This window comes from Miniopterus natalensis, chromosome 3, assembly GCF_054644295.1.
Source record: "Miniopterus natalensis isolate mMinNat1 chromosome 3, mMinNat1.hap1, whole genome shotgun sequence".
Taxonomy (NCBI): Eukaryota; Metazoa; Chordata; class Mammalia; order Chiroptera; family Miniopteridae; genus Miniopterus; species Miniopterus natalensis.
Window position 1 is genome coordinate 75,930,548 of NC_142083.1, and position 144,179 is coordinate 76,074,726.

At 42.3% G+C, this 144,179-nt stretch overlaps 5 protein-coding genes across 5 annotated transcripts in view; 1 reads left to right on the forward strand and 4 right to left on the reverse strand.

The window, feature by feature from the left end:
• The window catches only part of FZD9 (frizzled class receptor 9), a 1,941-nt gene extending 1,613 nt beyond the window's left edge, over nt 1-328 (forward strand). The window contains exon 1 of the mRNA XM_016199055.2: nt 1-328. This exon is cut by the window's left edge and continues 1,613 nt beyond it. Within this exon, the coding sequence (XP_016054541.2) occupies nt 1-163 (163 nt within the window). The 3' untranslated portion in view covers nt 164-328.
• A 4,190-nt stretch (nt 329-4,518) lies between these two features.
• Nucleotides 4,519-80,723, reverse strand: BAZ1B (bromodomain adjacent to zinc finger domain 1B). Its single transcript, XM_016199018.2, has 19 exons — nt 80,594-80,723; nt 70,765-70,881; nt 67,274-67,418; nt 55,487-55,688; nt 51,015-51,136; nt 47,857-48,054; nt 36,642-38,340; nt 31,765-31,903; nt 31,114-31,247; nt 28,815-28,920; nt 26,152-26,250; nt 22,937-23,114; nt 21,122-21,304; nt 13,132-13,279; nt 11,912-12,059; nt 9,619-9,734; nt 7,877-8,025; nt 6,722-6,825; nt 4,519-6,416 (listed from the first exon to the last, which is right to left on the reverse strand). The coding sequence occupies exons 1-19, from the start codon at nt 80,698-80,700 to the stop codon at nt 6,059-6,061; spliced, it is 4,452 nt and encodes a 1,483-aa protein (XP_016054504.1). The 5' UTR covers nt 80,701-80,723; the 3' UTR covers nt 4,519-6,058.
• An 8,288-nt stretch (nt 80,724-89,011) lies between these two features.
• BCL7B (BAF chromatin remodeling complex subunit BCL7B) lies at nt 89,012-103,629 on the reverse strand. The gene is made up of 6 exons (XM_087815595.1): nt 103,443-103,629; nt 100,775-100,850; nt 93,708-93,804; nt 91,003-91,173; nt 90,314-90,393; nt 89,012-90,053 (listed from the first exon to the last, which is right to left on the reverse strand). Exons 1-6 carry the CDS (start codon nt 103,532-103,534, stop codon nt 89,961-89,963), a joined length of 609 nt encoding a protein of 202 aa, XP_087671721.1. The 5' UTR covers nt 103,535-103,629; the 3' UTR covers nt 89,012-89,960.
• Nucleotides 103,630-115,899: 12,270 nt separating this feature from the next.
• Nucleotides 115,900-120,683, reverse strand: TBL2 (transducin beta like 2). Its single transcript, XM_016199073.2, has 7 exons — nt 120,539-120,683; nt 118,947-119,077; nt 118,259-118,443; nt 117,654-117,805; nt 117,188-117,314; nt 116,681-116,833; nt 115,900-116,449 (listed from the first exon to the last, which is right to left on the reverse strand). Exons 1-7 carry the CDS (start codon nt 120,666-120,668, stop codon nt 115,987-115,989), a joined length of 1,341 nt encoding a protein of 446 aa, XP_016054559.2. The 5' UTR covers nt 120,669-120,683; the 3' UTR covers nt 115,900-115,986.
• A 6,404-nt stretch (nt 120,684-127,087) lies between these two features.
• MLXIPL (MLX interacting protein like) overlaps nt 127,088-144,179 on the reverse strand; it is a 17,275-nt gene continuing 183 nt past the window's right edge. Inside the window, exons 1-17 of the mRNA XM_087815100.1 lie at nt 144,064-144,179; nt 140,179-140,285; nt 136,145-136,227; nt 135,888-135,977; nt 135,545-135,589; nt 134,819-135,020; nt 134,614-134,694; nt 131,492-131,661; nt 129,662-130,190; nt 129,363-129,430; nt 129,138-129,288; nt 128,895-128,980; nt 128,683-128,802; nt 128,397-128,524; nt 128,193-128,316; nt 127,462-127,591; nt 127,088-127,206 (exon numbers count right to left, since the gene is read on the reverse strand). The exon at nt 144,064-144,179 is cut by the window's right edge and continues 183 nt beyond it. Of these exons, the coding sequence (XP_087671226.1) occupies nt 127,088-127,206; nt 127,462-127,591; nt 128,193-128,316; nt 128,397-128,524; nt 128,683-128,802; nt 128,895-128,980; nt 129,138-129,288; nt 129,363-129,430; nt 129,662-130,190; nt 131,492-131,661; nt 134,614-134,694; nt 134,819-135,020; nt 135,545-135,589; nt 135,888-135,977; nt 136,145-136,227; nt 140,179-140,285; nt 144,064-144,179 (2,349 nt within the window). The remainder of the gene's footprint in view (nt 127,207-127,461; nt 127,592-128,192; nt 128,317-128,396; nt 128,525-128,682; nt 128,803-128,894; nt 128,981-129,137; nt 129,289-129,362; nt 129,431-129,661; nt 130,191-131,491; nt 131,662-134,613; nt 134,695-134,818; nt 135,021-135,544; nt 135,590-135,887; nt 135,978-136,144; nt 136,228-140,178; nt 140,286-144,063) is intronic.

Genomic DNA, 144,179 nt, shown 5'->3' on the forward strand with positions numbered 1-144,179 from the left:
GAGCCTATGCCACCGCAAGATGGCAGCTGGCCGAGCCCGGGCAAAGGCCTGCCGAGCCCCAGGGGCCTATGGCCGTGGCACCCACTGCCACTATAAGGCCCCCACCGTGGTCTTGCACATGACTAAGACGGACCCCTCTCTGGAGAACCCCACACACCTCTAGGTACACAGGCCTACTCAGGGCGGCTGTTGCTCCCTTCTACACACACCCCCCTTCTGGAGGAGACAGCTGACTAGCAGCTGCCCAGCTGTCAAGGTCAGGCAAGTGAGTGCAAGGGGGCCGAGGACCAGGGCGGGGAGACTCTCCTTTAACCCTCACATGTGAGGACCCAGTGAGGTTCACTCACCTATGGCCTAGTGCAGGGGGTGGGCCTGACTGAGTCCCCACAGTGTCCTGGGGGAGCATGTGGAGAGGGGGCAGAAGGAGGTGTGGTCCTGCAGGGAGTTTATTTAATGATGTAATTTATTGTTGAGTTTCTCTGGAAGCTGTGACTGGAATAAACCCCCGTGTGGCACCCCTGAGTCCTCTCTGGGCTGGGAAGGTGGGAGGTAGGAGGTTGGGGGCTCTGCAGGAGTCTCTCTTGTGAGCAGAGCTGGGGTGGGTGCTGGGATCATCCCCCTGCCCCTGTTCTCTGGCTCCCTACCAGTCAGGAGAATGTCCCCTATGGAACAGCTGTTTTGCAGGAGTCTCAGATTCTCCGTGTGTGTGTGTGTGTGTGTGTGTGTGTGTGTGTGTGTGTGTGTGTGTGTGTGTGCGCGCGCGCGCGCGCATGCATGTGCATGTTTCCCTTTTGCCTGTCTTTGCTCCTTTTGGCAACCTGCTTGCCTATTTCTGAGGCCTGGGTTCCTGCTTCCCAAAGTGAGACTGGGATGCCTGCTGGGATATTTAGGGAATCCCCTGGGATGACACCCTCCCCTCTGGCCCTGGAGAGTCTAGCCTGTTTGGGGGCTGTAAGTCTTCCTTTTCTCAGACTCGCTTTCCTCATTTGTGTAGAAAATGAGGGCATCAACCCATCTCAAAGGTTCTCAGAGGTTCGGGACCTGCTCTTACTGCTTGCTCCCTGTAGCTCAGCCTGCTGGGCTTCCCTGGAGCCTGGGGCTGGATTCTGTCCTCATTGCTTTCGAAATTGTCAGTGCACCCACTTCACTCATTGGGGCCCTGGTCAAAGCATCCCACTCCAGTCCCTCATCTGTCTGGGTGGAGTAGAGATGGGGCTGAACTAATATGTGGGCAGACATGGGAGCCCCTAAGTATAGTGGGAATTGAGCCCCCAGCTCCTAAGGGGCTGTGGAAAGATTTGAGGTGCTGGGAGCAGCAATAAGAAATAGGGCAAATGCAAGGGGGTATGCATGGATCCCATGGGGCACCTTGCACATTCCTGTGCCAGGGGCTAGGAAAAGGTCTGTGTGTATCTGTGTGCGACGTCCCAGGGACCCCCATCAGCTTGGGGTCAGACTATAGGGCCCCATCTTGGCCTCAGCTTTGGCCACTGTGACTCCAGCGAGGCGAGGGTCTTGGTTACTGACACAGTGGCATTCACTGTCACTGCCAGGAGGCCCCAAGGATCCAGCCACGCTGCCATCCGTACTTTGGAGCCAAGGGGAGGCCCAAGGTCAACTGCTTCATTTCAGTGTTAGGGCTCAGCCCCCAAACTTAGGGCCTCTCAGGCTAGAGCTGTTGGCCTGCACCAACCAATCTCACAGGACAAGAAAGAAACCAGACGAAAATCAAACAGGCTGTCAATTTTTCGGAAGGCAGTTCCATCAGGAGTTGAGAGGGGTTCAGGGCTGTCCCTCATAACAAGAAACAGTACTGACCCCTGGGGGAATTCTGCAACCTTTGTGCCTTTTTGCTTCTGCGTTTCTTATGTGTGGAATGCTCTCCCCATCTAAATCCTTCCTTTCTCACAGAGCAAACGGTAGGTCCCTGTGCCACCTTTGACCAATGAAGCCAAGTGACCGTAACACCTGGTAACACTATGAGGGTCCTTGAGTGAGACAGTATGAGCTTACTGAAAATGACAGGGGCCCAAGTTCAAAGTGGGCAGGGCAGTGGCTACACCAAGCTGGGCTTATAGGGAGTGGAACTGAAGCTGCTAAAGGGCCTACACAGGGCAGGGGCAGCTGGAGCAAAAGGAGAGGATTCTGGAGACGGGAAGAGAAAGGCAAGTGTGTATGGGCAAAGGGTGGGGGGGGGGTTAGCGTTAAAGTGGCACCAGTTCACTCTATTTCTTGCCAGCTATTGGATGAAGGAGAGGGGTGGTCCTTGGCTATGTCTCACTCAGCAGAAACCAGACTGGCTTCCAGAACAATTGGAAGGCGGGTGGGGATTGAGGGGGAGGTGGAATCAGGACGAGCCCCAAGGGGGCTCTGTTTGTTTTGAGACTGGGATGGTTCACATGGGCCAGGACTTGGGACCACTACCACCACCACCTCCTCCCAGGGTGGTTTTGTCCAGAGAAGCCCCTCTCAAAGTAGGATCTCCCCACACCCCAAGAAAAGTAATTCCTGAGCCCCCCCCCAATGCCTCAGAAACCATCTGCTAACCTGTGCATTATGTGCCTCTGGCCCCTCCCCTCAGTGGCCCTGGTGGTCTAGCAGGTGGGTTTTCAGAGCAGCTCAGCATGTCAGTGTGCACATGTCCACAGTCTGAACTTATGCATGGGAGGGCCTGAGTTAAGGGAACTTCTTAGGTCTGACCTCAGTCAAACTGATCTCCATGAGGGGAGGGGGGTTCAGTAGCTGCTTTCAGTCCCACCCTGAAAGAGAAAGCACCAGGAGTCCAGAGCAGTCGTGGGTGTAAAAAGGCCTGACAGCCCCAGACAGGGATAGTAATGGAAGCAGTAACAAAGGGCAACCTTCTCCTTCTACCCGACTTGAGTTTTCTCACCCCTGCTAAGGAGACCCTGGCTCCCTGGCAAGTTGGAAGCATTCACTGCCCAAGTGGTGGCTTTTGGAATCCAAACACCACCTCACTGCCACATCTGTGTCTCCTCTCCAGAGACAGAGTTTGAGGAAAAAGAATAGTAGTCAGGATGAGGGAGAGGCCTTACTTAGTTCTCAGAAGTAATGATTCAGACCCATCTTCAAGAACAAAAGCTCTTTTGTCCCCATTTATAGTAATCAACCAAAATTAGGTGACTCCCCCAAGGTCACACCCCTAGGGAAGGAGTAGGGAGGAATGGGGCTTCTCGAGAAGGTTGCACGGGACCCAGATATAGACCCTAGATGAAGTCATATGGCCCCACAAGCACTATTCTAGTGTGACCTAAGGAACCTAAGGGACAGAACTGCAAACTTGAGCTGGGAGCCCAGCTGTGAGTGTGTAGAAGATGCTCAGAGGTAACAGTTTTTGTTCTCTAGAGCCTTGGGGCTGATCAAATCCCATTTGACCTTGGGGTAAACTGCTTCCTCCCCTGCAGGACTGAAAATCCCCAAGTGCTCAGTGCAGGCCTGGCCTGAAGCCCACATTCAGCAAGGCCACACAGCAAGTCAGTGGCAGAAACCGCACCCAGAGCTTAGGTTCCTCCCCAGACTTCTTCCTGTTTTACCATATGCTGTCCCTGGTTCAGTTGGTCAGGAACTGGCAGCTTCCCTTCTCAATAAATGGGATCATGCAGTAGCTCTGCAAAATCTTTAAATTCCATAGATAAGCAGCCACCCAGCAGTGACCTACTTGAATCAACCACTCAGACTTCATATAAAAACTTCCCACATAAAAAATAAATGAAGGTATAAAGAAAACAAGATTGGCTATATGGCAGAATTGTTGAAGCTGAGTACATGAGAATTCATTTTCACTTTCTGTGTTGTTTCAAATTTTCCTTGAAAGTATTTTAAAATGTCAGGAGTTTCCCCAAAATTAACTAAAGAACTACATAAATTTCTACAGTGAAGCCTTAAAAAAATACTTTCCTCTAATTCTTAGAAATTTCAAATGAAATTTTGGGGGGTTTCAGACAGAGACAAGGCCAGGAAAAACTTGAAGGTCATGCTTTGATACCCAGGGCATCAGAAATGTCTCCTGGAAGCAAGGAAATGAGAAGCTGGATCTAACTTGTGGTTAAAAAGACTAAGTCAGAGGTCCTCTCAGTGCTAAGGAATAACTGGTTCCAAAAGTCAATGGGATACCAGCACTCAGGATTATATACTATCCACTAGCACCCCCAAAGAGCACAAAGAAAGATTCACCAGAACAGTTTCTTCTTTATAAACACAAGTACATAATGTTTATTTGAAATTCCAATTTATTACAAGTTTACCCCTCAATGGGGCCCTTCCTCCTCAAAGACAATTAAAAAACAATTCAGGTGTCACTGAAGTGGGAACACAGGATTCTTACTGTTAACAAGAACAGACTGGCTCTAGGGTAAGAGGCAGGATTATGGAATTGTAATGTCAGTGCTAACTCCAAGCCTGTGGAAAAGGGGACAGTAAACCTATCCACCAGCCACTGGAATAAATCCCCAAAGTCCTTGAATAAAGAGGACAGGGAGAGAAAGGGACCACACCTTGAAGTTTAATACTAAGAGGCTTTATTCACAAGTTCTATAAGTTGCAATCCCCTTGGTGGAATTCTTTTCCCTTAATTTAAATAGGTACAGAAGAACCTAGGTGATCAAAATTTCCAAATTCAAAGTTGATAGAAAAAAAAAATTAAACCCTGTTTTGCATTTTTATAAAAATCTTCCATAAAAGGGAAAGAAAACTACAAAGTTTTGCCTAAATATAACTACTAGCACTAGAGTCATTGTGGGAAGGGGCTGTCTAGCTTCTCCTCCCACCCCTCCTCCCTCCTCCCACCGACATTGACCACTGAAAGATTCAGGTTCGAAGGGAGTCTGAGAGGCCAGAAAAGGCATGGGAGGAAGGGGCTGAAAATGGAAATGGAGGAGGGGGAAACAGCCACAGGGGGCAGGCAGGGGGATGCCCCCTCCCCTACCAGGTCACACTGATTGCTGCGATGAGCCTCCAACCCACTTCTCTGAAGGAGAGACGATGGGCTGAGGGAGGAGATGGGACAAAGGAAAGCAAACACATTATCATATAAATTGTACTGTACATGTGCCAAAGCAAGATGACAGAAATATTTTACAAGATGTTCTTTATACAATATCACTGCTAAAACAAGCAACTTTTAATAACTAGAAAAGTCAATTTAAAAAAAAATTTAAACATTTCGATCCTTCCTGCTTTTCTTCTGCTCCCCTAAGAGCTTGTCTGGTATGTGGGTGGGCTGGGCTCCAACACCCCTCTGGCCAGATCCATCAAAGTAAAGATTATATGCATGATTATAAGCAGGACTCCAGTCTCCAAGTGAAGTGCCTTAGTTTGTTTTTGTTTGTTTGTTTGATTTTGAGGGGGTGAGGTGGGGTGGGAGTGGGGAGAGAGCTGTCACAAAGGGAAAGGGTATTCAGGAATGGCTCCGGGATATGTCCCTTTACTCTGCCAAGATCAACTCAAAAGAGAACAACTGTTTCATGATGCTGGTGAATACAGAATTCTGTATGGCACTCACTAATACCGTCACCTGAGAGGGAGAGGGAGGAAGAGACAGAGTATGGGCTTAAAGAAACAGGGCTGTATATAAATATAGATTTTAAAAAATCACCACCTCCCTAACTGGCCTGATTACACTTGATCCTTCTATGTAATACAGTAATCCCACCCCTGGAGACCAGAGGGCTTGGCACTATTGTGGTGGCCAAAGTGGAAGGGACCTTAGGTAAGAAGGAAAAGGAATTGGGTTAATACCCTTGGGCTCTTCCTGAAAACTCTCAGAAAGGGGAGGTTAAGGCCATCTACCACCCATATTTCTAGACAGAGACCACCAACCCAATATTATGCTCTCCAAAGAGCTCTGCTTAATTAAGGCCTTATGGAGAGTTTTAGAAAAACAGCACAAGCTTGGGAGGACAAGCATTTCTGGACTCCTTGTGATGTCCTCCCTTCCATGTTCTTCTCCATCTCCCTCTCTCTCCTCCCTCCCACCCTTCCCTTGCTCTCACCTGGATTCCCTCAATCTCAGCTCCCTCTCCCTTACCAGGGCCCTGCCTCACTATTTCTTCTGTCTTCGTCCCCTAGACTGTCCAATGGTCTCTGGCTCACTGTCCCCTTCATCTTCAGCAAGCTGGTCAGGAAACTTCTTGCGTTTCCTACGGATATATGGGTGGCCAGGAAGGTGTTTATGCAACAGAGCCACCAGACACTGTTCTGTCTTCACCATGCAATTTAGCACATGGCTGCCTCTGCAGTTGTACAGCTCAGCATTGGTAAACACTTGTTTCATGTCAGTAAGAAACTCTTGCACAGACCGGTAGCTCCCACAGGAACATTTGTTCTGCATTGTCTGGAAATCCATGGGGTGGGTGATCACATCATAGTAGTCCTCAGCCTCATCTCTGGTCACAGGCTCCCTGTGGAGAAGAACCAAATGGAGATATTAGCACAGCCTTGAATACAACTGACAGAAACTTTGCTGTTAAACCATCAGCCACAGAGGGGGCCCACTGCTGCTGAGATCAGCCAACTGGCAGGCACAGAGAAGGTGTTTTCACCTTGTGCTAAGAGCTCTCTACCAGTTTGGAACACTAATCCCCTGTCACTGAGACATGTTTTAAAAGTAAGGGATCAGACTAATTCCTAGGAGTTCAAATGAGCACCCCCTAAACCAGCTGCCAGGTTGGTCCTACTACTCTGTGCTTGAGAACACAAAGCTCACCTGAAGGGCCAGCTGGAGCGGTACTTCACAATCTTGTTGAGGATCTCTTCACACTTCTGCAACTCTAGGCTTTGCCTTCGGGAGCTCCTCTTAGTCTGGAGCACCTGATGCCAAAGGAAAAAGATGTTATTACAGGTCCAAGAGAACAAAACAGAAAATGTATACACATCTGCTTTAAAACGAGAAAGAGCTCAACCACTTTCTTAGAGCAGGCACAGTCAAAATCATCTGACATTCACGTCAAAAAGCCCTCTCAGCCAGGGGATAGGCATCTTTCCATCAGCCCACTTGCCTCCTCCCTGGTAGATGGTGATTAAAGCAGAAAAAAGGCAGCAGTTGCCATACTCTAGCAGTCCTGATGGAGACTGTCAACAGGACTCTAGCCCACTGAGAGCAGATGGACCTGGGATTATGTAACTGAATGTATATAAGCAAGTAATTGCAGAAAGCCAGATGAGTTATGGGGACCACTGGCAGACAATTTTGCGGGGTATGAAGTCTCAGGGAAGAAAGCCAAGAGGTACAATTCCTTTCCTATGCTCTCCTGCTGCAGGCATGTAGAGCCAGAGTTGAAGAGGTTAGGACTGGGCAAGTAGGAGGATCTCTCGATGTTCTCTGAGCTCCCTAATGGCTTGCTTTATACCCCCAGCCCACCCAACCCCAATTTGTTCTGTCAAAACAAACAAGTTTTCAAGGACCTCTTTTTGTTCTTTAAAGCTCAAGTGAAATCTAAAGCAAAACCACTAAAATCACAGTGGAGGAGCAGAGGGGAAAGTAATGTCTCTCCCATAACAACTGTGAGCAAGGACCCGAGAGTAAGTGAGGCTCCAACATTGCTGACATTCCCACAATGGAGACCCAGCCCCTCTGAGCCCCTGGAGACACATGGATACTATTTTAAAATCCTTAACAAGTCGCAGGCTGCCTGTTAACTAAAGGAGACAATGTTAGCAGGCTACAGCAGGGGAATGCCGGACATAGCTGTTCCTGAAGGGCCTGCTGCCTCTGTCTGCCTAAAGGCCCACCCATCAGCCTCCAAAGTTAGGGAGGAGGGAGAGGGGAGGCTCCCACCTGTTGTTGCCTGATGAATTCCTAATGCTGGAGTGGGGGATAAGAAGCAGAAACATTAGAGGCAAGATGATAAATAATTCTTACCAGCTCATCAACCTCAGTGTCATCCACAGATGGTACCTTCGGCCGAGACCTCCTGGTGGTAGGATGTGGCTTCTTAGCTGGTCGTCGGCCTGGCCTTGTCACAGAGGGGATGACACCCTGCTTGCCCCGGACAGTCTTTCGAGGTCTCACTGAAATAGGAAGTACAGGTTGAGAGGAGAACAACTGAGGATGAAGGAAGCATGTTATGGAATGGGGAGATAATATGGACAAGTAAAGCAATGGCTTCCTTGGGTTACAGAGTGTTCTTTGCTATATATCTCTTGCCCTACCTAACAGAATATTTTAAAGGTAGCAGTAGTAGATGAAGAATGGCTACCTTTCATCAACTGCCAAAGACCTTTTAAGAGCCTCCTCAGAAGGTTAGTTCCTTCAGTACTTCTTCTATCCTCTAGCCCCACCCTGTTCAGTTACTCCTGGGAAGTCCTTGAAGGAGGTCCTTGAAGGAGGTCCTTGAAGGAGTCAATTGTAAACTGACTCACTCAGAAGGAGAGGCCATTTGCTATAGGTCTGCCTGGAATTCCTACAGTCCACACTAAGCCTGAAGGAGTGTAGTGTATTTACATGTGAGATGAAACTTGTAGAAGAGATCTTGTTTTATAATTCCCAGAGTTATTCTAAACTCACCTTCACAATCTTCTTAGAGAAAAGCTGATACTTATGTGAAGTACTTACATGAAGTCTTTCTCACTGAATATAATTTAGGGCTAACACCAGTTCTGCTTTCTTGCGTTTCTGAAAACCATAGATAGTCAACTAGGCCACTTCCATAAAAGCCCTCCCTAGGATCCCCAAAGAGAGAATAAAGACTACAAAGGCACCCAAGACTACTTGTGTCTCAGGTTTACAACAGGTGCTCAATGTCACACAAGCCAACATTCCTCAATATCTACTCAGGGAGCAATGCTCCACAAGGATTAGCTCAAGGTTTCTCTACTAAATAAACAATGTTTTATATTCTACTTCTGGACCATGATTATCTGTCGTTGGCTATTTCAGGGTCTCAAGCTCAAAACCTGGCTAGGAATAGAGAGTAAGAAGCTGATGCCAAGGATAAATCTTGGGATGTGAAGGACAGATACCAACCCAAGGACTTGAGTTGAACTTAGAGAACCACATCTTTGGTGGCCTAAAAGGGCAGAGTAGACAAAAAGCTTTAAATACATACATATCCTTTTGGTAGAAATAGCCCTTGAAACCTGGAAAGGAAACAATTCCTTGGAAAGAGAGCAACTCAGAAGTAGAAAGCAATCACTAATTTGAAAATAAAATCAGTACACTGCTATATTCAAACTCTGTTCCCAAACAACTTTATCTTGAAAGCCCATTTAAAATCATGGCAGTGAAGTCACCCCAACAGCCACAACATGTGAGAAAAAGAAAATGGCACAATGGCAACAGTAACTATCTACTGTCTGCCAACCCAGTCTTTCCAAGTCAGCTTAAAAAACTATGAGGTTGTCCGGCTGGGCTGGGCTTGGCTTGAGTATCGACCTAGGATCCAGGCGATCGGGGTTCAATTCCCTGTCAGGACACATGCCCGGGTTGCGGGCTCGATCCCCAGTCGGGGGCGTGCAGGAGGCAGCCGACCAATGACTCTCTCATCAATGTTTCTCTCTCTCTCTCCCTCTCCTTTTCTCTCTCTGAAATCAATAAAGATTAAAAAAAAAAAAAAAAAAAAAAAAGACTATGAAGTTAACTATGAAAGCAAACTGAATACTTACATCGCAAACCAGCCACTTCATAATCTTCTTCTTCCTCCTCTTCTTCCTCCTCTTCATCCTCTTCATTGCTCCCATTATCTTCACTGTCCTCAGAGGCAGACTCTTCAGTATAATTCCTGTGAGGTGAAAAAAGCATGTAGAGTATATGGTTCTAGGCCAAAGTATTCCTACAGGGATAAAGTCCCATAGGAATCCCAACTTTTCCCTCTTCACACACTAGGACAGATTTGATGAGGAGAGGGAAACTGAATCCAGGCTAGGATACAGAAAACAGAATGAAAACCTAAGCTTCAAGAGCATGCCTCCTTCACCAGGCCCCAAATGCTTTGGATAAGACACCAATGGCAACAGAAATCAAAACCAAAATGTAACCCCCAGCCCCTCCCCACACAAAACAATACAAAATTCTATTCCTTTTATCTCACAAAAACAGCCAGATAATGTAACATTTAAGGTATTAAAATGTGTCCCCAACTCTGGGGTGGACTGGAAGAATAAAAGCCCAGACAGGTGTTACTCCACCTTGATGGCCCCCTTCCAGGAGCTGAAACAGCTTGCAGATGACCATAACATCAAAGCAATGGTAATCCCAGCTCAGAACAGCTGGTCCAAAGCCCCACCATTTCAGAATAGCATGCCTCATCTCTCTAAGTGTAGCTGGAATGGAGTGAGAAATAACCAAGTAATACTGTTAGGTGGGGTCAGGATCAAACAGCTCTGCCCTTTCAAAGAGAGACCAAGCCAGAATGCCTATAAGCTGCCCTTTTACAACCTCAAATTTCAATGTGGAAAACAACAGTATTAACTTGGCAAATATTAGGTGCCTCCTTTTTACAAAGCCCTGTGTCTGGCCTTAGTGGGATTAGGGTGAAGAACAAAGCACCACCTCTGCTCTCAGGGCACGAACAATCTCATGGGAAGACAGTCAAATGTACCAAAATACTGTTTTAGAGATCGAACACCCAGCTGGAACACAAACAAGAACAATTAACTCTAAGGATGTAAGGACATTTCATGATTGTGAAATTTTAGGCAGTTTATACCCAGTAAAAGAGGGAATTCTGGGAAGAGAGAATATTCTCAGCTGGGAGGAAAGCACAAGGGGCAAGGATGCACAATGAACAGTTTGTAACAAGCACACAAATATGGGAACGAGGGCTCATAAAAACATATGCCAGTACTGTACAATAAGAGTCTCAAAAGTTAGGCTAGACACAATGAGGTATCACTTCACACGTGTTAGAATGGCTACTATCAACAAAACAGCGAACCACAAGTGCTGGTGAGGGTGTGGAGAAAAGGGCACCCTAGTATACTGCTGGTGGGAATGCAGACTGGTGCAGCCACTATGGAAAGCAGTATGAAGTTTCCTCAAAAAATTAGAAACTGAATTGTCATTTGACCCAGTGATCCCACTTCTAGGAATATATCCTAAGAAACCCGAAACATCAATCAGAAAGAACTTATGCACCCCTATATTTAGAGCAGCACAATTTACAATAGCTAAGATCTGGAAAGAGCCCAGGTGCCCATCAGTAGATGAGTGGATAAAAGAGCTGTGGCACATTTATATCATGGAATACTATGCAGCTGTAAAAAAGAAGGATCGCTTATCCTTTGGGACAGCATGGAGGGAACTGGAGTGTATTACGCTAAGTGAAATAAGCCAGTCAGAGAAAGACAAGTACCACATGATCTCACTCATATGTGGAATGTAATAAACAAAATAAAATGAGCAAAATAGATCCAGAGACACAGAAGCATGGAACAAACTAAGGGATCTCAGAGGGAAGGTGGGTAGGGGGAAGTGGGTAGGGAGAGATTAATCAAAGAACTGATATATTTATAAGCATAACCCATGAACACAGACATTAGTACGGGGAGGGCCTAGGGGTGGAGGGGGATCAATGGGAGAAAGGGGGTACATCCGTAATACTTTCAACAATCAAAATTCTTAAAAAAAAGGCTAGGGAGTTTGGACTTAAGTAATAGGTCTGGGTAAGGAAGGTGAAGAGTTTCAGGATTTGGTGGTTGCAGACATAACCACCAATTAAGAAATAGGCAAGGTGGAAGCAAGGGTATGATCAAGAAGATAGAGAACATAGCTGGCAGTGGAAACTAGAAATGTTGACATTAAGCTAAATTAAATCAGAGCCCTTTGAGCTCCTATTATACCTTAAATGATCAAGCTCTATACCCAATAAACTTAAAGCTTCTTAAAGTCATTCGTTTGAAATAACTGAAGCCTAATTTTAACAGCCATTTATTCATTTGTTTTTAGAAGAATTCTCACCTGCCACGGGAGTTGCGCCTGGCAGTAGCAGGCTGGCAAGCTGGGCACTGCCACTCACCATCTGGTACTTCATAGAGGGCCGGCCTCAGACAAAACAGGTGGAAGGCTTTATTACACTCATCACACAAGATCAGTTTGTCATCCTCACCTGCAAGGAGATAAACTAGTATAGCATTGTACGGAACATGGAAACAGTCAAGGAGTTGTAAGAGAGAGCCGCTCACCCTCAATTTACACCATGGAAGAACAAACATTCTAGTACAGTGTTACCATATATTTTTTTAAATGCAGTCATTTTTCTGAAAAGAAATGTAGCACAAATTAGTCTGTAGGTAATTTAGGCTTAGGTCTTCTGATTTATATCCCAAAATCTACCCAGGGCTACAGGACAGTTAACATTTACTAAGGGGCAGCAAAAACCAAGATAGCAGGAAATTTTGCTGCTCCTTTCCCACTAAGAAATGAATCCCCCATGAAGTATTATATTTTCTGCTCTTCCTCCTTCTGGACCCCGTAAACACCTCCCAACTCTCATGTGGTATGGTTCTCATAAAACACTTAGTTTCCCTACATTTGAAAATACACTGAACCAACTTAACATGGTCATTTCCCCTCCCTGACCTTCATTCTAAATCAGTTTTTAGAGCAACTGAATGATTTTACATAGGTCTTTTCATACTTGGAAATTAAATTCTAGCCATATTCACAAAACAGTTTTAGCCACTGAAAAGTGAATCACTGGGAGAGGCTTTTAGCCATAAAGTTCCTTTTACACATGTGGACTCTGAAAGCTCTCAGCATTAAAGAGTTCCCAAATGCCTTGCTCTGTAGAATTCAGTGCTGGAAAACCCAAACATGAATACAATGTGTAAGTACTGCCCTCTGGTGGTAGTACCTGTCCTAATTCACAGATGACTAAAATTCAGGGATAGTAAGGTTAAATAAAATGTTTAGGTTAACTAATTTTGTTCCCTGTATAAATTTAAAGATTGGAGAGAACAACTGTTCTTATTTTATACTCAAATTTGAGGAACAAAGGGCCTGCTTTGATTTGTGGACATGAGATTTCAGGATAGTATTTTATAGAACACGAGAAGGTAAAATCTGTCCCACCACATTTAAAAGCTCTGTACGCACAATTCTTTAGGGAAGAAAAGGTCTGGGCAATGGAAGTCATATTTCCTAATACACTCAAATAAGCAACATTGACCTAAATATACCTTTCTTTCGACAAACTTTGCATCTAGCATTTTCTGCTGACATATCCCACTTGATACAGGCATCAAGCATCCCAAGTAGAACATGCATTCTGGAAAAGGTCTGAGCTTCACGGATTGCTGTCTTCCATTTTTCCAGAGCAGATGCAACCTAAACAGAGACCAAATCAGCCAGCATTACTACAGTGACCTCAAAGACATGGATTTTTCACATAATACTGACAGAGTACACACTAAAAGAGGACTAGGAATAGGTAGAGAGACCAGAGAATTCTGAGTACATTTACCTCCCAGAGCTCCTCCTAACTCATTTATAAATCTTATAGAAGAAATCAAGGCTCTAAAGGGGTGAAAAAAACTTGCCAAAGGTCACACAAAGAATTAAGGGGCGGAAATAACTAGAGACACATGTCTTCTAGTGAAAACCACTTGAAGATTCAGTGTCATTTAAAAGGAGGAAAACTTGTATTGTGTAAATGCTAGCAATGCAATAATGTCACATAGCTAATAAAACTTTGGTTAACAAGATCATAAGTTTCTGCACTAATATGTGCTATAATCCTAAATAATATTTATAAAACCTTCTACAAGTACTGGGTAGCTCAGTTGGTTCAAGCGTCATCTCAATACTCCAAGGTTGCAGGTTTAATCCCCACTCAGGGCACATACAAGAATCAACCAATGAATGCTTGAATAAATGGAACAACAAATCGATGTTTCTATTTCTTTCTCTCTCCCTTCCTCTCTCTATAAAATCAATAAATATAAAACAAAGTATGAAGTACTGATACAGAATATTCCTTTGACTTTATCACCAACTTCTAAGTTAAAAGTCCCAGAAGTTAACCTGATTTCATTCTGGGCAGTTAATCTCTGCATAACCTGCATTGCCTCTTCCCATGATCATAAAATGCAAATTAATTTAGAATCAGCCAAGCAAAACATAGGATGGTGGAAAATATAATCAGCAATTTTTTTTTATCCTCACTTGAGGGTATTTTTTCCATTCTTTTTCAGAGAGAGTGGAAGGAGGGGAGAGAGAGAAAGAGAGTGAAACATCAACATGAAAGAGAAACATCAATTGGTTGCCTCCCGCACACTCCCCAACGGGGGGGGGGGGGGGTGTCAGACTGCAACCGAAGTACGCGCCCTTGGCTGGAATCTAACACAAGACCCTTCAGTCCGCAGGCCAACGCTCTAACCACTGCGCAAATTGGCTAGGGCTATAATCAGCAATTTTGATGATAAACACAACTCTCTCCTATAAAATATATATTGTAAGGAGGAATAGAAATGCCATTTTAGGATAATTCATTTACTTGTATTACTGTTTATTAATCAAAAGGTTAAGATTCTTTGATGTTTCAAAGCACTTCTTGCCTAAATGATTAGGTGAGCAACTACGTAAACAAATGCTCAGGGTATCATTCTCAGTCAGAAAATATGACAGAGATGGACAAGGTAAAGCTCAGGCAATTCACCAGAAGCTGAGAGACTAGGTTATCTAAGTATCACCAACCTTGTGGAGGTCAGATTGCTCAACTCTGTCATGACTGAACTAAAGTGGGTTAGCAATCCCTGATACTTTTACAACTTGGGCTAGTTCTAGCTGACAACACCACTGCTGGATTTCACTGCCCTGTCCTAGGCAAAGAAGTCTATTTTAAGGAATATAGTCTTCCACCTATAGGAAAGGCCAGTTATTCTGGAAGGCCATAGGCTTTAAAACAGAGCTGCCAAGGGACAAAGATAGCTGAGCCACTTCTGAAGCTGTGGTGTAAGGGAGAGAAAGTAATGCTGTTCTTTCTTTTTTGTACAGAAATAGAGAACCATAGAGCACTTCACAGGTATAAATTTATGAATAGCCAAGGATCATTTAACACACACAAAAATATCTATTTAAGAGGCTGCTAAAGTTCTAGTGGAAATTGACTCATTCCTTACTCTAACCTCCAACTGCAGATATTTCAACATCTGCCTTTGAAATACAGCACAATTTCCTTCCTTCCCTCTTCAGAGCTTAGTAAAACCTGAGGCCCATTATAACAGCTGCTGGTTTTCTTCCCCGTTGTAATGAAGAGCTAACATGGTAGCACAGACTCTTACTGTAACAACAACCCAAATCTCTTCAATGGAACATAAATATAAGAATTTTGGGTTCAGTTCTTAAAAAGAGTGCTATTGAGAACAGGTAGGAAATGGCTAAAATGGGCTTTGCTGTCCTCTAGTGGACAGTCAGATGTACACCAGTATTCAAGAAAAGGTCTTAACATATAGTACTGCTTTTAACTTCCTTAAGTTATTGCCTATAAATTATAAATCTGAGCACTCAACAGCTCACCTGGCCTCATTAAAATTAAAACAAAAAACTGGCCCTAGCCAGTTCTGCTCAGTAGTTAGAGCATGTGCCCCAGGACTGAGGGTCCTGGATTCGATTCCGGCCAAGACCACATAACTGAGTTGCAGGCTCCATCCCTGCCCAGTTGATGTGTCTCTCTCACATCGATCTCTCTCTCTCTCTCCCTTCCACTCTCTCTGAAAAGCAATGGAAAAAGTATCCTCAGGTGAGGGGTTAAACAAACAAACAAACAAACAAATGGAAGAGATCTTGGAAACAGACTTATTTAACCTCATTTTAAAAAACATTTATTGTGCCCGGCGAGCGAGGCTCAGCAGTTGAGCATCAACCTATGATCCAGGAAATCACAGTTCCTATCCCGGTCTCAGGGCACATGCCTGGGTTGTGGGCTCAATCCCCAGAACGGGGTGTGCAGGAGGCAGCCAAGCAATGGCTCTTTGCATCACTGATGTCTCTCTCTCTCTCTCTCTCTCTCTCTTCCCTTCTCCCTTCCTCCATCTGAAATCAATAAAGATATATTAAAAATTAAAAAATATTTATAAAAATAAAAACATTTATTGTGATAAAAATTATGTACTAACAAGTTCACCCTGTAAAGTGAATGGTTTTTCATATATTTACAGAGTTTGCAACTATCAACATAATCTTAATTTTAAAACATTTTCGTCAGCCCCAAAACAAACCTTGTATCCATTAAACATTCATTCGCTATTTCCTACACTAACCCACCATGCTTACCCAGCCCTAGGCAACCATTAATCTACTTTTAGTCTACAGATTTATCTATTCTGGACATTTCATATAACATGTGGCCTTCTGTGACTGGCTTCTTTTACTGAGCATCTTTTCTAGGTTCATCCACATCATAACATGTATCAGTACTTCATTCCATTTTAACTGCTGAATAATATCCATTGTATGGATATATCATACTTTGTTTATCCATCAATCAGTTGATGAACATTTGGGTTGTTTCAATTTTTTGGCTATTCTGAATAATGTTGCAATGAACTGCTTGGGTACATTTGAGTAATGTTCATTTATTATTTTTCATGGAAAGAAAGCTTACCCAAGGTCTCACAGCAATTTAGGGCCAATTTATCCCAATCCAATGCTCTTGGCATTATACATACTAATCATCCGTGTCCTATTATAGTCACTGAGTTATCCATCTAGACCAGCCTAGTTTCCAAACAGCCTTGAATTTTGAGGGCAAAACCATTAGGCACTCAAGATTTGAAAGAATACTCTGGTATTCTCCCACTGTACAAAATTCCAAACAGTCCAGCACATTAAAGAAAAACAAAAACTCCTACCATAGTCAAAACAGTGTTTGGATTTTTGTTGTGTTTTTTTAAATATGTTTTTATTGATTTCAGAGAGAGGAAGAGAGAGACAGAAACCAATAAGAGAGAAACATCCACTGGCTGCCTCCTGCATACCCCCACTGGGGATCAAGCCTGTAACCTGAGCATGTGCCCTGACTGGGAATCGAATCAGCAACCTCCTGGTGCATGGGATGACACTCAACCAACTGAGCCACACTGGCTGGGCAAAACAGTGTTTTTAAAAACAGATCAACAGCCTGGCCAGGCATGGCTCAGCGGCTGAGCGTCGTCGGCCCACGATCCAGGAGATTGTGGTTCGATTCCCGGTCAGGGCACATGCCAGGGTTGTAGGCTCCATCCCCAGTTGGGGGCGTGCAGGAGGCAGCCAATCAATGACTCATCATTGATGTTGCTATCTCTCTCTCCCCCTCTTCCTTCCTCTCTCTGAAATCAATAAAGATATATTTAAAAAGATAAATAAAATTAAAATTAAAAAAATAAAAACAGATTAATAGCAGCGAGATAAAAGTTTTGACATTCAACACTGATGGCACCCAGTAAATAAAATACTAATGAAAATTTCAAATTCTCTAGCATATTTAAATAAAGTTGGGTCCCTAGTTAGAAGTGAGTATAATAGAATCAAGAGGAAGCTAGCTTGCATAAAAGTCCTTCTGCCTAATAGTAAGAAGGCAGTATATCTTGGTAAAAATATAATGAGGCTTCAGACCATATTCTTCCACAAAGAATGTATAAAATGGAAAAAGAGATAATCAGGTTGTCAGGACAAATGGAACCAAAGTAAACAGAGAGCCTAACAGAACCCAGGATTTTGCCAAATTATACCATGTCCTTCCCAGTTAATACAAGAAAATGAAATAAGCATTAAATATTCAAAATCAACAACTATTACAAAAAGATATGAGAGATAATCTACTTTTATAAGTAAGGACACTGAAGCCCAGATTAGAGGCCAATATTAGCTCATGCAACCTGGTGTCAATTGAAAAAACCCTGGCCCGTGCTAAGTGGAAACCTTCAAAGCATAGAACAGTGGAAAATTTCAGAACTGTGTCAAAGTTAACCTTTGGTGGGGAACTGAAGGGCATAATGCCATTTTAATGGAGAACACTGTTGAACTACTCAGTAGGCAACCTAATTGATTTTCCATGAAACTCTTCCATGCTTTCCATTTGTGTACTATGTGTCTGGGCCCCAAGGTTAAATCTGCAAAGTGCTCACATTTTCTTCCCCAGTCAAGCTAAGAATCAAGTCTCACATGACAAGCTAAGAAGAGGTTACCTCACCATGGAGTTGAGTACTAAAAATAAAAAAACTTAATGAGAAATCTACATCTAGTTCTCAGTAAGAAAATATTACAGGTAAAGAAACAGCAAAGAACACATTAAAAAAAAGACTCTTCTGTATAAAACTGAGTTAAAAACAAAACCCATATAGTACCCAGCAAGACTAGAAATTATGCCTAATGAGAAGTGATTTAGCAAAGGAAACTATTAACTATCTAATGTCTTAAACTTCATCTAGGTTACCTGGAGGCCATATAATCATTAAAAAGAAAACAAAAAGGTCAGAACTAAATTCTAGTATGATAATGACGTATGTGTGAAGTCTCTGAGCCTATGTCACAAATTAATAGTTAAACCTTTATCTGAGTCTTAGTTCTCTGTTTTGCTTACCTCTTCCCCAAAATGATCACATATCACCCTTGGCCTCAGGAAGAAACTTAGGGGGTACATGACAACTGTGTTCAAATATCAGAGGAGCTTTAGAGAGTAGACTTATTCTGTGTAAACTGAGAGGGCAGCTGTCAATGACAAGAAGGCCAAGTTCAACTTATGCACCCTTCCATGACCTGATTAACTCCAACTTAATCTTCAAAACCTAGCTGAGCCAGCCAGTGTGGCTCAGCAGTTGAGCACTGACCTATGATCCAGGAGATCAAGGTTCGATTCCCAGTCAGGGCACATGCCCGGGGTTGCAGGCTCATGCCTGGGGCTTCGGGCTCAATCCCCAGTGGGGGGCATGCAGGAGATAGCCAATCAATGACTCTCTCATCATTGATGTTTCTACCTCTCTCTCCCTCCCTCTCCCTTCCTCTCCCTGAAATCAATAAAGACATTTTTAAAAAAACTAGCTGATATGTTCTCCTCTGGGAAGTCCTCTCTAATTTGCCCCCAGGTATCCCTGGCGAGCCAAGTACTGCTTTTTATCATTACTGGTTACACTATTATAACCATCTCTCACACTCAAAATGAGTTCCTTGGGAGCACACACTTCTGACTTCTATTCATCATTGTAACCTCCAGACATACCACAGTGACTGGCATAAGCAAGCTTTTACAGTTGTTTATGAAAGAAAAGAAAGAAAAGGAGAAATCAAAAATAAGGGAAAGTATACCACTGGATAATGGCTGGGACCTCTCTCTTAATGTGCTGTTTTCAAATTCTTACATAATCATACGCAGAAATCTAATACACAAAACAGACAAAAAAAGAGCTGCTAATTATTCTAATAAAGAAAAGCCAGGCTGGGTAAAAAAGGTGAAGGGATTAAGGGGGGAAAAAAACAAAACCTCAGACACAGACAACAGTATGGTGATTATCAGAGGAAAAGAAGGGTGGAGGTAGAAGAGAATAGAGATATAGGGGGAATAAATGGTGATGGAAGAAGACTTGGGGTAGTGAATACATAATACAATACATAGATGTATAATTTTATTAACCAATGTCACCCTAATAAACTTCAATTAAAAAATAAAAATGATTAAATGATTAAAAATGTTAAAAAAAAGAAAAAGAAAAACCAGAGACAACATAATGTTCATCAGCAAGAAATTAAGATATTAAGATAGCCCAGTCAGTGTAGCTCAGAGGTTGAGCATCAACCTATGACCTAGGAGATCGCGGTTCAATTCCCGGTCAGGGCACATGCCTGGGTTTTGTGTTTGATTCCCAGGAGGGGGCATGTAGGAAGCAGCCAATCTATGACTCTCATCATTGATGTTTCTCTCTCTCTCTCTCCCTTCCTCTCTGAAATCAATAAAAACACATTTAAAAAATAAATAATAGCCAAAGGACTAGATATTTGCCCAACGAAGGAGATAAGAAAAACAGCCAATAAGCATAAGAAAGGATGTTCAACATCACTAATCATTAGAGAAATGCAAATCAAATCTACAAGACACCACTTCACACCCTAGGCTACTATGGAAGAAACAGAACATAACATATGTTGGCAAAGATGTGGGAAATTGGAATCTTTGTGCATTACTGGTAGGAGTATGAAATGGTACAACCACTAAGGAAGACATTATGGCAGTTCCTCAAGAAACTAAATAGAATTCCTATGTGATCCAACAATTCTACTTCTGGGTCTATACTCAAAAGAACTGAAAGTAGGGACTGGAACAGATACTGGCACACCCATGTTCATAGCATTATTCACAATAGCCAGAAGGTGGAAGTGACCCGAGTGTCCATCCACAGATGAATAAACAAAACGTGGTATTATGTATGTACACTAGAACATTACTGTCTTAAAAAGGAAGAAAATTCTGGCACATGTTACAATACGGATGAACTTTGAAGCCATTGTACTAAGTTATGTAAGCCAGTCACAAAAGGACAAATATTCTATGATTCCACTTATATGAGGTACCTATAGTAGTCAAATATACACAGGGAGAAAACAGTGGTTGCCAGGAGTGGGGGCAAAATGGGTAGTTTAGTATTTGTAATGAATAGTTTCAGTTTAAGATAAAAAATTCTGGAGATGGATGATGGTAACAGTTACAGAACAATGTAAATATACTTAATGACAGTACTGTACACGTAAAAAATAGTTAAACTGTTAAATTGCCTGTTATGTATATTTTACCACAATGTTTTTCATTTTTACTTTTTTAATTGAATTTATTGGGGTGACACTGGTTAACAAAATTATACAGCTTTCAGGTGCAAAATTCTACAACACATCATCTATACGCTCAATTGTATGTTCATCACCCCAAGTCTTTTGCCACAATTTTTAAAATTTAAAAACTGATATCCCAGGAATCAGCTCTGGGAAAGGGGAAGCGGGGCATTCTGACCCATTACCCAGCCCTAGAGGTAGGGCTGTGCTCAACAGACCAGTTTGAAAACCATAAACTTCAGTGAAAGTAACAAAAATGGAACACTCGCTCAGGAAGAGAGCTTACAGTAGCTAAAAAGCATAGGGTTAGACTATTTAAAGTCAAATCACACTCTTCTACACAGTCATAAAACTACATATTCATTAACTAACCTTTGCTTCTTCTGCGATTTTTTTCTCTTCATCCACCTCTTCAGTCTTTGCTGAATCTTCGCTTTGGAGTTTTCTTCTCTTTTGCTTGGGAGCCATGAAGCCTTGGAGAAATTTCTTTATGACACTGGCTTGAAGGGCAATCACACACTCACCAAAATCCTTCAGTTTCTCTAAAGAGATCACCTACGGGGATTGATTTAAAAACCAGATTGAGAGAAAGATGAAAGGTTGATTTGAATGTAGTAAAATCAATGGGTCACATAACATTAATTTAACTGGGTTCCTCAGTTCAATGGATGACTTATGCATTTAAAAGCTGACTACTTCCATTTCCTCAGTGAATAGATCCACAAAATGCTGAAACTTGTTCTACTTAAGGAAATTATGCAACTCATTCTTTCACTCAGTAAACTGAGTGTCTATTATATGCAAACTACACCCTCAAGGCAAAGAAAAACTAAGGAAAGTAAAAATTTTCTGACCTACTGGCTTACAAACTATAAAACAAGTAATATGTTTTACATACTTGACCTCATCTAAGCTTCACATTTTTTTATGAATGAGGAAACAGAAGCTAAATCACTTGGACCCAAATCATGCTCTTAAATACCAAACACTACCTTCTCAGTTACGCTAGACATGCCAATTAGAAGATACCATTTTATAACCACAAAGAGAAACAAAGAAGAATAATGATAACCCAATGTTAGTAAGGTATGGTTTGGCACAAAGTAGGCAATTGATAAATATTTGTTAAATAAAAGAGTAAATGTAATATCTGAAAATGGCAAAGTTATTTTGGGTTGAATAATTCTTCAAAAGAATCATTAAAAAACACAGATGTTTAAATTGTTTCCCTAGGAAATGTACCAAGAATTCATAACCAGACAAATTAAAACGAAAAAAGTAACATATATAATCTGCTAATTCTAACAGCAAAGAAAATGAAATACAAACTCTGACAGAAGATTTAAAATAATATCGACTCCATAGATTATTATGTATCCTGAAGTGATATAAAAACTAAAAGAAATAGAAAGCATTTTTTAAAATGGGGGGGGATGTAACTGCTCATAAAAATCATAACAATTACGCCCGGCCGGGCGTGGCTCAGCGGTTGAGCATCGACCTAGGATCCAGGCGATCAGGGTTCGATTCCTGGTCAGGGCACAGGCCCCGGTTGTGGGCTTGATCAATGACTCTCTCTCTCTCTTTCCCTCGCCTTTCCTCTCTCTGAGATCAATAAAGAAAAAAAAAAGTGTTTAAAAATCATAACAATTACACCTGAAAGTAATATAGTATTGTTATGTCAATTGTCTTTAAAAAATTTTTAAAAAGATACAACAATAATACACATGCTATAATACATGTAAATAATTTGAAAAGACCCACAAATAGTTTGGAGTTAATATGGACTTTATTATTTAAAAATCAATAAAAAAAACATTTTACAGTAATAATTGATGGATAGTATTCTCCAGTCTAACAGCAAGAGTATTGCCCAATATATGCATAACTCTGCTGAGCTAATCTGGCGTAAAGAATGGTAAAAGCAGTATACAACAAATATATTTCAGACCTCAAAGCACAGGTATCACATGTATGAGATTTTTTGGCATACCAGCAAAAGATGACAAAGAAAAAATATCGTATGTATACAGAGAATTTTCAGTTCCGAAACATATCTTTCAAGATAAACCCAAACATATGATTTCCAAGATCATCAGGGGAAGTCAAAAACAGTATCAGGGAACAATTCCAAACTGAGTTTTCATGAGTAACAGATTTCAAAGGGTGTTTTCTTAATATTCTTACCCGAGCTTCAAATTCCGATGTTTCTTCCACATAACCAAGACCACCCTTTTGTAACCTTGTTGCAACTTCAATGAGATCACTGCGAAGAAAATTTAAGAGCTCCTGGTTTCCATCACAGGATTTTAGGCCCAAATTTGGCTTCCGGGCCAAGTGAATAGAATGAATAATGTCCTGGTACCTAGAAAAGTTGGGGTGAGCAGGAGGGGAAATAAACTTTTGAAGATGGTTCATAAGTTACAATTATTTGAATAACAAGTTTTATTTCTATAAGATATATTTAGATTTTTTTTCATCTCTCCTTGGTAATTTTTAATAGTCTTGTGTGTTTCTTGCCCAAGTTTTCAAATTTCTCTTATTTTTTATTCATTTTTAAAATAAACTTATTTTATTCTGTATTTGATAAATTCCAGTATCTTGAAGTGGGTTGCTTTTCCTAGCTCTCATTTATGGTACCTAGAGTTTATATATTTTTAAATTATTTTACCATGAGTTTCTTGGAATTTTATCTGTGGGAATTCTTTGAGGCCTGGTTTGAAGGTGTGCTCCCCTCCAGAAAGAATGTGCACTTGCTTGTCAGTTGCCAAAAATTGCTACCAACCCAAGACAGCTTTAAATCATCTGCCTGAAATTCTTCACAACACAGAAGAAAAATGATTTCAACCGAAAATCTACATAAGGACCTTCACATTCACTTTTACATTAACAATTAACCGTTTGAGGTCCCAGCAAAAACGACTCAAATGAGACTCTACCCTGGATGGGGCCATAAGCTTCACTATTGGCTTCCTATACCAAAATGAAAACTAAAGCTCAAGGTCATCTAAGTTGAGTACTAAGTTCCCTATTCTTTCTTAATAATATGGGTTTTTAATGTTATTTTCCAGAATACAACTTCACTGTTTCTCACTGGTTTTCTTATAAAGGATTCTTTCAATGTTTTCTACATACAATATAATTTCCCTTTTATTTTCTTCTTTGATCTAAGTGTTACCTAGGAATATATTTAACTTACCAGTTAAGATCTTTTTAAATCATCTTTAAAGAATTTATTTCTGATTTTATTACAATATGATCAGAGAATGTACCCTGAAGCATTCTACTTTTTGAATTTGTTGAGACTGTTTTCATGGCTAAGTATATGATCAATTTTTGTAAATGTTCAATGGATGTAACAAAAAAATTTACTTGTTTATGTTTCCAACCGGCCTAGTATCCTTTGGTACACTTTAAAAAAAAATCTTTTTAGCTGAGCTACAACTGACTGTATACCTTTTAAATCCTTAATCATTTTACATATTTTATTATAAAGAGCATATATACAGATGTCCCCCAAACAATGTACACACACTATGTCTGTAGATTCTATTACATTTTGAAAATGAAATGTATTTTAAAATAAACACTGCTTTTATAATTATTCAAAGTGTGTATTATTTTGGGGGGACACCCTGTATCTTTTTAATAAATATGAACCTCAAATGGTTTGTGACATATTACCTCATCACCTTGGCCACCCCCAAGGGAAGCAAGTCAAATAACCACCACCAAGAAAATAGATAAATAAATTGGAGCAGAATCACAAATATTAGTGTCTTGGAATAATATGTGGAAAGGAAAATGGAGTTCAGTTATTTTTTTAAAAAGATTCTTTAGTGCCAAAATAAAGAGAAAAAGCCCCAAAGACTATATACACACTGCTTGACAGCTTTTAAAAAGTTCAAAACCAAGCAAAATAAGGTGAATATTTTTCTAATGTTCAAGAAAACAAAACAAAATGTGTAAATTTTGTTTTTAATCCTGACAATCTCTAACCTTTTAATGGAAGGATTGATCTGTATATATTTACTGAATGGAGTAAGTCCTTTCAATCCTACGCATGTGCTTAGCAAATACAGTGGAACCTCAGTTCTCAAACTGAATTCGTTCTAGGAGGCTGTTCAAGAAGCGATTTGTTAGAAAACCGAATCATTTTCTCCCATTAGAAATAATGTTAATTGAATTCATTTGTTCCAGACCCCCAAATGATTCCATTTTAACCTTTTTGTTTGAGAACCAAAGTTTGACTATATCTTAAACAGAAGGAACATCACAGAATTGTACTCCTTTGTGGTTTTGTGTACTGACATTTTCCCTTGTCTTTCTTAATTTCCCTAATCATATCTTTATTAATAAAGCATGACTGTGAATACAATTTTAATTAGCTTTTCACATTAAGCAGTGGGCTAAAATATGATGTACCCATTATCACTCAAAAAAGTCTGGCAAAATTGCAGAGCACGTACTAAATGGTATTCTCCTTTTCTCTTCAATCAAACCTAAACTCAAGAAATTAAAGGTAGCCTTAAGCCAAAATCTTGTCCTGGCTTTGATAGAAACAACAGTTAAAACAAGGAGGACACTAACAAATCTAGATGGAGTTGATGCCAATTTTGTAGACAGCACAGTTTTTATTTGGGATTTGGAGGTTTGGTTATTTTATTTTTTATTTTTGAGATGTAATTCATATAACATTAAGCTCACCATTTTAAAGCATACATTTGTAATAGTTTCTCTACTGTGGAACCATCAAAACTACCTAATTCCAACACATTTTCATCACCCCATAAAGAAATCCCATACCTGTTAGCAGTTACTCCCAACTCTCCCTGTCTCCCATTCCCTGGCAACCACTAATCTACTCTTTGTCTGTGGATTTGCCTACTCTGGATGTCTCATATAAATGGAACCATAACATATGCAGTCTTTTATATCTGGCTTCTTTGACACAGCCTATTTTCTAGGTTCATCCCCATTGTTGCATATATCAGTACTTCGTTCCTTTTCATGGCTGAATTTATGGATATACGAACAACATCTATCCATCAGTTGATGGACATTTAGGTTGTTTTCATTTTTTGGCTATTTGGAATACTGACAGAATACTTTTGATCAACAAATGATGTGCAAGGCTGCCTAACTATAAAGAGGATCTCAGTGTGGTGCATGGTATGCATTATTCAATGTCTAATCCTGCTACCCTGAATATGCATAGTTTAAAAGCGTATTTTTCCAAATAAGTATGATGTGCCAAGAAAATACCAAGCAAAAGGAATATAAAAGTTAGACATTTTTAAAAATGTAATCAGTTTTAACCGATAAGAAAAAAAACCTAAGGCATTTATAGTTTCTAATGCTGAAGAGATTTACGGTGTGAAGAGCAAAATGAAAATCCTTACCTCTTCTCTATTCTTTCTTTAAGCTGACTTTCTCTTATTCCTTGAGGGTGAAGGCAATTTAGCAACTCATCCAGTTCCTTCTGACTATCACATAAAAACCTGTAGGGGCAAAACAGACCTGAATAATTCTGAGGGGAATAAAAAGTCAAATACTAAGAAAGGGATCTAGGGTTGATGGTGGGGGTTGGGAGAGAAGAATTCTAAACTTGCTCACAAGAAGAACTAGTTTACTATTTCCATGCCTAATGTTAACTTTTTTTTTTTTTTTTTAATATATCTTTATTGATTTCAGAGAGAGGAAAGGAGAGGGAGAGAGAGATAGAAACATCAAAGATAAGAGAGTCATTGATTGGCTGCCCCCAGCACGCCCCCGACTGGGGGTTGAGCCTGCAACCCGGGCGTGTGCCCTGACAGGGAATCGAACTGCTATATCGCCTGGATCCTAGGCTGACACTCAACCGCTGAGCACTGCCCAGCTGGGCTAATGCTAACTTTTTTTTTTTTTAATTTATCTTTAATGTTGAAAGTATTACAGATGTCCCCTTTTTCCCCCCACTGATGCCCTCCACCCCACACCCCCCTCCCAAGCCTTCACTACACTACTGTCTGTGTCCGTAGGTTATGCATATAAGCATATAAGTTCTTTGATTAGTCTCTCCTCACCCACTCCCCCATCCTCGAGTTCCCACTGAGATGCGCCAGTCTGTTCCATGCTTCTATGTCTATGGTTCTATTTTATTCCTCAGTCTATTTATTAAATTCTATATATGCGAGAGATGATGTAAAACTAAGTCAGGAAGAATCAGAAAACCTGAACAGGCTAATAACTGATAAAATCGAAGCAGCAATAAAAAAACTCCCAGCAAACAAAAGCCCTGATGCAGACAGCTTTACAGGGGAGCTTTCTAATTGCCTAATGTTAACTTTATCCATGGACATTGGAGCCAATGTTTACTACTAAATATAAAGAGACAAATTTTATCAAGTTAATAGGCAATTTGTCCATACACCTTTTCAAAGACTAAACTTGGATATCCAAAAATAAAAGATAAATGGTCATTAAAGCAAAGGTGATCATAGCTAAAGCAGTTAATGCAATCACAAAGTAACAGCCCTTTCAAAACCTAGATCCCTGCCTAAAAGCAGAATCAACACAAAGGAAAATTAATGGCTATGTATACAAATGTTTATTTTTCAATTAATGAAGATGAAAATCCTAAATACTTCTACTTATAAATGAACTGAAAAGCATTTCCAATGCTATGTAAGAGCTATCACATACGCCCAGCCAGTCATGGCTCAGTGGCTGAGCATCGACGCAGGATCCAGAAGATCGCTGTTCAATTCCCGGTCAGGGCATATGCCCGGGTTGCAGGGTCGATCCCCAGTTGGGTGTGTGCAGGAGGCAGCCGATCAATGATGTTTCAACTCTCTCTCTCTCTCTCTCTCTCTCTCTCTCTCTCTCTCTCTCTCTCTCTCCCCCCCTTCATCTCTCTGAAATCAATAAAGATATATTTATTAAAAAAAAAAAAGCTATCATATACAAGGTTACACTGGGAGGGGATATAATCCCAAACCTAGAACAAACAAATATTTATTATCAAAAAACCAAGTCTGGCCCAGCCGGCATGGCTCAGCAGTTAAGCATCAACCTATGATCCAGGAGATCGCCATTTGATTCCTCATCAGGGCACATGTCTGGGTTGTGGGCTCAATTCCCAGCGGGGGACGTGCAGGAGGCAGCTGATCAATGACTCTCACCATTGATGTTTCTATCTCTCTCTTTCCCTTCCTCTCTCTGAAATCAATAAAGATATATTAAAAAAAGAAATCAAGCCCGGCCGGGCATGGCTCAGCGGTTGAGCATCGACCTAGGATCCAGGCAATCGGGGTTCAATTTCTGGTCAGGGCACATGCCCGGGTTGTGGGCTCAATCCTCAGTCGGGGGTGTGCAGGAGGCAGCCAATCAATGACTCTCTCACTGATGTTTCTCTCTCTCTCCCCTTTGCTCTCTCTGAAATCAATAAAGATATATTTAAAAAAGAAGAAATCAAGTCTGCTTTGCCACAGCCAGGTGGCTCAGTTGGTTGGAGAGTTGTGCTGTACACCAAAGAGATACAGGTTCAATTCTTGGTCAGGGCACATACCTAGGTTTGAGGGTTCGATGCGCAATTAGGGGTGAGTACAGGAAGCAACAGATTGACGTGTCTCCCTCACATTGATGTTTCTCTCTCTCTCTTTCCCTTCCTCTCTCTCTAACATCAATAAAAAACATGTCGTTGGGTGAGGATTAAAAAACAATAATAGCCCGGCCGGGCATGGCTCAGCGGTTAAGCGTCGACCTAGGATCCAGGCAATCGGGGTTCGATTCCAGGTCAGGGCACATGCCCGGGTTGAGGGCAATGACTCTCTCATCATTGATGTTTCTATCTTTCTCTCTCCCTCTCCTTTCCTCTCTCTGAAGTCAATAAAGATATATTTAAAAATACAAAAAACAAATAATAAAATCTGCTTTTAAAGCAATGAGTTTACATATCCAAGAAATCAAAGTTACACAAAATGATCTGAACAGATAATCATTAACTCACTGGTGTTAATATATTAAATACTTTCTTAACATTGAAAGGAAAAAGAAAGAGCAGCCAGATGAATGCTCACATTACCATAGATTCTGTCCTTGTTTGGGTATGGTGGTCTCTACCGCAATTTCTGTTGCTGGTCCATGTTGTGTGTTCATGCTTGCATTTTTGCCTAGGTTTGCTTTCTTACCTAAGAAAAATTAATACATTAGGTTGAATATAATAAATATCCAATTCCTGGTTTCAAAACTAAGCCACACACAGCATCAAACCTAACAACTAAAAACACAGATGCTGCCTATTACATAGATCCACATGCACAATAGATGCTAACTTCTCTTAAGTATCTTACATAAAGCATTTATCTGAGATATTTGTTCTCTATACAGCTGAATAGTTGTACAGTTCAAAGTTTAAGAGTTTCACAACTTAGAATGAAGATGGATAACTAAATAACTCTATCAAAGCAAATAATTTACTCCGATGTTAACACAAAGACATCTGTGGTAAAGGAGAGTCAACTGAAATATATAAACTACTAAATACTTACCCCCGAAAGCTTTAATATGTCAGATATGATTAACATTTTTGTAAACTGATTTTTATATACTAATATATGACATTAACATAGATAGATGTTAAGCCAGTATTTGAAGCCTTACCTCATACTACAATTGGTTTGTTCTGCTGCTCCTATTCTCTCCCCTGCAATACTAACAACCTTTTCTTTCCTTTTTAGTCCTTTCCGTCAGGTAATTTTGAAGAGAGCCTGCCATGCTGGAACTAGAAATCATGAAGCACCAACATTCACCAGGATGCTCTGGAAGTGAAGGGATTTGGATGCCAACCTTCTCTCAGGGAGTTCTAACTGTGTAGGCCCAACTTCTAAGGCTGGCCACTAAGCTTCTGAAACACATTCAGTCTCTCAGCCCACTGGAACCTCTCCTATGTCTGAAAATCCTGACTTCACATTTATTGCTCTCAAACATAACTGCCCTCACCTGGGTATTTACAGTCTACCAGAACTAGATTTTTCTACTAAGTATTACAATCTAATAGTTAATATAATAGGAAAATGCCTTACATTTAAAGTTTGGGCCTATATATTAATTTCCTTATCAATTTTGTGAGTTTAAAGTTTGGATTACGGGTTTTTCAAAACGAAGAAAAAAATTTTGAAAAAAATTAAAGATTTCTCAAAAAACACACAACAGAATCTAACACTTGAGAAGCAAATTTTATTAGGATATAGAAAGTAAAGCTGGAAGAAAGCTTATGGATCATCTAACTCAGTGGTTCAACAGGAAGTCATGTTGCCTCCCAGGGGACATTTGACAATGTCGAGTCACACATTTGGTTGTCACTACTGGCATCTAAAGGGTAGAATCCAGGTATGCTGTTCAATATCCTACAACGCATAGAATAACCTCCCCCACTGCAAGGAATTATCTGGCTTAAAATGTCAATAAAGCTGAGATTGGACAAGCCTGATTGGCCTAACCTAACCATCTGAATTTTTTATCTTCCTTAATGCTGAAGCCACCTATATAAAATGGCATAGATCAATGCATACAGTTGGTCTTCCACATCCGTGAACTCCAAACCATGGGTCAAAAACAGTATAGGTATTTATTGAAAAAAAAATCCATGCATAAGTGGACCTGTGCAGTTCAAACCCATGTTGTTCAAGGGTCAATAGTATATATACTTTCTCTCCCCCCACCCCCATATATATATTTAGAAAATTACACTTCTGGACTTATTTTGTGAACTGAACATACCCATGTAACCAGACCCCAGACGAAGAAAAAGAACATTATCAGTCCCCCTTCAGTCACTTATTTTTCAGATATTTGTTTTTTCTCCTCACTAAAATTTTAGTTAAATGACATTCAGAACCTTATCTGTCTTGTTTGCTACCTTGTATCATAACACATGAAAAATTTGTAGGCACATAAAAGATGATCCATAAATACTGAATAAATGAATTTTAAAAGTGGAGGAAGAAGACATATACCTGCCTTCTTGGCCGCCTTACCTCAATTCTAACCCTTCAGGTACCTAGAAAGAGATTTGCAAGGAACAAAGTTTGAAAACTACTCGTATAAAATCTAATACCCAAACAAGATGTTGTTATACTCATATAAATTTTATACGAGTAGTTTTCAAACTCTTTATCTTTCCACACAATGCTTGAAACAAAGTTGGTAATTGCATATTAGTTTCCCCCCTTTCTGTGCATTTCACATTCTCCCATCCCACTCAAATACATCTACCTAGAAGGCAATAAAGAAATTTTACAAATGGAAAAGGTGACAGAAGACAGACAGTCCTTCATATTTACACTACTTGAGCAGGTAAAATTACTAATAGATATACATACTACGGGGACAGTAATCTTCATCAGGAGAGTCAGCATGGTCTTTGCGGTGATGGTTGAACTGGTAGTCAATGCTGTCATGTACCCAGCCTTTTTCAACAAACAATCCTGGAACTTCATCTGAGAAGAGCCAGTACCTATAAATAACAACCACATATTAATAAGATAATGATAGCTCATGAGCACAGATGACTTTATTGTTGGGAAAGATGATTAAATATTACTAAACATTCAGAAATATACAAATTATAAAGTAAGACAAAGAACACCAAAAATGTTTAAAATTTCAGACTTGTTTAACATCTGTAATTTTTATAACTTCTAATATTTCTTGACTTTTGATTCCATGCCATGCATGCATTTAAAATACAATACCATTTTTTAAGACCTCTATTTGTTTCACATGTCACCTATCACCATAACTTAAGTTCCATATTTGTGATATCATAAGAACAGGGTCATGTCTTTATTTAACTTTGTAACCCTAGCATTTGGCACACATTCAATAAATATTCAATGAATGTGATGAGCAATTCTGTTTCCAAACTCCATGAACAGGGAAGCTTATCTATTCTCAGTACTTTAGACAGTTTCATAACCAGTAAAAATATAAAGAACCTATAAAATGACAAAAAATTAAGTTAAATAAGTTACCTGTTATGATTTCGATCTGTACCAATAGGAGTCCTGCGCATGACTAGTTTTGCCTTGGCAATTCCCTCTTGGAATGCCTTCTCAGCAGCTGCTTTGTGTTTTCGTATTCGTTCTTCCTCAGCTTCTCGTTCAAGTTTCACTGTTAAAGACAAAAAGAATCAACTAGATTTTTTTTTCTAGTAAATTCCACTCTTACAATTTAAATCATATATGGAGTGAAAAGTGCTTGGTATAAAGTATGTCTTAATCAAACCGTAAGTTTCCTTCTCCTAATTCTGATCTGTTATAAGAAATGACATGCAAAGGCAGCAATTTCTATCTGGTCCTCCTATGTGCTTTGAATTTTGGTGCTGTCTCAGCCATCAATTCAATGCAAAATCTTTTCTCTCCAAAATTTAACCTATTAATTTTAATAAGTGAATTGATTTTTATTAATAATTTTAAATGTAACCTTAAAACAGTCCTTAAATGGAATTAATTGAAACATTTTGTGACAGGACCATCATAGGATCCTCAAAATGATTGAGATAAAACTAGAATTAGCTATTTCAAAATGAAACAAATTTCTGCCTTGAGGAAATTGATAGTATCTTCAGCTTATTAGCCTTGGTGACAAAAAAACAAAAACAAAAAAGAATTGATAAAGCAAGGGCAGGGAAGCACTTGTGAAAAAGAGCAATTATTGCATACTGAATACTATTTTTTGAGTTAGTACTGTTAAGAACACAGAAATTTTAATGAACTTATTTCTGATCATTATATGGGTTTACTCTATCCAGACAGAAATTTCCGTCAACAAAGAAGTCCAGTTATCTTGCCTTTTAAGTTTTTCCATAACCATCACAAATTTTGATACTGTAAGTACAAAGCACTACCATTTACAATGCCAGAATTTTTAACCAATTCTCTACTGGTGACATCTACAATATGGTGAGAATCTGGAAAATGCATCAATCTAATGATATTACTTTTAAAAAGTTAAGACAGATCTCATTTAAAACCAACATGGCATGTAATCTTTAATAAAGTTTTCTAGCCTGCATACAACTATGTAGGCAACAATTACAGTAGAGATCAGTACACAAAGGTAAATGATAAAGAGTAATGGCTGAATCACAATAAAGGAAAGGCTCCTTCTCCTGCAGCTACAAACAAAAAACAATCTAAGGGAAGTCATCAAAAGACAACCAAATTTAGTTTCAGCAGTTACAACACTAAACTAGATATTGAAAGACCTGAACACTGCAATTCAAATAATGGCCATGGCAAGAGAGTAATATTTTTTGTTCCTTGTATCTCTATATCAATAATAGAATATCATCTTCCTAGCCTTTCTCCTAGGTTAAGATAAATATAACACACAGAGTAACACCAGCAACAAGAAATCACTGTTTCAGGTAAAACACAATGAAATGTGATATTATCTACATGCTATTTTATATGGAATGCAATTCTATTCTTTCAAACTGGAAAGTACAGATATATACATGATCACACAATGTGCATATAAAAACATTTCAATGGCCTTAAGTAATGTAACCTAAAATCTGTTTTAGAATATTACATATTTTCTAATAAAAGAGCTAATAAAGTAACAAAGTTGTTTGACTTCATCTAAAATCTCTCACACATAATTTAAGACTATTTCTAGGTATCTATCCAACCCTAAGCATCCAACTTTGAGAAACGGTTTTTACCATCTTCATTTCATAGGCTGGCAACTTCTATAAGGTTTAAAACTGTAACAGTGATCAAAACAGTTTAGTCTTAAAAAATATTTTGTGTACATTGTAAGATTGATCAAATAAGTAAATATTGATATAGATAGTGGGTGGGGGGTAGGGCGACTAAACAGAAAAGAAAAAACTGAGATGCAGACTACAGTGTGGTGATTGTTGGCGGTGGGGGGGGGCTTGGCTTGGGGTATTGTACACACAGTGCAGTGTACAGACGTTGTGTTGTGGAGTTGTGCACCTGAAACCTGTATAGTTTTGTTGACAAGTGACACTCCAATAAATTAAGAGAAAAAATATACTGATATCCATAGGTGCCAGGGATCTCGTGATACAAGAAAAAGATGCAAATATAGAATGAGGAAGGCAAAGCAGAACTCTTGGGTGTCGAGATTAATTTGAAATAAATTTAACAACAGAAATACAAAACTTACACTCTGAAAACTACAAAACATTGAAAGAAATTAAAGATCTAAATAAATTAAAAACATCTCATATTCATGGATCAGAAGATAAAATATCATTAAGATGGCAACAGGTATATTAGATCTATAGTTCTAATCTATAGATCCCAAAATCAACCTATAAATTCAAAGCAATCTTGAACAGAGTCCCAGATGGCTTCTTTGCAGAAATTAACAAGCTGATTCTAAAATTACTATGGAGCCCAGGCGGGCATGGCTCAGCAGGTTGAGCATCGACCTAGGATCCCGGAGATCACCGTTCAATTCCCAGTCAGGGCACATGCCTGGGTTGCGGGCTCGATCCCCAGTTGGGGGAATGCAGGAGGCAGCCAATCAATGATTCTCTTATCATTAATGTTTCTCTCTCTCTCTCTCTCCCTTCCTCTCTCTGAAATCAAAAAAGACATTTATTTTTTTTAAAAAGTACTATGGAATTGCAAGGGACCCAGAAGACCTAAAACAATCTTGAAAAAGAACAAGTTAGAGAATTCACACTTCCCCACTTCCACAACTACTACAAAACAACAGTAATCAAGGCACTGTAATATTGGTGTAAGGGACATATAGATAAATGGAACAGAATTGAGAATCCAGAAATAAATCGACACATCTACAGTCAAATGATTTTTTACAAAGGCGCCAAGATCGTTCAATGGAGGAAAGAATAATCTTTTCAACAAACAATAATAGGACATCACTGGATAGCCACACACAAACGAATAAAGTTGGGCTCTTACCTCATATCACATACAAAAATTAACTGAAAATTAATCAAAGACCTAAATGTAAGAGCTAAAACTGTAAGACTTTTAGAAGAAAACACAGGGGTAAATCTTCATGACCTTGGATTTGGCAATAGTTTCTTAGATATGACACCAAAACCACAAGCAACCAATGGGGGGAAAAATAGATAAATTGGACTTCATCAAAAATTTTTAAATTGGTGCTTCAATGGACATTATCAAAAAAATAAAAAGACAATGCATAAAACAGGTGAAAATATTTGCAGATCATATACCCGAGAGAAAAGGGATTTGTATCTAGAATATACAAAGAACTCTTACAAGTCAATAATAATAACAGACAAATAATCTAATTTGAAAATGGGCAAAAGATGTGAATTAGCATTTCTCCCAAGAAGATATACAAATGACCAATAGGCACATGAAAAGATGCTAAACATCATTAATTATCAAGAAATGTGTATCAAAACCTTAATAAGATACCAATTCACAACCACCATAATCCACAGATCACATAACAAGTGTTGGTAAGGATGCAGACAAGTACAGAAATCAGGACCCTCATACACTGCTCATAGAAAATATTGTGCATCCACTTTGAAAAACAGTCTAGCAGTTTCTCAAACAGTTAAACAGAGTTACCATAAGACCTAGCAATTATGTACCTAGTTATATACCCACAAGAAATAAAAAGAGACATCCATACAAAAACTTGTACACCCTGCTTTCAGCAGCATTACTCATCACAGCCAAAAAAGAGGAAACAAACCAAATGTCCATCAACTGATAAACAAGACGTGATATATCCAATCAATGGAATAGTATTCTATTAAAGGGAATGAAGTACTACTGAAACATATGGATGAACTTTGAAAACATATATACTAAGTGAAAGAAGCCAATCACAAAAGATCACATATTTATTATATGATTCTATCTATATGTTATGTCAGAACAGGCAAATCTAGAGAGACAGTAGTAGACTGGTGGTTACTTAGATCTGGGGAGGTAGGTGGGGTGATGATAACTAAAGGGTATGCGGTTTCTTTTTGAGTTGATGAAAATGTTCTAAAAGTGTCCTGCCCAGTCGGCGTGGCTCAGGGTTTGAACATCAACCTATGATCCAGGAGATCGCCGTTCGATTCCGGGTCAGGGCATAGGTCTGGGTAGGATGCTCGCTCCCCAGCAGGAGGCGTGCAGGAGGCAGCTGATCAATGACTCTCTCTTTATTGATGTTTCTATCTCTCTCTCCTTCTCCCTTCCTTTCTCTGAAATCAATAAAAATATATAAATATAAAAATATATATATAAAAGAGTGGTAAAGGTTGCACTTATTTGTGAATGTATTTAAAACCACTGAATTGTACACTATCAATGGAAGAACTGCATGATATATGAATTACTTCTTAATAAAGCTATTTAAAATTTGAGATCTGATGGTGCCATCAAAGCCCAAAACTTTTATGTTCTTATATCTTAATAAGGGAAAGATTACCATCTAATTTGGCAACTGTGCAGAGGGCTTCAAATGCCTTGTCATTCAACTGTTACAACAATCTTTACAAACACAAAGAAACTGAGTCATAGATACTAAGTGAAAGAAGCCAATCACTTGACCAAAGGATATAGCTAAGTCAGAGGTAGAGTCTGAACCCGTATCAGCAATTCCCTAGTCATATATTATTTCCACTGTACCTATTTGTAGATTTTTGTCCAACCCAGAAAAGATGTCAACATCACATTATCTAAGTCAAATTATCATTAACTGCAGAATGCACACACTTCTACTAGACTATTACATAGTAGGGTCCAGGTTATTACATACAGAAATAACTAAATAGTTATGACAAATAGAGACTCTACCATTACCTCAGTAATTTTCTTACTTTTACTATCTTCTAAAGGGCTTCCCCTTTTTTCTTATCACAAGCTTTTACCTTTCATTTCTCTCTCCTGGATTTCACGCTCCTTCTTAGCCTGAATGGCAAGCAGCCGTCTGCTTTTCACAGTACTTATCATGTCATCAGCTTCCATATCTACCTGGGGCTCAAATTTCACAACTTTTTTCCTATCAGTTTTGCTTAACCCATTCTCCTCTTTCCCATTTTCTTTATTTCTGGCTTCCATTTCTTTCCGTTTCTGTTTCTCTGCTCTCTTCTTATCATTTTCTTCCTTTAATACAGCAAGCCGTTCCTTCCACAACTCTGCAGACATCTGCTGTCTCGTTTCCATGTGGTCTTGCACTGAATATGTCATGAGAATTCGGTGGCAGAGTGCTGTCAAGATCTGTAGCTTCTCTTCTGATGTTAGCTCAAAAAATTCAGAAGTTTCCAGCTTCTCTAAAAACTCATCTTGTACTTCATTGTCCTCAAATGGTGCTGAATCTTTATTGTCATCTGTGTCTGAGCCCTCACTTTCCTCCTGAACATCAGATTTGCGCAAGCAGAGCCGTACTAGCTCTGAAACAGAATGCAGAGTCAGAGGGATTTCCGACAGCTTCATTCCCAATTCACCATAGTCTTCTGCTATTTCATCTTGTAATAAGGTCTGTAAGAGGATGACCAACACTCTATTCAGATATAAAAAGCCACCCTTTTCTGCACTCAAGGCTTCCATAAGGGACACAGCAGTAATAGGATATTGAGCATCTGGTAAGAGTAGCCCAGAGTAACAGCTCAAGAACTCCACCACCATGGCCACATCCCCAAACAGTGTGTTGGGCAGCCCTTCGGGGGTATCCACCAATCTAAATGCTGGAAGGATTTTCCCATTTAATTCTTGGTCCTCGTATCGCTTTTGTTTTTCTAGTTTCTCAAGCATTTCTTTCTCTCTCCGCTCTTTGGCTTTTTCCTTCAACTTTTCTCTCAACTCCTCTCGCTTCTTTTTCAAATATTCTTTGCGTTGCTCTTCAGACATAGAGGCCCACCTCTTTTTGTGCTCTAGAAGCTCAAAGCGTTTTTGAACAATACTTCGCAATTCTTCTGGGAGACGAGCTCTATCTTCACTGGAGAGAAGACGAGCTGTTTTGGAGATAACACATGACAGGGCACTCTTCTTGTCCTCCCTGTCTTTGTTTTCTTTGTAGTAGGCAATAAGGTGTAGGGCAGCAGGAGGCAGATGTTTATGAGGTTTACTAGAGGACCTGGGTGTACCCCCAGAATTTCGTGGGGCTCGTGTCATCTTCTGAGTGCCTTTGGCCATATCCAACAAAGTCATCTGCTTCATTTTGGTTTTAGGAGTCTTCAGGCCCTTTTTTGGAGATCTGGAATTCCCTGTGGATTTCTGTCCATTCAGGATGCCTTTGCTTCTGCCCTTTGCTTTCAAAGGTTTGTCACTGTGCTTCCCTGGCTTTTTGGCAGGTGGGCCTTTCTTAGGAATGTGAAAGTTACCATGTAATTTGTTGGTTGACATCATCTTCATCACTTCTTCCAGATGCTCTTCTGGAGATCTGGAATTCTTTGAGTTCTTCACCTTGAGTGGAGAGCCATTCAAGGATTTCTTCAAGTGTACATGACACCATAACTTAGGATTGAGTGCTGAACTCAGAGAAGAGTTATCTGTCTTGGATTTCTTTGAGGGCTTCCTGTCCGGGGATCCAGTATTCTTCCTCTTAGTAGAAGGGTTGAGAGTCATATACTAGAATTTAAAAATAGAAGCAAAATTAATTTTATAAACTAATTTAAAGAAACAGTATTTAAGCATAGTAAAGGCACTCTTTGCCACTATTCATGTAAAACTACAAATTCATTTCTCTTCACAGATACTATGTCCCTAAAAAAAAAACAAAAAAATGAAGTTAGCTAATGTTTTAGCCATCTTAACACAAAATTCTCTTGATACTCAGGCTTAAAAGGCTATACTGTAATATTAGATATTTTTGCTATGCAACTAGCTTTCTGTTTATATATAGATTAGGAGTTCTTAAATACTTGAACAGTGAACCCTTTCCCCAGAAAAAACATACAAAAATTATGCAAACAATTTCAGAGTCCATCCATGGATCCCAGATTAAGAATACCCAATCTAGGCTCTCCCTCCCCAGAGCACACTTGCACCTTTCCCTTCCCCCTTCCCCCAGACACATTACCATTAACTTACTCACACCCAAGCAACAACGGCCCTTCCTTTACCTCTGTGACTTATTTCCTAAGCCCATCTTCTACAAATGATTTCTTCTACCTCTGGATTCTACTAATAAATGTTCTCTTATAGTTGGAGTCTTGGTTCTGATTTATTTCCTAGCCAGAACTCAAGTACCATCTATAAATTGAAATAATGAATAAATAAATAAATAAATAAATAAATAAATAAATAAATAAATAAATAAATACCTGCCCTAGCCGGTTTGGCTCAGTGGTTAGAGCATTGGCCTGCAGACTGAGGGTCTGGAGTTTAATTCTGGCCAAGGGCATGTACCTCAGTTGCAGGCTCAATTTCCGGCCCAGCAGGGGCGTATGCAAGAGGCAACCAATCGATATGTCTTTCTCACATCAATGTTTCCCCCCCCCCCAAATCCCCCTCCCACTCTCTCTGAAAAGCAATGGAAAAAATATCCTCAGGTGAGGATAAAAAAAAAGAATACCTGAGCTAGATAATGACATTTGAGAAATTTTAAAAGTACTGCTCTTGAGACAGGACTGGTATGGTTTATGTTTAAAGTTTATCATTTAAATATTTTTGTCTAAATTCAGAAGCATATTTTCTTATTAAAAGTACCAGTGAGGCCCTGGCTGGTGCTGCTCAGTGGAAGAGTGTCGGCCTGCGCACCCAAGGGTCATGGGTTCAATTTCCAGTCAAGGGCATGTACCTGGGTTGCAGGTTCATTCCCCAGCCCAGTCGGGGAGCATGCAGGAGGCAACCAATCAATGTGTCTCTCTCACATCAATGTTTCTTTCTCTCTCTCCCTCCCTCTCTCTCCCCCCTTCTTTCCTTTTCCCTCTCCCCCTCCCTCCCTTCCGCCTTCTCTAAAAATCAATGGAAGAAGTATCCTGAGGATTTAAAAAAAAAATTATCAGTGAGTACACTAACAACAAAGACACTGTTCACAAATAAAGAACCCTGGCGACCCTGACCACATAGATCCTCAAACTCCCCTTTGACCCCTCCCCATATCTCAAGAACTCATTCTCATGAATATATTAGTAACTATAAGGCCCCTAAATTCTCAATTTCATAATTCTCTCTTTGTTCTTCCTCTCACATCTCTAATTCACTCTCTCTAGTACCCCAACTCTAATCCTTAAATCCCACCAGGACCTTAAATTTGTTAACTTTATCACATTTTTGCCATGCTCACACTTCCCTGCCCTTCTAACCCAGATTAAATTCCACAGTCAATCACTATAATCAATCTTGCATGAGGCTACAGTTCCTTTGTGTCTCTTGCTCTGTTCTATCTAGTCACCCCTGGACTGTACATGCTCAGCATAAACATGACTAGAACAGCCCTGGCCAGGTAGCTCAGTTAGTTAGAGTTATCTCCATACGCCAAGTTTTTTGGGTTTGATCCCCGGTCAGGGCACATACAAGAATCAACCAATGAATGCACAAATAAGTCAAACAACAAATCGATGTTTTTTTTCTCTCTCAAATCAATAAATAAAAATTTAAAAAAGAAACATGACTAGAATATAAGATACAGTGACAGTGTGTGGTATTAGTTCAAGTTATAACCAAGTACCTTCAAATGGGTCCTGAATGCCACACAGTAATCACAGTATATTCCTTAGTTCACTCACTTTCCTGCATTCCTAGACATATATCTTCTCCTGTGTCTTTAAACCTCTACCTTATCTCTACCATACAGAATTTGTTAATAGGTTAGAACTAGTCAACTTGTCATGATACCATGTCTCTGTGTACTTAAACAAAAAATACTTGATTCCTATGCTTTAAAGAATGTAATTACAAAGAAAAAAACCTGGCAGCTAAAACACAAATTAAATGAAGTAATAACCAGCAATGAAAAGGCACAGCCAATTTTTTTAAAAATACTGTTTCAAGTGATTAGGAGAAAGACTAAATAACATCTAGAATACATAAATTCTAAAAAAACTTCAGGTTTTTGAGTGAAGGGACTAACTTAACAAGACCAATGTGGCCCTGGCTGGGCAGCTCAGTTAATTAGAGCAGTGTCCTGATACACCAAGGTTGCAGGTTTGATCCCCAGTCAGGGCACATAAAAGAAACAACCAATGAATGCACAGATGAGTGGAACAATAGCTCTCTCTCTCTCTCTAGAATCAATCAATCAATAAATAATTGGGGGGGGAAGCAGTCTACAGTCAGTGGGTACGACAGGTTAATGTGAAATGAGACCATAGGCAAGGAAGCACCTAAAGACTACTGAATATGAGTTATGTATGAGCCCTTTTAAAAAGGCTACAGGGAAATAGCTAGGGTGAAATAAATCCCCGAGATGATATAGAAGAATACACCTATGTTCTTGTTAGGAGTAAACAAGCAGATATAAAATCTAATAAGCTGTATTACAATGCCAATGAGATATAAACATTAAGTATATAATGAGAGAAACAAACTCAGAACCAAGGCAGCACAAGAGGTATAAATATGGGCTGCAATGAATAAGTGGTCTTATACTTAACAAATGCTTCTTCTAGCCAAGTTCTATAACTTTAAAGGCCAATCTGCCTTTTAAGAATTACAGGCAATTGTAGGTTACTGTTCCTCTAGCTGGCTGTTTTTGTTGCCTGACTAAAATTGGTTGTTCCTCAATTATCAGCTTCAGTATGAAGTGACAGAATACTTTCCTAGTTTACAAAAAAGAAACACTATCAGTGCTTCAGGGGATACTTTTCACAGAAGTAGAATTTCCCAGTTCTTATTCCCCAGAAATAAATTTCAAAAGAATAAGCAAAGATAATTAATGCAAGATTCCATTTTCCTCGTGGACAGTGATAACACCAATACTCCAAAGAGAACCACATTTCAAGAACATTCTATATATCATAGAGCAATGACTGTCAACCTTTTTCATTTCAGGGAACACAAAGACTAATTACTAAAATTTTGCAGCACACCAAAAAGTATATTTTTTGCCAATTTAACCAAAAAAATAGGTATAATTTAGATTCATTCACACTGAAAGGCTATTGTGTTGGCTGTAGTCATTTTTTATTTGAAAATCTAAGGGAAAAGAGGTCAGTGCCCCTGACTAAAGAACTAGGTATTGCATGTTTTTTTGGTTTGTTTTAATTTTTTATTATGACTTGAGAGAGGGAGGGAGGGAGGCAGGAAGGAAGGGAGTGAGAGAGACACATCAATTTGTTGTTCCACTCATTTATGCATTCATTGGTTGCCTCTTGTATGTGCCCTGACCGGGGATCGAACCCGCAACCTTGGCATATTGGGACAATCAATGCTCTGAACCAACTGAGCTACCCAGCCAGGGCCAGGTTTTGCATGTTGTAAAATTTCTTGCAGCACACAATGTGTATCTTGCAGTGTGCCATGGCACACTGGTTGAAAACTGCTGTCAGAATAAGACTAAACACTACCCCGCCAGAAAGTAAAGACAAATATGTGCCTCTTGAGAATTAATTATCCTCTTCAGCTAGCCTTGGAAAATCTTCAGAGTACAGACAAAATAGACTGCCACTTTTTCTAATGATAAGGATGGCAGGTTACATTTAAAGTCATTCTAAAATGAAATTTATCACTAAAACAGGGACTAATGTGAGTCTGTTTCATTTTTACTATTTTAAATAAGATATTTTTTAATAGGGTCTTTTATAATTGGGCCACTTCTTTAATTTACTGGTTGTACTTCTTTCTACTTAAAAAGTCCAATTTTTTAAAGTCAAATTTAGCATAAGTTTCTTTAAATTTCTTCTACTTAGAAGCATTGTTTTATACAGAAATAATGCAAGAAAAAAGCTGGAATGGCTTAAACCATGAAAGGGTTTCAGCTACCCATTTTTATTTATAAGATCTGTTTTTCCAAGCCACACCATATAATTTTTTTCTCTTAAAAATTAAAGAATGGCCAGGTGGCTCAGTTGGTTGGAGGTCGTCCCTTACACCAAAAGGTTGAGGGTTCAGTTCCCGGTCAGAGCTCATTCGGAAGATAACAAATTGATGTTTTTCTCCAACATCAATGTTTCTCTCTCTCTCTCCCTCTTCCTCTCTCTATAATCAATAAAAACTTATCCTCCAATGAGGATTAAAAAAAAAAAAAAAAAAGTAAAGAAATTAACTCACCCAACCCCCTCCCAACAGGCCAGTTCCCCGAGTGAGCAGTCCTTCAGTAACTGGATCATCTCAGCATAGGGCATGCTGGGTAGTCACAACCAAATGGGAGCCGGCATGGCTGGACTCAGGGGAATCTGAAAAAGTATAAAACCACTTATGTGCTAAGGGTCTCCCCTATCCCCCATTCAACATAAGTAATCTACTAGAGTAGTACATAGGAAGGGAGAAAAGAATGGGCATCTGGATTGCAATACTATAATTTTTGGCAAAGGCCCTTCCTAATTGCTAAATAGGAAAAAATATTTCTGTCTCAGCAATGTGAGAGGCTGTAAGAAAAATGGTATATACAATTCTATACTTGTTCCCTGTCATCTGGAACAAACCCCTACAACAAAAAAGGACATATGATAAATAAAATAAAAATAAAGTACTTTATTTATAGTGCTCATTCAGATGCTAAATTTAACTTAATAGTAGGCAGCAAGGGCGGTAAATTAGAAAATCTATATTCTGATTCTTATTTCATGCTTCTCATTCACCCAAGGAATCATATTAGGAGTTTCAAGGCAACAATCACATTATGGGCTTGTCTCAATCTCTACATGCCTTTATCAGCAAATTTGTGAAATGTGTTACTATAAAATATTTTAAGTGCTTAGAAAATTAATATAACTTATTTTAAATGCTTCTGCTCTAGTCTCCACCTCATAAACTAACTTCAAGAGCTAAAATTTAAAGAAAAAATCTTAGGGCTATGAATACTTACTTGAAACATCAGTTATTAGGAGAGATAAAAAACATCTTTTTAAAATATATAATTAATATCACTAGTAATGAGACAAAATTACATTATGTGCCTTATGATATAACTCACTGAGAAGAATACATCATCATTTTTGTGCTATTTCTACCAAAAATTCATAAACTGAATCTAATCATGAGGAAATAAACCAAATTGAGGAGTATAAGAATTAGTTTGTGTTCTTCAAAAATGTCAAGGTTTTTAAATGACAAAGAAAAGCTAAGGGACTGTTCAAGATTAGAGGAAACTACAGATATTACAAGTAAATGGATTCTATTGAAACCAAAACAAAATTTTTTTGGCTATAGAGATGTTACTGAAATAAATGAGTAAGGGCTGAGATATCTGAGTAAGAACTGTAGATCAAGTAATAATAGCATTGTTTTACTGTTAGTTTACTAATTTTCACAACTGTACTAGACTTATATTAGAAAAGACCCTTGGTCTTTAGGAAACACATATTGAATTACTTTGTAAAAGGGCATCCTGTGGCCCTGGCTGGTGTTGCTCAGTGGTTAGAACGTCAAACCTAACATTTGAAGGGTCTTGGGTTTGATTCCTGGTCAAGGACACATACCTGGGTTGCATGTTCACTCCCTGCCCTCCCCCGTCAGGTCGGGGCACATATGGAAGGCAACCAGTCAATGTGTCTCTCTCGTTTCAATGTTTCTCTCCCCCTCAACCCCCTTCATTCTCTCTGAAAAGCAATGGAAAAAAATCCTCAGGTGAGGATTAAAAAAAGGGGGTCTTATAACCTACTCTCAAATATCTCAGAAAAAAATAATTTGTGTGTGTGTGTGTGTGTATAAAGAGAGAAAATAATAAAGCAAATGTGGTATATATGTGAAGAGCACTAGCTACATGAAGGAAAATTATAGCATTTTGTCTACTTTTCTATATGAAATTATTTCAAAATAAAATGTTTTTAAAATATATCAAGAACCATATTAAACTAGTCCAAATTATTTCAGGATTCCAATGTCTTTAAAAGTGTAATTTTCTTGTTATGTCTATCCAAAAGCTCCCTCACTCAGATATCTAACAGTTCAAAATAAGAGTTCAAACATTATGAATAGAATAACAAAACACTAAACCAGCATGTATTACAAGAGGGAAATGAACTCAGATGTCTGATTTCATCTTAGATGACAGTTATCGTATTACCCAATTGCCTTGTAAAACATCCCTCCAAGACATAAGGCCTCCAAAAAATTGTTATCCCTAAACTGAACTGTGAGTAGCACTTTTCTCCTTAACAACCAGAATTTTTTAAAGAAATTAATTCACTAGCCATGTACCCATTATGCCTATTTTAGACATCACAGAATACAAAATGAGTAAGGTAGTTCCTATTCTCAAATAATTTATATTCTAGAGTTTACAAGAACACAAACATATCCTCATCATCACACTCGACCCTACTCAGATGACACTCCAAAATTCTATACCTTTAAAGAATTTTCCTCTCCCACCTAAGCTCTCAGCACTCCTTTCCTAAAAATTACTCAGAACTTGCTTCTTCTCCAGGCCTCATCTCAATCAGCAATAGTTGCAGTTCAGCAGCCTAGTAGAGATTAAATTCTAAAAAACCAAAGAAGACAGAGAAAATGTTTTTTTAACTTATTGCCTTTAGGATAGGTGGATCATGTGTGATCACTCTAATTTTCAATGCATTATTTAAAATTTCCTGTAGATGAGGAAAGAATCCAAAGCACTGTTTTATGGTCTGCTTATCTATGTCTTTACTATGTTCTATCCTGGCTGAGATGCCAAAAGGCCTTTAAGAAAACTAATTTTACAAAAAGAAGGAAGAAGTTTTATGCAAAATTAAAGAGACAAAAGCCAGTGACATAGCAAACAGTTAATATTGAGGAATAAGAAATTATTGTTCAAGATAGGAAAAATACATAAAAAGATAGTATATGCCCTTAATTTTGTAGACTGGTATTTTATACGAGCCTCAATTTCTCTTATTACATAGAATCATTACCTTTTTATTTTTAATTTTTTAAGTTTAAAGTGAGCGAGAGAGAGAAACATAGATCTGTTGTTCCGCTTAGTTATGCGTTCATTGGTTGATTCTTACATGTGCCCTGACTGAGAGGACTAAATCTACAACCTTGGCATATCGGGATGATGCTCTAGACAACTGCATTACCAAGTCAGGGCTAAATCACTACATTCTTATAACAGTTTAGCCTACACAAGCTTGCACTTCCTAGTCTCGATATGAATTATAGCCAAATTTCAATATTGGCTAGACCTCATTTTTCAAGACCTCATTAGAAAACTTTGAGAGTAGCCAATTTCTTCAGAAATTGCTTTCCAAGATACAAGTTCCTAGAATTCTAGTCTCTGGCTCCTATAAAAAGTATGGATCAAGCTTTTTCATTCTAGAAAACCCCAAAGACCTTTAAACTCATACTCAGTCTTTCATGTATTCACATGCTTTAATTGCTAAACTAAAATACATAAAAGACAGCTATGAAATAAAGAAGAGGAAAATATTGAAGGACTAAAATGATCCAAGAGTCTAAAGCCCATTTAGAGATTCTTTATTCATTTATTTATTTGTTAATTCTCACCGAAGGATATTTTTTCTATTGATTTTTTATAGCGAGTGGAAGGGGGGGAAGGAGGGAGGAGAGAGAGAGAGAGAAACATTGATGTGTGAAAAAGACATTGATTGCTTGCCTCCCACACGAGCCCTGATGAGGGCCAGGGAATGAACCTGCAACCCAGGTACCATATGTGCCCCTGAAAGGAATCAAACCCACGCCCACCTGGTCCACAGGCTGATGCTCTAACCACTGAGACACATCAACAAGGGCGAGATAATTTTATACAGGATTCTCATACAGTATAAATAGTAATCTCATGTTATAACTACTAAAAGCCATATTAGTTTCAAAATTTACAGCAATGAAATGACAATGAATTAAAATTTTTCCCCAGTAAATAAAAATACCAAAAATAAAATAAAAGGAAAAAATATTAAGGAAAAAAATTTAAGTTTACTATAGTTCCATGGACAATTTAGTCCTCATCTAGAAAAAGCCAATTAATTCCTAAATCCTTCTTTTTACACAAATAATAAAAATTTAAAGAGCATAATGAAAGATAATGCTTAATCATGTTGGTCTAGAGTAAGAAAACATGCCAAATGCTAAACTATGGTTAGAGGTCTTCATCAGTGTTTAAAGAAATAAAATTACGTCTCAATATACTTTTGTCAGCAAAGTCAACGTAAGATAATCGAAATAATTTGGTTTTATGACTCAAGATATCCTTAGTTTTTCACAATTAAAAAAACAAGAGGTGGGGGAACAAATCCTGGAACTCAAACTTAGTCTCAATGGACCAGCAGCTCTCTCCTTCCCCTTCTGGCCCAGAGACCAAGATGAAAACATCAGTATGCAAATAAATAAATTTACTAACATACGAAGCATAAATACTCTCACAACTTACATAAAAAACTCTCACAAACTACATTAAAATCTTACTGGAGAAACCCTGAGATAGAGAAGACAATCAGAAATCAAAGGCCATTGTCTTGGCTTTTGCCATTCACTTTCTATTCCCTCTAATTAGATTAGTCTGTTTTCCCATCTGGAAAATAAGATTAATATATTTATACATACCATACAGCTTTATAACAATGTTCTGGAGATCAAATGAGATAAAGAAAAAAACATGTTCTCAAGACAGAAATGCTACAAACCTGTCATACAAAGTAATATTCATTCCAAGTCTTTTTTAAAGCTGCCAGTATATTTGATCATCTTTTCTCATGTACAAAATCAGTTTTCATCTTTAGGATTCAATTCGCAAAATATGTTTTTGTGTTTATACCATACCTCATTACAAGAAAGATCTGAGGTAAAAAAGTGCATGTATATACTTTTTTAATTATGTAAAAAATAAATTGAACTAGGGGAGATGCTCAGCATGACTTCTTCCCTACCAACCCTGCACATCATAATCTATATAAAACATATGTATCTGAAAATTTTTGAATTCCTTATGTGATGTTAGAGTCCAAAATCTGCTATAAATCTAATCCTATTGGACCCATCTGGGAAAATAAACTCATATAATAGTGTTCTACCCTGCTGTCCAAAAATTAATAGTGACCTTACCTTATATGGATCAAGTAAAAAGTCACTGAACTTGCTCGGTAGGGAATATTTCTTCACCAATTCATCTTCTACTACCCAAGGTGCATTTTCACCAGTGCCAGCCCGTAAGGCATTATGCCGTATAAAGTATCGAAGTATCTCCTTATTTGGGGGGCGTTCTGTTCGAACCAAGCTGTCTGCTGGTACATTACTGATGATCTAGGTTAACAAACATAAACAATGCATCACTGAGGTGAAAAGAGCAATTAACCAATTAGAACAAAGATTTATGGTCTCTCCAGAAAAAACATAATTCTATCTATAAAATAGAACTATAAACTAGGTGGGAGAAAAACAATAATTTCCAGAGACAGAAAGTTAATTAATTAATTCCTAGGCAATTTGTCAATACGTATCAAAGTCTTAAAAATGTGTAAACCCATTGAACCAAAAATTCTCATATGAAAATATTGGAAATAAATGAACCAGTTATCAACTGCTTATAAAAGCAAAAAAAGGGGGGGGGGGGGGGGGAGACCACTACATGAAGATACATCAATAAGGGATTCATTTTTAAAATCAAAATACAACCATATAATGGACACCATGCAGCCACTGGGGAAAACACTTTTCTCAGTCATGACAAACTTATTAGAATCATCTACAGAGCTATTAAAATGCATAAGCTGACACTAGCTGGTGTGGCTCAGTTGGCTGAGCACCACAATCCCATGCACCAAGAGGTTGCCAGTTGATTCCTCGTAGGGGAACATGCCCAGGTTGTATGGTACATCCCTGATCGGGGTGTGTACAGGAGGCAACTGATTCACGTTTCTCTCTCTCTAAAAACCAATAAAAACATATTTTAAAAAAATGCACAGGCTTGGGCCTCACCTCAAACTTACTGAATCAGAAAACTCTTTGGCAGTTAGGCCTGGGAGTCCACATTTTTATTTTTTTCTGCTTTTACTTTTATTTTTTATTTTTTACTCCTGGGCCATTAAGTTTTTGTTGCTTCAGTTTCTTCTGGGATATCTTTTGCTTCTGTGTAACCTCCTTTTCTGGTTTAGAAACAATCTGCTCTTTCAGTAAGGATCATCTCAATGTGGCAGGGAGAGCTCATGTATGGGTTAATCCACCCAAGAGCTCTATTAGTTCTGCACCAGGTCTTAGGAGCTTTGTTCACCTGGATGTGCTCAATAACCAGAGAATCTACATCCAAACTCTTAAGTTCAGCATTACTCTCTGCATTTTTAAGCATGTGCAGCAAAATTCAGCACTTTTGGGGCCACAGACCCTGTGTCCAGCCCCACTGTTTGGACTGGGCACACCTACCAATTCCATCACTGTAGTGATGGAATGACAAATATTGCTTCTATAAAGTGACATCCTTCAGATAGTTGGTGGCTTTTTGAATTTGCATACCCTTGATGGCCTGGGCAGTCTCACAAGTCTTCTTAAAGTGAACACGATTTGAACCTCCTGATTTGCATGATTCTGTGGGATTTCTGGGTCAAGTAAATAGTGAGCCATTTTGAGAGGTCACCTCTGGCTGCTTTCAGGAAGAGCTACTACCTTTTATTTATTTTTGAGCTACTACTTTTTAAAAAAATGTATTTTTATTGATTTCAGAGAGAGGAAGGGAGACGGGGAGAGAGAGAGAAACATCAATGATGAGAAAATCATCGATTGGATGCCACCTGCACACTCCCTGCTGGGGATTGAGCCCACAACCTGGGCAAGTGCCCTGACCAGGAATCAAACCTCAACCTCCTTGATCCCAGGTCGATGCTCAACTTCTGAGCCACGCCGGCCGGGCTTGAGCTACTACTTTTTAAATAAACTTCCCTGATAACTATCATATACACCACAACCTGATAATATTGTTTTGGAAAAAAATGTTATGACATTACAGATAGTTATCAGAGAGAAAATGAAAAAAGCAAGCCACAAAATAGTATGTACAAAATATTCCCACTTTTAAAAGTCACTTAAAAGCTAACCACCATAAATCACAACTATAATCATCAATTATCATCTCTGAGTATGGGATTAGATATGTATTTTTTATTTGTACTTTCTATCTTTCTATGAACAGTATTTACTACATGTGAACAAAACAATTTACATTCAACAATAAGAGTATTAATGATAATTAGGAAAGTGGTCGAGACTCCCTAGCAATGTTTTAACTAGCTACCTTGCTGAATGGGAGGGAAGAAACTTAGTGAAAAATTGTATTCAATATCTAATTTTAAAATATGAAGAAATCCTAACAATCCAGGTATGTTTTCAAATCACTCACCACGAAATAGAGTAAGAATTGTCAATATTCTGATATGGGGGGGGGGGCTCTAAAGCAGCAAAAGACCTGGGTTATAATCCTTCCCAATCTCATTTACTAAATTAGGAACTTTGACAGAATTATTAAACTTCTCAGGTCTTAGCTGTTTCTTCTATAAAACAGTTAAGGATGAAGAAAAATGTGCAGATGACTTCCAAACCCAGCCTCCCATCTCGCTTCTAACATTTTACATACAGGTAATATGAGTACCTGAAAGTAATATATGTCATATTTCATAGACTCTAAGATGCTATTAATGAAAGACATTTTATGCACCACTAAAAAAAAAATTCATGCCAACTGATTTTAACATATATACTGATTCTAAGCACATTAAAAATATAAAAGATGAACATCTTAGAATGAGTAAAGCACAGTACTAAGTTACTTTAAGGGTATTTACTGTTTTAGGTTGTTAGTTCCACAGAATCCTTATAAAAGCACTGATTATTGTTGACTTAAGTTTCTGAATTTAATTACATTACAAACTGCTCTACTTTTATCTGGGAAGAGCTATTACCCCAGGAAGTCTATAACTGCTGGAAATAGATTCTTATTTTTCAAACTGAGTTTGAAGCTCAAATGCAAATTACTCTTAACCCTAATAAGCCATATTAAAAGGAAAAAACAATGTAATTTCCGAGGAAAGAAAATACAATTTGACTTAAAGTCATAATTACTAAGACTAGAGGACTAGAAAACCACTCAGAACTTGAAGAAACACATTCATTTACATTTTTCTTTACCACATTTTCTCTGAGAAAACCAGCCCTATGATATTTTCTTAAATAGCATCTACTACATGTAAAAGGACTAATAAAAAGTGCCAACTAACCTTATCTTCATTTTGTAGTTTCACATCATATTTGTGAGGCAGAAATTTTGGAGGAGCCCATTTCCTTTCTCCTTTTTTTAATGAAGTAGGGAGTTTTCGTGGAGATCTACGTGCTCTGTCACCTAGTCAAATCATTAGAAAATTAGTGAAAAAAATAATTCTTTTAATTCTATGCATTCATTCATTCACAATTATCTTACTGAACACCTACTCTGTACCAGGCACTGAATGATGGGGCACCAAATGAATTATAAAATCCTTACCTCAACTAGCTAAAGTCTATGGGCAGAGTCAACAATAATTATAATACAATGTAGTAAATACTATTATAGAGATGGGTAGAGAAAATATCAGGAGAGAGCAGCTATGTCTAACTTAAGAAAGGCAGAAAAGACCTAGAAAGAATACGACTTGTTCAGAGACTGCAAATAATGAGGTATGGGTGAATATAATCTAGAGTATAGTAAAAAATCAGACTAAAAAGATAAAAAGAGGGCAAATTATAAAGAACCTTGTATATCATTTAAAGAAACTGGAATTTGTCTTGTAGGCACTAGGGAAACAAAGGATTTTTGGTCTAGCCAGATGCATATTTTGGAAAGATCAATAGTGTGAAAAAACTAAGACAAGAAAATAACACTTTTAGCAGTTAGAAAATGAATAAAATAGGAAGGTGACACTGAAAATAAGGAAATCAGAAGATACAATGCTAAACATCTGAACTAATGCAACTGGGATGGAAAAGTAAAGAGTTAAGAGGTATTTAGAAGACAGACTTGGTAACCAACTAGATGTGGGAATGTGAAAGGTTTCTAAGTTTTCTGCCTTCGGGACAGAGCAGATAAAACTGAGTAAGAGAATATTAAAAAATAGCAGAGTTCTTGTTTACTTGCTTTGGGGGAGACAACATAAAAAATGAGGTGATTAATTTAGCTTTACATGGGTTAAATTTGAATTGCCTGGGACATAGACTTAAGAAATTAAGCTTATCTAGGTTTGGGAATTATCACCCTATAGACAGATTGAGTTTAAAACTGTGGGCATGGCCCAGCCGGGCGTGGCTCAGCGGTTGAGCGTCGACCTAGGATCCAGGCGATCAGGGTTCGATTTCCGGTCAGGGCACATGCCCGGGTTGCGGGCTGCAGCCGATCAATGGTTCTCTCATCATTGATGTTTCTATCTCTCTCTCTCTCCCTTCCTCTCTCTGAAATCAATAAAGATATATTTAAAAAATAAAAAAAATAGCCAGGCCGGGCGTGGCTCAGCAGTTGAGCATTGACCTATGATCCAGGCGGTCAGGGTTCGATTCCCGGTCAGGGCACATGCCCGGTTGGGGACTTGATCAATGATCCTCTCATCATTGATGTTTCTATCTCTCTCCCTCTCCTTTCCTCTTTCTGAAATCAATAAAGGTATATTTAAAAAAATAAAATAAATAAATAAATAAATAAATAAATAAATAAATAAAACTGTGGGCATGGCACTGGCCTGTGTGGCTCAGTTGGTTGGGTGTTGTCCTGTGCACCAAACAGTGGAGGATCTGATCCCTGATCAGGGCACATGCCCCAGGCAGGAGCATGCAGGAGGCAGCTGATTGGTGTTTGGATCACATCTATGTTACTCTCTCCCTCTCCCTTCCTCTCTAAAAAAATCAATTAAAAACTCTTTTAAAATAAAATAAAAACAAAACTGTGGGCATGAATGAAATACAACAGTAGATTCGTATTAAATAATAAAAAGAACAAAAACCTATGAGGAAAAAACCTAAAAAACAGCAGGGAAAAGAAGGTAAAAAAACAAAATAGGGTTAGGGCCAAGTCAGGGTTAGGGGAAACTGATATCAACTAAGTTAAAAGATAGGACTATGTTAAATGTAACAGAAAAGCAAAACATAGAAGAAATCAGTGGATCTGGCAAGTAGGGGGTCACCTATAATCTTATTAGCAACAATTTCAAGAGTAAAGAAGCAGAAGTTAGACTATAATAGCATAATTAAGTGGAGACATCTCATGAATCTTGGTTTGAATGAATAAGACAGAAATAGAACAACAGAATCCAGGATGTTCTTATTTTTAGAAAATGGTACTTCAATTATAAATGGAAAAGAACCATTAGAGAGAGGGTTAAAAAACACTGTAGAGTACAGTAATAAAAGTTAACTCAACCCTTGAGAAAGTAGGAGGAAATGGAGTTCAAAGCACAAGTATCTTAAGCTCCCTTCTCAGATGAAGGAAGAATATAGAAATTTATAACAGAGAGGTTAAGAACACAGCTGAAAAGTTCCTACCTGATACATTTTTCCCCCCATAAAGTAGAATGAAAGATTACCTAGTGAGAAAATGTTTAGTATACTGGAATTTGCCTATCATTTCCTTGAAAATTCTAATCAATTTTCCCCTGAAAACACTCAGTAGACATCATAATACTAATCCTTCAGCGTGCCTACCATTCTTTCCAAATACTAGCAATAGCATTCTATCCCAATAAATAAAAACTAAAGTAAGCCATATAACACTCCAAAAAAAAAAAGCCAAAGCCTAAAACTAGAGGTTCCTGTTACACGATGCCAAAGGCATAAAATTAACAACTGTTAACATATCGTGGGTCATCCAAGGATCTGTTACAGAACAAGTGTTAGAAGACATCAGGCAAAACCTAACCAAAACATTTGTCAACATCAAGTCTTGGGAACTTTAAGCAATGCACATATTAGAAAAGTTCAGTATCAAAAAGAGGGAAGAGAGAAACTGAAAAACATAAAATTAGCATTCATAATACAGAGTGGAAAACAAAACCAAAGTAAAAAACTGGGGTGGACCAGCTACAACAGTATTTAAAGTTTCCTTGGGGAAAATTATATTAATTAGTTAATTAATTAATTAATTGTTTCCTTGGAACTAGATAAGATGTCCCTCTAAAACACATTAGCACCCTAGCCGGTTTGGCTCAGTGGTTAGAGCGTCAGCCCGTAGACTGAAAAGTCTCAGGTTCGATTCCGGTCAAGGGCAGGTACCTCAGTTGCAGGCTTGATCCCCCGCCCCAGTCAGGGTGCTTGCAGAAGGCAACAAATCAATGTGTCTCTAATATCAATGTTTCTCTCTCTTTCTCTCCCCCACTCTCTCTGAAAATCAATGGAAAAAAATATCCTCAGGTGAAGATAAAATAAATAAATAAAATAAAATAAAACAAGGAAACTAGTTTTATCTGCAAATATCAGAAACATCTTGAAAGATATAATAGAATGGAAAACAGAGCACACGGCACTCTAATGTAACATTCTAATTCAAACTCTGTATGTAACACTTAAATATGAGGTAAGATTACTTGATCCTCTAACAGTCATAGGGAAAGGGATCAAGATATACAAACACTTTGAGTACTCATATTTTGAGACAGAAGGAATCTATTCCAGCCAAATTCCTCATTTACACTGATTTTTTTTTTTTTCAAATGAAGGCTTCAGAGTCTGAATAATTTTCCCAATGGGCAATGTCTCAGTTCTTCAACTTTCTAAACAGTATTGTTAGAATTGCCAAGTCCAAAAAGATTACTTTTAGGAGACATCATAATGTTTCAAAATTCTGGCAGCTCCCATCTGGGAGGGACGTGAGTTACACAATATAGATATAAAAGGAAGTATCTTAATGCCTGGCTGGCGTGCCTCAGCGGTTGAGCATTGACCTATGATCAGGAGTTTTGGGCTCGATCCCCAGTAGGGGGTGTGCAAAAGGCAGCCAATCAATGACTCATCACTGATGTTTCTAGCTCTCTCTCCCCCTCTCCCTTCCTCTCTCGGAAATCAATATATATTTAAAAAGCAGTAATAAAATAACACTACCACAATTGGCTTGCAAGGTGAAGTGAAACAGATTAGAATTTGCCCCACCTACTCTGACCCCATTATACACATACACACATATTTTCCAACTTAAAGAGAAAAGGAAAGCAGACTTGCTTTGCCATCTTGAATAGCTAGGTATGTGCACATAGATTTCTAACAAGAGGAAATGACTTCCCAGGGGGAGACTTAGTCTTGATTCTCTTTGTGAATATATATTTATTTATATTCAGTTAATCCTCCCAATGATGTTTTCTCCATTGATTTTTTTTTTTTTAGAGAAAGTGGAAGGGAAGGAAAAAAGGAGGGAGAAAGGAGGTAGAGAGAGAAACATCAACGTGACAGAGACACATGGATTGGTTGCATCCTGCACTCACCCCAACTGGGGCCAGGGATTGAACCTGCAAGCCAGATACATGCCCTTGAGCAGGAATCAATACCACAACGCTTTGGTGCACTAATCACCAAGCCACACCGGCCAGGGCACTTTGTGGATGTTTTAGTTGTTCTCTGAGTCACAAAAGAAAAGCATGTCTATCTAGCTACAAAATTCAGTTACAAATTTAATTACTAGAGAACTCAAAAATATTTGTGTATATTAAAAGTCACATAGGAAAGCTATCATCACACATACTAATATTATCTCTCCTTCCTTCATCCTCTTTTACAACTGCCTCCTTCTTCTGATGCTCCTGAGCAATTTGGCTAGAATTCTCTTTGTCACTTGAGGGAGAATCACAGGCACCATCAGATTTCTTCTCAGTGGGCTCTTCATCCACTTTCTCCAAAGGATGAATCTTCACAATCCTCACCTTAAGCATTTTTTCCTTCCCAACCTACAAAGGAGACAGAAGTGAGAATCAGAAAAAAATAAGAACTAAAAAAACTAAAGATAACGTTTAAAATATATTATCCAATATACATTCCACCCTACCTAACAAAAATTCACTAAAACTCTAAAGTACCAACCAACTATAGTGATTTTTTTTCCAATTTTATTTCTGACTTCTATGTTAAAAAAATGACATCTTTTCCCCCTGACTTCATTTCTTATTCTTTTTCTATAATAGGTATGTATTATTTTTAATTTTTCAATTACAGTTAACATTCAATATTATATTAGTTTCAGGTGTACAGCACAGTGATTAGACGTTTATGTAATTTACAAAGTGATCCCCTGATAAGTCCAGTACTCACCTGACACCATACATAGTTATTATATTATTATTGACTAAATTCCCTTTGCTGTCCTTCACATTGGTGATTATTCCATAACTGTCAATTTGTACTTAAGCCCTTCACCTTCTACACCCAGTAAGATATGACACTTAAAAAAAAAAAAAGATCACAATCTAGTTTATAATTCACGTATCAACGTACTAAGCCCAAAGGGCTATCACTGCACAAACCTCAGACATGTGTAAATATAGTTCAAGAATTTCCATTTTATAAAAAAAACAACTATACATATGGATATCCAAATATTCCAGAACCACCTATTGAAGACTATCTTTTCTTTACCTAATTATCTTTCAACCTCTATCAAAAATTAGTAGTGTGTGTGTGTGTCTATTTCTGCATGCTATTCTGTTTCCCTCATCTATTTGAACATCTTTACACCAATTTCACATCATCTTAATAGTTTAAAACTTGGAAGGCTCAAAATCAGACACTATTAGCTAACTTTGTTGTTCTTCTGCAAAGTTGTTTTGTCTAGATTTTTTTCATTTCCAAGTTAATTTTACAATCAACTTGGCAATTCCGACAAAAAAGCTGCTGGGATTTTATTGCAATTGGGTTGAATCTATATATCAACTTGAAAAGAATTGAACAAGATATGCCTCTTCGTTATTTAAGGTCTTCTTTAATTTTTCTCAGCAATAATTTATATTTTTGAAGTATAGGTCATGCATCTCTTTTGCCAGGTTTACTCAAAGTATTTCATAATTTTTTACATTGTTGAAATAGTATTGCCTTGTTAAATTTCAATTTCAATTGTTTATTGTTAACACACAGAAATAAACACAAATTGGTTTTTGTATATTTATTTTGTATCCTACCAGTTATTAGTTCTAGTAGCTTTTATGGTAGATTCCATGAGATGTGCTACATAGACAATCATGTCTGGAAAAAAGATAATTTTACTTCTTCCTTTCCAATTTGGATGACTTTTATTTCTTTTTCTTGACATACTACACTAGCTAGAACTTTCAATACAATGTTAAGTAGAGTAGGAAAGCAGACATTCAGTCTTTTACCATTAGGTATGATGCTAACTACAGGTAATTCTATAAATACCCGTCAGGTTTAAGCTTCTTTCTATTTTTGCTGAGAATTTTTATTAGAAATTAATGTTGAATTTTGTTAAATGCTTTCTGTGTGTAAACTGAGAATGAACATATGGTTTCCTTGTTTTGTTTTGTTCTTTTAACTATATCTTTATTGATTTCAGAAAGAAGAAGGGAGAGAGACAGAAACATCAATAACGAGAGAGTCACTGATCGGCTGCCTCTTGCACGCTCCCAACTGGAGATCGCGCCTGCAACCTGGTCATGTGCGCTGACCAGGAATCAAACTGCAATCCCCTGGATCCTAGGTCGATGCTCAACCACTGAGCCACGCCCGACTGGGCTAGTTTTCTTGTTTAGCAATAAGAATTACAAATTTAAAACAAGTTTGCAGCCCAGCCAGCATGGTTCAGTAGTTGCACATCAACCTATGATCCAGGAGATCGTGGTTCCATTCCCATGGAACATGCCCAGGGTTGCGGGCTTGAACCCCAGTAGGGGGCGAGCAGGAGGCAGCCGATCAATGACTCTCTCATCATTGATGTTTCTCTCTCTCTCCCTCTCTCTTCCTTCCTCTCTCTGAAACCAATAAAAAAAAAAATATATATATATATATATATATATATCTAAAAAAATAAGAAAACAAGTTTGCATTCCTAGGATAAACCCTATTTGGTCCTAATGTATTATCCTTTTAATACAAAGTTGGATTTCATCTGCTAAAATTTTGATTAAAATTTTTACATCTATATTCCTAAGGGAGTTTTTTTTCTGTGAACATAGGTGTTTTTTTCCCTTAGTCTGTAGTTTTTTCTTGTAATGTGTTTATGAGGTTTTGGTATCACTGCTGACCTCACAAAATGAATCACGAAGAATTCCCTCCTCTTCCATTTTCTGGAAGAGCTTGTATAAAACTGGTGTTATTTCTTCCTTAAATGTTTGGTAGAATTCACCAGTGAAGATATCTGGGGCTGCAGTTTTCTTTGTAGGATGATTTTTAACTACAAATTCAATTTCTTTAAGATTTCTTCTTGAGAGCATTTTAGTAGTTTGTGTCTTTCAAGGAATTTGTCCATTTCATTTACACTGTCAAATTTATTGGCATAAAAGAGTTCATACTATCCCCTTATTATCCTGTATCAGTAGACATCACCTCTCTAATTCTTCATATTGGTTCATTTGTGTCTTCTCTTTTTTCCGAGTTTGGCTAGAGGTTTATCAATTTTATTAATCTTCAAACTGCCAGCTTTTAGTTTCATTGATTTTTCTCTATAGTTTTCCTGTTTTCTATTTTATTGATTTCCACTCTGATCTTTATTAATTCCTTTCCTCTTCTATTTCCTTTGGATTTAATTTGCTCTTCTTTTTCTTTTTTCCTTTAACTTCTAAATTTAAATGTAAATCCTAACATGTTTTCATTTTCATTCTGTTCAAAATATTTGATAATTTCCCTTTTGCTTCCTTCTTTAATCTTGAGTAAGTTAAAGATGTGTAGTTTAGTTTCCAATTATTTGCAATTTCCAGATATCTGTTACTGATGTCTAAATTCCATTTTGGTTGCAACATATATTCCTTAGTATATTTCTTTTAAATTTATTGACATTTTTAATGACCCAGAGTATGGTCTACCTTGGTAAAAAAATTTTTTTAAAATATTATCTTTATTGATTTCAGAGAGAGGAAGAGAGAGAAACATCAATGATGAGAGAGTCATTGATTGGCTGCCTCCTGCACGACCTCCACTGGAGATTGAGCCCACAACCCAGGCATATGCCCTGACTGGGAATCGAACCATGATCTCCTGGATCATAGGTCGATCGATGCTCAACCACTGAGCCACTCGCAGCCGAGCTACCTTGGTAAATTACACACTTGAAAGAAGTATGTATTCTGCAGTTATTAAGTGAAATGTTTTACAAATGACAATTAGGTCACCTTGGTTGATTATGTTATTCAATTTTCTATATTCTGGCTGACTTTCTGTCTACTTTTTCTATCACGTTATTGAGAAGGGAGGTTGTAGGACTCTCCAAGTAGAATTGTGATTTGTCTATTTCTTATACTTCTATCCATTAGTGTTATGTATTTTGAAGCTCTTGCTAGTAAATGCATCCCAGTAAGGACTGTTCTGTCCTCATAATAAATTGACCTCTCTGTCATTATGAAATGCTTCTTTATCCATAGTAATATTTTTTGCCCTGAAATCTACTTCATCTGATACTTACATAGCAACTCGAGATTTCTTTTGACAAATTTTAGGAATGTAACTCTTTCTTCATCCATTTATAATACCATCTGTACCTTCCTTACAGCTCTTGCTGGTTTTTGTTGTTGTTAATCCTCACCCCAGGGTATTTTTCCCATTGATTTTTAGAGAGTGGAAGAGTGGGAGAGAGGAGAGAGGAACATCAATGTGAGAGAGACAGGGCGATTGGTTGCCTCCCAAAAGGGGCTAGGTAGGGATCAAACCTGCAACCCACGTATGTGCCCTTACCCTTGACTGGGAATCGAACCCATGACCCTTCGTGCTCATGCAGGAGCTCTAACCACTGAGCACACCAGCCAGGGCCAGGTCTTGCTTTTTTATCAAATCTGACAATCTCTACCTTTTAAATAAAATGTTTAAATTATAGATATGATTAAGTATATTTGCTTTCTACTGGCTTCATCAAAACTCAAAACGTAGGGTCTTCAAGACAGTTAAAAGAATGAAACGCAAGCCTTAGATTGATAGAAAAAAAGCATACATCTAATAAAGAATTTATATCCAGAATACATAAAGAACTCTCAAAACTCAAAAACAACAAACAATTCAATTTAAAGATGGACAAAGATTTACAGACACTTCACCAAAGAAAATATCAATGAAAGTATAGTAACAAGCACATGAGAAGATGTTCAACATTAATTAAAAAGGTAAACACTCAAGAAAAAAATCTTTAGTCAACTGTACTCAGTAACACCAAAGTGCTTGCCACAATCAGTGAATGAGCAGCTCCACAATGGTCACAAAACTTAGCATTTTTACTTTTTCTTATTTACTAATCTGATGAGTATTAAATGATTTCACTGTAATTTTGACTAATGAATTTTAAAATCTTTTCATGTTTATGGACATACATATCTCCCTAATTTCTCCTCCTTCCTCAAACTTTTCTTCTTCCACCTTGCATGTGTGCAGAGTATATTCCTTTTGCACTTGAAATCTGTCTCCACTCTCCTGTCTTATTATGTGCTTAAATAAGCTAACTTTTATGGATTATGTATTAAAGGGTTCCCTCGCCCTCTAGATTTTGGTGAGTTCAGCCTATAGAAAGAATCAGTTGTAAGTCAGATAGACAGTGGAAGAAAAGTGACAATGGGTATTTCTACCTGTCTCACTACCAAAATACTCTTCTACAACTACATTACTCTCTTCTAGTTCTAGTGTCCATTCCCTCCCCTTGTTTCCTTAGGGTTTAGAGGTAGTAAAGTCTCTCCACTCTTGATAGCCTTGCAAGTACCCTATCCTTTCCTTGTAGTCTTCCTTGAACTAGATCAGACTGTTGTCTGTTGTCTACAGTCCCTTTATTAAACTCAAGTCAATCACACCAGTTAAATGTGCCACCTATTTCCTATAAGAATGCTGTTTGATATAAAGTGTGTGATTAAAACCCATTGGTGGCCCCACATAAATTACAATATAAAAAGAAGTAGCTAGGGAGTCAATATAAGGAGAGAACAAGGATTTTGGAACCAGAAAGAGAAAGACAAAAGTCTGAATCCTTGTCCCACCACTTACTCACTACGATTGGGCTACATAAGCCACTCCCCCTCTTGCATGCCTGCCTCATTTGAGGCTTTAAAAAAAAGGCAGTATCGGGGGTGGGGAGAGATCAACCAAAGAATTTATATGCATATATACATAACCCATAGACACAGACAATAGTGCGGTGGAGGCCTTGGGTAGGGAGTGGGTTCAGGGTGGAAGGGGTCAATGGGGAAAAAAAGGGACATCTGTAATATTCTGAATAAAAAAAAAAAAGGGCAGTATCCACTTTCTTAGTGCCCATGCAGTTAAGGGTGACAATGTAAGCCATGGTCTAGCCAATAACATGTAAAGATAAATGGAGGTGGGGAGGCATATGCTTCTGGAAAAGATTTTCTCACAAAGCTTAGAGAAGCATTTTCTGAGTATAGTCACAATTTCACAACCAAGAGGCAACAATGCTAAGGACAAAACCCAATACCCTGAGAAGAGCAGAGAAGAAAAGCAGAAAGACACAAAAAGTCTAGGTCCTTAACAGTATCATTCAGCCTCTAAACCAAACTTGGAATTGCCTGCCTCTAATACTTGTTATGTGATTCCCCGCCAGCGTGGCTCAGTGGTTGAGCATTGGCCTATAAACCAGGAGGTCATGGTTCGATTCCAGGTCAAGGCACATGCCTGAGTTTCCAGCTGAATCTCTAGTAGGGGGTGTGCAGGAGGCAGCTGGCAAATGATTCATCATCGATGCTTCTCTCTACATTCTTCTCTCTGAAATCAGTAAGTTATTTAAAAATAAAGACTTATTATGTGAGATAATCAAATGTCTTCATTGACTGAGCTGGTGGTGCTACTCAAAGTGTTGTCTCCAGAGTGTTAGTGTCACCACACCCTGGAGTTGGTAGAATTACAAATTTTTAGAACCTACCCAAGACCTTCTGAAACAAACTCTCAGGGGATAGGGCTCAAGAATGTATATTCAGAAGTTCTCAAAGTGATTTTTTAAAGGGGGGAAACATAGAGGATTGATGGATAGACCAGGTTGATAAGATTTTTTTGTCCCTTTTCCAAAGCTGAGAATTAACTGGACCCACAAGTTGGAATCTGACATGAGGCTTTATTATCTCCTTGCCTGGGGTAGTGGTCATATTATTATCTGGACAAGAAATCTTTCAAGGTCAATTATTCAGCTGCTCCCTGTTGAGCTAAATCAGTTATTATTTCCCAAGAAAGGCAGACTGACCAGATTGATGGGTTTGTAAGAGAAGTGTCCTCGTATCTGTGTACATCTATCTCAATCTATTTATCTCTTATCTATCCTCATGTCTGTGTATGTGTCTCTTTTTTCTCTTTGCCTCTAGTTTTCACTTGGTGGGCTCATGACTATTAGTTAAGTGTGCCCATGTACATGTGTATATGTCTATGTGTGTGAGATCCTATGTGTGTGAGATCACCTATGGTGATCACATCAAACTTGGGAATAAAACATCCAAAATAGGAAAACAGTGCCCACCTTATTTCTTTTTTTTTTTTTATCCTCATCCAAGGATATTTTTTCCATTGCTTTTCAGAGAGAGTGGAAGGGGGGCAAAGAGAGAGAGAGAAACATAGATGTGAGAGACACATCGATTGGTTTCCTCCCCCACGTGTCCCAAGGGGACAGAGATTGAGCCTGCAACCAAACTATGTGCCCTTGGCAGGAATCGAGCCCGAGACCCTTCAGTCCGCCGGCCAATGCTCTAACCACTGAGCAAAACTACCTAGGGCCCTATTTTTTTTAAACAACTCACTTGTTTTGCCTTCTCGTTTTTTTTAATTCCCATCTGCTCTGTCCCCTCCCCTTTGGCAACCATCAGCTTGTTCTCTATATCTTTGGGTCTGTTTCTGTTTTGTTTATTCACTTACTTTGTTTTTATAGATTCCACATATAAGTGAAGTCATACAGTATTTGTCTTTCTCTGTCTGACTTATTTCATTTAGCATAATACCTCGTAGGTATATCTATATTGTCACAAATGGCAAGATTTCTTTCTCTTTTATTGCTAAATAATATTATTCCATTGTATATATTTACTACATCATCTTTATCCATTCATCTACTCTAGGTTGCTTCCACATCTTGGCTATTACTAGTAATGGTGCAACGAACATAGGGGTGCATATACATTTATGATTTAGTGTTGTTTTCTTCAGATAAACACCCAAAAGTAGAATTGTTGGGTCATATACAACTATTTTTAATTTTTAAGGTATCTCCATACTGTTTTCCATAGTAGCTGTAGTGATTTACAATCCCAACAACAGTGTACGAGGATTCCTTTTCTCCACATCACTAGTACTTGTTATTTACTGATTTATTGATGATAGCCATTCTGACAGGTGTGAGATGATATCTCATTGTTGTTGTTTTTTTGGTTTGTTTGTTTTTATTAATTTCAGAGTAGAAGGGAGAGGGAGAACAAGACAGAAACATCAGTGATGAGAGTCATTTATCAGCTGCCTCCTGCATGCCCCCTGCTGGAAATCGAGCCAGCAGCACAGGCATGTGCCCTGACAGGGAATGGAACTGTGGTCTCCTGGATCATAGGTCAATGCTCAATTGCTGAGCCAAGCTGGCAGGGCCTCGCTGTTGTTTTTATTTGCATTTCCCTGATGATTAGTGATGTTGAACATTTTCATGTCTGTTGGCCACCTCTATGTGCTTTTGGAAAAAATGTCTGTTCAAGTCCTCTGCCCATTATTTAATTGGATTGCTTGAATTTTGGTGTTAAGTTGTATGAGTTCCTTATTTATTTTGAGTATTAACCCCTTATGGATGTGTCATTTGCAAATATCCTCTCCCATTCAGTAGGCTGTCTTTTCCTTTTGTTAATGGTTTCCTTCACTTCCAAAAAACTTTTTAGTTTGATGTAGTCCCATTTGTTTCTTTTTTTCTTTCCCTCACTTGAGAAAATATATTCAGCCCTGGTTAGGTAGTTCAGTTGCTTGGAGCATCATCCCAATGCACCAGGGTTATGGATTCAATCCCCAGTAAACACACATGAAGGAATCAAACAATGAATGCATAAATAAGTGGAACAACAAATTGATGATTCTCTCTCTTTCCCTTCCTCTAAAATCAATTTTAAAAAAAGAAAATATATCCAAAAAGACATTTCGAAGAGCAATGTCAAAGATTTTACTGATTACATTTTCATCTAGAAGTTTTATGAGTTCAGGTCTAACATTTAAGTCTTTAATCCATTTTGAGGTTTGTTTTTTTAATATGTTTCTACTGATTTTTTAGAGAGAGGAAAGGAAAGAGAGAGGGAGGGAGAGATAGAAACATCGATCAGCTGCTTCCTGCATGCCACTTACTGGAGACTGAGTCCACAACCAGGGCATGTGCCCTGACTAGGAACTGAACCAGCAACCTCTTGGTGTATGAGTGGAAGCTCAACCACTCAGCCATACCAGCCACGCGAGTTTACTTTTATATATGGTGTAAGAAAGTGGTCCAATTGCTTTTTTTTTTTTTTAATATATCTTTATTGATTTCAGAGAGAGGAAGGGAGAGAGTCGTCATTGATCAGCTGCCTCCTGCACACCCCCGACTGGGGATCGAACCCGCAACCCGGGCATGTGCCCTGACCAGGAATTGAACCCCGATCTCCTGGATCTTAGGTCGACGCTCAACCGCTGAGCCACGCCCGGCCAGGCCAATTTCTTTTTTTTTTAACCCTCACCCAAGAATATTTTTTCCACTGCTTTTCAGAGTGAGTGGAAGGGAAGAGAGAGACAGAAACATCAACACGAGAGAGACACATCAAGTAGTTGCCTCCCACTCATGCCCCAACTGGGGCAGAACCTGCAAATGAGATCCTTTCCCTTGGCAGGACTCGAACTTGGGACCCTTCAGTCCGCTGGCTGATGCTCCAACCACTGCACCAAACAGGCCAAGGCCAGTTTCCTTTTTTCACACGTATCTGTCGAGCATTGCCAGCACTACTTATTGAGATTGTCTTTACCCCACTGTATATCCTTGCCTCCAAATACGAGATTAACCAAATAACCCAATTATTGCAGATTAATTAACCAAATAAGTGACAATTTATTTCAGGGCACTATATTCTATTTCATTGATCTACATATGTTTTTATGCCATTACCATACTATTTTGATTATTGTAGCTTTGTAGTATAGTTTGATATCAGGAAGCATGATACCTCCCACTTTGTTCTTTTATAAGATTTCTTTGGCTATTTGGGGTCTTTTGTGGTTACATACAATTTTAGGATTAGTAGTTCTGATTCTGAGAAGAATGCCATTGGTATTTTAATAGGGATTGCATTGAATCTATATATTACTTTAGATCCGGGGTGGGAATGTATGGCCCATGAAATCAGTTGGTCTGGCCCTGCCAAAGAGAAGCAGTTCCAGTCGTAACATTAGGGGTGAATTAATTAAATGTTTGACCAAATACAGCAGGCTAATTTTTAAGTTGATAATTTTGTATGGCCCGTGAATGATGTTATAAAATCCAAATGCCCTTTGGCAGAAAAACGTTCTCCACCCTTGCTTTATTATTTTTTGTTATTATTTTTTAATCCTCACCCGAGGGTACTTTTTTCCATTGCTTTTTCAGAGAAAGTGGGAGGGAGAGAGAGAGAGAAACACAAATGGGAAAAAGACACATTGATTGGCTGCCTCCTGCATGAGCCCCAACTATGGCCGGGGATGGAGCCTGCAACCAAGGTATGTGACCTTGGCCGAAATCTAACCCAGGACCCTTCCGTCTGTGGGCCGACACTCTAACCATTTAGGCAAACCAGCCAGGGCCCCCACCCCTGCTTTAGACAGTAAGGACATTTTGCCCTGGCTGGTGTGGCTCAGTGGTTAAAGCATCGGTCCTCACACTGAAGGATCATGGGTTTGATTCCCAGTCAAAGGCACATACCTGGGTTGCAGGTTCCATCTCTGGCCCCCGTCAAGAGCGGGCCCATGTGGTAGGCAACCAATCTATGTCTCTCTCTCACATTGATGTTTCTCTCTCTCTCTCTCTCTCTCTCTCTCTCCCCCTCCCTCCTTCCCTTCCACTCTCTAAAAATCAAGAGATAGTAAGGATATTTTAACAATATTAATTCTTCCAAATCAATGAGCAAGCTATATCCTTCCATTTATTTGTATCTTGTTCAATTTCTTTCTTCAATCTTAGTTTTCAGAATACAAGTTAAATTTATTCCTAGGTATTTTACACTTTCGAATGTAACTGTACATGAGATTGTTTTCTTCTTCTGATCATTCATTATTGGTGTGTAGAAACACAACAGTTTTCTCTATATTGATTCTGTATCCTGCAACTTTACTGAAATCATTTAATTCTAATAGTTTTCTAGTGGAATCTTTAGGGTTTTCTATATATGGTATCACGTCATCTGCAAATGACAGTTTTACTTCTTCGTTTCCAATTTAGATGCCTTTTATTTCTTTGTATTGTCTGACTGCTGTGGATTTCCACTACTGTGTTGACTATAAGTGGTAAGAGTGGCCATCCTTGTTGTGTTCCTGATATCAGAGGAAAAGGCTTTCAGCTTTTCACCACTGAGTATGATAGTCGCTACGGATTTGCCACATGTGGCCTTTATCATATAGAGATGTTCTGTCTAGATCAGCTTTGTTGAGCATTTTTACCATAAAAGGATGCTGAATTCTGTAAAATGCTTTTTCTCCATCTATTGAGATGATCATATAGTTTTTATCCTTTATTTATTTTGTTAATATGATGTATTACACTCATTGATTTATGAATGTTGAGCCATCCTTACATTCCTGAGATGAATTCCTTTTGGTGACAGTGTATAATCCTTTTAATGCATTACTGAATCCAGTTTGCTAATATTTTGTTGAAAATTTTTGCATTTATAGTCATCAAGGATATTAGCCTGTAAGTTTTCCTTTTTTTGTATTGTCTTTATCTGGTTTTGGTATCAAGGTAATATATTGGTTTCATAAAATGAGTTTGGAAGCATTGCTTCCTCTTCGATTTTTTTAAACAGTTTAAGAATAAGTGATTTTGTTTAGGCTAAAGTTTGAGAATTATTGGCCACTGTTAGATATTTCATTGCATACAGCTGAAATCACTCATAATTCATGTAACAATGTAAACAACCTACTTAAATATATGAGCCTGTTACTACCTCAACATTTCTGTGCAGATTCTGCAAGACATGTAAAATGACTAGTGCAGTATTCTAAAATTTGGTCCTTATTTTTTATATTAAGTAGAGATGACTTCATATAACACAATTTTACACACACAGATACGCATTCTGTACTCGATACTCAAATCTCAAATCCTGACATATGGTTAGTAAGTCAAATCACATTTGGAAAAAAAAAAGGCACTTACCTCAAAGTCACACTCTTCTCCCACAGCATATTTGGTCATGATCTCCAACCAAGCAGAATCTACTAACTTCTCTAACGAGGCTGTGTTATGGTGAACCATTTCCAGAACAAGTTTCTCATACCAGGCAGGAAACTCTTCCTTCAAACTAAACAAATATGTTATTAATTACCAAGAAAATGCAGAAAAACCTATCCAGAGCTTTAATTCAGGTCAATTAAACATTTCTTTAACAAATATATGCAAGGCACTGGGAATACAAAGATTACAAACCATGTGGTACACAAGAAAAAGAAAGAACTACAATTATCTTTGTCAGACTGACCTATCCAAATTAATTTTCTCATATCGAAAGTGAAAATAATAGGCAAATCATCAGTAAGGCTGGTCTTTTTCCCATTAGTTTGTTTTTGCAGTAGACTTCCCTTTTTAGGTGTAAATTACTTATTCATAGCCTTTTCCCATCTTTTTAGTTAGGACACCATAACACTTGTATTTGTATTACATCTCAATTAATACGCTTTCATATGCATTCATTCATTTGGTTCTCATAACACCGTATGAGGTATCTAGAACTTTCATTTTATGAACAAGAAAAATAAATCAGGAAGAGTTAACATGTTAGAACCACAACTTGAACTCCAAAATCTTTGCAAAGTAAAACAATGACGTACCACTTTTCACTTATTAAACTAGCAAAAAAGAATTTTAATTATCATACCCAATATGAGCAAGTGAATAGTGCAAAGTAACATATACTGCCAATAGCCTGTATTTCAACTCTTTTAAAAAGCAGTTGACAACAATTATCAAAACCATCATATGTACACAAAGATATTCATTGCTGGATTCTTAATGGTAGCAGGAAATAGGAAGCAACCTTAATGGGTAGTCGTTAGACTGCAATTCTGACCAATATTTAATATTTGTGCTGTGGGTGAAGGGGAGGATTAGACATGAGAACATTCATGCAAATGCAAGTATGAGGTTTATTTTCATATTACAATATTCTCAATCACTCTCTGTGCTGTTCATAACTACAAATGTTTCACCAATTGACCTCTAGACTTAAAATCTCTTATCATACTCCCTTATAAGAATCTACCATGTTTTCTGCTATTCCCTAGTCACAATCAGTAAGACTGGTCTCCCTGCCTTTGTTAAGGCTGTTACCTTTGTCCTCTCCCCACTGTCCTCCTTCAGTTTAATCATCCAAGATGTCCTCAGACTTCCTCATTTTCATGAGACCTTTCACGTTCCCTATAAATTCACTCTCCATTACACCTACCAGACACTTGACTTAAAATTTCATTGTCTATGGTTATTTCTGAGAAGATGAACAATGTTCAGATTCTTTTACTAAATCTGTATTATTTATATTCTTATAACAAGTATGCATTTCTTTTATAATCAGAAAAAAAAAGATTTCTACTTTAAGTAAAAATTGTAAAACCTGTCTTTTTCAGTAATTTCTCCCACCACCCCTATATTATGTTAGTTATCAAATCACATAAAACATTCCCCAAAAAATGTTCTTTAGAACTTCCCTCTGATGTAATCCGTTCCAAGGTCAAATAAGTTTGAAACCCACAAGATTAAACCAAGCTAAAGTTTCTTTACTATAGGTCTTCTGAAAAATCTTTAATACACTAATGTGTATTATGATTTTTCAAGAACATAGTATGTAGTGGTTTCCAAAGTTACGGCAAAAAACAACAACCCTTTTCAGGAAGAATTAGAGAATCTTATTCTTTCTATTCCCAATAATACCAAAATTCCCTACCTGAATGAACACTATCCTAGCTAGCCTCTGCCTCTTCCTTCTCTAATTGATCCTAAACACTGCTTCCAGATTAATCTTCTCAAAGCCCAACTTCAATCATCGAAACTATCATATGTACCTCTCCTGTTCAAAATTACTGCTGTCCTCATACTATTCACTGAATAAAATAAAAATGCCTCATCTCATCTTCTATGATTTGGCACAAACTATGCTTCAAATGTCACTGTCTTCATAAAAGTTCCATGAAGTTTTCCCTAACAACCCCAAGTTAGTCTTTTTGTTCCAAAAACACATGCAAAGAATAGTATTATCTCTATTTGCAAAGAGTAAACAGTGTGTGCTTATATAGTGCAGAGGATTGTGGCTAGGTACTACAACCAATTCGAGAATAAGTAAAATATGAGAGCTGCTGTCCTCAAGTTTACACGCTACTAAAGGAGGCAGCAACAACCCATGGGCCAAATCCAGTCTGCTACCAGTTTTTGTAAATAAAATTTTATTAGAACAGTCATTCCCATTCATTTATGTATTATTATCCATGGCTGTTTTCACTGTACAACCTCAGAATTAAATAGTTGAGACAAATAGCATATGGCCCACAAACCCTAAAATATTTATTAACTAGCACTTTACAGAAAAGGGTGGCCAATCCCTGGTCTAGTGCACTAAAAAAGGCATATACATAAGTAACAATAATCAAGAACAGAATGATATAAGTGACCAAGCAAAGAAAAAACAGGGACCAGGTTAACTTGACTGATTATTAGTCAGTCTTGGAGCCATAACTAGAACCCAGACCCCAACTAAATCTAGTGTTTTGTGTGTGACACCAGCAAAAGAGCAAAATTATATGCTCTCTGCTTATCCCCTATCAGAAGAAGTCAATGAGAAGTCCACAGGAAAAGCTTCTATTCCAAATTCCCAAAAGATAATTTATCATCCCTAGTTTCTCCTTATCTTTTGCATGTTCCTACTACCCAAATTCTAAGTGTTTTCTTTGAGAGAATACCCAGACAACTAGGCACTCTGAATATAGACAGGATTTTTTAAGACTCCTCATTCAGCCCTGGCCAGTGTGGCTCAGTTGGTTGAGCATTGTCCCAAAAGGTCACCAGTTCAATTCCCAGTCAGGGCACATGCCAGGGTTGTGGGCTCTATTCCCTGGAGGGGGCATGTAGGAGGCAGCCAACTGATGTCTCTCTCCCCCCTCCCTTCCTCTTTCTTTAAAATTAGTAAGAACATATATTTTTTAAAAATACTCCTCACTCAAATACCTCACTTAGATAAATAAATGATCTTCAAACTGTGTATTTATTTTTGGTAGCTGCTGTAAATACTATTTTAAATTTCAAATGACCACAACATTTTTAAAAACTTTCTGCTTGTTTGCTGCTTCCATATTACTTCTAGATCACATTCTTTTCTGTTGCTTAGAACCACATTTTCAAAATATTTACAAAGTAAAAGTACAGAGCAAGAACATTCAAAAGCCTGGTAAATACCTAAATAAGTATACACACAACTATATATTCCACATACTTGGTTACTAGCAAAATTCCACTAGGAAAGGGCACTTAGACACTAACACAGTATACTAATGTATTCCAAATTATGCCCCATAATTTTTAATACAAACACTGCTTTAGTTACTAACCCCCCTTTCCTAATAATGTGAAGATAGTGCTAGAAAAGCAATGTTTATATTACTTACAGTTCAGCAACTTCCTGTTCCTCCTCCCAGGCCTCCTTGTGTGTTAGCTGACTGCTTCCGGTACTCTTACATGTCCAAATTCGCTCACTGTACCTTTCCAAGCGGGCTTCATACTCTCTGTTAACAGTGGCTCAGGAAAACAATATTCAAGCAACAGAGACAACTAATCCATATCCATAAAATACGTATCATACATAGAAAAAAAACCTATAGTATTCCCTCTTTATGATGAATATACTGAGAAGATAAAATTGAAGTTAGTTTCCAACTGGCAAATCCAAACAAAATGATTAAGATTAAAGTATGATCAGAATGGTTTGTCGTGTTTTACAAATAAAACTAATAAATACTTTAGTACAAATGTGATTTCTTCAATTCACCCAAGCTTCATTTCACAAGACTCAAACAGTACTAAAAATTCTAAGAGCCCAGCCAGGTGTGGCTCAGCAGTTGAGCATCGACCTAGGATCCAGGAGATTGTGGTTCGATTCCCGGTCAGGGCACATGCCCAGATTGTGGGCTCGATCCCCAGAGGGGGGCATTCAGGGGGCAGTTGATCAATGACTCTCTCATTATTGATGTTTCTATCTCTCTCTCCCTCCCTCTCTCTGACGTCAATAAAGATATAGTTACGAAAATTAAGAACTAAAAAACATAAAAACCAGGAGTCAGACTTCTATATAGTTATATAAACCCAATCACTGAAAATTTATAAAAATTTATATAGTCCCCTTTAGCTGCAGTTTTGCTCTCCAGTTACAGTTACCCAAACACAGTTTGAAAATATTATGTGGAAAATTCCAGAAATAATTAATTTGTTTTAAATCTTGCACCATCCCACTCCATGAATCAATGCTTTGTCCAGCGTATTCAGGCTGTATATGCTACCAGTGCATTAGTCACTACTAAGCCAGCTCTGTTATCAGATGGACCATCATGGTTATCTCTGTGCTTGTGTTCAAGTAACTCATTTTACTTAATAATGGCCCCAAAACACAAGAGTAGTGTTGCTGGCAATTCAGATATGCCAAAAAGAAGTCTTAAACTTTATAACAGGTATGTATATATAGGAAAAAATATATATAGGGTTCAGTGCTGTTTCAGTATTTCAGTACTACAGATAGGGTGAACTACAGTATAGAGAGAAAAGGCAATAGCATGGCTTCTATTATCATAACTATTATGTTATCATAACTAACATGATGGATTTGCTTTTGTTTGCCTGTTTGTATTGGGGGAGGGGAGGTAAAATAGACAATCAGTAAGTGGATTTATTTAAACATACAAAAGTTTAATGTTTTAGTAGTTATTGAGCAGCACTGAAGAAATTCACGAGAAATCAGACAGAATGAAAACGATATTAGCAAATATATCCTAAAGAGAAAACACTGTCCTGGCCAGTGTCGCTCAGTGGTTGTAACAAATCCCATACACCAAAAGGTTTCGGGTTTGATTCCTGTTCAGAGCATGTACGGAGAGGCAGCCGATCAATGTTTCTCTCTCTCTCCCTTCCCTTCTCTCTAAAATCAGTAAGCATGTCTTTGGGTGAGGATTAGGAAAAAAAAGAACATTAGGTTTTTTTTAATTAGTTATTTTAAAAAGAATAATATACCCAGTCATTTCTCCTTGATCTAGACCCATATAGTCAACAACATACTGGTAATGCCTAGATGCCTCAGTAATAACCTCAAACCCAACTTTTTCTAAACTAAATTCTTATTACCCCACCTCAACCTTCCAAATATTCTACTTAACAGATATTTCCAGTCTTACTTAATGGCTGCAGTACCCAAGTCAGAAATCAGGGAATCATCCTTTCTTCAGTCCTCAATTGTAACTACTTACATATATATTTCTCGTCAGTCCTTTCTCTCCAATAGCAAACAGAGCCACTAACTAAATCCAGCCTCTGATCCTCACTTCTCACCCAGCCAAAACATTTTAATTGGCCACAATGGTAATCTTCTTCTCTGGTGCTTTGTGATTCTTACCCTAAAATCTTTTTTTCTCAATCTTGTTTGTTTTAAACCCATTTCTTCTCCTGATTACTTTAAAAATCTCATTTGCGCCCAGCCGGTGTGGCTCAGTTGTTGGTTGGGCATCATCCCAAGCACCAGGAGGTTGAGGGTTTGATTCCCAGTCAGGGCACATGCCCAGGTTTCAGGCTCAATCCCCAGTAGGGGACGTGCAAAGAAGCAGCCAATCGATGTTTCTCTCTCCCTCTCCCTGCCATTCTGAAATCAATTAAAAAAAAAAAAAAAAAACATGTATTTTTTAAAAATGTCATTTGCCCTCAGGCCCCCCGAAATGCAAATGTGTCCTCACACTCAGAAGCAATCCTCTGACTTGCACAGTACTGAAAAATCACTCCGTGAAACAAGATTTAGTTGAGGTTTATTTTGTGATTATTATTTTAAGGAAAAAGGGGAAACTTTTTTCAAACAATATATTTAAATACCAAATATTTATTGATTTATGGTTTTTCAAACAAAAGTCCCTTCTACCCTGATACATATCTTTCCCACTCTCCTTTGAAAATCACTGCTCTGGCCAGGTAGCTCAGTTGGTTAAGAACATGGTCCCGCTACCGCAAGGTGGAGGATTCCATCCATCAGGGCACATACAAGAATCAACCAATAATTGCATAAATAAGTGGAACAATATATCATTGTTTCTCTCTCCCTTCCTCTCTCTACAGAAAACCAATCAATAAATAAAAATTTGCCCTGGCCTGTGTGATTCAGCAGTTCACTGAAGGGTTGGGGATTCAATTCCCAGTCAAGGGCACAATACCTGGGTTGCAGGTCTGATCCCGGCCTCGGTGGGTCGGGACCGTGGGGGAGGCAACCAATAGATATGTCTCTCTCACACCGATCTCTCTCTCTCTCTCTCTCTCTCTCTCTCTCTCTCACTCCCTCCCTCCCTCCTTTCCACTCTCTGAAAAGCAATGGAAAAAATATCCTAGGGTGAGAATTAACAAATAAATAAAATTTTTTTTTTTTTAAATGAAAATCATGGCTATCAGTATAGCAATCTTAGTTAGGGTAACCTCATCCACTTCCATTACTTCAATTGCAATCTAGACACTAATGTCTATAACCAGCTCAGTCTCTGCTCTCTGAAATGCAGGCCCATATACAAACACGATCTCCATTTGGATATCCACAGCAACTGAATATAAGGACACTCAAACTAAACATTTCACTTCCTATCCCCTCCCCGCCATTCCCAGCCAAAAAAGAAGAAACACTAAAACACTTGCTCCTCTTCCAGGATTCTCTGTATCACCTTCCTAACCAAGTGACAACCAAAATACTATCCTTGACTCCTCCCCAAACAATCACCAAATCCTGTCCAATCTACCTATTTTTTTTAATGTTTTTTTATTTTAGAGGGAGAGGGAGAGGGAGAAAGAAACACTAATGTAAGCGATACATCAACTGGCTGCCTCCCGTTGAACCCAAACCTGGACACGTGCCCTGACTGGGAATCAAACAGGTGACCTTTTGGTGCATGGGACAAGGCTCAACCAACTGAGCCACACCAGCCAGGGCTACCTAATTTATTTGAGATCCATCTATTGTACTTCTCTCAAGGACTAGTAAATTTATTCAGACCACCACTACCTATTGTCTAGATTATCTAATGACCACTTCACTACTCTAGTAGCAAATCCATTCTCACTACTGCAGCCACAGTGATCTTCCTAGCCTAAGCGCCTGCTTCTTTCCTATTCAAATTTTTCAACAGCCTCCGCTAAATTTAAGGCAACATCCAAACTCCTCAACCTATCTTACAAGAACCGGTGTGATGCAACCCTTTTCTGTATCTCACCACTAAGCAACTCCATTTCCAGTCCCATTTCTTCATTCCAGCCATAAGAAACTTTCCTTTTTTTTTTAAATCCTCACCCAAGGATATTGTTTCCATTGATTCTTAGAGTGGAAGGGAGGGGGAGAGAAAGAGAAACACAAACATTGACACTCAGGGAGAGACACATCTATTGGTTGCCCCTTGCAGGAGTCCCAACAGGCCAAATTTGCAATCTAGGTACATGCCCTTGACCTGCAATCGAACCTGACACCTTGCAGTCCAAAGGCCGATGCTCTAACCACTGAGCCAAACAGGCCAGGGCTCCATTTTTTTATATCAATAAATTTTCAAATTCACAAACTCTTCAAATAACATAGTGCTCTATTCTTCATCTAACTAAATTCTAATCACCCTTTAGATCTGAACTTAAAAGTAACTCTCCCCAGGAAACATCTCCTGAAATCCTGAAATATGGTAGATTGTACTCTTTCTAAATATTCACCTGCCTTCCATAAGAGAATTCTATTATCTCCAACCACAGCCATGTGGCTTGCAATGCCTCAGGTGAAGAAAAATATCACCTCCTGAGAGATGTTGGGCTTGGCCATATGACCTGCTTTGACCAACAGATGTGATAGATGCCACCTCCAGAAAGAAGCTTAAAAAGCCATCATGGTTTCCTCTAGCTGTTTCTGCCACTAGAAAAGCACATTGCACACTGGGACCACTCCTTCAGCTTGGGTCTTGAAATAAGAAAAATGTATCTCTCCTCTTTTTCACCCATTTTCCTTCATTTCAAATGTGACCATGAGAAAAATTTTAATTCCATGTGGCTCACATTATATTTCTATCAGACAACACTATAAACGTAAGGTTTATATCTAGGAATGAATGCCTTCTGACAGTAACACAAAATTTTTAATTGATTAGCCATCAAAATTAGATTAATTTCAAAAGTCTAAAACTGAAAGGCCCTGGCTGGGCAGCTCAGCTGGTTAGAGTATCATCCCAATACCCCAAAGCTGCAGGTTCAATCCCCCATAAGGGCACATACAAGAATCAACCAGTGAATGCATAAATAAGTGGAGCAAATCAATGTTTTTCTCTACCCCCCCGCTCTCTAAAATCAATTTTTTTAAAAAGTCTAAAACTGAAATTCCTGCAACAACCCCTATCACTGAGTATTTTTAAGTTTATGTTATTTTGTTCTGGTTATTACTCTGACTTATGTTAAAAGAAAGCAAGAGGGGAAAAAATGACAAAGGAGAAAAAGCCAACTAGAAGGATATTGAGTCAGCTGCCTCCAAATCCTATTTCAGATTTTAGGTTACCAAAATAAGTCACTCACTCTCAAATAACCACTCAGAGCAAATGCCAATTGAGGTTTTTGTTCCAGCTACTGCTGCACATATAATTGCAGAGAAAATGTCAAAGTAGTTCTCCAAAGGTTGTGTAAGCTATAAATGATAAGATATTTTCAAGTTCTAGACTATCTCATTATGCATCTACTTTTTCATGAGTTAAAGGCTACCTCTCCCTACCACAATATGCTGCTTCTTTGTTCTCTTTAGCCTTGTAAGGTTTGTTTGTATCAATAAAGTACTTGATAACCCAGAAAAGTATGGAGGTTAAATAAGCACGACTATAACCCTAAGAGTTCTAAGTGAAATGACAAAGTGCCAAGTCAAGATTTGCTTTTTATCCTATTTTTTTTCTTTGGACCAGTTTGTCATTCATTTAAAAATAACACATTTATGTTTCTCTCCCTCTGCCCCACCTTTCCCCCTTCCCTTCCACTCTCTCTAAAAATCAATGGAAAACATATCCTTGAGTGAGGATTAACCAAAAAATTAAAAATAAAAAAATAACTCTAGCCCTGGCCAGTGTGGCTCAGTTAGTTGGAGTGTCCATTGCCCCACACACCAAAAGGTGGCAGGTTCAATTCCTGGTTTCAGGAGACAACAGATCGATGTTTCTTTCTTTCCTTCCTCTTTCCCTCCCTCCCTCTAAGATCAATTTAAAAAATAAGTAATAAATAACTAATGTGGTATAACTTGTTATTTTAAAGAAATTATAAAAATCAACATAAGAGCCCAGTATTCCACTGTCCAATAAAATCCTGTCATGTAACTCCAATTCTTTTTTTTTTAAATATATCTTTATTGATTTCAGAGAGAGGAAAGGAGAAAGAGAGAGATAGAAACATCAATGATGAGAGAGTCAGTGATCGGCTGCCTCCTACACACCCCCGACTGGGGATCTAGCTGGCAACCCAGGCATGTGCCCTGACTAGGAATCGAACCCTGATCACCTAGATCCTAGGTCGACACTCAATCGCTGGGCCACGCCCAGCTGGGCTTGTAACTCCAACTCTTAAAACATGCTCTAGTCATGTTTTTCTAAACAAATCAAGTTATTGTGGCCATATTCTAATAGGCCTTCCTCATTACACCAAGTAAGAGTTCTCATATACTGATAAAGCAAAAAATGAATAAACAGTTTCTAGGCTTTAGAAACTAGGAACTAGGATAGTTAAAGCAATACAATAAAAATATTAATGTACAACAAGCTGCTTGTAAGTTCAGTTCCTCCTTAAAACCCACCTTGACTTAAATAGTCAGTGTAACATACTATTGTCAAATAATAGCATCAAGAATTGATTCTGCCCGGCCGGGCGTGGCTCAGCGGTTGAGCATCGACCTAGGATCCGGGGGATCGGGGTTCGATTCCTGGTCAGGGCACATGCCCAGGTTGCGGGCTGCAGCCGATCAATGACTCTCTCATCATTGATATTTCTCACTCTCTCTCTCCCTCTCCCTTCCTCTCTCTGAAATCAATAAAGATATATTTTTTTAAAAAACAAAAAAAGAATGTAGGCGCTTGTATAACAAAAGAAAAAACAAAACAACAAAAAATCTAAAAAAAAAAAAAGAATTGATTCTGATAGACCCTGGCTACCGGTAGCTCAGTTTGTAAAGCATCATACCCATTCACCAAAGTTGCTGGTTCAATCCCTGGTCAGGGCACATACAAGAATCAAATTAAACGGTGATGGAGAGAGACATGATTTGAGGTGGTGAACACACAATACAATATACAAATGATGTATTACAGAATTGCATACCTTAAATCTATATAATTTATTAACCAATATAACCCCAATAAATTTCACACAAAAATAGAAAATTAAAAAGGAAAAAAAAAAAAATCAACCAATGAGTGCATGAATGGGTGGAGCAACAATCAATGTCTTTCTCCCTCTCTCTCTATAATTAATCAATAAATTAATTTTAAAAATGTATTCTGATAAAGAATTTTTCCAACTAAGATCTACTGTCCTGCTTGTAGTACTACCCTAGGGAGTAATGTAGCACAGATTCGAAGACACAGTACAATAAACATAACCATCAATATGTAATACCTAGTCATTAAATGTGTGCATCATTCACAACTATCACTGTAAGTTTAATGAAGATGTACAATAATGCTTTTAAGAAGATACTAACACTCACAGCTTTAAGTCAATAAAACATCATATAAATTTGTTATAAAACATATGCATAATCAAAAGGTAGCACTTAGAAGAAAACTTAAGTATCAAATCCTATTAAAAACATAATTATAAACATAAATTAAGAACTGAAAGTAATAGTATTTTAAATGCAGCTGTTACACAACCACATACTTGTTCTCCTCTATGAAATCCCTAATAGCTTAATAAAGAAATATGCCAACCTGCTAACCACACAATTGTTCAAAAACCATCCTAATGTGCTTCTACTTGTAGACATTCCCAAGTGGGCAATTTCCCCCCAATATGTAACACAATTTAAGAATCCCTTTGTTAAAAGGGTTCTGCAAATACTGGTATGGGAATTTTTTAAATAAAGATTTTTATTAAACGTGTATCACTTTAAAAGTTTCAGGCTTCAGAATTCAACTGTCATCATTACGAGGAACTCTTCATATATATCATTATTATTTCAATGACTTCAGTAAATGATATGAAAAAGCCTGCGCTGCCAGTTCTAAATTAGCTAGCTACAACCACTTTTACCTGGCTCAGTACCTACTACAGACTTAGAACTTGTCTCTTCTCTATCACGTTTCTTATTATACTCTTTCAGAATCAGACCTGAAAAATTAACATCTGATAATATTAGTGTAACCGTCAATTGCTCAAAAGATGACATCTGAATGACATCTGAAAAGATATGACAGATTCCAAGAAATTTTTTACCTGACCAATGTTTTGAATGTTATTTTTTTTAAAGTAGGGCACCTTTAGAATGTTATATTTAGTATAGCTAGATTACTTCTCCAAAGCAATCTGAAAGCCCTAACAGGACAAGAAAACAAACCAGATTATCACCTCCCACCCCTTCTTTAAATGGACCTTATCTTATACCACAAACTGACACAAAAGTGTACTAACATCATTAAATGGAAGTAGCATTCCATGACTTAGGTACAGGGATGAGGTAGGAAAAGCACTGGATTCTACTCCTGACTCTCATCATTCACAGTGTGTGTCAACCTCAATTCTCCGGGACCACCTGGCAAAGCAGGCAGGAGAACCTGAACATCTCCAAGACCCATTCAGCTCCAAGGTGCTAGTTATATTTCAAGAGCTTTCCTACAGCATGGACTCACTTTCCAGGTCTCTATATGTAAACACCCAATAGCCACAAACTGCACTCCAACAAGAATGAGATTATCCAATAAAGCATTACATTAGCCCTGGCTGGGTGGCTCAGTCGGTTGGAGCATTGTCCCACACACCAAAAGGTTGCAGGTTCATATCCAGGTCAAGGCACATACCTAGGTTGCAGTTAACCCCCGGTGTGGGCAGTTACAGGAGGCAACCATCACAGGAGGCAAGATCGATGTTTCTGTTTCTTTCTTTCTCCCCCCCTCCCCGCTCCCCAAAAATCAATAAAAACATATCCTTGGGTGAAGATTAAAAAAAAGTATTAAAGGGATGACCCAAAAGAAATGAAATCAAATTATGTCCCTCACACGGGCATTTCCTCCTCTATACAAAAGCAAGCAGAAAACTACAAGAAATTAAGTCCTTCCAAAGGGAAAGGGCTGACAAAACTAAATCCATTAGCCTTCACTCTTGAAGCCTTCTGTACATTAAAGAAAGCTTGATTCAAAAATCTTTTTTTTACACGTGTCAAAAAGGACTCAACTGGCATCCATAAAAATACAAGTAAAAGTACAACTTTTAACCAAAAGACTAAACCTGTGCAAGAAATAATGATTAGAGAGGATGCTTAGTATATAAAACATCAGCCTCCTGCTCCTAAGTTACAAAATAAAAACTTTAAGTATGTCTTGCTATCTGTTCTTAATTTTGCTTGAAAACAAACACCAATCTCCTAAATCGTCAAAATTCCAAACCTGTGCCTGCCTAAAGAAGGCATTAGCTCCTCCAAGGTAACTTTTTTCCTTCCTTTTCCTCTACATCTGGAACTTTATTCTTCGTTTTGTGCCTCACGGTCCTGTCACCAGCCTAAAGTCCGCTCCCGAAGAGAAAAACACAAGTGCCCCCGCAGAGATTGGGGTAAAACGCAGTCGAGACTTGTTCAAGCCGGATCACGAGGCCACGCGGGTACAATTTCCAAAACTTCAAGTTGAAGATTTAGTTTAAAAAGAAAAAAGAGGCAAAGGAAACCCCGCTCCCTGTGGTGCTTGGGTATAAAGCCAACCTAAGGGGGTGTGGTGGTGGGGGTCGCTCCTCGACAGCAAGGACCGAAGACAAAGTACGGAGCAGGGGAATGGATGGAGGGCGCGGGGCTCCGTAGCGCCCTGAACCGGGCGGGTCCTCATCCCCGCCGCCCGCTTCCCCCACCCAGAACCGCGGGCTCGGGCTCAGGGTGTAGGCCCGTAGGCGTCTGCACGCTGACAGCTGCCACCAGCGAGGGGCTGAGAGGCCCCCGGCCCGGCGAGCCCCCGACCCACCCCAACCCACCCCACGGGCAGCAAGGCCGACGCGGCTAGAAAAGGATACTCCCGGGTACGGAAGGCCTCCTGAGTGTGCGCGATAGTGAAGAGCGGCTCCTCGCCGGGAAGCGGCTTCACCAGCGGGAAGGGCTTGCGGCCCAGGAGCGGCGCCATCGCGGTAGTGGTGGTAGTGCTGGTGGCGGTGGTGGCGGCGGTGGCGGCGGCAGCCGCTGCAGCGCTGCAGCAGAGAAGACCGCTGCTGCTCCGCGAGCCCGCGGCGTAACACTAGGCCCCGCGGTCCGGAGCGAGCGCCTGGCTCCCGGGAGTAGAGTGGGGGAGGGGAGGGGTGAGAGGGCGGCGCGAACTCAGCTCCCTCACTGGTGGCGGTGCCGCGCGAAAGCCATGGAACTGGACGCAAGGACGCAGAATTCCTACGCACACCGCTGCGCAGCCTGGCAGCCTCCAGCTAACCTTCGATACCGGTCCCCACGTTCGGCAGTCACGACTCCTCAGCTGCACAGGAGGAAATTATTGAAAAATGGCGGGAGATTCCCCTCCTCCCCCCCCACCCGGCCAGGATACACACGAACTTGCTCCCCTGTGGCGCCCGGTAGCGAATGCTCCAATAGGCGGAGAGCTGGTCAGCGCTCACAGTCTATTGGCTCAGAGTAACTGCCGCTCTGCGCTTGAGTCCCGCCCCCTTCCCCGACTGCGTAGTTGGGTTGCAGCGCACTAGAGGGCAGTATGAAAAGGTGAAAGGTCACGTTATGTAAGCGCCGGTGACAGGCATGCGGGCCTCCAGCGGTGGAGTTGAAAGTGGGGGATAGCGAAAAACCGAAAAGTCGGGAATTCCAGGAGGTCAGACAAGAAAAGCCCCCTAACATATACAGACACTGCGCCATCTGTCACCGACGGCGACACCGACATCCGGGCACCACTGTCCGTGTGGTGCGCCGGAGGGGGGGTGGGGAAGGGGAGCGCGCGGCCAGGGGCTTTGTCTTTCCACTTGTGCTCCGCCCCCTTCTTAAAGGCGCCGCTCTCGGCCACGCCCGGAGAGACGCCGGTGGAGCGGATGGGAGGAGGGGTTGGCGGGAAATTACCCCAAGACCTTGCCCAAGCAGAAGTTCTACTGAAGGACAACTTGAGCCCCAGTCTTGCTCACCCCGAAGTTTACTGCTGGATGAGAGTGTAGTTGAGATCTAGATATTAGTATGGTGCTTCTTTCTATGGGCTTGATGGAAAAGATAATATGGGAGCTTCTTGGAAAAATACATTAAAGGACATACCTATTAAAAAGACATGCATTCCTTAAAATTGTATTCACTAGCACCTACAATGTTCAGGGCCCTGTGTTGGGTGCTATAAGGAAAAAAAATACGACAGACTTCCCTGAAAAAAGAGATAAATAATCAGAGTTCTATGTGATGACTGCTGACCAAAGTGCATAGTAAGAAATCAGCAATAACTGCCTGGAGAGTGAGGACATTTGAGCTGCTTCTCTAAGCAGACTATACCCACATATTCCAAAATCTGTTTGGCTATTCAATGCAATCAGAAACACATAATTTTCTCCCTATTAAATTGTCTCCCTTGGTTCAAAGATCTTCACTGGCCCCAGAACATCCTTCCCAACCTGTTCAACAGGGCTAGACTAGTAGGTGTCCGTGAATGCAGCATGCCAATACCAGATCTTTTCTCCTTTTCTTCTCACCTTGAGGTATATCCCCAGTTAAAAAGTAAGTTCTAGATCAGACCAGATGCCACTTCTATGAAGCCACCTCTGATCACCTAACAGAGAAGGGAGGTCGTCTTCCTTCAATAGCCATTCCTTCTAAGAGGATTAGGAGAAACTTTCTCAGGGGATATGGCACTTGAGTTGATTGTGAAAAGATAAGTAACACTTGACTAGGCAGTGAAATGAGACACAAAGTTGTAGGCAGAGGGAACGGCAGGGCAGACTTGGTAAATTCAGGACATGTGCCTAAAACATAGGGGGTTTTTGGTTTTTTTATCCTCACCCAAGGATATTTCTTCCATTGCTTTTTCAGAAAGAGTGGAAGGGAGAGAGAGAAATATCAATGTGAGAGAGACACATGATTTGTTTCCTCACACACTCACCCTGACTGGGGGCAGGGATGGAGTCTGCAACCAAGGTACATGCCTTGGGTCACAGTCAAACCCAGGACCCTTCAGTCCATGGGCCAGCATTCTAACCACCGAACAAAAACAGCTAGGGCAAACATAGGGGTTTTAAGGCAGAAAATATCAAGAAATGGGAGTGGCAAAAGAAGTGATCCCCCTGGCCACAGCATGTGATGGTTGGAGTAACCACTTAGGAGAGAACTGCAGTAGTTTATGGCAGTGATAGCAAGGGCCTCAAATGTAACAAGATCAGTGGAGATAGGCAGATAGATTTGAGGGGCACAGAGTAGATGACTAATGGGATAGCCATTTGAAGGACTAGATACCTAACAGCTAACTACACACAGAGTAAAGACTCCTAAAACACTAAGAAAAAACAAAATTAAAAAACAAGTTTTAGGAAAAATTTGATATTTCAAAAACAGCATCTAATTGCCCATAAGAATGAGCACCACAATCATTTTAGCACTTAGGCCAGATATGGGCTGGAATACAGCCCTGATGTTGGTAGAGATCTAGAATGGGAGAATCAGTAATGAGCTCAGTTTTAGCCATAAAAACCGGAAACACACTGGAGAGCCATCCAGAACACAGTTGGAAATTGTGAAGCCGGAAGTAGAAGCTAGAGGTGTAGTTTTATAAGGATGGTTTATCAACTAGAACCCAAAATGAGTTAATAAGGGTCTCCCCAAATGAACAACAGTGCTTACTTTGGAAAGGTAGGATTATGGTTGGTTTTCTTTTTTTTCTTTTTCCAATTCATTTTCTACAGTGATTATATATTAGGTTTACAATATAAAAAAAACAACACACTTTAATATGACTTTTGCTTGGTGGATGTCCTCTATTTCTATGGCTCAAATTTACAAACAATGGAACTGATTAACAATATTTTAACATCTTGTCTGAAGATGTCCAAAAAAAAGGGGAGAGACTAAATTAACATAGTGTTATCAGTTTTCTGTTCTAATACTTTCATTGACTTTAAAAAAAAAAAAATTTATTGATTTTAGAGCAAGAAACATCGATTTGTTGTTCCACTTACTTATGCATTCTTATGTGTCCTGAACAAGGATCAAACTGCAACTTTGGTGTATCCAGATGACACTCTAACCAGCTGAGCTACCGTGCCAGGGTCTCAATGACTCTCTTTTAAAAAAATTTATTGTTGACAGTATTACAGATGTCCCCCATTTTTCCCTCCTTTGTCTTCCTCCACCCAGCCCCTGCCCCACCCCAGGCCTTCCCCACACTATTGTTTGTGTCCATGGGCTATGCCTATATGCATAGGTGTTCTTTGATTAATCTCTTCCCGACTCCTCCATCCCTTCCCCTCTGAGGTGTGTCATTTTGTTACATGCATCCATGTCTCTGGACCTATTTTGATCATTAGATTCTACATATAAGTGAGATCATATGATATTTGTCTTTAACTGGCTTATTTCACTTAACATAATAACCTTCAGGTCCATCCATGCTGTCACAAAGGGCATGAGCTCCTTTTTCATAGCTGCATAGTATTCCATTGTGTAAATGTACCACAGCTTTTTTATCCACTCATCTAATGATGGGCACTTGGGCTGTTTCTAGATCTTAGCTATTGTAAATAATGCTGCTGTGAACATAGGGGTGCATATATTCTTTCTGTTTGATGTTTTGGGAGTCTTAGGATATATTCCAAGAAGTGAAATCACTGGGTCAAACGGCAGTTCCATTAATTTTTTGAGGAACTTCCATACTGTTTACCATAGTGGCTACACCAGTCTGCATCCCCACCAGCAGTGTACTAGGGTTCCCTTTTCTCCACATCCTCAACAGCATTTGTTGTTTGTTGATTTATTGATGGTAGCCATTCTGGTAGGTGTGAGGTGATACCTCATTGTAGTTTTAATTTGCATCTCATGTCTGTTCGCCATCTGTATGTCCTCTTTGGAGAAGTGTCTATTCAGGTCCTTTGCCCATTTTAAAAAAAAAAGATGTTTTGATCTCAGACAGGGAGACAGGGAGATAGAAACATCATCATTCATTGATCAGCTGCCTCCTGCACACACCCTATTGGGGATCGAGCCTGAAACCCCAGGCATGTGCCCTGATTGGAAATGGAACTGTGACCTCTTGGTTCATAGGCCTACACTGACCCACTGAGTCACACCTGCTGGGTTGCCCACTTTTTAATTGGGTTGTTTGTCTTCTTGGTGTTGAGTTGTATGAGTTCTTTGTATATTTTGGAAATTAACCCCTTATCAGATATATCATTGGCAGATACATTCTCCCAAACAAAAGATTCCCTTTTCATTTTGTTGGTTTCTTTTGCTGTGCAGGAGCTTTTTAGTTTGATGTAGTCCCATTTGTTTATTTTTCCCTTTGTTTCTCTTGCCCTAGGAGATGTATCAGTGAAAATAGTGCTATGTGAGATATCCGAGATTTTACTGCCTGTTTTCTTGTAGGATTTTTATGGTTTCTCAACTTACATTTAAGTCTTTTATCCACTTTGAGTTTATTCTTGTGTATGGTGTAAGTTGGTGGTCTAGTTTCATTTTTTTTGCACGTACCTGTGCAATTTTCCCAGCACCATTTATTGAAGAGACTGTCTTTACTCCATTGTATGCTCTTGCCTCCACTCATTGACTCTTGTGGCTGACAAAACCCTTCTGAGTTTACTCTTCTTATCCAGTCTTCCAGTGCCTAACTCTCAGCAAGCCCCAAATAGCCATATTTTTCCTAATTCCCAGAATTCTCCACTGCCAGAAGTATATTTCTTTCTCCTTTGTGCATCCAAATCCTAATTCCTTTTCCTGATTGTTCCAGCCCCCATAGGCTTTCACTGAATTCTCAAGTTTTTTTAAATCATAAATTTAGCAAAATTTGTTGTTCAATGTGTTTTCTCTCCCAACATTTAAATAAACAATAATAAAGGGCAGAGATTAAACTGTGTTGTTTCCAGGAATCTACACCAGAATGTTTACTGCTCAAAGTCAACTGTGACTGCTTAGCTGCAGGAATAAATACTGTCTGCAGACCTATAGCACATTTCCCTATGCAGATCTCCAGTGGGTAGTTTTATGACATGAGCTCAATGAGCAGGGTCTGTTTTTGTGGTCTGTGTCATATGGAGCTGTGCCCTGCCACATACCCATGCTTCACTGATGCAGACACAACCCTTGCTTAGACAGTTCCAGCTTCTGGCTGGTCTTTTCCTGACTGTCCTGTTGGTTCCTCAAACTCAACACATCCCAAAAAACAGTTTAATTTTTTTAATTTCTTGATTTGAGAGAGGGAGAGAGAGAAACATCAATTTGTTGTTCCACTTATTTATGCATTCATTGGTTGATTCTTTGTATGTGCCCCTAACCAGGGATAGAACCTGCAACCTTGGCTTATTGGGATGACACTTCAACCGAACTGCTCGGCCAGGGCCCAAACCACAGTTTATTATCTTCCTTTCCTCCATCATCAGCTCTATCTGGGTGTTTTTTATTTTATTTATTTTATTTTAATATGTTTTTATTGATTTGAGAGAGAGAGGAAAGGAGTCAGGGGAGAGAGAACATCAACATGAGAAAGAAATATCAATCAGCTGCTTTCCACATGCACCCTGAACCCACAGACTGGGTATGTGCCCCGCCCTAGAATTGAACCTGGGACCTCCCAGTGCATGGGACGACGCTCAACCGAGCCATACCAGTCAGGGCTGGGTGTTTTTTATTTCTATTAATCGCTCCACCTTCCTCACAGCCTCGAAGGCTCAGCCTTGCCCTCTCTTGAGCTCTACAGCCACAGGGTCAACCAGATACAGTACCCCCCACCACCCTTATACTTGGGGAAAAGTTCCAAGACTCCCAATGGATGCCTGAAACCATAGATAGTACCGAACTCTATGTATATGACAGAGAAAAAATTCTAAAAAGTCCTAAATTACAGCAGACCTGAGGGTGGAAGAAGGAGACAAGAGAGGTTAATTAGTTAACAGCTAAATGGCAAGACTAACAAAAGATTACTTGCATCCCTGAATGTATGTTAAAATTTTTAACTATCTTCCAAGTGGCTATTTCCACTGGATTATCTAAAGAGAATAGCTGAGTATCACTACCAGGCAGTTCCACTTCTTGCTTACGCTTGAACTTTCCTAAGAGTTGCCCACAACCAATCCAAAGGAGCAAATGCTTCTTCCTTAAGGACTCTGAACTAGCCCCGCTTCACTTTCTACCACCCTCTCTGTCTATAGACAACATTAATTCTTTCAAACAACTTACATCTCTCTTTTCCAAATAGTTTGCATAGAAGAGCCCCCAAACCCTAGGATTGCCATTTTCCAAGATGAGTAAATCTGCTCCGGTGCACTCACCTTTTCCATACTCCAAAGTCCTCTTGTGTAAAAATCCATCAAGCTAGTTTGATTTTTAGTGCTTATTTATATTCAGTGAATTTCGCTAGTGGGTTCATATGTATTTTTCTTAATAATTCAAATGTGCCTATGTATTGGGCCTACAACTACCCAGAGGGAATTTACAAGTTACTTGTAATTTGTGATTGTCTTTTCCCCTTTTTTAAAAAAAATATGTTTTTATTGATTTCAGAGAGAAGAAGGGAGAGGGTGAGGGAGATTGAAACATCAATGATGAGTCACTGATTAGTTGCCTCCTGCATGCCCTCTACTGGGGATTGAGCCCCCAACGGGGCATATGCCCTGACTGGGCATCCAACCATGACCTCCTGGTTCATAGGTTGACACTCAACCACTAAGCTAGGCATTTCCTTTTCTTCTCTTCCTCCTCCTCCTCCTAACCTTTACCTCAAGATTCTGGGATGATAGTAGAGATTGCTAACCTGAATTTCTTAGAATATCAATGAAGCGATGCTAAAGTAGAAGTCAATGAAAGAAAAGAATGGTTTCTATTACACCTTTTTCATCATCCTACATGTTACTTTGTGGACTCGACTCCAGCACCTACCACACTATTGCTCTATGTAGTTCCATGGAGAAGTCCAGCTCCTGAGCCAATCTATTAGCCTCCTGTTCCCAGGCCTAAGTTGGTCATGATGTAACCACGAATGTCACCTGCTCTCTCTCCCATTGTTAGCTTTCTCTCCAGCTTACCCTTTGTGAAACTTGATTCCAATAACTGTTTCTCACTTACAGAAACTCTATTTGGTGCTTTTCCAAATCTGCCTGGTCATTTTTTATGATCTTGTCATTATACTTTCAATAACTTCCTTTGTTTAAACACATTAAAACAGACTTACTTTCTGTACCACATACAATTCCAGCATCTGTGACATTCATTTAACTTTTTTTAAATTTAATTTTAATTTTCTTTTTTAATATATCTTTATTGATTTCAGAGACAGGAAGGGAGAGGAAAGAGAGAGAAACATCAATGATGAGAGAGGAATCATTGATCGGCTGCCTCCTGCAAGCTCTGGACTGGGGACAGAGCCTGCAGCCCGGGCATGTGCCCTGACCAGGATCCTAGGTCAATCTCCTGGATCCTAGGTCAATGCTCAACCACTGAGCCACGCCCAGCTGGCCATTTAACAACTTGATAGTACATGTTATGTTAAATTTTTAAGAGAAAGCAAACTAGGGATGACAAAACAGCGCAGCAGAACTTGGGTTCTAGTCTCATCCCAGAAATCTAGCGCCCCTGAGAGAAATGAATCGCTTTAGGGAATACTGAAGTGAAATTCTTGAACATATAGATTTCTTTTCAACCATGACTCTAATGCTTTTTCCTTTGGAACCAGGAGGAAAAAGGAACTCATGGACAGAAAGCAGATTTGTGATTGTCAGGGCCTCCGGGAAGGGGCAAATGGGGAGCTAACTACTTCATAGGTATGGGATTTGTCTGAGGTAATGAGAAGTTTGGAGGTAGAGAGCAATGATGATTGCACAATATTGTGTATGTACTTAGTACCACTTAGTACACTTTAAAATGGTTAAAATGATAAATTTTATGTTATGTGTATTTTGCCATAATTAAAAAAAAAAAGAACTCATAAATGCCTCCTAAGAACCTGGAGCTGTGAAAAACACCAGTTGGTTGCATTCAGTGCAAGCAATCTATATGGACTTTTCTGTCCTCATGTGGAGAAAAGCCCCTTTCCTTCAAAGTCTCTACCCAGGCATTCTCCAATAATGACTTACAGGAACAGTTATATAATTCAAACTACATGACAACTTCTAAGGGAGTCTACAAATTATTTTCATCACAGAGTCACTCTGTGGGAGTAAGACAATGGGCAGAGTCCAGCCCACAGTGACTTCACAAAGCACTCAGCCACCACCACCCCCAGCCCCCACCCTGACAACCTTCAAGAATGAAGCACTCAGATACCAACAAGACATACTTCAAATAGTTTAATTTTAAAAATATTCTATTCAGTGCTAAAATATGTCTTCGCTCACTGTTGCCCATTTCCATTTCTTAAACTTTTATGAAACAAAAAATAAAATCACAAAGTTCAATTAAACATGCAGATTTCAAAGAAAAGGGGTCTCTCTAGAAAGTCTGAGCTGAAGGAGTACTGTGGGGGATGGGTACTGTCATCAGACTTCAAATTCTTGCTGGGGCAGTTTGTGGCATGAAGTGCTGGGGACTGTGGCAGGAGGCAGAGAATGCTGGAATGAAATGTACGGGTGAAAACAGAAAGCTGCATGTGTGTGCGCACGTGTCGGGGGAGGGGTGGTTATGGTGGAGGACAGAGAATCATCAGCAGCTAGAGAGCCCATGAGAGGCAGGATAACCTCAGGAATGGGCCCAAGTGCCAGGGCAGCAAGCAATCTGTATGAACTTTCCTGCCCTCATGTGGAGAAAAGCCCCTTTCCTTCAAAGTCTCTACCCAGGCCTATAGGGCACCTAGCCCTATGGGAAAGTCCAGGAATCTTCAGTCACCATTCAAATTCAAGTAACACTTGGCACTCTTCTCTAAAGGGTGCCTTCCACATCTCTTTCCTCTTGTAGAAGCGCCAGCAGCTTAGTCCAGAGGTTCTGGAGCAGAGACTGCTACCTGGAGGTGACAGATGAACCTTAGGATGGCTGATGCTCCAGCCTACTTGGGGTACAAAAAGGACATGAGTGCTCCTCTTCTCAAGAGCAAGCAGACACAGGTGCCAGGGATGGGAAGATGATGCTACAACCCCAAGTCCTATGTCAGCCTTCCAACCTAGAAGGCTCCTATGGGCAGGCTCTGGACCCCAGTGCTTGCCCTTAGCCCAGCAACACAGCACAGCCAGAACCAGAATGCAATAAATAGAGGCAGGGGGCCAGGAGGTGAAGGGCGCCAGGATGGTGCTAGCTTTCTGACGCTGTCTGCGGCACTGCAGGTTGGTCCACACAGAAGCGTTTCAGGGGTGGAGCACCTGAGTCTTCCTCTTCTGCAGCAATCTAGAAGCAGCCAGAGCATGGACTTATAGGACCATTCTTCTGAACCAGAACCTCTGCATCCACCCTAATTACAACCCAGAAGCCCAATGCCAATATTCTCTTAGATAACCAAACATCCCCCCCTAACCTGGAGACACTAGTTTCCCTTGCTGCCTCCCCACCCTACTATACCATAGCACATTCAGTGCAATAGATGGAATTCCCAGCAGTGAAGTCTTCCTTTTTTCTTAGAAACTGGGAAACCCAAAGTGCCTCCTTACCTGTGTCTCCAGTGGAACTGGTTCTTCCTTCGTGAGGGTGGGAGGTTCATCAGCCACTTCTGAGGCAGGCAGGGAGGGCTCTGAAAAAGTAGGAAGATCAGCATAACTGCAGGGCCCCCTGAGGTGGGAGACTCCTGGAGAATCTGCCTTAAGCTGGAGAAGCTTTCCTAAGGCTATGTAGAGGTACCTTGGCGAAGAAGCAACACTGGCTAAAGAAATCAACATACATATATTTCAGAAACAAAATATAACAAATTCACAGGAGATAATGCAAAGAGCATAAACTCTCAAATTAGAAGGAATGAAACTGGAGACACCCACTTCCACCAGTTACTAACTATGTGATCTTGGATAAGCAATTAAAACTCTCTAAGACTCCACTTCCTCATCTGTGAAATGGAAATAATAGCTTCTATTTCTAGGGTTTGGGAGAGAATTATACCAGGCATTAAATACTGAAAGTGCCTCACACAGAGCCTGACATTCACTTGTGTTGTTTGTTTTCTTCCTTCATTCTGTGAGAGGGGAAAATACAACCATTCTCCAAAATAGACCAAACTGTTAACAAATAGCTTGAGGTTTCCAGACTCTGTGGCATTTTCTCTAACCACTTACTCTAAAGAGAAACATCAAGAACAAGAGGTAAGGCCCCTCCAAGATGCTTGTCCTGGATCAACCAAGACACTCACCCTCAAGGATCTCCTGGCCCAGAGTAGGAGGCTGGGAGTCATCTGTTCGGAAGTCAGAGGTGTGTGCTGGGCTCAGGGACTCGCTCTGCTGGGGGCTTGGGCTCGAGTTGGTGCTGCTGTCCACCTTGAGTTGATAGACATCAGACACAGAACTCTGGTTGCTGTTTTCATCTGAAAACCAAACATGACAAAGGCAACAGCTGAGGGTGGTAATTATTCCTCAAAAGTAACTATACAGAGCCAAGGGCCTGGTGTCTCCTGAGGCAGCCATAGACATACCAGGTACAATGATCACTGCTACAGATACACTCTGAACTGAAGGCAGATGCTCATGGGCTTCTATGCACTGCCAATTATCAACAGAGTCTAAGTTTATTAAAGTAAGCATTTTCTATTTCATAGCATATTCTAAGCACCAGATGCAGTTAGAATTTTTAAATTTATGCAACATGTGTATTTCAGGAAGGTCAGGATATAGTTACTAATTATTATCCACAGTTGATAGCTTAGACTCGGTATTTTCTTACTTTCCAGGGGAAGAGAGGGACATAGCTGTACCTCTCAACCTTTCTCACAACACAAGATGTGTAGAAAATGATAAAATCCATCTGGCACTCTCGGCTATCTGAAGGAGAAGGGTGGTGGTGTCTGGAGGTGTTCAGCTCAGGCCCTTCAGTGGCCCAGGCTCCACCTGATGCTTCAAGAACCAAGGGAGTCCCACCTGGGAAGCTGTCTGAAGGCTTAAAGTCATCACCTAAGTTAGAAACATAGGAGTTAACAACTCCTTCTCCCTCATCTCCAGCAGCGTCATCAATTATGATCCATCCTACTGCTCTATCAGTTGTGTTCATTCCTTCCTCTCCTGGTACTTCAGTTCAGGCCTCTCAGTATGTCTGGCCTGGCCTCCAGCAATAGTCACCTAACTGCCCTTCCTTCAGTACCATGTACTCCCACTGTACTTCACACTTCTGCCAGCATGATCTTTCTAAACCCTTCAATGGTTGCCTGCTGCCAAAAGGATAAAATTCAAACCCCAGTGCTTCTCTGGGCAGGCATAAGATGACCCTATTATAATGTACAAAGTCCTTTCTGATCTCCAGGCTCACCACCTGTTGTTAGTCCACACACACCTCTTGGCTCCAGCCAAGCTGGGCCCTAAGTGAAGAGGTGCTTCATGCATAGGTGCCCATTACTACTTGCTCTTTCTAGTCTTTCTGGAAAGCCCCTATACAGGCCAACACTGAGCTCAAGCATCACATTCTCCACAGGTCCCTGTATCTCAGGCTCTGTTGGATAAAAATGACCACCTTCTCTTTCACACGTGTCCTGTGCACACCTTGTTTCCTTCCATTATACTCTGTGCAGATAGGCTCTGTGGTTTACTGATCCTTGAATTTCTTGTGCATGGTACCTGGTGTGTAGTAGTAGTTCATTAAATGTTCACTGAATGAAAAGGATGAAATGGTGGCCAGACTGAGAAAGTGGAGTCTCACATCTCCTAGGGCTCTATAATTATTGAACACCCCACACAGCTAGAGAACCTTTCTCTTGTATTCCCTTCCTATATCACACTGACCCTGAGGCGGGGATGGAGGGTTGGGGGGAAGGTGGGGAGGGGATACCGGCATGCTCCCAGACTAATTTTGAAGAAAAACTGTAAGCCCTTTCTAGTCTTTATTTTTTTTATTCCTCACCCGAGGATATGTTTTTATTAACTTGAGAATAAGAGAGAGAGAGAAACATCGATAGGTTGCCTCCCACGTGCACCCGGACTGGTAATCAAACCTACAACTTAGGTATGTGCCCTGACTGGGAATCGAACCCACAACCCTTTGGTGTACGTAAAGACACTCCAACTTACTGAGCCACCTGGCCAGGGCAACCCTTTCTAGTCTTTACTTCTACAAAGACCACTGTCTTCTATGCTAAAATAGAAGTTGCATTTTATTATCAAAAGAATAAAGACGAGGGGAGGGGAGGGGAGGGGAGGGGAGGGGAGGGGAGGGGAGGGGAGGGGAGGGGAGGGGAGGGGAGGGGAGGGGAGGGGAGGGGAGGGGAGGGGAGGGGAGGGGAGGGGAGGGGAGGGGAGGGGAGGGAAAAAGAATACAGCTTTGTCACTTTTGTGCTTAGGTAAGCACTTTTCTTCTCCAAGCATTGGTTTCCTTAACTAAGGATGATGATAACTGCCTGGTTTATATCACAGGCTGATAAAAATGAAAAACTGAAGTGAAAGTGCTTCACAAACAGTAACTGCCATGTAGGTGTAAGAGGTAACACTATGAATGCGTGCTGACACACACAGGACATTTATTAAAGAATGATTTAGGAGGCAGAACTTGTGCCAACAAGCACCCTGGCTTTGGGTGGCCTACTCTCAGGCACTATCATAAAGTATATAGTCTAAAGAAAAGAGCTTCTGATGCAGAAAACCAGGAACTAATGTGAGGTTTGTCACTTACTAGTTATATGACTTTACATATGTAACTTCACCTCTCTGAGCCTGTTTCCTTAAATGGAAACAAGGATACTATACTATCATCTATCTTGTAGGGTTATTATGAAGTATAAATGGAAAGATTTATGTATAGTGCCTAGCAAGATACCAGCAAAACAGTGGGCGCTGAAATGATACATAAACTATTCTTATTAATGGGTTCATCTAAGTTTTCATTTTCCTGCAAGGAAGACACATGGATGCAACTCACCCTGGAATTCAAGAAGGAGAGAGGAATTGGCTGAGGCATCAGAGGGAAAGCCATTAGGTTCCCGGGCTGCTGAACCGTTCGATTTTGACTTTTCTTTCTAGAAAAGGAAAAAAAGAGGAATATGACAGAGCCAACCAGGAGACTCAGAGAGAGAGAGAGAATGGTGCTTTTTGAGGCACCACAGAGGTCCGGATTAGGACTAAACAGGAATAATGACAGTGGTTTTGTGATCCAGGGCCCAAGGCATAACAGAATCCTGGAAAAGGTGCCTGCAAGCCTCAGTGTCTCTATCTATAAAATGGACCCTTCCAGTACTAATATCATGAATCAAAAGTGAAAGATAGCCTGAAGTGAAAGATAGCCTGGCCAGGCATGGCTCAGTGGTTGAGGAGATCGCGGTTCGATTCCTGGGGTAAGGGCACATGCGCAGGTTGTAGGCTCGATCCCGTTGGAGGAGTGAAGGAGTACTCTCATCAGTGATGTTTCAACTCTCTCTCCCTCTCCCTTCCTCTCTCTGAAATCAATAGAGATGTTAAAAAAAAGAAGAAGAAAAAGAGGTCACTTCTCTCAAAAACACCCCCAAAAACGTGAAAGATAGATACATATGCTACCATTAGGTTTCCCTGTGGTACTCTTCTGCTTTCTACTCTGATAAGAATGCTCTGTCTAACCCTTCCCCATGTAGATAGGTAAGAAACACAAAATACTAATTCGGAAAAAGATTCCTATTTCAGTAGCACAGCAGGAAAAAAATAAGCCAAAGAATGGACCTCTAACTGGAAAAAGGAAGGAGTCATTTATATGTAATGCAAGAAGTTATGGGACAAAGGGGCTCCTGCCAACTCTATTCCTGACCAATGAAACCCATCCATTCAAAATGATCACCTTACTTCAATCTTTGTCTATAACATCATTTCCTTCAAGCAGGATGCAGGTTACACATGTGGGGGAACCACAGTGGGAAGATAAGTGCTAGCTTACAACAAACAAGCCCATAGGAAAGGAAATTTGCAAATGAGAGCATCCCAACAGCCAAAAGTTTAAATCTGGGTAATTTCAAATTCACTAATTCATATTATTCATACATGTCTCTTCATTGTACATGCATTGTACTAGTAATATGATTTAGTTTTTGTTCATAACTCTCAATCCTATCTCTGCAATAAATCAACTGTACAATTTATGCATGTCCTTCACTTTATTTTTTCCTATGCAGACATAATTTTAATGTAATTATGCTTTACCATTTCACTACATAAGCTACATAATCATGATTTTTAATAGCTGCATAATATTCCAAATACCATAATTCACTTAATAACTTCTCAACCACTGGACATTTAGCTTTAACTTTTTAAAAATTGTTTTTATTTTTACTAGGAATAAAGCCACAATGCTCAACTTTAACTTTTTCCTGGATTATTTTATTCAGACAAAATTCATAAAAAAATACTCCTTCTAGATCAGAAAATATAAACATACTATTTTCCTTGAAATGCACTGTACCCCACCACTCTCTAAAAGGATGGTGGCAATATATTTGCAGTACTAGTTTCACAGCACCCATGCCAACATTTGGCTTTATCATTATTTTTTTCCAATTTCTCTTTTATCTTTATTTTAATGATTCTGTAGTCACACAAAATACATATTTCACTATAGGAAATTCTGCACATACAGAAAAAGAAATGAAAACTAGAGATAACCTACACCTATATTTGTATGAAAATGGGTCATATAACATGCATTAAAAACATTTTCCTATTCCATTGAGCAATCTTCTACATCTTTTTTATAATGGTTACAAGACTTTACAAAATAAAGGTGCACAATAACTTACTTAATGAATTCTCTACAATAAATCTTTATTTTGTTTGCAATTTTAAACACTATGAACAATATGTAATGCTGAACATTGTAGGTGTATCTTGGGCACGGTATGATTATCTCCTAAGGATAAATTCCTAGACATAAACATCCAGATCTAAGGGATTAATATTTTGAAAGCTTTTTAGCCCTTCAGTTTTACTAAGTTAGTTATACATGACAAACATAACTGTAGGATATTTAAAGTGTACATCCTGGTGACTTGATATACATATAGAAAGTCCCCAAAAAAGTATATACACACTTTGAATAATTATAAAGGCAGTGTTTATTAAATACATTTCATTTTCAAAATTGAGCTATCAGCTGTTAAAGCGTGTATACATTTTAGGGGGACACCCTGTATACATTGTGAAAGGATTACAATCGTCTAGTTAATTAACACATCGATCACAGAAAGCTTTATGATCAATTTGACCTGTATAAAGTGTGTTCCAATTTACTCTCATCAGCAGAGTCCCTACTCCCTTGTATTCTTCACAATTTTTCTTTACCAATTTGATCATCATTTTCCATTTTTCCTAATCTAACAGGTCTATGCTAGTACCTTAGAAGATAGCGCACTACCACGGATCACTGGAGGATAGATAAACTAATGGACCTTCAGGCCCAGGCTCAGAAAGCAACACAAACACTATGAGAAGTCCTCAGAAGAGACAAAGGGAGCTGAGTCCCAAAGAGAATTTGAATAGGAAAGGGCCAGGGACTTACATGGGAGAAATGGGTTGGGGATGGAGGGGTTGTTTCTGGCAGTAATGGCATCACCAGAGCCAGAGATGGATGAAGATTGAAGAAAGGGTGGCTCCAGAGCCCTCCTAACATTCACATTCCAGCTCCTAGGGCTTGGCAATGACAAGGAAGGATGGCTGCTCCTATATTAAGGTAGTGCATGGAAGACTGGTACTAGGGAGTTCCTTTGGAGGCAGGGGAAGATGGCAGAGGGAAAAGTCTGAACCCTGAGGCTAATCCCATCCCTTAAATTTATTTAGAGGGGGAAAACCAGAGTTTAGGTTTATATACTTCCTTCAATTACATATTATTAGCAAAGGCAGCATAGAATCCCAAGAGAATAAAAGATAAGTGCACAGAAAAAACTAACTGGATATTGGAGGAAAGCAAGCACCATCAAAGACAAGAAACAGAACAAGCTATACTGGAATGGTAAGGGGACACAAGAATTTAAATAAAACATAGCAAGTCTGCTCACAAAAATAAGGATAATACTGGAAAGTTGTTTTGAAGAACCAATTGAGAAAATTGGTATAAATAATAGTTCAAGCCTGGCTGGTGTGGCTCAGTGGTTAAGCACTGGCCTAGAATCCAGGAGATCAAGGTTCCATTCCTGGTCCGGGCACATGCCCAGGTTGTGGGGCTCGATCCCCAGCAGGGGGTGTGCAGGAGGCAGGGGGTGTGCAGGAGGCAGCTGATCAATGATTCATCATTGTTGTTTCTCTCTCCCTCTCCCTTCTCTCTCTGAAATCAATAAAGATATATTAAATTTTAATATATGAGCAAAGTAAATGAGTTTGGTAGCAGAAATAGATACAGCCGAAGAAAAGATTAATGAGCAAAAACTGGGTTGAGAACTCAGAATAGGGAAATGTGAAAAGAATAGAAAGATGAAATAAATGAGAGAAAAGTTCAGAAATAAAGAAGCTACATGTGAACATTACAGAATTTTCTTACAGAAGTCCTAGAAGATCAAAGAGAGAGAAAAAATTCTAAGTTTCCAGAAATATAAGATAACCTACAAAGAATCAAGAATTAGACTGCATCAGATTTCTCAATAGCAACACCAGGAGCACAACTGAATAATAATTTTGAAATGCTAAAAGAAAATAATTTTGAACCTAGAATTTCATATACAGGTAAAATGATCAATTAAACATGAAAGTAAAACAAAGGTATTTTTAGAAAGAAAAAGATATTTTCCGAAAGTTTATTCTACAAAACACCTTCTTTGAAAAAACCTTGAAGGATGGATTCCAGCAAGAAGAGATATGAATCTAGGAGAAAGTAATAATAAATAGGTGGCAAAGGCTTAGTAAATAATTAGTAATTAACTTTGTCTAATTAAGCAATGACTAAAATGAGAAATATCTGCAAAAACTGAAATATATGAACTGAATATATAATCTAAAATTCTAGTCAAAACTAAGGACAAGATAGGGATGCAAGTGGGGAAGGAGTGGAGATAAGAGGTGGGGAAAATATGTTATGGGTATACCAGGTTCAGAGGGAAAATACAGATTTTGCTACACTTTACAGGGAAAGACATTAAGGCTTACGTTAGAGGTAGCCAATAGAAAGAAATAAGCAGAACTTTCAAATCACCAGAAGAAAATTGATCTAGTTGTCACAAGATAAAAAGAGGGGGGGCGGGAAGCAAGTATATTATGGCAGAAATCCTTGTCCATATTAATAGAATTTTTATGTGGTCACATTTTCTCAGTCACTAGATGTACCACAAGGTATTATGAACACACATAGTAAGTATGTGTGTGTGTACATATGTATGTACATATATATACACACACACGTACATACACATACATATATATGTCCTGAGGCAACTTCTATGAAAATACCTTTGCTATCCTTCCACTCCTCCTGCTGCCTGGTACCTGATTGTGCTAAGTGAATGGCTAAAGCTCAACCTTGGGCTACAAGGTCAAAAATGGAGCAAAGGAATGGGGAATTGTTTAAGGGGTATGGAGTTTTAGTTTTGCAAGATGAAGAGTTCTGGAGATTGGTAGTACAACAAGGTAAATATATTTGACATTACTATATTGAACTATACACAAAAAATGGTAAGATGGTAAATTTTATGGTATGTTTATATTACTGCAATTAATTAAAAAGAAAATGAATAGAGCAATTACTCTCTAAAATTATTATTTTTAATCCTCACCTAAAGCTATGTTTCCCTTGATTTTTTTATTTTTTTTTTTAGAGAGAGAAGAGGGGTGGACAAAGAGAGAGAGAGAGAGAGAGAAACATCTATTCTACTTGCCCCAGCTAGGGGAATTGAACCCACAACCTTTTGGTGCACTGAATGACGCTCCAATCAACTAAGCTACTCGGCCAGGGCTCTAAAATGATTTTTTAAAGGAACAGAAAGATTAGAAGAACCTGGGTTACTGGGGACTCTTAGATCAGAACCACCACACTAGTTCTGGTGTTTCTCTATGAAGAGAGATTTCTTAAGAAATTAAAGAAAAATCTTGTGTTTTCTATGTTAAAATTAAAAAGTTCTTTTACTCAGGCAGCATAAAGACAGTGTAAAGACAAGCCATGGAATAGGAAAAGGTATGGATAGTATATAACTTAAAGAATTTGTGACCAGAACACAGAATTCCTACAAGTCATAAGAAAAAGACCACAAACAAATAGACTTGCACTTCCTAAAAGAGAAAATCCCAAAGGCCAATAAACATTGAAAAGGTGCTAAATGTCATCAGTAATTACACAATTAGTCATCAAATTTAAAGTCAAAACAAGATATCTTTACATATAAATCTAACAATACCAACTGCTGAGGATTTGGAACAAGACCTCTAATTTCTGGTGGGAATATACAGGGGTGGGCAAAAGTAGGCTTACAGTTGTAAGTATGCAAAACAGTTTATTCTTGTATTATTATTTACTTCTTAATTATTATATTACTTGTCTTATTATTTCATATCCTTACTTATGATTTATCACTTTTTTTCCTTTTTAATTTTTCCCCATTTACCATTTATCCCCCCTATAACATCTCTTTCCCTTCCACCAACCTCCCTCCCTCCGATTTATCTTTTAGATAATGATGGCTGGTAATTTAACCAACAACCAAAGAAAGTAGATGCTTAAACCTACTTTTGCCCACCCTTGTAAACTGGTACACTCACTCACTTTGAGAAAAGTTTATCATTAGCTACTTTAAATCAAACCACAAGACCCACAATTCCACTCCTAGGAAAATTCATGCACATGTTGACTCACATACTGAATTAGGAGCAGTATTCCTAGTATCCCAAACTAGGACACCCCAAACACCCATGTACAGGAGAATCAGAAAGATAAATTATAGTATAGTTCTATAATGAAATTCCACATAGCAATGAAAAAGAACAAATAATTCCAAAGACAACGTGATTGAATTTTATAAACATAAGGCTGAGAAAAAAAAGCAAGACACACAAAAATAGACACTTCATGATACTGTTTATATAAAACTATTTTGCAAATGACTAGAGAAGTGGTAAGAAAAACAAAAGTAGGAGCAACATTTCCTCTAGAGGGGAGGGAGAGGATGCTGGAAAGTCACACAGAGGCCTCTGGCAGAGTTGGCAATGCTGTTTCTTTTGACAAGAGTATTAGCTTTATATTTATTATACTGTACATTTATGTTTTACATACTTTTATTTCTGTTTTACATTTGAGATTTTTCAAGAGTTAGAAAAAAAAAGTCAGAGACAACCTGAGTGTTTTATTACCAAGGAAATGTGTAAATAAATGTGATCACTGTATATAAGAGAATACGATGCAAGAGTTAAAGGTAGTAATCCTCTTTACAATTATAGACACATGGAGAGTTCTCAAAAACAAGGTTGAACAGACAAGAACAGAGGTTCATAGCACAAAGCTACATTTAGACGTAAAAATTTAAAGACACGAAACAATGCTATGTATTTTTCAAGAATACATATGTCCAAATAAACCCATGTAAAAGGAATTAGAAAGGCATATACACACATAAAACACATAAAAATACACTGCAGTAAATAGCTAACTGGATAAAAGTAGGAGTCAGCTAACTTTTTCTTAAAGGGCCAGATAATAAATATTTTAGACTTTGCAGGCAATTAAGTCTTAAGCAAATACTCAACTCTGCCATTATAACTGAAAAGCAGCCACATAAGGAAACCAATGGGCATAGCTGAGTTCCAATAAAGCTACACTGGCATTCACAGTGAGTAGGCCTGGACTGTAGTTTGCCAAGCAATGGAAAAGAGGAATGGGTTAAGGAAAAGGAATAAAAGGGGGGAAAAACAAAGGGAGGCTTTGTGTAGGCCAATGACAGAAGCTGTCTATATATTTTCAACTCAATTCGGGGGAAATAAACTCCTTTATCATTAAGAGGCAATCAAAGAAAGAAAACAGTACCTTTTTTTGTTGGGATTTTCTTCCACACTTACCTCCTTGCTGTCTGTCACAGGAACCCACTTAAATATCCTAAGGGATGTGTCACCCACAGTCACCCATTTTTTCTCCCTAAAAGAAAGACACTTCTTAGGACTGATAAAATGCCTTCTAAACTTCCTTTCCGTCAAATTACACCTTAACTTTCAGTGCAAAATCATTCCGTTCAGAAAAACTTCTGTTAAATCCCTTTAGCTCTGAACTCTGTTGCCTTTCCTCACATACAGAGTACCAACCTCACATACAGAGTACCAAAGCCTTTTCCCCCCCTCACAGACTATACCAATATAGAGTACCAGCACATTTCCAGAGATATCTACCTAGCATCTTTTTCTTTTCCAAAAATTAATTCAATTCCACCAATACTTATAAAGCTCTATTATATAAGGCCCTGCAGGATATAATAGATGGATAAAATATGGTCACTACCTGGGGAGTTCACAGGAATGAAAAAGGAAATCATTGAAGGTGGCAAGGATGAGAAGGTTGAAAGACAGAGTAAGACTACGAATGGGAGAACTCCTATGACTCCTGTGGAACTCTGGGTTAAAACACAACTCCATTTAAAAATAATCACAGGCCAGGATGCTTCCAGCTAACAGAACAAAGCCTTGTACTGGCTCCTAAAAGAGGTGAAGGCCAAGCCATGGATGGATTGCTTTAAGATTTTATTTTACAGAGGAAGTAACTTTTGAGATAAGCCTTAAACAAACGAGTAGCTTAATCTTTTCTCCAGGCAAATACCTAGGGAAAGGAATGTGACATTCTTGAATATGGCAGTAAATTATGGACAAGCAGAGATGGAGAGTCTGAAATGACTTCTGAAAGTTTCAAGTCCACATCTGATCATATAAAAAAGCAAAACAAGTAACTTTTGTAGATGTTGCTACTGAGGATGTTTATTCAGTAAATGACCACATCACAGGAAAGTAAAGAAGAGACTGTGACGTAACAGAAAGATGAACTAAAGATAGGATATTGGAAGTTAATTCCTGGATAAGCAACTCCATTTCCTCATTTATTTAACAAATATTTAATATACAAGACCCTGTGCTAGGCCCTGGGCACACAGGGAACAAAATGCACAGTCCCTACCCTCACAGAACCCGCACTCCAGCTGGAAGCAGGCATCAAACAACTCATTTCACTGTCACTTAATCATTAAGTTTAACCATATCAAATTGCCATTTGGGTAGGTTAAAAAATCAAAACAAAAGAAGTGTCTCATGGTTCAACCTAACACAACTGTGCAAAGTTTTATGAAGGGGACCTGATCTAGATCGGGGATCTTGCAAGGTGTCCTTGAGGAACCAACTTTTGAGCTGAGCTAGGAGTTAACTAGGCAAAGGAGATGTAAGGTTGAAGAAGGATGCCAGGTAGCTGAATAGTGTGGCTCCAACTGAAAGATGGCCAGTATCCTGGGAAATGCGGCAGTTTTAAGCCAGGCAGGTGAGGCAGGCAGGATCAGGTTTGGTCTTAAGAGCAAGAAGAGGTCACTGAAGCATTATTTTCTTGGCAGGGGAGTACTATGATGAGATTTGCACTTGAGAAAAATGTTATCACTCTGAGTGCAATGTGAGCAATGGACGGAGAAATGAGCAGAGCTGAAAAGCAGGGAGATCATAGGGAGGCTGGTACAGGGTTCTGGGGGAGAGAGGATGGTCATCTGGCCTAGGTTGCTGGTGGGTAGACAGAATGCCAGAAGAAAAAGTAAAGTGTGGCGATTCTTAGGTTTCACAAAAAGCCTGGGAGAATTACATTTAGAGAGGGAAAAATCATGATTATTTAACTAATGTTTATAATGGGTCCCAACTATACACGAAGCCTTTGGATATAAAGGAAAAGGAACTTGATCTAAGTCAAAAGTAAAGAAGCCTCTAAAGAGTGTGGAGAGTGAAAGATGGGAGGGCCTTGGGAAGGCTTTCTGGAAGGAGTTAACGTCTACTGGGCTTTAAAGTTTTTAATAGTCATCAGCTAGAGAAAAGCACTCAAGAGGACGGCGTAAGGAGTTGGCTGTGAAACTAATACATCCAAGTTCCTGATACAAAATCGGCGGTCAACCAGCGCCAGCAATGAATGTTACACAGCCGTTTCCAATTGAGGAGCTCTCCACTCCTCTACCAACAACTCCCAGGACACTAAGAAAATGCCTATCCAGCTCGCAGCGTGGGGGCTGGTATTAGGGGACAGAGTTTGTTGATTCCCACACCAAGCTTGATCCGGTGGCAGGTAGGTACAGAGTACCTCTCACCAAACTTAGACGAGTTAATACGTAGAGCGCTCAGGCTGGCGGACGGGATACTCAGAATGTTGGTTAATATATAGGACAGTTAACGACGCAAAAGACTCCAGAAGCGGGTGGACGCGGAGACGAAACTGAGGCAGAACCAGCACAACCGGAAGTGGGTACCCCCTCAAGCCAAGATCGCCTACAGGCAGGTGGGCGGAGCGATAAGCCGGTCGAGCCGGTGATTGGCCATGGCTGGCGCGCCCTCTGACCTCACGCCGACGCGAGCGGCACTCTCCTCCCGCCTTCTCCTGCTTCCCCCTCCCCCCCGCCCCCCCAAGCGCCATCCGGTCGGCTCCCATCCCGCCCGCTGGTCTAGCGCTCCTCTGGGCCTGGGCCGGCGACCCCCGCCAGCACCCTAGGCCCCGGCCGCTCACCATTTCCGCACTTTCTCGATGGCAGCCATCACCTTCTTGATGTCATCCTTGGCCCGGCTGCGGGTCTCGGCCCTGACTGACCTGCCCGACATGGCGGCGGCGGGGGCGGCGGGAGCCGTGGCACTTCTCCCAAGACGCGGGGAATCGCGCGCCTCACGCGCCGCCACCCGCCCGTCGCAGCAGCGTCACCGCGGCTGTCGCCCCCTCCGTGCGCGCGTGCGCGAGGAGGCGCGCGCACCCGCCCGCCCCTTGGGGCGCGGGGCCTCAGCGCGCCTGCGCGCCCCGCCCCTGGCGTCCAGGTCCCCTGGGTGCTGCGGGAGACCCCTCAGCTCCCAAGCGGGCCGGGCCCTGGGTGCTAGGCGAGCAGGCTACATGTGCCCTGCGCGGGGGGTGGTTCGAGGCGCTGGCAGTAGAATTTCTGGTACTTTCCCAGGGGATTTGGAGGTCGGTACCTTCGTTCTGTGGCCAGGGTTGCTGCCATTACCTGTGTTTTATGAACTTCACCTTAAGGGGAACACGGTTTTGCATCATGCTGTCCTGCTGCCCCTCCTGTCTGCTGCCCTAGCACCCTAGATAAACCACTACTCTAGCCACAAAATTTCACACCTTTCTTTACGATGCCTTCCAACCTTGTACACACACTTTCCACACCCAAACAGACCACTTCTGGACTTTTCCAACCTACAGTTGAACTCAAAGAAGCCTTCACCTGTGGTCCTGGGGCTCCACTTTATTCATACTTAGTCTACATCACTGTCTTATTTCATTCAGCAATTGTTAATTAAATGATGCCTGAGTTGTACAAGGCTCTGTACAACTTTGCTTTCAAAGAGATTCCGGTTTAGTAGAACATACAGACCAGAAAACAGGCATTAAAATTCCATTTAATAAATGCTAGGCTAAGAGGAGTACAAGGTATTATGACAATCCTAATCTAATTAAGAGGTGCCCAGAAGCTTCTGGGGGGGAAAATGACCTTGAAGCTGACTTCTGAAAATAGGGTAGATGCAATTGTTCCAAGGCATAACTGTGTCCACAGACATTGTAGATGCTCAATAAATGTTTGGGGTGAATGCTGAATATTCAGTGCAGCTGACAGGCATTTATTGATGCCTGCAGTATGCAGGGAGGGTCTTGTAGCAGCTGTTTCAGGAGACCAAGGAAGCAGGTGACAGTTTGCATAGCTTGGTAGTGGCTACTTCTCTCACCTCTAGAGAAACTTCCTCCTATATGCCCCAGAGACATGCCTAGCTAACCCTAAACTTGACACAGTAAATGATTATGACTGTTCAGCCTTTCATGATGGACGAACATCATGGCTTGCTAAGAATATGTTGTCTTGCTAGTGAGAGGCCCAGGAATAGTGTCTGCCTGACTGAGGAGTGAAAGTGCTGAACCAGCATGTGGAGGAATGATTCTAGAAATAATGGGATAAAAGGTGGCATGCACACGTTTCTCAAACCCAACTGATCCAAAATAACACAAGCACTGCCTGAGCGCCTGCTACATGCCCTACAGCAGTGGACACTGGGCGACCCAAAGATGAGTAAGACACACTCTCTACCCTTGAGGTGAGAATAAGAAAAAAGCAATAGGAAAATAAAACACAAGGCTTAATATGGTAAGTTATAAGAAATATTAATCATGTTCTGTTAACTGTGATTGTTTTGTTCTAATAAGAAAAAGCACTTTTGCCCAGCCGGGCGTGGCTCAGCGGTTGAGCATCGACGTGGGATCCAGGCGATCAGGGTTTGATTCCCAGTCAGGGCACATGCCGGGGTTGCGGGCTCGATCAATGACTCTCTCATCATTGACGTTTCTATCTCTCTCCCTCTCCTTTCCTCTCTCTGAAATCAATAAAGATATATTTAAAAAAGAAAAAAAAAAGAAAAAGCACTTTCTAACCTGGCTGGGAGTTGTACTCCCCAGGACATGGGAGTTACCCTTGGAATGCCATCCATTCTCGTTTCTGAGAACTACCTATCATTCATGGAAAGATTAACAGCCTTGTTCCCAAAACAATAGAATCCCAGAGGCACCTGCCCTTTGCGACCCCCAGCCCACATTGCTTGTCGCCTATTAGCATTATACCTGGCTGATTGCCCCATGCCTGTAATTGCTACCTTCCCTTGTGGTCTTAGTCCTTCTACCCAATATAAGCAGCTGGCTTATAGAGGATAGCAGAGCAGATTTTCTTGGATGATCCCTACTGCTCTCCCATATTGCAATATTGGAATAAATGCTCACACGATTCAACCATATTTCTGCTTAATTGGCTCAAGAAGTGATAGGCAGCCCAGACCCATTTTTGTCCAGTTTTAGCTCTGCAGCCTTAATGTTATCTCCTCGCAATTAGTCCCTGCAAGTCCCATGATCCATTTTGTGAACCCACAAGATGTAGGGAACCCAGAAAGTAATGAAATTTCTATTGGCAGCACAATTGCATGGCAGATGAGGAAGGAGTGGTGATAGGGAGCTCATTTACTATTGAGCAATAAGTATGTTTACCATGTTAACCAACAAATATGTGGTTAACTGTGCCTACTGTGTGCTCACTTGTGTGGGTGCACTAAGGATGAAAGAGGTGCAAGACGGACTTTTTTTTAAATATATTTTTATTGATTTCAGAGAGAGGAAGGGAAGAGGGAGAGAGAGAAACATCAATGATGAGAGAGTCACTGATCAGCTGCCTCCTGCATGCTCCCTACTGGGGATTGAGCCTGCAACCCAGGCATGTGCCCTGACCAGGAATCGAACCTCGATCTCCTGGATCATAGGTCGATGCTCAACCACTCAGCCATGCTGGCCAGGCAGGACAGACTCTTAAGACTAAATTCCCTGTCCTCAAGGAACTTACCTCTGATGGCAACGTCATAGTTAGTGTGGGGTAACACCAAGAACAAGCTTGAACTCTATACTCAGTTCCAGGGTTGAATTCTTGCTTGCCACTTAACAAGCCTGTTTCTCATCTGCATTATAGGGATAGTAACTGATCCCCTCACAAGAGCTGCTATGAAGCAAGTGGGAAAATGTATGTAATGCGAGATTATTAATTCTTGCCAAATCATCATGTGATGATCTTACTGATATTTTTTTTTAATCCTTACTCAAGGATATATATATATTTTTAAACATATCTTTATTAATTTCAGAGAGAGGAAAGGAGGGGGAGAGAGATAGAAACATCAATGATGAGAAAGTCATTGATCGGCTGCCTAGCCCACAAACCGGGCATGTGCCCTGACCGGGAATCGAACCCCGATCTCCTGGATCCTAGGTCGATGCTCAACCGCTGAGCCATGCCCAACCAGGCAAGGATATTTTTTTTTGTTGCTTTTCAGAGAGAGTAGAAAGGAGGGGAACATTGATGTGAGAGAGACACATCGATTGGTTGCCTCCCACACTCACCCTGACAGGCCAGGGATTGAATCTGTAACCAAGATACATGCCCTTGGCTGGAATTAAATCCGGGACCCTTCAGTCTGAAGGCAGATGCTCTAACCACTGAGCGAGCAAACCAGCTAGGGCGATCTTCTGATTTTTATAAAAATGCATGCTCATTGAAAACATAGACAATACAGAAACAAAACCTTATGTACCTTTTCTCAAGATGTAAGTGTCTGAAACATGACTTTACTGGATGACCTAGCTATAATTATGAATGCATGTGCAGGGAGACTTGGTGAAAGAAGTGAAGGGATTAAGAAGTACAAATTGGTAGTTACAAAATACTCACAGGGATGTTAAGTACAGCATAGTGAATATAGTCAATATTTTGAAAACTGTATAGTGCCAGTGAGTACTGGAAACATCAAGGGGAATACTTTGTAAAGTATATGATTGTCTAACCACTATGCTGTATACCTGAAACCAATACAAAATAATATTGAAAGTAAACTGTAATTGAAAAATAAAAATTAAAAAATGAGGGGAAAAAAAGTCCAAGACACTACCAAGGGCTTCAGTAGCACAGAACAATCAGCAAATGAAGGATGCTCCTGAGGGGCTGGGTGCAGGCAGTGGGAAGAGTGTACTGCCCCTGGGAAAGTAGTGAGGATGGTCCCTGGGATGTGACAGCCCACTGTTAGGGTGAGAGTGACATCTTAATCTCAGTGTATTGTTTGGTTTAAAAGCCTACAAGCCAAGTCTGTTCCTGACCCTCATCTTAAAGCAGGAGTTTAAAGGACATGCCCAAAGTCAAGTGTTGGTTAAAGGCTGCACTATCCCTGGGTTAGGTGTTGGAAATGGGATTTTCAGAAGGGAGGTGTTCAGATGAGTACCCAAGGTGGCACTCAGTGATTGCAAGGCCGGAGGCAACTATGGAAGGTTCTAGGGAGGTGGAAGTTCTTTTACTTGACTAGCTGGCCCTATGCTAGACTGTAAGGATACTAAAATTAATCAGACATGTCAGCTATCCTCCAGACAGTAACAGCACAAATAAATGACACTGCAATATGGTGCCCTCCAATCAGGGAACAGATAAATGACAATACAATGCAGGGTAGAGATGGAGGAATATACATAGAGGCTTATGAAGCACGGAGGAGCCACTAAATTAGTCTGAGGTAATGGGGGAAAGGCAGTTTCCAAAGACTCCTGAGAGAGCTGAGGTGATGGCCATGTGACCAGGAACAGGAACTGGGGGGTTTCTGGTGTCAAGCAGGGAGTGAGACTTTCCCTTAGACAGTGTACTGGATGGCTCCCCTACAGTTTCTCCTCCACTGGGCACAAGCAAGGAACACACCCTCAGGCAGAGCAGTAGCACCTAAATAACATTCAAAATCAAGGCAGGAGAGCACAGTTTGCAGTGGTTCCCAAACTTTGGTATCAGAATCACCTGAGAGCTAATAAAGAACACAGAGGCCTGTTAAAGCAGGATAGGACCTTTGTAGTTATGCTCAGGTTCCAGGTGATTCTGATACCTGCCACAGTTTGAGAACTGTTATGAACCTGAGCTCTCTGAAACCAGACTCCATGGGTTTGAATCCCAACTCAGCCATGTACCTCCTAAGTGACCTGGGAAATCCCCATTGGTAACATGTAAGTTATAATAGTACCTATTCTCATAGAACTGCTGGGAGGGTGAAATGAGTTACCACTACAGCACTGAGAACAGTGTCTAAATTATAATGAGTATCCCACGAACAGTTGCCATTATCAAATTCTTCAGCCATGGCAGAAAGGTGTCATTAAGGAAGAAAAAAAGAGTAAAGGAGAGAGTGAGGGGTTAAAACAGTATATTCAATAAGAAATTTAAGTGAGATATTTTACAAAAACAAACCCCACTACTCAATTAGCTAGCATAATTTACAAGCCAGTAAGGTTTGAAATGTTTGAGTGAAAAAGCTGAGTTCAGCCTGGCCGGTGCACCTAAGTAGTTGAACATCAGCCTATGAAACATGAGGTCATGGTTCGATTCCCGGTTTGAGCACATGACCGGGTTGTGAGCTCTATGCCCACTAGGAGGTGTGCAGGAGGCAGCCGATCAATGACTCATCATTGATGTTTCTCTCTTCCTCTCTCTCCATTCCTCTCTCTGAAATCAGTAAAAACGTAAGTTAAAAAAAAAAAAAAAAAAGCTGAGTTCACTTGCTGTAGTGACAGCATCTACAATGAAAGCAGGAGGAAAAGCTCTATGGGTTCATTAGAGAGAAAGCTGGTATGCTCAACTCCCTATGGATTCCTTTCTTAACCTCTCAGATTGATCCTGGGATGTGATGGAGGAAAGATCAAGGTGTGAATAGGTGTGAATGGTTTCCATAGTGGTACCCTGGCTGCAGCTGGTCTGTGGGATATTTGGAAGAACTTAAGGTGAGAACAGACAGCCAATAATCAGGCCACAGATACCAGTTAAAAAAACATACAAGACTACTTTGACATGTCCAGAAGTTTCAGAGATCTGAGATATACCTGGCTGTCTCCCCAGGAACTCACAATGAAATACTGTATTTCTGATGTGCTAAGGAAAGCTTAGTGAACTTGAAACTGTAGGGGGGGAAAATGAAATGTGGTTAACACAGAGGTTAATAGTGTTAGACATGGTCAAGAGGACTCCTTCTAGGAAGACTTGTCATGGCTCTCCTCCTGCCCCTCACCGAGAGGCACAGACCTTGCAGGACCAGGGAAATGTGATAACTCGGAGCTTGTGTCACCACTTCACCCACCAGACCACAGTCCCCTAAGCCCAAACTGACCCAAACCTGCTTCCAGGGCCTGTACGAGCCTCTCCCCTGGGTGCATTCCTACAAAGGCAGTGCTGCTCAAGTGGTGCATGGCCAAGGGGTGGTGGTTCTCAGGAAACTTGATGACTCTTGGATGTGTGGACTGGGGTATCCCTTACAATATAGGAAAGAACTAGGTAGGAAGAAAAGAGAAACAGGCTTTGACCATGGGATGGCCTGCTTTGACACCACATTGTGGCAGACCTAAGTCTGAGAATTCTAAATTCAAACTTGGCCTTCTAGGATGTTGTACCTATCAAGATAGGATAGAGCATATTTGAGCTCAGCTTAATTTATAACTTTTAAATGTTAAGATGTGGCATATGATCCTCCATTTGTATTCCTGCCTCTGGGGATGGGCCTGGTAGTTAAAGGTATGTATTTACCTTAGTACCATACAGTCCTAAATTTAAATACCTAGGTATGTCATTTATAGGTTATATGCCTTGGACAATTTACTACTAATAATAAATGTTAAGGCTTTTTTGGTTACAGAGTGACTGAAATCTACTTAATCATAAACAGGAACTTACTGGCTTTTATAACTGACAAGTCCAGTGGTGAAAATCCCAGATGTATCTGGATCTGCCAGTCTCAGCATGTGATCTCTCTTTGGCTCTGCTTTCCTGTTAGCTTCATTCTCAGGCAGGACTACACATAATAACAAGCTTACAACCTACTTACTAAGCAATCCCAGCAGAAAATGAAAGATGTTTTCACATTTCTAAAGTTCTGGAAAAGTCCAGGGAGCTGCTGATTGGTTCTAAGCCCACTATGGAGTATCTGGGTCTATACCCTATAAATTACATGGATCAAGTCAGGGAAGTGGTAGTTCACCAAATAAAAACATGGTTATTGGGCGAATGGCTGAGGCAAATACAGTGGCAAGATCATAGGGATTAAATGCTTAGCACTCAATGTTAGCCAATACTAATGTGATCAAGAAAATGCAAATGGGCTCAAATTGGGTTTGTATACCAAATAGAAAGCAAGTAGAAACCACACTCATTTTCAAACTGCCCTGAGCTCTGGAAGTTGGTAACCTGAAATGAAGACCTGAAAATGCAGTCACAATCTCAGAAGACATTCACAATTTTGTGTGTATGAATCATGCTTTTCAGTTGATGTGACTGCTTCTGCAATGCCAACCTGTGCCTATCTGTGGGCCTCGGACTGAAAAGCTGTGAGCTGAATGAAACCAAGCCATACTCACCAGGAAGACCCATATTTTTGGAATTTTGTAGAGGAGTACATGAATCCCCAGATTATTAAGTTCCTAAATATGGGGCCAACTTGGGACAGTGTTGGGTCCATCTAGTGCTATATGAAGTAAGCCACCATCACTGATAACTAATTATATTAGCATGTGCTTCCTACTTACACCCTATAATCTCCAATTATAGAACAATCATTTAAATATGAATAATTACCTTAATGAAAACTTACGAAGACTATCAATAGGCCTTTGAATGTAAATTTTTGTGGTTTAAATATATTTTCTATTTTTGATTAACTGATAAAAATAGGCTATATACCACCATTTTAAATATTTCCCCAACTTTTTATTTTGAAAAATTTCAAACCCACAGAAGTTGAAACAGTAATATTAAAATATTAATGCTGCCTTCACACACAAGGATTATTGATCAAAATAATACAGTGGCCTCTGCTGTACATTTAATATCCAGATACCTTCTCCATGCTTACAAGAGAAGCAGGCTCATTTTTAGTGAGAGGAGCATTCTGTCCTCAGGAAGTCTCTGTAACGACTTTTTTCGTAGTGCTTTCACTCACCTCATTAAAAACATAGGACAGGATTTATTCCCATTTTACAGATGAGGAAACAAACTCAGAGAGGTCAAATGATCTACCTGCTTAAGGTCTCAAATCAGTAAATGATCCAGCTGAAACCACAACTGAAGACTTCTGACTTCAGTAACTCAACTTTCTATGGTAACTTCCCCTCCTGGATAGACATAATGAGAGTAAGGCTTGAGCCAAGTAGATACGCAAAGAAGTGTTTTAGTCTCCTCCTTCTGACAATCAGAAAGCTAATATTCACCAGGACCCATGTGCCCAAGTGCATAGCATTATCAATCAGAAATCTGTTCTTAGGAACATAAAACCACAGTGGAAATCAGGAATGGGAGGATACTTATAGAAGGTACTGACATTTCTGTCAGTTGCCCTGGTTTGAGTTCATTTATTGAGGGCTTATTCTGTCCCAGGTACTGTGCTTGGGATACAGAGCAAATCCAATAGACAAAGATTCTGCCTTTGCGTAGCTCACATTCCAGTGGGTTAATAAACAATCCAGATGCTGCCAATAAGAGACTGGTGGGCTGCATCTGGACCACATTAGTGTTCTCTTTGGTCCATACAGTGCTTAATTTTTTCTTTTTATAACAATTTGCCAACTTCTAGCTTCTCTGAAACAGGCAACTTTTGCTGGATTCCTGAATAATATGTAGCAGCCACCCCTGCCCCTTACCCAGGACACATGCCCTCTAAAGATCACTTCAGTCCCTACCACTTCCTACTGTCTTACACCCAGAAGACATGCAATTCATGCATTTCCTTTACCCAGTTGATATCCATCAGCATTTAAACTGAAACCCCTGAAGCAAACAAATATCCAAACAAGATAATTTCAGATAGCACTAAGAAATACAAAATAATAAAATACCCTAATATGATGGATGTGATGTGATTGGTGGAAAGGGCTACTTCAGACTGGGTGATTAGGGAGGGTCTCTCTGAAGTGTAATTGAAACTGAGACACAAATTATGACAAGCATGACAAGTCAGCTAACAGAAAAGAAAAATGCTTCCAAGCAGAGCGAACAGCATAGGCACAAGTCCCGCTTGAAGCTAGAAATAACTTGGCTTGGTTGAGGAACAGCAAGGATAAGGTGGTCGGGAGAGAAGGAAGGAAGAAGGCAGATTACATAGGACCTTGTGGGCCATGGTGAGAATTTTGTTTTTGTTTTTAAATATATATCTTTATTGATTTCAGAGAGAGGAAGGGAGGGGGAGAGAGAGATAGAAACATCAGTGACGAGAAAGTCATTAATCAGCTGCCTCCTGCACGCCCCCTACTGGGGATCAAGCCTGAAACTTGGGTATGTGCCCTGACGGGGAATCAAACCATGATCTCCTGGATCCTAGATCAATGCTCAACCTCTGAGCCACGCCCAGCTGGGTGAGAATTTTGGATTTTATTCCAAGTGGGAAGACTTTGGAGGGTTTTAACTGGGGAACAATGTGATCAGGTTTATATTTTCAAAAGATCACTCAGCTATGTGGGAAAGTGATTTAATGAGGCAAGAAAAAGGAAGGGAAGGGAAGGGGAGGGGAGGGAAGGGGAGGGGAGGGGAGGGGAGGGGAGGGGAGTGGAGGGGAAAGAGAAAGGGGAGAGGGGAGAGAAGGGGAGACAGGGGGGAGAGGGGGGAGAGAGGGGAGAGGAAAGAGGAGAGGAAAGAAGAAGCAGGGGGACCGATGAGGAAGCTATATTACCCAGTAGGTGACAGTGGCTAAGACCACGATGTTAACAGAAAAGATGGAGAGAACACAATGGCTTTGTCCCTTAAGATAGAGCATAGTCCATACAGACATTAGCTTACCTCCACCAGGTCAGGCTCTAGGTGCTTTGTGCCTTGCTCTTACAGGGACAGGGATATCTAAAGTGAACAGCCTTACCATTGGAGGTACAATCTCCACCACTCTTAAAATGCTTCTTGCTTCCTTCATCCAACTTTATGACTTGGTTCCTGACTTACAAAGTTTGTTAAACCAGACTGAGGAATCCAGGGTAACAAAGGGAGAACAGCTCCATGGGTCCTGCTAACTACACAGCCCTCCGCAGAAATCAAGTGCAAGATTGTCAGGGCTGCATTCTCACTTGTTTACTACATTGTGAGAAAACCAAGCAGAAACCCAATACCTCAGGTACTCTTCAAGTTGGGGTTCTACCATGTTCCCGCACCAGTTGCTGACTTAGATCGGCACTAGATTTTAAAGAGACCACAAACTGGCTTGCTGCTCAAAGGCTTGCTGTCAAGCTTGCTCTTGCACTCTTGCAACTCGAAGGAGACAGTACTCGAGGTCCTACAGGACATGCTTTCATAAGCCAGTATAAACTTATAGCAACTTTTTCTGAGATGACTCCTTTTGTTACAATGAAGGCATTCATTGAAGAAGCGTTTAATCCCTGGGCTTCTCCCTGGTGTAGGTCATGAAATAGCTGCTTTCTTAGCTACTGAAAGGTGCTTGGTTGCTGAACATGGTGAAGATAAATTACCCTATCTTAAAGCCACATGCCTTCAAGGTTCATGAAGACTTAGCACCAGTGAAGTTTCCAAACCTTTACAAAGTTGCCAATGCGAGGAAGAGGAAAGTTGATAGTTCATTCAGATATTATCAAACATGTAAGGATTCTCTTTCAAAGCTCCCTGATCATGAAGTTGAAGAGGCTGTTTCAAAGCCAATGATCAAGTGCATGGATCAAGTCATGAAGATCAAGCCACCGCTGAGGCTACATACAGTGTTACGAAAGGAGATAAAGTTTGCTATGCAACTGAGCACAAGTGGGCTTGACCCATCCAGCCTATTCATGTGACTGCTACAAAGAACGGAATCCTGTGAAAATATGAGTATTTAGTGAAAAAAAAAAGAAAAAAAAAAAAGATGGAGAAAAGTAGATTAAGGATATAATATAATCTGGAACGTAACCAAAATAATTTTTTTTGTTTAGTAGGTGGCTATAGTGCTAGTAGGGCGGAGGGAGTAATGAAGGGGAGTAATTAAAAATAATCCAAGGATGTGGCTTATTCAAACATTTATGTGAATTGGGGGTAAGAGAGGTCCCAGTTTTAAGGAGAGGAAATAAGAATCTGATTTTGGATGAATAAATTTTACCTAAACTCAAGTCTTCCTTGATTCCTCATTTCCTTTATTTTACATTCCACATCCAAGCAGTCCTTATATCAAAAAATTCAAACTTCTAAATATCTAATTTCTTATCAAACCTATCACTTCAACTTCATATCCACTGCCTCTGTCCTAGTTCAATCCTCTCTCTTACCTTAACTTTTACAACAACCTTCTACAGCCACAAATAAACTAACAAAAAGCACTTAATATTAAGTACTTAATATTAGGCAAGTATACCACTCTCCCACCAACCATCTTTGATGACAGAAGCATGTCTTATTCATACTTATCTCCAGCGCCTTGAGCTGTGCTGGCCAGAGTAGGCACTCAAATGTTCAATGAACTGAAAAGGGGTCCCCTCCAACAGGATATAACCTCCTGAAAAAGAAGACTCTATTTTGGGATTCTATGATTCCTCTATACAACTTAAAGCAGTATCAGATACAAAATGTATGATCCTAGAAACTTCACCTTCCCAATGGATATGTTTCTTCTTCATTTAGTTTCGAACTAGTGTTTGAGACCCACTGCTACCCATTAGTTAATAAATGATATTGGACAACAGATTAACATATATTACTACTCCTCTCTACTTTTCTTCCAAATCTAGGGACTTTATACTCTCATATCCCCATGTTTTTGTAAGGAAGTCAAAGATTATTATTCTTCATTTCACAAATAAAAATGGAGGCACAAAACGAAATCCCTTACTTACTTTTTTTTTGGTTAATAGTCACCCGAGGATATTTTTTCCCTTGATTTTTTTTTAAGAGAGTAAAAGGGAAGGAGAAGGAGAGAGGGAGGGAAAGGAGGGAGGAGAAAGGAGAGAGAAAGAAACATCGATGTGAGAGACACACCTCGATTGGTTGCCTCCCACACCCACCCCAACCAGGGCCAGGGATTGAACCTCCAACCCAAGTACGTGCCCTTGACTGGGAATCAAACCCGTGACCCTTCTGTTTGTGGGCTAATGCTCTAACCACTGAGCAACACTGGCCAGGGCAGTACTTGGGCATTCTCTAGATTTTGCCTCCACAATTATAAACTTCTTTGGGTACCAGGGTATGTTGCCACAAGGTCAAAGACCATGTTCCCTTTCTCTTCTATTTACCACTCTCCTCAGTGCCTAGTGAAGACAGATTCTACCCCTTGGGCCCAGGAAAAAACACCTTGGTCATTATGCTGGCAAGTCAAGTAAGGCCAGGAGTCACGAGAAACAAGAAGAGAGAGAGAGATCTAAGTAGGCAAGAACAGCTTCAATGGAAAAAAATAGAGAGGGGCTACCATTAAAATAATCAGAATACCCCTTTCAAAAGGTTTCCAGCTGGGGAAAAAAGTGGCACCAGTGGTGGTAGCAGAAGGCCAGATCCTTTCTGCTGCACTCTCCAGAGTCATTTCTTCAGGGCACCCAGGCTCCTCAGGGCCTCCTGGGCCTGAGTCAGCTGCTGTTGCAGCCTCTGACGGGTGCTCTCATTGGAGGCCCGCTTCAGGAGGCCTTGCATTTCTTCCACCACTGCCCGGTGGCCAGGGGTGTTATGGAACAGCCGCACTGCCCGGTCTCCACAGGAGGCCAGAAGCCGGCCAGTGATGTCAAAGGACAAGTCAGTGATACACTCCCCATGGACCTGCTGAAAGCACTCTTCTTTCTCACCCCGCCGGGTATTGTAGAGATGAATACTGCTGCCACTGGCCAAGGCCAAGACCTGAGCATCAGGGGAGAGTGCCAGGCGGCATGGGATGGTGCTCGCCTCTTCAAAGCGGCCTGTCCTCAGCAAGTAGGGGTCCTGCTGCTTCTTGTATTCCACATCTGTGTCCCACAGTTTCCATGTACCATCCTTGGAGACAGAGGCCATCCTGTAGCATGGAAAATCACAACTCTAGTGCCAACACACCCTAGAGGAGAAGGCACTGGGACAGTACTAAGGGCTCCAACTAGGAAGCCAACTCCACTGCTATGTCTACTTCCTGATGAGTGAGGATCAGGCACTCCACCCATTTCAGAGCTGCTGCAGAGACAGGCAGGAAGACCCTGGTTACCAAGAGGGGCTGAGAGCCACCATAAGAAATCAAAGAGAATTTACTCACCTCCGGCAGTCATTGGAGAAAGCAAAGAAGTGGACTGCTGCTGAGTGGCCCTTCAATTCAAAGGCTCGTACAACCTCTTGGAAGTCACCTTTTTTCCCAAAGCAGACTTCCCAAACTTTGACATCTGGGGTGAAGCCACAAGAGGCCACAAACCTGCCATACAACCCAGGTTCCTTTAGAACTTAATTTTAAGGGCATCTTGTTTCTGCAAACCCATTAAGCCCCTTCCTTGAGAAATTTAATAATCTTATTTCTAAATAACATTATCTTTTTAAAGTGCTTTTATACACATGATCTCAGTTCATCCACACAGCCATGCTGTAAGATATGTAGTAGCCCCATCTAAAAACTATAGATGAAGAAATAGAGACTAGGACTTAAATCTAGGTTTCCTGATTCCACACTGTATGCTCTTTCCACTATTTGCAGCTGGCTCACTGCTTTGTCCCTAGCCCCCAGCCCCAACCTCTACCCATCCCAGATGCAAGAGTCCCTCCCCTTCCTTACCTGCTACAAGGGGATATAGCAGCATGTGCATTGTTCATCTGGTTGGTGTTAATGGTAGACAACACCTGACCTTTCAGATTCCAGATGAGGATAGTTGTGTCACTGGAAGCAGTCATGATGAACTTTCCTGAGGAGTGAGGGGAGTGACACAAGCTGAGGTCAATTACCAGACCAACTGTCAATCTCCAAGGAGACACTTATGAAGGCCTCTGCTGTCCAAAGTATCCATGTTCCCCTCCCAGGCCAAGGGTCAACACAGAAAAAGACTTGCTAAAGAATGACGCTCTTACCTGCCTTCCCTGGGGATTTACTACAATTCCCAGACTTCAGGGGAACACAGAACCAGAGCCCCTTTATCATGCTGGGGCTGAGCATAATGCTGAAGCAGAATTAACTCATTCAGCACATATAACTAGGGCCATTCCCTACTGCCTTGGGCAAGCTCCGCCCTCTGAATGCCTCTTACCTGTGTCAGCAATGCCAATGTTGATAACAGGTGCCTTGTGCTTTTTAGGAAAGTCCTGTGGGGTGGCTGTGAAAGTATATCCCCCATCCTCTCGTTTGGTCATCTTGAAGACACGGAGGGTATCTTCATTGGCCAGCCAGACAATGAAGGCTCTAAAGACAGGTAGCAGACAAGTCACTCACTCATTTGGACAGGGAGTCCTATGTGTGCCAGGTCCTATGCTAGATTCTAAAGAAAATCAAGATCTCCCCTCATGCCCTATAATTCAGCCTTACAACTTGGTTCAAAATCTCTTAAGATCTCCCCATAAGATAGACCTCTGATACCTTTTGCTCATTTAGTTTCTCTAGGGCTTTGAAAATCATTATAGCTTCCAAGATTAATCCAGAAGCCAGACTTTGGTACTTCCCAAATTGCTTCCTTGCTATACAGCTATATAGCCCTCTAGGGAGCCCCAGGCAGTGCTCAATCTGTCTGGATGCTCTCTTTCTGCTACCCAAAGGGAGACCCTGAGTCCCCCCTCACTATCCCAAACCTGGTATGGGAAGACCATAAGCCTGGGGCTGGGCTTCCGCAGGCAAACCTGAGACTCCATCCTGTCCCACCTGCAGTCAGGGCTGAAGCGCACCAGGGTAGCATGGTCCAGCTCCACATTGGCTCTCATGCTGCGATGCTCCCGCTGCAGGAAGTCCTTTGTGCTCCATATGCGGACGGTGCGATCATCTGCACAAGTGGCTAGGTACTTGCCATTGCTGCTAAAGTCCATGCAAGATATGTTCCCACTGTGGCTCTAGGGAGAAGGGTTACAGGAGGTGTGAACAGGAACCCCTTGGGCAGATGGGGAACCCCAACCTGCAGCCATGACTCTAGGGCTCTATAGCCTGGATTAATAGCAAGATCCTGATGTAATATGATGAGAAGGGATATAAAGGGGCATCCAGATTGACTTTGGTCAGAGACCATGGGGTCTGTAATATGCACACAATACTACAAAGGAAAAGTCTGGCCCGGCCGGTGTTACTTAATATTTGAGTGTCAGCCCATGCACCAAGAGGTTGCCGGTTCGATTCCCAGTCAGGGCACATGCCTGGGTTGTGGGCTTGATCCCCAATGTGGGGATGCAGGAGGAAGCCAATCAGTGTTTCCCCTCTCATCAGTTTCTATTTTTCTCTCCCTCTCCCTTCCTCTCTCAGTAAAAATCAATAAAAAAAAAACCTTGGGGGGAAAAAAACCCACAAAAAGTCTGTGAGGGCGTGAGTCTTTGTATGTGTGTTGTGCATGTTACCCATGTACCTTCAGTGCTGCAGCCAGGAGGCGATGAGTGAAGTTGTGTTGCTGAGGTTTCTCTTTGCGAATACGCTGTTGCTGTTTCTGCTTCTTGGATCTCAAGGACTTGTCAAGTGGAAATTCATTTGCTTTTTGGCCTATAAGGAAGGGCCATGTTATCCATCCATTACTCACTCAATAAGCATTTATTAACCACCTATAATTGGCCAGGCATTGAGGAGAGCAGCAGGAGATGACCAGATATGGACCCTATCCTCAGCAAGAGAGAGTGATTGTAGGCAAAACCAGAGACTTTGGGATCAGACCTGGATTTAGATTGTGATCTTGAGGAAGCTGCTTGCTGTTAGTCCATATAGCAACTCAATGCAAATTAGAAAAGGCGCCCTCTCTGGGCTGGTACAGCTCAGTGGAGTGCAGATTCTTGGCCAGACTTCCCTACATAGGGAATAATGTGCACAACTGAGGTTTGGCATAACTTACTGAGGTTAGGCATAACTTACTGAACCTTGGGTAAGTTACTCAATTGCTCTGGGCCTTACTTACCTTAAAGTTTTGAGAACCCGATAATACATACAAAATGACAACTAGAGTATCCAACACAAGCATTAAAGGCTTAAAAGACTCAGAGAGAACTGAGGGATGAGAGGCAGTCAATGTGCATTGAGTTACCCTGTGTCAGAAATGCCGCCAGTCACTTTTGCATAAAATAGCTAATTTAATTGAGAATCAGGCCAGTTGAAAAGAGATCTATCACTGCAGACACTCCTCAATTCCTACAGGAAAACAACTCCTGATGCCCAAATACAAAGATGGCCACAGTCTGCCCTCTGCTTACCTCTCCAGCCTTGTCTAACAAACCCCCTCTCCTCCCACTAAAGTCATACCAAATGCTGTTGAGGGCTCTTGCCTTTGTGCAAGTTGTCATTACTGGGAATGTCCTTCCCTCCTGGCAAACTCATGCTTTAAGACCACATCTCTTGTGTTCCCTACTCTCAGTGAAGATTTCCTTCACATACACACACAAAAGCAGGGCTGACCACTCCCACCATTGGGTTTCCTATTTCGAGAACTGACCTCTTCTAGGAAACTTATTACATTATATTTTTCGCTCACATTTTTAGATGTTCTTCTCCACTACCCCACAGTGGACTAGGGGAAAAGACCCCAAAACCTATTGAGGTAGTAGGCACACAATAAATCAGGGAATTAGTCAGAGTGCTTACAAATGAATATCGATCCGTCCCTCACCTCCCCGCCCATTTTCATAAAATAACTAACAAGTAGAGCGCTTGGAGGCTTAGAAGCGATCTCGTAGCAACCCCGGGGACAAGCTGAGACTCAAAAGGCAAAGCAGCTTGGCCTCGGCCACTGAGGAAGCGGCAGCGTGGGACCCAGGTTCTAACTAGTCTTCCCGAAGGGGCGCGACCGGCCAGGCCGGGCGGCATCTCTTGTCGGGAAGCGAAGCTCATTCCACAAGAGGAGAAACTGAGGCCCAGGGAGAGCCGGCATCCCCGCGGGCCCAGACCGGAGGTCGGACCTCTGGGAGATCGGAAGCGAGGTCGCCGCGGGCCGCCCCTGCCCGCCCCGGCCCCACTAACCCGCAGACCGGATGCTCGTCTCCTCCTCTCCGCGCAGCCACCCCCGCGCTACCGCCGCCGTCGCCACCAGGGCCAGCAGCCCGAGGAAGAGCGACACCCCCATCAGCTCCGGCATCTGTGGCAGCTCCATATTGGCCCGGCGGCTGCCACCTCAGCCCCTGGCTCCGCGGGAGCCTGCACGTCTCCGCGGGGCCGTGCACGCAGGGGGGCGTGGCCGGACCGTTAAAGCGCCTCGAGGGGCGGGGCCTGGCCGTTGGGGACATTCACACGGGCTTTTACTATCAATGGCGAAGGGAAAGGGTCGTCTGGAATTGGAGTGTGGAACGGCCTCATCAAAGGCCTGAGAAGGAGGGATGCTGTCGGCAAACAAAAAGTAGCAGGTACGATTGGAAAGGTCTCGAGGTCCTTGAGGGCCAACTCAATCCAATAAGCAGAGACGAAACTCCACTGGTTATTACGGGGAGGATAGGGCAAAATTGCTGTCTTCGAGATTCTCTGGTTGGACCAGTCAGTGTGTGCCAAGAACAAAAACAGAAGGAAAATCAGGAGGTATTTGCTAAGATCTTAGAGGGGAATGATAAGGGCCAGACTTAAGGGTGGCCTGGGGAGTGGAGAGGAAGTTGAAAAGAAGATTTTGACATTTCTTTTTTTTAATCCTCCCCCAAAGATATGTGTTTTTTTAAAATTGATTTTTAGAGAGCGAGGACAGGAGAGAGAGAGATAGGTCGCCTCCTGTACTCGCCCCAAGTGGGGATCAAACCCTCAACCTTTTGGTGCATAGGACAGCACTCCAACCAACTGAGCCACCTGGCCAGGGCAAGATATTTCTTATTTTGAAATGATTAAAGATTCACAGGGAGTTGAAAAAAATGAACAGGAAAGTTCCATGCACCCTTTACCCAGTTTTCCCCAATGGTAACATCTTCCATAACTATAGTGTAATATCAAAACCAGGAAATTGGCATTGATACAATCTTTAGAGCTTATTCAGATTTCACCAAAAAGCGTGATATTCTGAAAGATTAATAATAGAATTTGGATTAGATCCGCTTGGTTAGAGAGGGAATAGTTCCAGAACAGGCACGCTCTGTGGGCCTCCCAGCCCTGAGACCCACAGCAAATCAAAGTTCCAGGGTCAGAGATTCCAGATTCAGACATTTCCATGCCCACCAGGGAGCCTCTCCTGAGAGTGCAGACCCTCTGGTCTTTAGAAAGTCCCCCTGAGGGGAGAGGCTGCTGCAGAGAGACTAGATGGCAAACAGACACACCACAGCCTTGGTGAGGAAGCAGATCCAGTCAGAGAGCAAATGGAGTGGCCTCATTTCCTTCCCTTTTGTCGTGTGTGTGTGTGTGTGTGTGTGTGTGTGTGTGTGTGTGTGTGCGCTGGCATTGTCTGAGCTATGGGCAGTGGGGTAGGGAGGGCTGGAGGTGGGTGTCCAGAGCATTCTGGGGCTTTCCCTCCTTAACTTGCTTTTTTGGAAGTGTAGACCCACCCAACCACTTCCTCCACTACTTAAAGACAAAGCTGTACTTTTAGGAAGAATTTCATTCACCAAGCATTTTGCATGTGACATTTATTGATCCAGGAGCTTTGCATTACATTTAATCTTCTCATATTCCCATCCTGCAGATTAGGAGACTGATGCTCTAGGGGTGCTCATTAAGTGACTTTACAGAGGTCACACTAGTCAAGAGTGAACCTGGGTACACATGCAGGTCTCTGACACCAGTCTATTGATGTAGGGGACAGAGAAGCAAAGAGTAGGGCTCAGCTGTGTACAGCTCAGTCAAGGATACAAGATTCTTTCACATCAAGAATTATTCTTTATAGAGACCTTTAAGATGCTATGAAATAACTTTAAACGGGTGAAAAAAATAAGCTCAGGTCAAGTAACTTACCCCAGGTCAACAAAGAAGCCAGGGATAGAGCCCAGAGTCAAACTTGGGTCTGCTACACTCCTAATCCATATTCCTCCCACTGCACTTCTGGGCTCTGGTAAGTAAGCTCTTACTCTTATCTTCAAGCCCAGATAGAAGCCAAGGCCAACATGTGGAAGGATAACTAATGACACAAAGCAGGATTTGGCAGAGCTGGGCAGATCAGGAAGGAGATCTGCCAATGGATTCTGAGGGGCAGTGAGACCTGTACCTTCAGAGATGGGCATTTGGACAGGCGAAGCAGAGAATGGAGCATTCTAGGTGGGAAGCAAGGCATGAGCAAAGGTGTGGAGGAAGAACTGATTCTTGTGCAGAAGGGAGTGACTATGACAGCCTTTTTGGGTGAATGCTGCAGATGGGGTCAGAGGAAAGGATGCGGTAGGAAGGGGTATGTTCAGGGTGACAGAAAAGTCTAGGCCTCCTTATGACCCAGCCATTCCATTTCTGGGGATTTATCCAAAGAAACCCAAAACACTAATTCGAAAGAATATACGCACCCCTATGTTCATTGCATTATTTACAATAGCCAAGCTATGGAAGCAACCCAAGTGCCCATCAATAGATGAGTGGATAAAAAAGCTGCAGTACATATATACAATGGAACAGCACTCAGCCATAAAAAGGAATGAAATCTTACTATTTGTGACAGCATGGATGGATCTGGAGCGTATTATGCTCAGTAAAGTAAGTCAGTCAGAGAAAGACAAATGCTATATGATTTCACTGATACGTGAAATCTAAAGAACAAAATAAATGAACAAACAAGATTACAACAGACTCAGACACAGAGAGAAAACTGGTGATTGCCAGAGAGGAAGAGGGTTGGGAGACTGGGTTTTCAAAAGATGGGAGTGGGGTTGGAGAGATAGGTGGAAAAGGTGCAGGAATTAAGTACAAATTGGTAATTACAGAATAGTCACAGGGACGTAAAGTACAGCAGAGGCAATATGGTCAATAATATTGCAATAACTATGTATGGTATCAGATGAGTACTAGATTTATCAGATTGATCACTTGGTAAGTTACATAGTGTCAAACCACTGGTTTATACACCTGAAACTAATGTAGTACTGTATGTCAACTTTAATTGAGAAAAAAATTGTTTAAAAAAAAAAGTTTAGGCTTGCCTCCCTCATAGGCTGATGGGGACTTGCAAAGGAAAAGTGGAATGATGCATCCCAGAAACCACTGGAGATTCAAGATTCAAGACTCTTCGGGAGGCTGTGGAGAGAAATGAGGCTGACAGGGCAGCAGGGCCCAGTCGCAAAACACCTTCAACATCTGTTCAAAAACCTGGCCCCCTCAGAGAGAAGCAGGAGCCAAAGAAGTGGTGGAAGCATAACTTCAATTGGCAATTGAAGATCCACCTTGCATTAATTGGAGTTTTCCCTACCTCTGGCCTGTGTTAGGTGAAACAATAAATTTCATCAATGTTTAAGCAATGGTTTTCAAAGTTTGAGCCCTGGACCAAGCATCATAAGAAATGCAAATTCTTAGACTTCATCCCAGACTTGCTGACTCAGAAACTCTTGAGGTGAGGGCCTGGAAATCTGTATTTTAACAAGCTCGCTAAGTGATTTCTGATACACATTAAAGTTTAAGAATCAGATTTAAACTAACTTGAGTCCCAGACATATATAATTTGCAGCCCAAAGTCTCTATTACAGTGGGTGCATATTGGAATACCTTAAAAGATGCTGATATCTAAATCTCACAACCAGATTCTGACTTAATTGGTCCAGATTAGACCTGGTCATGAAGATTTTTTAAATCCCCTCAAATTATTCAAATGCACATTTAAGTTTGAAGAGCAGCTATAAGGGACACAGGAGGTTCATGAAACAGGTGATGTTCTGTTGGACCAGGGTGGTGGCTGTGGAGATGAATGCTTACAAGGTCAACTGGCCAGGCCTCTGTAACAGATAATATAAGGTAGTGGAGTGTGAGGAGGAGCCAAGAATGACTGTCTGCAGTTTGCACAAGTGTCTGAATGGTGGCACCCTTCCTGGGGATGGAAAGCACATGGAAAGGACCAGGTTTGAGGGGGAAGACCATGGGGTACAGTCTCAGGAATGATGAGCTCTGTTTTGACTCCTACAAGGTTAAGGGAGCTGTGGAACATTCAGAGGGAGGGGTCAGGGTGGCAGCTGGATATGTGGTTGTGAAGCTGTGGGGAGACAGCAGGACAGACAGAGTAGAGAGTTCTCAGGAGAGACACAGAGGGGATCACGTTGCCTGGGACTTGCCACAGTGAGAGGGAAGTGGGCAGGGAAAGGGACTGGCGGAGGAGGAGTCTCCCATAGCAGGAAGGCAGGAAGGAGAGCCTGGCACGAATTTCCTTTTGGATTCAAAAGGAAAGAGTGGTTGAAGAAGATGGTCTGAGGGCCCAGGGAAAGACAAGAAGAGCATGCAAAGTGGTCACTGGATTTGACGATGAGGGAGTCAAGGGACCTCGGCGAAAGAGTCAGTGCAGGGGTGAGGCTAGGGTGGAAGGTGGGAGGAGGAGCCCAAAGGCAGGCAGCTGGGAATAAGTGGGAGGGGAGAAGGGAGAGCGCGATGACTCGAGGGAAGGTGGCATCTAGAGAGGGACACGGAGTCAAGGGGGTGTCTTATGGGAATCTTCCTGGCAGAGTATGAGTGGGTGAAAACAGCAGAGCACAAACTGCCAGGATTTTACTTTTCAAAGAGCCACTTCAAGCCATGGCGTGCAGCAGCCAATAACACTTAAAGGCTGGGCGTACCCGTGATTGCACAGTAAAGAGAAGTGGCTAAAAGCAGAGACTAGAGTCAGACAGCCTGGGTGGGTATCTCATTAAGCATGCAACCTGGAGCTAGTTAACCTCTCTGTGCTTCAATTTTTCATCTGTAAAATGGGCATGATAATTATGATAATACTTATGTAGTGTTTTTGCCAGGCACTGTTGTGCTTTATATATATTTACTCTTTTTTTTTTTTTTGGTTGATTTGGGAGGGGGAGACACCAATTTGGTGTTCCACTTATTTATACACTCATCGCTTGATTCCTGTATTTGCCTTGACTTGTGATCGAACCCTCAACCTTGGTGTATCAGAATGATGATCTAACCAACCAAGCTACCTAGAACCCAGCCCGGGCTTATGTTTACTCTTAAATCCTCACAGCAGGGCTGTAGAGGTAGGTGCTGTAGGAATTAAGTGAGTAGGGATAAAGCACTTATAATAGCTTGGCACGTAGTAAACACTGGATAGGTACGCGGTTATTGTTATTACATGAATGAGAGAAGGGCAAAGCCCATGGAAGACTGTGTTCATATCCTGCACATGCCTCTAGAAGTTCTGAGACGTGAGAGGATTCGAACTTGCCAGGCCTGAATGGTCAGCTCCATGAGGAGAAGGGTACAGCAGTGAACAGAATCCTGAGAGCCAAGGCCATCACCTGGTTCACAGTAGGCCCTCAGGGAATATTTGTTAAATGGATCAATGAAGTATTGGGGTCTTTTACTCCAACTGCCATCCAAAGTATCAGCTCCTTCAAAGACATCCCAACCAAGTGGCCACCCAGTCTGCTTGCACATCTTGCACAGTGGGGACATCACTACCTGCTGCAGCAGCACGTTCTCTTTCTGGATGGCTCCAACAGATGGCCTTTCACTTCCACTCCTTGATCCCAGCTCTGCCCTCTTCCAACTTGGAAAGTAGTGAGCCTCTCTGAACCCTCTCCTGGCCATGGAGGGAGGATTTCCAAGACAAGTGTCACCTCTTGCCTGGATGACAACAACAGCCTAAATCAGGCTGCCTGCTTCCGCCATTGCCCCACGATGGCCTATTCTCAACTCAGCATACAGAGGGATCCTGTTCAGAAGTTAACAGCTAATCTTATCCCACCTCTAGTCAAAACTTTCCAGTTGCTTTTCAGCTCAGAGCCCACCTCCCACTGCCAACCGACTCTCCATCCCAGAGCAAGATACGCTGACCATCCCCGATGGTTTTTGTTTTTATTAGTCAAGAGTTCTTTACAAAATCCACTCACACGCATCCACACACACACACAAGATGCCAGTCTTGGTCTGGCCACCGGCTGCTGTGCTCTCTCCTGGGATCAGAGCTTCTTGGCCTCATCTACCCAGGGATGCTATCCTGCAGTGCCCCCAGGTTACCAGTAAAAGAACAGAGAGAGAGATCTCTTTGTCTGCTTCCCGGACCAGAAACAGAGGCCTGTGCCCTACCTGCTGGGGAGCAGGTGTCAGTGACAGGGAAACAGGATTATCCTGTTCCCTCCTTCAGGCTCCCTGAGTTACCAGTTTAGGCTCCTAAGTGTCATAGCTGCTAAGGCCTTGGGATCATCTGGTTGAAGTTTCACCACCCCCATTTTGCAGACTGGAAAATGGAGGTCCAAAGATGAGTATGAGTCCCCTAGGTAACAGTGTTAGTTACTGGCAGAGCAGAGACTGGAACTCAGTGTTTCCTGACTTCCAGGAAGTGGGAAGAAGCTAAGGTCCTGCTTAAGTCTCAGGAAAGGGGACAGTCAGAGCCTGGGGTAGGAGAGGAGTGCCCAGAAGTTGTCCCTGGAGTCCACACCCAGGGAAAGTAGCCCCCAGGGCAGCTGAGTGAATGGCAGAGTCTGGTCAGCACTATAACGGTTTGCCAAGGGTGCCCTCTGTGACTGCCCGTGTGGCTTGCTCGGGTATACAGCCTGGGTCCGTCAGGATACTGGTAGATGTGCTTAGCTGGCGGAGAGAGTTCAGGACAGCTGGGGGGAAAGAAAGACAGCTCCTAGGGTCAGGGCCCTGTCCTTGGACGCTGAAGACAAAGGGGTAGGGGGAGATGCTAGTTGGCAAGGCAATCTGCAGGTGTTCTGGTAGCTGAGGAATCATCCAGGGAGCATGGTGGGATGGCCAAAACCCTAGGCTATTTTGAAGGCAGGCTGAACCTGGGGTCTGAGCGGAGTGGAACCCTCTGCCCTGAGGCCTGGAGATACCACTGGGCAGGCAGGTGGCTCACGTACTTGGCCGGAGAGCAGGCAGGGAGCAGTACTGGTCCAGCCAGGCCAACGAAGTCTGACGGAGGCTCTGCAAGCTCGCTGTGGACACCACCCCATTGAAGGACTCAAACAGAGGCCGGATGAGGATGCTGAACTGGCGGGGTCAAGGAGCAGGCCTGCTGTCCAGCCAGAATCCTTACCCACCGCATGTAGCCCTGGCATCCGGCCCAAGCCAAGCCAAGGGAAAGGCCTGGTGACTGTGAAGCCCTGAACCCCAAGGACCCCCACTGCAGCTGCCCTCCCACCCTGCCAAGGTCTGCCCAGCTAACTGGCTCTTAGCTGCCTCCCCCAGCTCCTCCACGGCCCTTCTTCTGGGCTGGACCATCCCCCATTCCTGGGCTTCCTGCCCTGGCTCAGTCAAGAGCTTGACCACGTCAGGGGGTAAGTGATTCCATGCCTGCCTTAGGGCCCGGCCCACTCATGCCACTCAGAGTTTAGGTTCTCCCAAACTACCCTTGCGACTTTCTGTAGGCAGGGCTGTGGTGCCCCCATCCAGGGGCTCCTCCCTCTGCTCCCAGCCCATCGCTGGGCAATCCTGCTGGCCAAGATGTCAAGGCCTAGAAGGAGGGGTGGAATGGAGTCCCTTCTTCTGGGAGCAGCTCTGAGATCCTGCCTGGCCTGTGAAGCTGAGCCTGCAGCCAGGAACAACCTGGTCTGGCTGCAGCCTCACCCTCCCACTGGCCAAGTGAGGATACTACCCAGAACTTCCAGTTATGCAGTGTGCGGGTCCGGACATAGTCATCAAACATGTCTCGCATCTGGTTGAAACGCTGGTGTGTGATGGGCACCCCAGTGGACGGCAGCTGCTGCTGGCACAGGCTAGGGGCATGGGGAAGGTCAGGGGTTGGGAGTCAGGCAACAGGCCCCCCTTTCCCCAGCACCTGCAGGTTCCTGCCTACTTAATGGCAGCATTGAGCTCCTCAATCTGATCCCGTAGCTGCTGGGCCTCCTCCTGCAAGGCCGCCCGCTCCTGCTGCAGCATGGTGATGTACTCGGCTGTCTTCTGCAGTGTCATTGCTTTGCTGACCTATGGGCATCACCAGTGTGGGCTCAGGTGCTGGGACCCACTGAGGCATTGGAGGGTGGGAGGAGGCAAATCTGGAGGGTCCTGGGATTTGGTCTTAGGTAGGGGGTCCAGGAAGGGCCCTGGGGCTCTGGGGGTTCCAGCCTGGGTTGGGGGCTCACCTTGAGGCTGGGCTGGGTGCTCAGAGTGCTCACCAGCCCATGCAGGGTGTCAAACCCCAACTTGATATTGAAGCGCCGCTTCTGCTCTGCAGAGATGTGTGTGATGCGCCGGTTCTCAGTCTTGGGGGGGCAGAAAGTAGGATTAGCCTAAGAAGGAGAGTGGGAGGGCCTCAGGGTAACAAAGAGGTCTTAGGATGGGAGGATAGTGCCACCTTGTCTGAACGGCCCCGGCTTAGGATGGATTGAGGTGGAGGGCCCGGCATGGAGTTAAGCTCCCCAGACAATTGCCGCTCACTACCTGTGGCAGAGACAGACAGACCCACAGACAGACCAACACAGAAGAGAAGGTCCCACTGACCTTTCCCTCTTGTCCTGGCCCCAGACATAGTCCCCCTCTTCTTCCTTCCCCTCCCTCCAACCCCTAGAGTCCTCCAATTCCTGCAATCCCTCTTTACCGCTGGGTGCTGGGGGTGACAGCCGCTCTACTTTGGGGACAATCAGGGGCCTGGGAGGGGCCAGTGTGGCCAGGCCCAGAGGTGGCCGGGGTGGTGTGGGGGCCGGAGTCGGGGGAAAGAAGGTGCAGGGGAATTCAGGGACCATCTCCTGCTGGGGTGGAGAAGGGTAGAGAGTTGGGGTGAAGCTCTGAGGCTCCCCCCCACTCCCAGTGTCTGCCATCTTACCCGGGATTTTGGGGGCCGCAAGAGGGTGCTGGACACAAGAGGTGGCTCCAGGGCTTGCTCAGGCTTGGCTGTGTACAGGCAGACTGTGAGGGCCTCTCAGGGTTATGTCCCAAGACCCCATCCTCCCACTCCTAATAACCCATGCCCCTTTCAGATTCAGGGCTCATGTCCTTAATTCCTCACCACCCTGCCCTGAAGCTGAGCCTACCCCTTAACCTTCACCCTCTGCACCCATAGGCTCCCCACTTCCACATTTGGTTCCCATCTCCCCTCTGTCAACTCTGCCCCTCCTATCTCACCTGCTGTGAGCAGCTGCGTGAGGCAGGAGTTGTTGCCCCCAGCAATGGCAGGGGCCGTGGGGGGAGGGCTGGGCTTCGGCCCCCTAGGGGATGGGGTGGGAGGCTTGCCTCTGGGCTGCATGCCTTGGGGCACTGTGAAGCGAGGCCCAAATGGGGGCTCTGGATACCCCGAGGATAGAAGGTCCATGGGGAAGTGGGTGGGGGCAGGACCTGGGCCGGGCTGTTGGGTGGGTGGGAAGGTTGTGGGAGTAGGCAGTGGGGACACTCCTGATGCAGGAGGGGTGATTGGGAAGGAGAATCTGGGAGAGAAGAGAGGTTCTTCTTGCAGCATAGCAGGGGGCGGAGCCATCGAAGAGAATTGGGGTAGGGGACAGGGCTCCAGGCCAGGTCCTTTGGCAGGGGCAGGGTATTGGAGGAGGGGTGGGGGTGTGGAACGGGGTGGGAACTTAGGCTTGGGATCTTCAGAAAGAAGGAAATCAGAGCTTAGGAAGGCACTGGAGTCCAGGGAGCCAGGGCAGCTGCTCCGAGCCTGGTTGGAGGGACAGACAGAGAGCAGGTGAGAAAGCTGGCCTTTATAGCCAGCCAGGCAGCCTCCTGCCCTGGCTGAGCTCTGGACTAGGCACTGGGAGTGATAAAGGATCCCTGCCCTTTAACACACACACCAGGAAAATTATAATCTAATGAGGGGAGGGAGAGGAACACATTTATGCATAAATCAGGCATGAGAAAGAGCATCAGTCTTCCTGCCCACTCATTCATTCATTCAAATAATTTATGCATGCATCCATCCTTCCATCCATCCGTCCACCTACTTATTTATTCTCTCGCCTATGAGCTAGCTCACCTATCTTTCCACCAGCCCACCAGGTACTAACCCATTTACCAAACTATCCAATCATCTATACTTCACTTATCCACAATACACTGACCAGCCACTTATCCACCCACTAGCCCATTCATTGATCCACCAAACCATTCATTCATCTATGAATTCATCCATAAGCTCATCCATCCATCCAACCAACCACTCACCCACACATATATACACCAACTCACCTAAGCATCTAGCCCCATCTACAACCCATCTGTCCATTCACCAACACACCCATCCATCCATACACTCATTCATTCACTCACTTGCTCAGTCATTGGGCAATCATTTACCAAGTTCTGTTCATGTGCTTGAATGGTGCTAGGTATGGAAGATGCAGTGGTGAGCAAAACAGCTCTTCCAGCAAGGAGCTCACTGTAGTCCAGGAGAGAGACCCCTCAACAATAACTATAATAGTGCCTGAAAACACTGATGATGGAGGGAAAGACATCTAATCTAGCAGCAGGGAGACATCTGAATTTGGTCTAGGAGTTCTTGTGCCAAAATAGTAGAATCACTGTTTCCTAAACATACAAGCTCAGTTTTCAGCTTCCATGCACTCATTTGAGCTTCTCTCATATGACTTTCCCCCTACTGGTCTCTTCTTCTGTCCAAACCCGACTCATACGTTAAGGCCCAGAGCTCCTGGTCCTCCAGGAAGCCTTCCACGAACAACCCAGCCCTTGGTGGTGCTTGTTCCATGCTCCTCCTGCCCTCAGCTTAACTCCCTCCCCCTCAGCTTAACTCCCCCCCCCTCCCCGAGCCATCTTGTCAGTTCTGCTTCATGAGGATCTTTCCTCCCCAGCTGAACACCCTCCTGGGATCTTTCTCCCCCTCTAGTCTCACTCGGTGGACCAAGCAAGCACAGGACTGGGCACTCAGAAAGTACCCAGAATACCTCCTGGACATGGGCAGGTAAGCTGGGTAGGGCTGGGTGGGGTGGGGTGGGGTGAGCTCACCTGCAAGTGGTTATGCCCTGAGAGGTGGGTCATGCCTGAGGAAGCAGGGGGCACGTCTGAGCCCAGGATCCCACTGCTGAAAAGGGAGTCAGCCATGGGACTGAAGCTAGGGGGCTCCAGGAAGTTTGAAGGCGTGGCTGCCTGTGGGGGGCGGTAGTTGGTGAAGAAATCTGTAATTCAGACACACAGGGTGGCAGCAGTTAGGGTTAAGGCCATGGCTGGAAGCTGTGGGAGGAGAGCAGACCTCGTGCCCTGTCCCCAGGCTGGGCTGGGGGGGGGGGGCTTCCACAGAAGATTGTGAAACTGGGAGAGTTTCTGTCTCACTCAGGGGAAGCAGCAACATAGGCTTGGGTGGATGGGCCTTAGTGGGAGACAGCAGGGGACTGTGTAGGGGTGTGAGCAGGACCCCAGAAGTAGCCCTCCCACCAAGTTCCACACTTGGCTCATGAGGCCCCCCTTCCCCATCCCCAGGCCTGCACCCTCCCCTTGTCTGCTCCTTTTATCAGCCCTGAAGTGGGGGAGGATAATAAATTATGTCAGGAAGGGAAAGGGGTGAGGTCCAAGGGAGGAGCCTCAGGGTGAGTTAGGGGTAAGAAGGGTCAGGAGGTCAGTAGGTCTGGGACAATGTTTGCTGGAAGGTGAACAAGTGGGACCTCAATGGTAGAATTCATAAGTGGGGTGAAGGAGCTAAGGGGGTGATAGCAGGGGTCAGAGGATGGACTCAGAGTGTGGGCTAGAGTGAGGGGGTTCTGGAAAGCTGGGAAGAGCTGGTGGTGGGGGCAACCAGATTGTTTGAGGTGCAGATTGTGTAAGCCTTGGGCTATTCTGGTTTTGGGAAGCAGCTGCCTGTGGCCTAACCACATCCCGGGCCTGGGCGCCGCCCGTCCACCCGCTCCCTTCCGGGCACCTTTCTCTGACCCTGACCAGCTTTCAGTCTGCACCAGCTCCCAAGGCCTCCTAGTCTTGTCAGACCCAACTCCGCCGGCCTTGGATGGGCACCAGACCCCCAGCCAAGGGAGCTGGTAAGGCCTCTCCCCACAGACTCCCTTAAAGGAGACTCAGGAGTGGGACAGAGAAGACCACACCAAACCCTGAGCCTGACAGGGGTCAAACCTGTTTGTACATCTTATATGAGACTGGGGCCTACAAGTCACAGGGCAGCTGGCTCTGTGTGTCAGTGTGTGGTATCATGCAGCATCTGTCTGTTTCCCTCCCTGTCTGTCCCACTGTCTGTAGCTCTGTCTAAGTCTGTGTGCACCTACCCTGATGTGAGGTGCTTGACATGTGCATATCTGTCCTGTGTGTGTGTGTGTGTGTGTGTGTGTGTGTGTGTTTTCTCAGCCACACAGTCATAAGGGATATTCTTGCTGCCCTGCTGCCTCCTTTTAATGAAGGGCCTGGGTGGCAGAGGGTGAGTAGTCAATGGTCTTCCATTCCTTGGCCCCCAGGGACCATGGGTCTCTTCACTAGGCCGGTTGAAGCCTTGGCTCTAGAATCAGTCTCGTCCTGGGCCTGGCCACAGAGCAACTCCCTGCTCATTGCTGTTGCTCTCTCCCCAGGGCTTGGCAGGCCTCACGGAGCTTTGAGCCCAGATAATCACTGAGTCACCACCATCCTCTTATCTGAGATTGTGGGCATGTCCCCCCACTCAGCCTTGAAAGAAGCTGCTTCCTAGCCCTAGCCACCCGCTGAGTTCCTAGCCTCTGTTCCCCCCACTGACCTACCATCCTCTCCCTTAGCCCTTCTCTCACCCAAGTTCCCTCTCCTTCTTTGAGTACCCCTCACCAAGCCCTTTATTCCTCACCGAACCCTCCCCTCAGCAGCCCCCTCACTGGGTTTCCTTTCAAGTGAGGAGCTCTTGGGGACAATCACAGCTGCAGCCCAGGTAACCCCAGTGCCCCCTGCCTTCCAAGTGCATGGAGCACTAGAAGGGGCCACACCAGTCACCTCTTCTGCATGACATTCCCTATAATTGGTTGCCCATACTCACCCCCCCTACCACAGCAGCCACCCTTGGTTGAGAGAAGTCACTTCCTAGCCCGTTTTTGCCCAGATCCCAAGGTGGGGGCAGTTGAGCTCCTACCTGTAGCAAGGGTCTGTGTGCCCAGACAGGGCCGCTGCCCTCCCAGGCTGGTCTGCTCCCAAGGCACTGCCATCAACACTTCTGCCCCCTCAGCCCCCACCCCTGTCCAGGGCTGAAGCAGGGGTGGGGGTGGTTCCTCATTCCCTAGTCCCCGCCCTATAGGCCTCCACCTCTTGACTGACAGGCCCAGGACCCTGTGGGGAAGGAGTGAAGGGGTCATCGAAACTAAGCCTTTTATCCCAGGAGCCCCCTTTGTGCACCCTAGGCCTTAGCTGAGATAGTTTGAGCCCTGATGTCTACTTGATCACTAGAATGGCTATGAAGTCCCCTAAATGTATGACTATCAGGGGCAGTCTCCAAGATCTACAACTAAGTGAAGAAAGCAATGTGGGGAAGAGTCTACTGTAGAAACAAAAACAGACACTTGTCCACATATGCTCATTTTATACACCCTGAGCATCTTTGGAAGGACATACTCCTGTGACCTGGTAGCCCTGGGGGTCAGGAAAGGGAAACAGGGAAACATACTACTTTTAAAAAAATGCTCTACCAGATATAATTCCTGGGATTGTCTTAAAAACAACATGAGGGGAGAAGTGGGTGAGGTCTAGATAAATAAGACTGGCCAAGAGCTAATAAAGGTTACATGAAGGTTCATTGAATTCTCTGTGTGTAAGTTTGAAACGTCCTTTAATAGTTTTTTTAAATAAATTATGTAAATAAATAGACCCAAACAAATCACAGACTCTCTCTCCCTTCAGAGTCCTAGCGCCCACTGCTTTCCTGGGAACCCCCAGAGTCTGAAGCTTCAATGACCCTAGTGCCCTGTTCCCTATCTAGGTACTGGGTCTGGCCCTGCTCTCACTTGAGGCCACACCAGCTTCATCCCAAAATCAGACAAAGGGACACCAAGAAAATTCCTCAGAAGTCACTCAGACCATCTGCCCTCCCAGAGGGGCATGGGACTGGCCTGAGGTCAACCTGCGGCTCTCCTTGCACTGACCCTGCCCTTCTATCCCAGGGGAGGGGCCTGGCCCACCTGAGATCTCCATAAAGTCATCCAGGCTGGGCTGCAGAGGTGTCAGTTCTGGCTGGATCATGTCAGCGTTGCCAACATAGGCTGGAGGGGGCAGTGGTGATGTCAGGAGCAGCAGGAAGGGTGGAATGGGGGCACCTGTCCCCAGCCATCCTCCCTTGGCTGCCTGGATTCTCACAGGCTTCCTTTCCTGGGTATAAGCCCTCACCATCCTCGGGGGGCAGCTGCAGGGGTGTGGGGCTGGGTTGAGTCATGGTGAAGAGCGTGTCGGAGATGTCGGACAAGAAGCAATCGAGGTCCAGAAGCTGCCGCCCACCAGACTCCTCCTCTGGGCCCCCCAGCAGCACAGGCACCACGCTGGAGAAGAGCTGCTCGCACCATCGCTCTGATGGCTGCCAACACCCTTCCACCTAGGGAGGCAGAGCTGGCAGTAGCTGCCTGAGGGCTCCATTGCTCCTAATCCTCCCCAGACTGGGGACACAGGCATCTCCCACTTCCCCTGGCCCTTACACGACACCCATGCCTGCAGGATGGAGCAGTAAGCCAGCCAGCCACAGGGCTTCTCTGCATGTCCCTCCTCACCTCTCTCTGGTGGACCCAGTTCGCTGCCTGGAAGATTAGGGCCATCCCATTGGCCTCTAACAACTACCCACAGGAGCTAGATCAGGAGGCCTGCTGAGGCCTGTCCCCTATACTTTTTCCTGCCAGGGACCCTAGTTTTTAGCATGCTTTATTCCCCACCCCACCCGCGTGCCTCCCTACCTCTTAGTCAACCAGAAGGCTTAGGGTTTTCCCGCCACTCCTCCAAGGTGAGAAGGGCTCAGTTAACCAGAGGACAGGGGCCATGCCCACTTCCCTCACACCTCCCCCCCTTGCCGCTGCCTCACCCACCCAGAGGGAAGCTGTCAATTCTCTGGGTCTAGGGAGCACCCACCTGCTTTGGGGCCAGGAGATCCCCTTCCCTGCTGGTCTTACGGAGCTGCAGGAACACACAAACGTAGACACTGGATTCCTTGACCCTCCATCATTCCCCGTCAAGGCCGCCCCTACTCACAAGCTCCCCCAAATTAGACAGATCCCCACTTCCCTTCAGGAGCTCCTCTGCCCGGGAAAGTAAGTAAACTGTGAGACCCTACGACCACACGGTGGCGCTGTCAGCCTGGGTCTTAAAGGAGGGCGGGGTCGGAGGCAGGGGAGCCTCTTAGGACCGTTCCAAGAGCCGTGACCAGCACCCCCAGGGGAAAACTCTGGGGCTCCCCCCCGGGGCCCCCGCTCACCCGTTTCTTGTAATAGATGCGCCACTTGTGGTACTCGCGCATCACCACCTCGATGCGCCGCTTCCAGTAATTTCCCTCTAGGACGACAGCCTGGGGTGGGTCGTGAGGGGGCTCAGTGGGAGGGGTAGCACCGACTTCAGCCCTCATCCAACCCCCACATGGGCTCCCCCCTCCCGCCCAGTGCGGGGAGGGACTGGAAGGAGGGACCCGGTTTGGTGGGGGGGCAGGTGGACTGTGGTCCCCTAAGTCTCACCTACCTCTGGTTTCCGGTGTTCGTCAGCCTCAGACCCCTGCAGGGGGGTCACGAATCCACACACGGGGCTCTTCCTCCTCTCTACATCTGAAAGAAGTGGGCCAGGTCAGGGGTGCCCAGCTCCCTCATCTTTCATCCCAAGAGGAAAAGGACTCAAGTGCCACACTTAGGAATCCTGCCTGGCCTTCGATGCTCAGATTAAATGCCACCTCCTCTAGGAAGCCTTCTTGCCTTCTTCTCTAGCGCTACCAAATCTCATTCTTCTGTGCAACCCGGTGAAAGTAACCCAGCCTAGTAGGTGTGGAAGCAATGATTGCTGAATGGGATTGGGGCCACGGGGAGGGAGCTGCCCCAAGAACATCCTGGTCAGATTGGCAAGCCAAGGGCCCAGAGCTCTTGGTACCCTGCCTCAGGCTCCTTGGCACTGCCCACTCTGATCTCAGAGAACCACCCCTTGCTCACCTCAGGCCACCTACCTGATGAGCCTTTTTTTTTTTTTTACCTCCTCCACTCCCTTCCCTGTCTCCAACCCTGGTCTCTCTCCAGGCCCTTTCCTTTTTGCCTATAAACACATTACAGGTTCTCCTTTACCTCCCAAACCTTTTCCTTCCCTTTGCTGCCCAGCAAGCTAACCCTTGTGTTTTCCACTTCATCCCGTTGCTTTCCCTCCAAACTCTAGAAGGACTGTCACTTGCCACCTCCACTTCTGCACCCCCCAACCTCATCTTCACTTCCTGTACTCAGCATCTGCCCATGCCTACCTCTCAACCACTCTCCTGCCCCTTTCCAGCTTCAGACCCATTTCCCAGTTGCCTAGGGACCCTCCACTAGGATGTCCCAAAACTTGTCCCTCTCAGATGTCTGGGAAATTCCCTCCCCAGCCTGTGTCTCCTCTGGACTGCCAGCACTGCCTCCCAGTCACAAAAACCCCACTGAATCCCAGATTCCTGTCTAATCCATGGACTAACCATCTCAATTCCAAGGATGTGTGACATTTCTTCCAGTGTCCCCTCCCCTCCATACTCTCACTGTCACCCCCTGGTCTGGTGTTCTTTCTCACTGACCTCTCTGACTCCAGTCTCACACTCACCAGCCCACTTCCTGCTGTGGCCAGGTCAATTTTTCCTAAAATGCAGTTCAGGCTTGAACCCTCCAGGGCTCCCCAAACCTCCATGATAAAGTCCACACCCCCGAGCTTGGCTTCCCAGCCCCCCATGACTAGTCCCACTGCTTCTCCTGTCTTTCTGTCTTCTTCATATGCCCCACCTTGAAGCCAAACAGCTCCCCCCACACACAGCCCACCTTCCAGTTTTATTCTACAAGGAAAGCCCTCTCTTCCCTCTGCCTTGTGCTCATCTGCCCACCCACCAGGATAGCCCAGTGGAGCTCCTCTTCCAGGAAGCCTTCCTTCCTCTGAACCCCCACCCCCCACTTTCCTCATCCGGGGTAATGTCTGCCTCAATCTCCACCTGCCTTGGCCATTTCTTTGCATGCTGGCCTCCCTGCTGGGAGTGTAAGCAGGAGTCCTGCCCTTTAGCCTAGAATCCCTGCATCTGACACAGAGCTTGGCACACAGCAGTGACTTTTTCTGATAGTCTTGACAAAAAGGACTCAGGGGTGTCTATGGGGGCCCATCCTGCCAAAGCCCTCAGCAAAGTTCCTCTGGGACAACTGACGCAGAGGAGGGGGACCACCCAAAATTTCTTGGGACCTTCAACAAAGTTCTGTCCTAAAGGACATTCTCCAAAATGATCCCTGTGAGATTGGGGAGGGTTGCTAAACCAGCTTGGACAGAAAACAAAAGGATAGGCTTTAGGTGCGTGGACTCCCAGACGGTTAAGGGTCTCAACAAGCATCTCTCCCTGGCTTTCCAGATGAGGAAATGAGCAGCAGGAAAGAGTAAGTTTGCCCAGGGCCCCCAGAGAGTCAGGGCTGAGCAAGCCTGGCCTACTCTCCCCTCCCCCGCCCAGGGACACTGTGCTCTGGACAGAAGGGCAGTGACCTGGGGGTGGGGCAGGCTTTATTTAACAATGAGAAATTCATCCATTCATGCAGGAACCTAGCCCCTTGCACCTATGCTGGGATAAGACCCTGGATCAGAATCCAGGGATGACTCAGGGCACTCACAGTTTAGTGGTAAGGAAAGCACACACATAACATGAACTAATGCCAGGTGGAGAGTCTGCCTATGAAAGGGGCACAGTGCTCTGGGAGCTCAGAGGAAACTGAGATGATTTGGGGGGGAAAAGGGAGGTCCTGGAGGCCAGAAGCCTGCAGAGGGGTGGCAGGTGCCCTGGGGATGAGCCAGGCAGCCCTCCAGCAGTCACTACTCCTCTCCCTTTTCTGAAGCCCACCTTCCAACCTTGGGTGTTCAGGTAGGAGAAAGAGCCCTGACATTTGTTCTCTGGCTGCCTGTGCCCTTGCTATTATCACAATAGTAGTGACAGATCCCAGGGCTCACCCTCAGGGAGCCCTTGTATGCATCTGCCTGGTGCTGAGATATGATTGCACTGAAAACTCACAGCAGACTTCAGCAGTAGGACTGTTATTACGCCTGCCTCACCGGTGAGCAAGCTTCGGCTAGAGGAGGTGAGGGCCTTTGCACAGTTCACAGAGAGGGCATACTAGAACTTGACTCAAATCCACCTCTGTATGACTCAGAACCTGGGGTCCTTCTAGCAACTTGTACGGCAGCTGGAGACCACAGTCTGTGTGTCTGGATCAGGGCCCCAGGTTTGTATCCCATCCAGCATTGAAGAAAAGGGGAGACAGACAATGACACTGACTCCCCTGGCCTATCAACTTCCTGGTTTGGTCAGGCCCGTTCTCAGGTGAGGACTGGAAGCCTATTAGCTGGGTTCAATGAAAGGAGCACTGGGCTCAGAGTTGGAGAGCCCTGGACTTCCAGCCACAGCTCTGTTCCTTTTATGCTCCGAGGCCCTGAACAAGTCACTTGTCCTCTGGGCGTCACTTACTCATGTATAAAATGGGAGTAATAATACCTATCTCTCGGGGTTGTTAGGAAGCCTCAAATAAGATGACTTATGAAAGTGCTGGACACATAGATGAATAAAAACCAAAAACACTCCCTCTCTCTGCTTAGGTGGAATCTAGTGGGGCCAGTACAGAGAATACCTACTATGTGTAGTCCCTCCTGGGCTCTGTGTTCCTAGCTCAGCACAGCCTTTGATCCTGCAGCAGGACCTAACTAAGCTGGACAAGGTCCCAACACAGGACCAACAAGTCTGAGATCTCTCAGCCTCTGCTGCCCTGCCAAGGGGAAGGAGAGGAGGTCTTGTATCCCAAAATGAACGACCATGACCTTCTCAAGGGTACCTCAGATTCAACCATCACTTACTGAGCACTTTGTGCCAGGCCTATTCATACCCATTGTTCTCACACCAACCATGAAAAGTAGGACTATTGGCCTCATTTTCTAGATGAGGAAATAGGTTCAGAGAGGTTAGACAACTTGCCTACTGTCACACAGCCAGCAAGGGGCAGAAACAGGGTGGGAAACCAGCTCTGTTTAAGTCTGGAGTCCCTTCCATTCTACCACATGGCCTCTCTGGGCCCTATCCCCCAAAATCTTCATGGGGAGCACTTGGGGGCAGTTCAGTAAGGACTTCAAAGAAAGACTGGAAGAGACCCACGCAGTATCCTGTTTCCCCATTTGCAAAATAATGGAATTGGCCCAGGCAGTACCTAACACCTCTTTCTAACCTGGTGTTTGAGGCACCTGACTACACTAATGGGATGCAGAATGAGCCTTGAACTGTTCCCCAAATCTCAGTCCACCTTAGGAATTCCAAGATGTGACCCTTTGTTGTACCCATCTTCACAGTGCAGAGCACTATTAGAAACACATTCCCCAAGACTCTCTGGGGGTCAGAAGCTGTTCAGGGGGGCTGGTGCTGGGGCTTGGTATCCCCCAAAGCACTCTGTTGGTGCTAGTTGGGGATTCCTGGGTAGCCATCCCCCAACCCTCCACCCCCTCCCATAGCCCTTCTGCTGGGAAGGCCCATGGCGCCCACTCACACTGGGTATACCAGGCTCTCCAGATGGCATTGTTGAGACGGATCTTGTCTCGGCAGAGCAGCTTGAGGCCTTTGAAATTCTTCCACTTGGGAGACACCAGCTTACCACTGTCAGAGGGAGAGGGCTGGGTCAGGGGGGGTAGAGAAAGGGGCTTCTGTAGGGGCTGGCTCTATACATGCACTAGGCACTCATCTATGTGGGCAATTTGAGGGACCCTCTCAAATCCTACCCCTCACTCTAACCTGCTTGAAATTCCTACCCTGAAAGTCAGGTCTTTAAAATACCCTCCCAGGTCCCCACTAGGGAACCTTGTGTTCTTTGGTGAGAAGTGCTTGTTAATCTACTACCAGAAGAACTACAGCCAGGGCTGGAAACTGTTTATCAGTTTCATCCTCATAACAGCACTCAGTGGCCTTATAGACAACTGTCCTGTAGACCAGCTAGGGTGGGTTCTCAGATACATTTCTTACTGAAGGAAACTGGGGATCGGGAAGGGAAAGGGACATGCTCAAGGTCACATGGCAGAGACTCACTCAGGCCTTGTGGTTTTTTCTTTACTGGTCTTGCTGGCCCCCTTAGATCAAGGGGATGGGTAAGGTTTGTCTGGGTGAAAAGAGAGCCTCTTCACCAGAGGTGGCCTCCAAGCAGCCAGTCACTGCCTTTTCATTGCCCTTCTGGTGTCTGCCTAGCCCCAAATCCTAGAATGGCAGTATGGACTGAGCCGGAAGGTATGCCCCTTTTCAGCAGTGTGCCAAGATAATACCACCAGGACCCAAAGGGGTGCATCTAGGACGACAGCGTGGTGAGCAGTGGGGAAGCAGCACTCTGACCCTACTCCCAACCCTAGCAGCCAATTAAATCCACGAGATGAAAGGGCTCTCTCTGTACAGGTGAGGAGCTTAACTCTCAGGTCAAGTCTGCCACCCCCAGGAAGCTGACCTAGGAAGTCAAAATGTTCAGGGTCTCAGACCCCTGCTCATCCCTCCCTCCTCATGGTCCACAAGCCAGGGTTGTATACCAGTCCCTTCCAGCCCACCTTCTCCAACACTTACTCACATAGAAGGCTGAGACCTCAAGACTTAGTCTTAGTCTTTCAGAACACTAGGCCTGCTCTCTCCAGGGGCCTCTCTCTCATCCTGGGGGTAAGAGGTGGGTGGGTGGCAGTCTGACTCTTACAGCCCCTTAGGTACATGGGTCACTGGGTCCCCTCTCCTCTTTGGTCTCCCAGCTCCTGTGTTTGCTTTGGAGTAGGGAGAGGGGTGGACTGCCACCCCAGGGCACATCAGGCCTCATTACCCAAATAGAGTACATAGCCCAAGTGCACAGGCCTACTGGCTGGCCCCCTCTCTCCTAAGTTAGATAAACACCATCTGTCTGGAGAAATGGGAGGGTACTCAGACATCTCTTGGGCCAGCTTCTTTTGTGGCACCTGGGGGGCTTTGGGGGAGCCTCCTGAGTTTATTGCCCCTGCCTGTATCCCAGCAACCTCACAGCCCAGTCTGATCACCCAGTGCCCCACCTCCAGCCTGCCTGCCCTTCCTTTTCCTGAGGTTATAGTGTCTGTGGCTAGGTAAGGCTAGGGCAGATGAGGCAGTGACAAAATCTAAGCCGAGGAGGAAAGGTCTATGCTGGACTTGTCGGCTGGAAGGGGAGGAGAGGGGCCCAACCTGGAACAAAAAGCTGAAGCCAGAGCTCAAGGACTTCTTATGACCAGAAGAAAATCTGGGAATCTTGGGGATGGGATGGGGAAAACTCAGAACTCTTAGTTCTGTCCGTGCCCCCCCCCCCCCCCCCGCACACACACATGTCTACCTTACAGCAATTCCCTTAGAGTCTCCCTGACAGGGTCCTGCTTGCTGCCCGAATTCCCATAGCTCTGATTATAGCTCTGGCCAGCTCTGACGTGAACAAGTGTGTTCTTGGGACTTCCAGAACCTGCCCCTCTGGGGTTTCCACCCACAGAACCATGGAACATGGGGTTCCTCTTAGAAGAGAAGTCCTTCCTCTGCACACACTGCCCTTCTGAGGGTGAAAGCTGGCCAGGTGTCCATAGGCTCTCCTCCGGGGCAAGCTAGTCAGTTCCTCCCAGCATCTCTAGACCCATTGCCTTGCTGCCCCTTCCCATCCACTCACTCTCTTGGGACACCCTAGAGATTGCTTCCCCAACCCTCTCCCCTCCAGGGAACCCCTTAATTAGGGGCCTAAAGGGCTAAAGCACTGTCCCAATCTGAGCCTCAGTTTTTTTCTCTACTAAATGGGGGAAGCCAAAGGCCCCCTGGTACTGAGCCACCTCCATCCCTGGAGATAGGCCAACCAGGGCAGGCCAGGGGGAGTGAATCTTTTCGGTGTTTAGGGAGAAAGCACAGCTCTCTCTTTCCCGGCTGCCCCTGACTGAAGTTACACCAGCTTCTGTGGCAGTTCTCGAAATGTGCTTTGTCCCCTACCTTGCACCTCCCCTTTTGGTCACCCATGGTCTGGGGTGGGGGGTGGGCATTAGCCAGCCCAGATAGGAGTGTAGTATAAACTGGGAAGCTGAAGTTAAGAGTGGGTGGGAAATGGGGGGCCTGGAGGAAGCCTGGGGAGGAGGGGTGCCTGCCCCCGGTGTACTAAGACCTTAGATGCCCTGCTCAGGCGGTCTGTGATGTGAGAGGGTGGGGGGTGGGGGGGAGGGATGGGAATTTGAACTTTCCACATTGGTCTGGCGCCTGAGACTATCAGGTTGCAACATGACCTGGGCCCGGGGCCAGAGCTTGAGGGCCAAGGTTACCTCGCCTCCAGCCAATGGGGTCGCGGCTGGGCGGGCTGCTGTCGAGAGTGGGCAACACTCCCCCGCTATCCCAGCTTGGGCTCCAGGTCGGAGCGGCGAGTGCCGGTCCGCAGACAACAGTTCTCCGAAGGGCAGGAGTGCCCCGAGGAGGAAAAGGAATATTTGCGGAGAAAAGATCAAAGCAGGCCGATCCCCCTTTATCCCGTACGGTTTTCCGTTGATAATTTATCCTGGCCCCTCAGCTCCCGAGAACTTTGCTCCAGGGCACTGGGCCAGGACCCGGGTCGGCGCCCTCCCCTGGGACGCAGGCGTGGAGCTGGAGCGGGGCGGCCCGAGTGCTCCGCAAAGCGCCGAGGGGGCCTGGGCAGCATTAGGCGCTCAGCCCCCGCAGCGGCCGGAGTAGGCGAGCCCAGGCCCCCCGGGCACCAGCCCCTCAGGGCCCGCAGCACCCCCTGCCCGGCCACTGCTAGGATCCTTTGCGAGCTGCGCCCCCTGGGGCTGCCTGGGGCACCCTCCTCCCGACACCCTCGACATGGCAGGTCAAAAACAGGTGTCTCGACAATGGGTGTGTGTGTGGGGGGGGGGGGTGCAGGACGAGAGACTGGATTTCAATCGACGGTTGGCTACGACTTGGGCAACCGTAGGCGCGAGGCTACCGCGAGGGTGCAGAAACAGGGTGGGTGTGGGCGGGGGCTGCTGGGGAGCGAGCGGAAAGCTGCAGGTGGTCGGGCGGAGTGGCCCCAGGTGCGGGTGGCAGGATGGCCCAGGGTCCTGGGAGCGCGGGGGATTCTCTGGCATTTCTTTGGGGGCAGAAGCGTGGGGATGGGGAGGGGGCCCGCGGCGGGCCTCGGGAGGCGCAGGTGGAGGGCAGGCGGGCTGCGCCCTGGGAAGAGTGACGGTCGTGAAGATGGGAACCAGGAGGTGCACAGGCCCGCTGGGGATCAGTAGGCTGGGCCAAGGTCAGAGGACGCTCGGCGCGGGGGGAGAGGGCGTCCAGGATGTGGCCTGAGTCTCCGAGAGCAGTCGGGGACCAAGGCTCGGGGCCGGGTGGGGTGTCCGGGGCCTGTGCGCGGTCCCGCCAAGGAGGGCCGAGGCCGTCGGGCCGGAGCCGCCCTCACCTGTAGGCCAGGCTCATGCACTCGAAGAGGCGGGTGAGTGTGGGGTCGATGCTGCGCGGCCCGAAGTCGGCGAGCCCCACGGGCCCCTCCTGGTCGCGCCGCCGGGTCAGCGAGTC

Coding starts and splice junctions, on each gene's coding strand:
- BCL7B (XM_087815595.1), bottom strand. CDS start 103,534: ATGTCGGGCAGGTCAGTCAGGGCCGAGACCCGCAGCCGGGCCAAGGAT. Junction 93,805..100,774: donor CTGTGACAGACAGCAAGGAG/GTAAGTGTGGAA, acceptor TTCCTTTTCTAG/AAAGAAAAGTCAAAATCGAA. Junction 90,394..91,002: donor GGGCCAGGAGATCCTTGAGG/GTGAGTGTCTTG, acceptor CTACTTTTTCAG/AGCCCTCCCTGCCTGCCTCA.
- TBL2 (XM_016199073.2), bottom strand. CDS start 120,668: ATGGAGCTGCCACAGATGCCGGAGCTGATGGGGGTGTCGCTCTTCCTC. Junction 119,078..120,538: donor GACGAGCATCCGGTCTGCGG/GTTAGTGGGGCC, acceptor CCTTCCTTATAG/GCCAAAAAGCAAATGAATTT. Junction 118,444..118,946: donor TCCTGGCTGCAGCACTGAAG/GTACATGGGTAA, acceptor CCTTCTCCCTAG/AGCCACAGTGGGAACATATC.
- BAZ1B (XM_016199018.2), bottom strand. CDS start 80,700: ATGGCGCCGCTCCTGGGCCGCAAGCCCTTCCCGCTGGTGAAGCCGCTT. Junction 38,341..47,856: donor TTTTACTTGATCCATATAAG/GTAAGGTCACTA, acceptor TTTAAATTCTAG/TATATGACTCTCAACCCTTC. Junction 21,305..22,936: donor CATCGGAATTTGAAGCTCGG/GTAAGAATATTA, acceptor CAATCCCCGTAG/GTGATCTCTTTAGAGAAACT.